At 42.1% G+C, this 144,179-nt stretch overlaps 1 protein-coding gene across 4 annotated transcripts; it reads left to right on the top strand.

Annotated features, from left to right (window-relative positions):
• Positions 1-51,605: 51,605 nt before the first annotated feature.
• LOC114778801 (cadherin-20-like) lies at positions 51,606-109,768 on the top strand. 4 transcript variants are annotated; one of them, XM_028967171.1, is made up of 13 exons: positions 51,606-51,687; positions 51,815-52,001; positions 94,489-94,747; positions 99,333-99,627; positions 100,383-100,502; positions 102,126-102,293; positions 102,932-103,119; positions 103,241-103,494; positions 103,853-103,989; positions 104,739-104,860; positions 105,252-105,369; positions 105,464-105,715; positions 108,005-109,768. In XM_028967171.1, exons 3-13 carry the CDS (start codon positions 94,547-94,549, stop codon positions 108,520-108,522), a joined length of 2,373 nt encoding a protein of 790 aa, XP_028823004.1. In that variant the 5' UTR covers positions 51,606-51,687; positions 51,815-52,001; positions 94,489-94,546; the 3' UTR covers positions 108,523-109,768. The 4 variants fall into 4 exon arrangements, with proteins under 4 accessions (XP_028823004.1, XP_028823006.1, XP_028823003.1 ...); XM_028967173.1 differs by adding an exon at positions 70,795-70,845 and having other exon boundaries at positions 51,632-52,001; XM_028967170.1 differs by having other exon boundaries at positions 51,632-52,001.
• The last annotated feature ends 34,411 nt before the right edge of the window (positions 109,769-144,179 follow it).

Raw genomic sequence — 144,179 nt, 5'->3', positions numbered from 1 at the left:
GTGTGTGTCAAAACAGTCAAAACAGGCCAAGCTGGTCACGAATGCACACACCAAGGTAAAAAAAAAAATAATATAAAAAAATTAACATTTTATTTGTCACATACATAGTCAAACACGGTATGATATGCAGTGAAATACTTTTTGCGACTGCTACAGACCACAGTATTGCAAATGTTGCAAGTATACAATGAAGACCAATATGCAAATATTGCAAACATAACCAAATATTACACTTGTACATCTTTAACATATGTGTAACAGGTAGGGTGAAGGTGTGCAAATGAGTGAAAGAAAATGAATAAGATAAAAAAAAAAGTAAAAAGAGCTGAGATTGTGCAAAGTGATTTTGTGCAGCGAGTCCAGAGTGATTGAAAGTGAAAGTGCTGGAGTGTATTGGTGTTCTGTCTAGTGTTGTTGAGAGCTCGGATAGCCTGCGGGAAGAAGCTCCTCCTCATTCTCTCTGTGTTGGACTTCAGGGAGCCAAAGCGCTTGTCACGTCCATGCGGGAATGACGCGGCGGGTGAACGCAGAGGAGGACGAGGAGTGACGAGGAACGAAGAATGAAGGACGCTTTCACCTGACATCACGGAACAGGGGTTTAATTGGTGAATCACAGGACAGGGGAGACATCCGAGACGAAGACACTGGTGAACATAGAACATAACTTCAAAGACCTGACAGCGGACAGAAACGAACAGGGCAGCTTTATACAATTAACACAGGTGAAAACGATTAGGGAACATTACACAGGACAACAATGAAACTCTGGTCCGGATCCTGAACCTGATCCGGACCTGAGTAACCCCCCTTTCGGACCGGATCGTGACAGCGCTTTGCTGATCACAGCAGAGAGAAGAGTCCATAGTTGGGGTGGCTGAGGTCCTTCACTATCTTCCTCTCCCTGGTCCAGTACTGTTTGCTGTAGATTGGTCAGGAAGCTTGGTATGGATGATGAGTTCGGCTGATCGAACCGAACTCCTTGAAGCATGTGGGGATCACCGACTGAAATATCGAGAGGTTGAATATCTCTGTGAAGACAGGTGCTAGCTGGTCCGCACAGGCTCTGAGGATTCTCCCAGAGATACCGTCTGGTCCTGCTGCCTTCCTGGTGTTCACTCTCTTGAAGGTTCTCTTCACGTCATGCTCGGTAATGATGAATGCATTCTCGGTGCTGGCAGTGTCCTCCTGTCTGCAGCTGTTGCAACGCTAGCATCTTTAGCTGCAGCCTCAAAGCGAGCATAGAACGTATTTAGCTCGTCTGCCAGAGACACGTCCACGTTCGTCATACCAGATGTTGGTGCTTTATAGTCCGTTATTGTCCTTAGTCCCCGCCACAAACTCCTAGAGTCACTCTGTTTGAGTTGTGACTCCAGTTTCTTCTCGTAGCGCTGCTTCGCCTCCTTCAACGCTTTCCTGATGCTGTATGACGCAGCCTTGTATGGTCCCATGTCCACGGAAGCAAGCCCCACGTTATAGGTCGCGGTGCGAGATTTCAGAGCGTCGCGGATGGTTTTATCCACCCACTGCTTCTGATTGGGAAACGTTCTGACGATTCCCAATGAAACTCACAACCGCTTCCGCAAACTTTCAAATGTTTCCGGAACTACTTTGAAACATACCGCAGTCTGCGTCATCCAGAGCGTCCTGAAGAGCGGCCACCGATTGGTCCGTCCAGCGTGCCACCTCCCTCTGAACCGGAACTTCCTGTTTGAGCCTTTGTTTGTATTTAGGCATGAGGAAGATGGCGGCGTGGTCGGATTTTCCAAATGGTGGACGAGATTGTGCCCTGTATCCGTCCTTTATGGTAGTGTAGCAATGGTCCAGTGTCCTTTCGCCCCTGGTGGGGCAGGTGACGTGCTGATGAAAGTTTGGCGCTGCGCGTTTGAGGCTGGCATTATTAAAATCTCCTGCCACAATAAGCACAGTGTCCCGGTACTGTGTCAGGTGCTGTGTGAGCGCCTCCTGCAACTCGCATAAGGCAGTGTCCATGTCCACTTTCGGTGGAATGTAAGCGGCGCTGATGATGACCGATGTGAACACCCGAGAAGGTAAAAGGGACGACACTTGATGGACAATAGTTCCAGATTCGGTTAGCAGGAGCCTGTGAGAGGGACAACGCTGTTGCACCAGCTGTTATTTACTATAAAACACACGGCGCCTCCCCGTGTCTTCCCCGAGTCGCATGTCCTGTCCATGCGGTGGACCGAGAAGAACTCGGCCGGCTGTATGGCGTGGTCCGGCACCAATGGGTTCAGCCATGTCTCGGTGAAGCAGAGGAGGTTGCTGTCCCGGATGTCCCTATTAGTGCATTGTATACTAATAGAAACAAGAGTGTCTCTACTGTTTTTAATGTGCTCCATGGTGGTGGATTTGCCAGTGTAGGGTTGTTGAAAAAAAGTTTAAAAGACAAAAAACAGTCGCGACAGCAGCCGACCTCACCGGCGGCATCTTGGAAAAGGTGGAAAGGTGGAATTGTCTGTCGCCTTAAAGTTGAACTAGACATAATTTGAGAGTAATTAAATAAATAAAATTCAAATTGATTGAAGGAGGTTTTTGCCCAAAATCTTCCTGATTGCTTCTTTCCTTCCTTCTTAAGCCATCGTCCCGTCATCCTGTCCCCTTTGCAGAAAAAAAGCCCCAAAGCATGCAGTGGGTATGGTGTTTTCTACCTTAATGCAAAAAACCCCAACCTAACCCCAGCCTTACCCATATTATTACTGCTGGTCCAAAAAATATGGACACGCAGTATTTTCTCGCTTACTAAAGAAATGTTTATTCAAATCATTGCATTTCATTATTACAATGAAACACCCATGCACACATACCTACAGAGTAATGATCTTTAATTAACTGCTGATTAAAGATCTTAATGACCCTCGAAATGACCTTCTCTTCAGATTTATTTAGGCAACTATCCGGAAAGGGCAGAGTTTTCTGGTTACAGCCTGCATCAGCCAGAATGCCCACTTCTCTCTCTTGTTTCCTCGGCCAGAGGAGAGAGCTGGGCGGTGCTGCAACTCGACTCGAGAGCGTCTCACTGTTTAAGCCGTTGGAGTGAAGGTGAGTGTGTGTGTGTGTGTGTGTGTGTGTGTTTTCATTTGGGGCTAATAGATGCAATTAATTGCACTCTTGAAAACATGCAGACCATCTCTGACTCTTTTGTTTCATGACATGAAACACACACTCTGACTTTCGCCCATGGGGTCAGGGGTCATGGTCTACTGGTAGACATCAGGCGTGAAATAACAGTTGTAATTATCCTCTCTTCCCCTCTTCATGTCTGAGATGAAAGCGTCACCATCGTGTAATAGGCTACTTAAGTGTGCCAAGACGAGATAAATTTTTCAGTCCCCTCACCGCCCACTTATTTACTGCCCGCAACACTCCGCTTTCCTTCTAGCTGGGTCTGTTTTGTCCGAATAATGAATGGTAGAGCACAGACCTACTTTTTTTTTTTTTTTTAGGACGTGTCCTGTTTCTTCTCTAATAATGATCTTGCTTTCTCTTCAACACACACATAGAGCACAGGCTTTTAGCATCTGGCAAGACCTTATCAAGACCCATCAGGCAATGCCGTTTGAGGCTGTGATCTGTCTGAAAGCCACGCCAAACAAAAAAGGCCTTCAAAGACTCCTCAGCTCCCTCTTCATGTTGAGCCCCGACACATAATAGCTGCAATTTTTAACATTTCAAAGTTGCCTTTGCCACGTCACCCCCCCCCTCCCCTGTGCGCCCCATGTTCGTCGTACTCGACTCGCACAGATAAACTAAGACGTTGACACTCGCACACCTGCGTCCCCAGCCCACACGCAGGGGTGATGCAATTCGCTCATCTGGCTCCAGCGACATCTCCGAGCCTTCAGATTTCCACGCTGGGTGACAGGATCGGAGAAGCATAAATATGTTGAGGTGCTAATAAAGCTCAAATGCTAATGTGTTGCGAGGCATACATGCGCATGCATCATTAGCCAGCTTAGGCAGAAAAAAATAGAGCTGGTGAGAAACAGGTGGTGTTGCTGATGCGTGCATTTCCACCCTGGGATTTCACATAATCCAACAGCAAAACAAACTCCTGATATAGACTGTTATCTTGTCCGAGGCGCCTCTTCCCTGTGTGGGGCGTCGGGAGACCTAATGTACACATGGAGAAACAATGTGCATATAAGGAGAGGATTCGGTATTTCTACAGGAGAGCCAGGGGTCACTGGAGTTCACATTTGTTTGGAAAGGTAAAGAAGGACAGGGGGCCAAAAGGCAAAAGGTTATTGTAAAGTAAGATAAAAATAAATTTAAAAAGAAGCGCAGAAATCTCAAAGGAAGCAATTGACTAAGTTAAAAAATAAAACATCAAATCAAACCAAGTGTATGTTACATTTGCTTTACAGCTGATATTTCGAATTTAATAAGTGTCTTGATTATGTTGAAGCTGAGGGATATAAAACTGCATTGAGACAGGCACATGTGTAAATATAGATATAGGTAAATTAAAATGGAATACATGACCGAATGTTAAAGACATACAAAGTTTACATATGAGTTGAAAAGATAATTTGACACAGACGAGAATAATGAAAAAAATTCTTTTGACAAGATAGGAAATGAAACAGGAGGTGAGGTGACACCTGGGACGTGACTAGAGCTACAATGGCCAAATCAGCATTTTTTTTTCCACACGGCATTAATTGTGAGAACACGCTGACACATATTAAACAACTGGGATGGAGGGTGTCTACTGCCACAGTGCAAAAAGTGAACATTGGCAAGTAATTTGTCACACCTAAAAATGTACTCATAAGCATGAATTAGAGCGATTAATTAGATTAAAAGATTAATTTAAAAGAACAAACTAATATTTAATGACTGTAATGAAAAAAAAAGCAATCAACAGCTACAGTTTACTTTTTCAGTGCAGTTGCTAACATGCAGCCAGTGTATCATTTTGACCAATTCAATGGCTTATTTTCACAATGTAGTGCAAAGTTATCAAAAAACAATGGGTGGGTCATTAGAGGTGAAAGTGATTAGGTGTCACATATGACACGCCACAGCACCTCACACAGTGAAATGTGGTCACCTTAGTGAGCAGTGGGCAGCCATGAAAGGCACCAGGGGGGCAGTGTGTGGGGACGGTGCTTTGCTCGGTGGCACCTCTGTGGTTCAGGGCTCGAACCTGCAACCTTCCAATTACGGGTCAGTTTCCTTACCCGCTAGGCTAACACTGACCCATTGTGATCTTTTGTTTCATGATCAGTGTCTTGCTTCATTTATATTAATAAATGCTGTGACTGCTATTGTAAATGAAAATCCCTACAAACACTTGCTGAGATCCTCTCCTCTGTGGAAACACCCTGAAATGCTGTGAGATTTTTCCACAGCATCGTTTTCAATCCCTTATCTAAACAGGCCTTCTTAGATAAGAATTGTCCCTGCAGAACAGGAAACCAGGCATAAAAAGTGCTCTGCACGAGATGTGGACGAATGCAAGAAAGTAAAATAGAGAGAGAAAGACAGAGAATGTGACTAATAAAACCTAAAATAATAAATATTGCACTTCCTTATGCCCGTTTTTACAGATGAGGCAGATGATGGACTTCTGTTCCAACAGATTGAGGTAGTCAGAGCAGAAATGGAGAGCTTTCTAATTATATGGAATCCATAATCAAAGACATTCACTGGGCACCATAATCATGCTTGCATACTAAGATGGATGATTTTTCTACTTTAATGTGCACACATGTCTGTCCTGGTAATATTTCCAATCACTACTGCATTTTCAGTCCAATAATTATACTTCAAATGGGGGTAAAACAAATCCTAGTCTTAAAAAAACATCCATCTGAATTTTGCATGAGGAGAAACACAAAAACATACACATTTTTTTCTAATCTATTTTGTAAAAAACTTTAATGTGAAATTAGTAAGCATTTTAATCCGAGTGATTTTTAATGGCCCCTTTTTAACCCAGCCCTTTTTTAAAATTCAAGTGGGCCTTTGCATTTGTGTGTTTGCTGATCTGTTTAAAACTTTAGCCTGTACCAGTAGTACCCTTTCCACAACACACATCACGTGAGAATTGTAGGCCCACAAATCATCATATTCAAGAGCAAAGCAAACATTTCAAGTGGTCCAAAATGTGACAGCTCAGAAACTAACAATGCGACAAAATACACTATTTTCATTTTAGAGACTATTCCATTCCATACCTGCAACATTCTCACCTCCTATGTGCTATCAAATACATTGTCTGAGGGTCATTTTCTTATTTCTTGTAATTTGACAAAAACCTATGTAACGTATGACTAAAAACTTTTGTGATGATGATTGTTATTATAGTTTATTTCCAATCATGGGTTTCATGTGTTATTTTCTCAGATAATTAGATTAGATTCTTTTTCTGATGTTCAGTATTTTTCTTCTGCTCTAAAGTAAATTGGTAGGAATCCAGTTTCTTTGAAACATGCTAAAAAATTGACTTGAAAAGACAACCAGTACAGGGCAAAACATTAATACTATGTAACCTTGTGGGGAATACTTATCTTCATTAAATTAAAGGAACAAGAAAACTGTTGTTATTGTTATAAATAAATAAATTATTAAATAACTATACACACCCACAGTTCTGCCTTGTCATATGCCGGCCAAGGCAGCATTATATTCTCGTTAGCATTTGTGCCATGACTAATTACATTGTTCCATCTTGGCAATTAGGAAGCTCCATCCAAGTCAGCGGCATCGTTTCAGAGAGCTCCGCCTCCTATTTTTCTTAATTTGTTAAGATTAGGTGGAGATGAGAGGAAGAGTTATCGGAATAGGGCAAGGGAAAACACAGATGGAAGAGAGTGTGTGTTTATATGTCCATGAAAATGGCATCTCAAGATCACCTTGATATTTGAACTGTCACCTTTTGTGTGCCCCATTTTTCTGAGCAATTTCTTCAAAAGGCAAAAGGTAAAGGTCGCTAATTTGAAACAAACGTTCACGTGGACTGATCTGATTGGATTTGGTGGTCAAATGTCAAGGATCAAGATGATTGTCTACATCGTAACTATTGTATGTTTAACTGAAGACCCCATGTTTTTAATGTAAAATAATTTTGTAAAAAATATAAATATATTTAAAACATTTTATTGAATAAGTTAGGACTCCATAAGTCAGGTTTTGGGTCAATAAGTTGGCTTTCCATATGTAATTCCATTTATATATTATAGCTTGGGTCTTGCTATTTGATATTTTTAATGGAATTATAACGAATCCTCAGGTTTTTACCCAGTTTTGTGTAATCCTGTCTTTATGGGGTCATTTGGTTCTCATTAAGATATTCAGAACACGTACACACACCCGTAGCTTTATCCCTGTATTCCATTCTCAGTGTGTTTCTGTTGAGTAATGACTGATGTGACCGAGGGTGTCGTTCCAGAGTCGTCTGCCAGTTGAGATGGAGGTGACACGACCACTAAAAGCCTTAAATTGCTCTGTCCATGTCTCACTGTGCCTCTCCCTCAGCCTGTCACCGATTTTTCTTAGTCAAAACATCATAAATTACTCACATCGCCACTGAGATAAGCCTCTTTAAAATCCAGAATGAAACATAAATGAAACAAACAATCTCAGCTCCAGCCAACAGTTAAATTGGCAGAACCATTTCAAGTGTTTTTTTTTTTTTAGGAATTTTTTTCATTATTGCTCTTTTCATCCTAGTTTTATTGTCTTTGGGTCCATCTAAATTGCACTGTAGGTGAGCAGCCGTGGGCAGAGGATATCAATCAATGATGACATTTCAGGCCAATTTTGGCAAAACTTTCATTATTCAAATTTTTCTCACGTCATCCGGCAACGTGGAATAAAACCACATTTATGCCGCCAGAAATATTGATTATCCTGCAGTATGAAAATAAGTGCAGTCTGCTCTCTCTCTCTCTCCCACTCTCTCTTCGTTCATGTTATTTTATTGCAGATAAGAGGTTCGGAGATCCTCACAGGTAATATTAACATTTTGCACTTCAAAGCACAAGGCTTTTATAATTATTAACACCCTGGACAGGTAAATATATATTTAAACCGAAAGAGCATTACATGTTTTCAAGACTAAAATTATCAGTAATTCTGATTAAACTCATTTTTATAATTGTTTTTTTTTCCCCCGGTCTAATTCCAGACAAAAAAATTATGAATTCATTCAGAATAATTCAGTTATTTACTACAAATGTAAGTAATGAATGAAATGTGGATAAAAAGTTGGAAGAAAAGTAAAGAAAACCTGTGCAACTCTGGATTCTTGACCCCAACCCTCCACTCCCTTCCCCCCATCCCTGGTGGCCCTCTCATCTCTCATTTAGCAGCCCACACCTCAGCGCCCATCATGGCCACTCCACCCACCCTTCCCATTCCGGGGTAAGTGAGCTGCTCGTCTTGCCAGCTCCTCTTGGTTCCTGAGAATTCTTGGCACCTCCTTCGGCGACTCCCCTGAGAAAGGCGGTGTGAACAATTTTCCTCTCCTTTCTCGCCCTCGAGTTGGAGTGGTTTCTTATCCTGTTTACTCTTTAACTGGCTTCGTGATCCTGGTTAATGTGTCTCCAGCACTGATTAAGCCATGAAGCCAGTTATCATGTTTATTTGTTTAGCTAAAATCTCATTTAAATTCATTTATACCATGAAACCAAAGAGGTGAGTGTGGGAGAGTGATCTTTTGCCCCTGTCGTCGTGACAACCCTCCATCCAGCCAGTGCCAGCCATGTCCACAGAGCAAAGAACCATGGGTAGCATGTAATCCAGCAAACTGTAGCCTGTCAACCACAAACCCCGGCAACACTGGCAATGGGATAAAGACTTTATGATGGCAGAAGTGAACTCAGGGGAAGGGAGAGAGGTGGTCTAATCTTGAAAATGGGCATGCACTCAATGGTTAAGTGATATTTTGATTTGGAGAAAAGTATGCTGAGCACAGAGCCTGAGAGCATATTCCATGCCTTTGGTGTATTCTCATTCTCTCTGTAAAAATAGAAGTGTGAGCAACAGCTGAATTGTCAATAGAATGGACATAAACATAGATAGGTATGGACACCATTGTGTACACAACAAAAGGTGTCCTCTGCTTTTTGATGAGCAGTTGGCAGCCATGACAGGCGCCCGGGGAGCAGTGTGTGGGGACGGTGCTTTGCTCAGTGGCACCTCAGTGGCACCTTTGGCGGATTGGCAACCTTCTGATTAAAGGGGTCCCTTCCTTAACCACTACAGCACCACTGCCCCACACTGCTGCAATAAATTGCGGGCTCTGTCACATTATTGTGCGCATCCCTCATTTGATTTTTGTGATGGACATGACCAAAAAGGCCACAATGGCAATCGTTTGTGTTCTGCTGAAGGAGTTTCACTTTATTGTGGTGATGTGCTTCAGGGATCTCTGTAATATTTGGAACAATGTCATCCAAAGCTTTATGTTCCAGGTGGGGTTTACCATGGCAAACTGGTCTGAGGTGAGAGGACAGCTAAGGATTACTTAAAAACACAAACCGGCAGCTAGAATTATTATATTTATATAATGATGTCCTGAGTATCAGGGCATCCACATTTTTCCAGGTAAGAGCCTTCCCATTTGAATAGAAAGGTTATACAAAACCTAGAGTAAAATGACTTTCTAAAGATATTATTACATTTTATCTAGGGCTGCAACTATCACATTTTTGGAACTGGGTATTGAGTATTCTGACATGCTCTTCAGGTGTGCATCCCATAGATGCATAGAAAAACAGTGGCCCAAGCACTGACTCTCCGATTCATCTCCCATTTCACAGCAATTGAGGGAGTCTGACCACATCACCCCAGTCTTACAATCACTGCACTGGTTACCCATCAAATTTAGGATTGACTACAAAATCCTACTTTTAACCTATAAATCTCTAAATGGTCTCGCCCCACAGTACCTGAGTGAACTTTTGGTTCTTTACGAACCGCCACGCCCCCTTCGATCAATGGGTGCGTGGTCACTACTGGTACCAAAGGTGCAGAAGGTCACAGCTGGGAGCAGATCCTTCTCCTATAGAGCTCCACAGTTGTGGAACAGCTTGCCTGTCAGTGTCCGGGATTCAGACACAGTCTCAGTGTTTAAATCCAATCTCAAAACCTATCTGTTTTCTCTGGCTTTTTGCTAAAGTCCTAGACCCTCATTTCACTTGATTTTGACGCAGTGTCAATTATAAAGTCCAGTTTATCACAGAGTCCCCCTGTTAGACACAGACAAAGTTAAATTCACCAGTTAGGCTGTCCTAGTTAGGGTACCGGGCCACTGTAGTACCAATATACCACTATAACCACATATTTCAGTATCGGTCGTACAGTGCAACCGTCTGCCGCTGCTTCTGTTTGTTTTTCTCCGAGACACAGAATCAAGCGCCCAGACTACTGGCAGACCCCAGTGAAGAGACCAGCAAATAAATCCTGGTTCCTGACAACTGCTTAACAAGGACATACCATGAAACAAACCAGAGGGTCACCACAGCCACCACCACCGTTACAACTACAGCTATAGGGATCTTCAAATGGACCAGTAACATCATTATGGACACGTAATCTAGACCATGACACTGACTACATCCTGGACTTCTCCAACCCTACAACTGTAGGACTTATTATTATATCATCCCCAACCCTGCACTGAAACCATTTGCAGGCTCACTCTACCCTGGAAGGGGGTCCCTCTCTGTATCACTCTCTCCTAGAGTTTTTTTTGTGTGGAGTTTTTCCTTGTGTGCAGAAGGGTCAAGTGTGGGAAGTGTCAACTGTAGGGCCTGTCAAAGCCCATTGAGACATACTGTATGTGATTTTGGGCTATATAAGAAATAAATGTTGTAAAAAAAATTTGTCTTTATCAGATTTATTTATTTTTTTAACATACAAACCCTGATTTAATGGCTTAACACTCATTTACCTAAAACACATGCGCTTCCATCTAATTAGGCCTGACCCTAGAAATAATTATGCGGCAGCTTGCCAAAAACTGTGAATTAATCTAATGCTTTGAATGAACAACCAGTCAAAACTGTGCAGTCAGCTGAGATAGATGGCTAAACAGTCCCATGATGGTTGTAGTAATCAAAAGGATTTTTTGGGGTAAACATCATGTCCAAGGACAGAGGACGGCTGAGACTTAAAAGAATTAGGCAAACCAAGGTCCTGAGTCAACATTACAAAAAGCCATAATGCTTGTGTGAACAGTGCAGTTTGAGGGGCCAGAAGCTTAGCATCTATCTGCAGCTATGGTGGCTTTTCATACTCTCAATAGATGCTTAGCGCTTTCCTGGCAATTCGTTGAATGGAACACTACTCCTCCAGTTGACTTTTGAAGTGCTTTCAGTAACATAACATATTCTTTTGTTATACAAAACAATACAATTATTGTAAGAGTTAACTGAGTCACTTTGACATCACAGTGGACTGTTACCAATAGTAAAAAACATTACCGGATTCATATACCCATCAATCCATGCCTATACTCAACCATCTTCAACTTAAATAAAATAATGTTCACATTATTAACATTACCTTATTATTTTATTCAAGGTTCTCATTTTATTAAATAATTGTTTATTTAATTATTCATTAATGCTTTAATTCATTCATTGTGGTCTCAAAGAACTATAATACAAAAATCCAATAACAGCATTATTAGATTAGAGCTCAGAGAATAGCAGCAGAATGACAGAGCTGTGTATTTATGTTATAAATGTTTGAGAAGGGTTTGATGTTAATTTAAGAACATTGCTTAAGGCACCAGTAAACTGTTTTATCTGTAGTGCTGACTAAAATCTTTGCACACAACCGTATGTAAAATAAATGAGTAATTTTTAGTCTACATTTCCTGACCTACAAAAATATCAGCAGCCTTTACTCAAAATATAAAAAAAATCTACTAGCACATACCCTTATTCAGAGTGCCTTACAATCAGTAGTTACACCGAAAGTTCCCCTGGATCAAATCAGGGTTAAGTTTCTTGCTCATTAATGGCAGTAAGTGCAAGTGTGTTACCACCAATAGGTCATTATTTGTTTAGAATAATTTTTTAATAATACTGATTCAAATGCTTAAAACAATCAATAGCCATACTTGGTGCCAGTGCACAATTCTGCCATGCAGAACTGATCATATATATATATAAAGTATTCAGTGCAAAGTGTACCCACACCTGTTAAAAATAACCCAAAATTTTCAAGGTTCTTGGTAGAGGTGTTAACCTCTACTGGTCTCATGATTCAATTAGATTAAGATTACAAATATCAATGCCTTAATTATCGATTCATCCCATACATTTTGTACATTACTTCACATGATGTTTTCAGATACAAGTGTTAAGATCTCGTTCACTCGTGTGTATGCTTTGATTTGCTGAAACAATTTGCTACAACTTTGACCGCTGTGAGCGCACAAGGCTGCCAAGTGGCATGCCGCGCAGCACGATATTCCTACCTGAAGTGGCCTGGTACTCAGTTGACGCAGCCACTTCCTTTGAAGCTCATAGTAAATATCAGGAAAGTCCTGTTAGGACAGCTGATGGTTGAAGTCTCTTTAATTGATGGCAGGTGTGAAGTCAAGAAGTTTGAATGTTGTAAATAACTGAAAATGTGCTTCAACACTTTAGTTTAAGGGTGTACACACTTATTGAGTCCGCTGTTTATACATGTTTTATTTTTGGACTAATTATACTGGTTATAAATCATATATATAATAATATATAAACCTGACATTTTAACAGGGGTTTTTAGACTTTTAATGTCCTCTGTATGCACACATTTCCAAACTTCCTGAGACTTCTTATTGGGTCTGTACTAAGACATAAATTCCATGCCACACACATAAAACAAAGAAGCACACATCCCTTGAGAGTGCACGTGGATGCTGCTACTGCATCTGGCCCAGCTTCAGATGAAAAGTGTGGCTGTAAAGTGCTCAGTCATGCTGGGCTTTGGGTGTTCAGAGGATGTGCGAGTCTGATCTGAGACTGGCCAGCACATCACACACCACAGCACCACACACACACCACGACCGCAGGCCAAATGAATGCTGGGAAAAGCTGAGGGAGGCCAGGACAAGATGTGAGACAGCATTCGCTGAGACGCACAGACACCACTGCTTTCATGCTTTTCCAGCTGTACGACACGCTCGCTTCGCTGCGCGTTTGTACATGTTCACAAACACAGCCCTCCAGCCAAAACCCTGATGTGCTTTTGGAGTCGACATCAGCTTCCGCTTGCTATTGAGGAGAGCTGTCAATCAGTGTAAAGTTAATGTGGGTTCAGCAAAGAAACAAGTTCAGATTATGCAGTAGCATTGTCAGTCTAAATCTAGACAACTGAAGCCTCAAGTTTAACAGTTTTCTAGAAGCAGTCGCAGAGGGATGGATTTGAGATGAGCCATTCTAAATGAATGTCAAATTTGATGCAGTTTATTTTAAATATACATGAATGCCACCCTGCTCTGGTTGGCTGATGCAGTGGGTTTTATGGAGGGGTAGAGATAAAACACATGGCGCACCTGCAGCGCCATTCATAAGAGCCAACCCATGGAGCACACACACCCACACTATCATGAAAACACATACACACAGCTATGATTACTCCTCCAGGCCGTACAATGCAGTAACATGTCTGCGTTGTGTCCCAATTAAACCATTTAGCTTTTTTAAAAAATCTGATTTATCACATTGATCCCAATCCAAGTGTCTGAAGCCAATGATTGGTCCAGAAAGTGCTCTCTTTAGCAAGTGTAGACCCCTATTTCTTGTACTATATTAATTTTATATGGATGCTACAAGGGGCAAAATGTATTTGGCAAGTTAAATATATATACAGTGCAAGTTGTCTTACTTAAAAAGATGTCTGTAATTTTCATCATAGGTACACTTCAACTGTGCCACATAGAATGTAAAAACCATTGTATGACATCTAAAGAATTTATTTGTATATGGTTCAGTGAATAACTATTTATTACCTACAAACAAGCAAGAACTCACAGACCTGTTACTTCTTTCTATCTGTTTAAAAGACAACACCTTCAAACAGTCAGACTCCAACCTCAATCATGCCTAAGACCAGAGTGCTAAGGACTGTCTCAGGACACCAGGGACAAGATTTACACCTGGATTAGACTGGGACGAGCCAGTCTACAACAGTCAAGGAGCTTGGTGAGAAGAGAACAACTGTTGGAACAATTGTTAGAAAATGCAATAAATACAAGAAAATTGACCCTCGACCTGGAGATGATCATGAGAACAGTGATCATGAGAACAGTGAGGAAACAACATAGAACAGAACTATATGATGACCTGAAGAGAGCTGGGACCACAATAACAAAGGTTACTATTAGTAATACACTGTGTTGACATTGAGCAATTAAAAGGTCTGGCTGCTTGAACCAGCAAGTCCAAGCCCATCTCACGTTTGCCAAAGACCTTCTGGCTGATTTAGATTGGGAGAATGTCATGGGAAGTGTACCTATGATGAAAATTGCATACTACTCTCATCTTTTTAAGTGAGAAAACTTGTACAATCGATTGTTGCCAAATGGCTGCCAGTGGTGGCCAGGGGCAGTGGTGGCCTAGCGGTTAAAGAAATTGACCCATAATCTGAAGGTTACTGGTTTGAATCCCGAACCGCCAAGGTGCCACCGTCGCCACACACTGCTCCCCAGCGCCTGTCATGGCTGCCCACTGCTCACCAAGAATGATGGTTAAAAGCAGAGGACACTTTTCGTTGTGTTTTCTATGTTTCACAATTACTTCACTTAATATTTGTGAAAAAAAAATTAAAAAAATAACCTTTTTAGTGTTTCGTTTCGAGTTTATCTCTTGGCTAAAAGATGCACTTTGATTTTCACTTCACTTTTTCCCCCGACTGTAAATAATAAAGAGGAGCTGTCTATGGTGCTGTTTTTTTCAGTTTGAAAAACAGGATCTCAACTCTGAGTTGCAAAGGTAAATCATATCTCAAAGCCACAAGTTGAGCCAGTTCAGCTTCCCAGAGCTATTTACATATAAAGGGACAATTCATACATGACTTGTGTATAAACGAGATGAAGAAATGAAAATAAATGAGCTCTTTTCATAGCTGCAAAGGCATACAATATGATGTAAAAAGTATGAACCATTCAATGAGAAAAAAATAAATTCATACAACAAGATCCAGCAACAATAGTACATTTCATTGCATTAGAAGGTTGTTTGTCACAAGATGCTCATTCTAGTTTATTCCAGTAGACCTATGAGCAACATTGGCTTCTAATAACAGTCATAGTCCTTTTGTGTGAGTGTGTTTGTGTATAAGTGTGTGTGAAAGTGTCTGAATGTGAAAGAGAGAACAAGAGCTGTATGTCAAAATTCAGCTAACTGCTGACCCGATCCTTCTCACAGTAAGAACTTGGTGCTTACCAAAGTCAAGGGCACATTCTTTCTAGCTGCTATTTGAAAGATGCCACGTAAACAAATCTGTTCCTGATGTGTAGCATCCTTTGAGTTCTACCATCTCATTTGAGGAAAAAACATTCAGAAATGTGTGTGTTTGTTTAGTCTACTTATAACATTAACAACACACTCGCCTATGAACCACAAGACCCAGGTTCGAATCCCACCTACTACCATTGTGTCCCTGAGCAAGACACTTAACCCTAAAATTGCTCCAGGGAGACTGTCCCTGTAATACTGATTGTAAGTCGCTCTGGATAAGGGCGTCTGATAAATGCTGTAAATGTAAATGTAAACTTGGATCTAGCCAAAAGGAAAAACAGAAGAAACATTGGGAAGGAGTAACTCAGCGAGGAAGCAATTTTTTTTTTTTTTTTTTTGTGTAGGCGTAAGCCTACATATAGGCTTAAACAGACACTAAATCAGTAAGAGAAGAAAAAAATTGACAGACAGACAGACATATTTTGTGAATCACATACCTTGTGTCTTCACTCAGGTGTTGTAGAATAGTTGTGACTGAATATTTGGCTATTTTCAAAAGATATCCAATATGATTGAAAATAAGCATTTTGTAACTATGTTTTAAACCAGCAGCACAGCACACTGTGCACACAGTGAAATTTGTCCAAATGAGATGACATAGGGCAGCACAGAGACATGGACATACAGAGACATGGCACAACAGAAGTTGAACAGTTTCTATTTTTTTTTACATGGTTAGAATACTATTGCAGTTACATGTAAATATTCTATGTAAAAATTTTTTACCAATGGTACAGAAAAACCCAAAAGAAAAGAAAAGAGAAAGGGATAGAGGTAGAGACAGAAAAGCCGGGGACCAGGTTTCAGAAAGGCAGCCTGGCCCTGGAGAAAACATGGGGAGTGTAAAAACAGCACACATGACCATGTGGCGTGGGAGAAGAGAATAGAGTGTGTAGAAAAAACTCTTTCTCCCTCCACACAAAGCACTGTATTCAACCACTCTAATTTGATGTTACCTGGCAGAAAGAGGCATGGCACAACAGAGGTTAGAAATGAACAGTTTCTAATTTATTAACACCGGTAAATAATTATTGTAGTTACATGTGAATATTGAATGTAAAAAGGTACCAAGGTTACAGAGAAAGTAAACATGAGAAGAAAGAGTAAAGAGGGAGAAGAGAAAGAGAAGGGAAAGAGAGGGAAACCCCCCTGAGCAAGATAGCTCAGAGCGTCCCTTTTCCACATGTGTGCAGACATTTATACCCCTGGCCTACAGGAAGTTGTCACTGGCCTAAAGGAAGTTGTCACTGGCCTACAGGAAGTTGTCACTGGCCTACAGGAAGTTGTCACTGGCCTACAGGAAGTTGTCACTGGCCTACAGGAAGTTGTCACTGACCAATCAGAACCTGTTGTTTCTGATGTCACGCCCCCAGTGCCTCCCATTTGGTGAAGACAAAGAGGGTGGGCGGTCCTGACGGCTGATACTTCGCACGTTGACGTCGGACAAAAGACATGTAAAAACCGGGGTGTTGAATCTTCACCCACAACCGTCGACACAGGAATGTTACACTTCCCCCTGCAGACATCTGTTATGCAAGACAAAGCAGGCTCCCGCGATGTCCATTCTTACAGACGGCCGGTTGATCCCCTGGGGCACTCGAGTATTCAGGGTCCATGGGGATCACAATTGGGTCATGATTGTGTATCTGCTTGCTTCCTGGTCAGTCGGGAATTCAAATGTAGCCGATAGTTGTGGTTCTGTGTCCTTTGTGATCCTCAGGCGTCTGAGGTCACCCTTGTAGGGAAACCTGTCTTCTTGGCATAGATCAAACACAGCAGCATACATAGAATATTCAACTGGATCCAGGGCTTTTCACACTTGGTTGGGTTCTTTGTCTGGAGTGTGATGAGGTTTGCATACAGATTGTGCATGTAGAAAAACAGTGTTCATCGTACATTAAAACCAAACCAGAAAAACAAATGACAACAATGATCAGATACTGTAATGCAAAAAACATGTAAATATAGTGGGAGGCTTAAAATGATATCAGGGAATTCATAACTCCGCAGATTTGCACTGGCTTATCAAGTCTAATCAACAACAGTGGCGGGAAAAATAAATACAAATAAATAAATAAAAAAGTCCCGCTTGTTGCCATGTGATTGGAGAATTACACCTTTATTAGGGAATTCATAACTCTGCGGATTTGCACCGGCTAACGAAGTTCAATCAACAACAGTGGCCGGAAAAATAAACACAAATAAATAAATAAAAAAGTCCCGCTTGTTGCCATGTGATTGGAGAATTACACCTTTATTAGGGAATTCATAACTCTGCGAATTTGCATCGGCTTAACGAAGTTCAATCAACAACAGTGGCCGGAAAAATAAACACAAATAAAATCCCGCTTGTTGCCATGTGATTAGAGAATTACACCTTTATCACTAAAAGCTATTATTTGAGATTATGGCATTGTTGAGGTGTTCAGAGAGAGAAACAGTTTCACATAAATTTAAATTCTGATCCTAAACATGTTGATCATACTGAACATGAATTTAAAATAAAAACATTTAAGTTTAACAGTGCAATTTCCAATCCCTGATCAGTTATTATCAAATTGTTCACCGTGGGACATGGTTTATGATGTTCAATGTAATACCAGTAATCTAAAATGTCACAAATCCTGGTTATTACTGGTTACAGTTTGGTTTGTGGGTTCATCTATTGTGCCAGCCATATCTACATGCCACATTGTAAGTGATACAGTAATTAGTCAATGTTCATTTTATACCTTGTCGGACTGGATCTGGATTTAGAAATGCCTCGGTTTCTACGGTCCCGGGCTTTTTAGGATATGTAGATCCTTTTTATTTAAATTAAAGCACATAGATTCTATTCCTCCCTATGCAGTAAAATTCAGATAAAAGAGACTTACGGTCACAGATCCACATCCGAGCAAAGGTATCACGTCGGGATCACCATTTGTAAAAAAGACCATGTGGCGTGGGAGAAGAGAATAGAGTGTGTAGAAAAAACTCTTTCTCCCTCCACACAAAGCACTGTATTCAACCACTCTAATTTGATGTTACCTGGCAGAAAGAGGCATGGCACAACAGAGGTTAGAAATGAACAGTTTCTAATTTATTAACACCGGTAAATAATTATTGTAGTTACATGTGAATATTGAATTTAAAAAGGTACCAAGGTTACAGAGAAAGTAAACATGAGAAGAAAGAGTAAAGAGGGAGAAGAGAAAGAGAAGGGAAAGAGAGGGAAACCCCCCTGAGCAAGATAGCTCAGAGCGTCCCTTTTCCACATGTGTGCAGACATTTATACCCCTGGCCTACAGGAAGTTGTCACTGGCCTACAGGAAGTTGTCACTGGCCTACAGGAAGTTGTCACTGACCAATCAGAACCTGTTGTTTCTGATGTCACGCCCCCAGTGCCTCCCATTTGGTGAAGACAAAGAGGGTGGGCGGTCCTGACGGCTGATACTTCGCACGTTGACGTCGGACAAAAGACATGTAAAAACCGGGGTGTCGAATCTTCACCCACAACCGTCGACACAGGAATGTTACACTTCCCCCTGCAGACATCTGTTATGCAAGACAAAGCAGGCTCCCGCGATGTCCATTCTTACAGAAGAGAGAAAAGCCCAGAAGCTGGGAAAGAAACCCCGAGCCCCTGATGGCAGAGGAAGAGAAGAGACCATAGCCCAAAAGAGAAAACTCTGCACTTACTTCCAAAAAAGTTGCCACAGACCAATCAGATTGTTCTTTGCTGTCTCTGCCTTGTCCAAAAACATACAGGAAGACAGTGGTCGTTTACTCCTGGTAAGACTTTCCCATTTTGACACCTCAAGCCATTTGCTGGCTTCTGACACCTCTTACTGGGGGGAGGTTGTAACTTGATAAAGATACAAAAAAGGGTGTGTTGCAGTCATGAAATGTGTGATCTGTGAGCTGGAGGGTGTCCAGAGTGGGAGGTTCATGGGCCTGACTAGCCACTACATCCTGCCCAGCTCACAATTGCCCATGTCATAATTGCACTCAGCGGGGGGACAGATGACAGGAGAAGAAAGCACAGGAGTAATGCTTCTGATCTGTGGGGCTCAGTTGGGACAGGAAGACTGGAGGTATCTAACTTCGCTGTGAATGACAATTGGGGATCCGAGTATATCAGGATCGGGCTGGACATGAATGGTGCCTTCCTTCCTTTGAAGGTCTCTTAGGCCTGGAAGTTCCAGTGCAGGTAGTAGTTTCCCTCACAGCAGGGCGGTCATGGGATGGGCAACTGATTGTAGTTGCTGCAGTTGTTTGATCGATGTGGGGTGGGACAGACTATCACCCCTTTTGGGTTTAGGAGGAACCCCAGAAACATGGTTTATGTTAAATAGTTTCTTTCTTGCTTGACATATAGTCTGACATACAATGGTGTGAAAAACTATTTGCCCCCTTCCTGATTTCTTTTCTTTTGCATGTTTGTCACACAAAATGTTTCTGATCATCAAACACATTTAACTATTAGTCAAAGATAACACAAGTAAACACAAAATGCAGTTTTTAAATGATTGTTTTTGTTATTTAGGGAGAAAAAAAAATCCAAGCCTACATGGCCCTGTGTGAAAAAAGTAATTGCCCCCTGAACCTAATAACTGGTTGGGCAACCCTTAGCAGCAATAACTGCAATCAAGCATTTGCGATAACTTCCAACGAATCTTTTACAGCGCTCTGGAGGAACTTTGGCCCACTCATCTTTGCAGAATTGTTGTAATTCAGCTTTATTTGAGGGTTTTCTGGCATGAACTGCCTTTTTAAGGTCATGCTACAACATCTCAATAGGATTCAGGTCAGGACTTTGACTAGGCCACTCCAAAGTCTTCATTTTGTTTTTTTTTCAGCCATTCAGAGGTGGATTTGCTGGTGTGTTTGGGGTCATTGTCCTGCTGCAAGATCGCTTCAGCTCGAGTTGACTAACAGATGGCCGGACATTCTCCTTCAGGATTTTTTGGTAGACAGTAGAATTCATGGTTCCATCTATCACAGCAAGCCTTCCAGGTCCTGAAGCAGCAAAACAACCCCAGACCATCACACTACCACCACCATATTTTACTGTTGGTATGGTGTTCTTTTTCTGAACAGGACACGCACCTTCCAAAAAGTTCAACTTTTGTCTCGTCGTGGTTTGCACCTTGGAAATCTGCCATGCAGGCCATTTTTGCCCAGTCTCTTTCTTATGGTGGAGTCGTGAACACTGACCTTAATTGTGGCAAGTGAGGCCTGCAGTTCTTTAGATGTTGTCCTGGGGTCTTTTGTGGCCTCTCGGATGAGTTGTCTCTGCACTCTTGGGGTAATTTTGGTCGGCCGGCCACTCCTGGGAAGGTTCACCTTTGTTCCATGTTTTTGCCATTTGTGGATAATGGCTCTCACTGTGGTTCGCTGGAGTCCCAATGCTTTAGAAATGGCTTTATAACCTTTACCAGATGGATAGATCTCAATTACTTTTGTTCTCATTTGTTCCTGAATCTCTTTGGATCTTGGCATGATGTCTAGCTTTTGAGGTGCTTTTGGTTGAGAGTCTACTTCTCTGTGTCAGGTAGCTCCTATTTAAGTGATTTCTTGATTGAAACCGGTGTGGCAGTAATCAGGCCTGGGGGTGACTACAGAAATTCAACTCAGGTGTGATAAACCACAGTTAAGTTATTTTTTCACAAGGGGGGCAATCACTTTTTCACACAGGGCCATGTAGATTTGGAGTTTTTTTTTCTCCCTTAATAACGTAAACCTGCATTTAAAAACTGCATTTTGTCTTCAATTATGTTGTCTTTGACTAATAGTTAACAGTTTTTGATGAGCAGAAACATTTAAGTGTGACAAACATGCAAAAGAATAAGAAATCAGGAAGGGGGCAAATCGTTTTTTACACCACTGTAGGCACTCCAGCACTGTGCGTACATGGACAAGATGGGCTTCAGGGTCCGGCAAAAAATGTAATCTAGGTAGATAAAAACAAAAACATTGAGGAAGTCCCTGAGAACGTCATTGACAAGTACCTGGAAGGTGGCGTTGCTACTAATTGAGACCGGTTGGCGTGATAAACCTTGTCTTCAATTCATCTCCTTCTCTGATGCAAACCAGCTGGCATGCGTTCCATACATCATGCTTGGTAAAGATCAGGTCGCCTGCGCGGTGGTCAAATGCCATCTTCAGTGGCAGTGGTTTTTTCCCTCGTTACGTCATTTAGGTGGTAGTAAACTATGCACAGCTGGAGTCCCCATCCTTCCTCCCCGAGAAGAAAAAGTTAGGCGCTGCTGGTGACTTATTATTTAATGCAATAACGCATTGATCCCGCTAATATTCTCAACTTTGTTTGTATCATGAATAATGGCAACACCATGCCTTTGGACTGCATGCATTCACTGAGCACTGAAATAATCTAACTCTGCATCACATATTACTTCAGAAAACCAGTTCAAATGAGTCAAAAGACAAACAGCACGAAACAATCAAAAGACAAATAGGTTGAAAGCAGCGGTTCACTAAATGCTCTTTTCGGTGTGGGCGTTTTTGTTTTCCGAACAGCACATTCGGATTCAGCTTCATTCCTAGTAGATTCAAATTAATAACCAGGAGCTGTCTGCTGGTTTTTATGGTTTGTAAGGGTTTAATTGCTCTCGCTAAACAAAGCCTTCATTAGATGTGCCACGTTTTGTTTGTTCTACGAGACGAGACAACAGAAAGCACAGGCAAAGGATTTTAGACAGTGAAGAGGTAAACACTGACGAATGAAAGAGGAACGCAAGAAGAATCTGTTTGCCCATATTGAATGACTCAGATTTAACCTTCACTTCAGGTTCTGTGTGCTGAATAAGCACCGGCACTTCATGCCCTTTGAGGCGCTTATGCAGAGTGATGGGAAAAAAACACGCGGGAGGTGACAGAATAAAGCGCCTCGCTGCCGAAATGCGTCTGGTCCAGGGCTACCGCTTGCCGTATTTGTGGGAATCCAGAGCCATTTGTGGGAATTCTCAGACGTCTTCGGACAGTGAAGGGCACGTTTGCATCAATTTACCATGCAGACACACACACACACACACGCAAAACGCACCGGCGGAAGGCTCTGCACCTGAGGGTGTCATTAGACTGACAGAAGAAATGGGCACCATCGTCGGTAATTAAGGGAAATTATCCATCAGGGCTGTGTCGAGAGCGAGCTGGCAGCCCGAGCCTAGCCTGCGCCAGTGCCCTTCATAAATAACGGCGCAGTGACGTCCATACGGCAGTAACTGCAGAGCCCTCCTGTTCTTATAGAAATATTGGCCACTTCAGAGGGAACTCAGCCTAAGTGACCTTGGAGATAAAGTTTTGGGGGGGAGGCGAGTGCTGCCACCGACAGCGGAGCCGTTTAAACGCTGTGACGGCCGTTTAAAGAACCGAGGAGCATCTGCAGCGCTGGTTTGGAGAATTTCTTCCCTCTCATACAGAATCAGGGTGAGTTTCAGTCAAAGCCGGAGTTTCTGTAAAAAAAATATTTTTTTTTTTAAATACGCCATGTGTGAAGACGGTCAAAGACTCACAGTAGCTGTTCTGGCATGTTAAATATCTGGTCAAGTTTTGGACAAGCCAATGAGAGTACAGCAAAAGGGGTTATGAAAAGAGGTGGGGACAAAACCAAAAGAGGTGTTCCAATGCAATGCATTTTTACTAAACACATTGTTTTATATATCTTAACGTAAGATCACCAGAAATGCTGTTTCCTCAAGATAATATTTTTTATTTCAATAAAAAAGTTATTCAACTTCAGAATACTGCTGGTTATGTTGAACAAGAAAAAAAAAATAATGATTGACATATCTTACCTCTTACCTATTATTTCCCAGACCAGGCAACACACCACACACACACAAACTGCACTCCGGCTGCTAATGGGAGAGCATGATAAGGACCTGAAAATAAAGCACAGACAAGTGTTGACAGGGACCAGAATTATTTCTCACTCAGACTTGACTTGATTACTAAAACACAAGCGATAGATAGCAAATGGCTCTCAGACGCTGGTGCAGTTCAAGGTATCACAGTACAGGAACCCGGGGAATGTGGGGAATTAGCCGGGGTGCGTGGTCTGCACTCTGGGGGCTCATGTCAGGTGCGAGAAGATGTTGGGAGGGCTACTGTAATGTGATATTCACAGTGATCTAATAAAATCTATTACTATTATTGTTATTATAATGCACTTTACAATCAACCAAATCTCAAAAACAGACAATAAAAATAACATTAGGTTAAGATAAAGCATTAAAATTTGGACTTTTAGAGTATAACACAGGACGTCCTTTGCAACTGTCTCGTCCTCATGTTGTCCCTGTATTAATAAAATTATACTAGTCAAGCTGTTTTCTCAAAGTGTTATATTACATTCCGTTAATTTAGACCTTTTTTTTTATTTTGCCAAAGTGACTTCTGAATAATAGTATAACAAGGAGTGAGTAAACATGCAAACGATTTAAATGGGGCAAAGTGCATGTAGGTTAAGTACAATTCCAGATATTATGCTAGCAATTCCTAGTCACTCCAATATCCAGGGAAAAAACACACACTAACACCTAGAAGTCATCTCAATTACTCAAACATATTTCATAACCTCTCCCTTAAATATAGGTCCAGATATATATCAATGAGAGTCCAGCAAAAGGGGTTATGAAAAGAGGTGGGGACAAAACCAAAAGAGGTGTGTGTGTGTGTGTGTGTGTGTATATATATTAACATTTGGCACGTCCATGTTGTTTTTAAGCAAAAGAGCATTATTAACACCTCTGGAAAAGACCACTGGGAAAAGCTCTTCTGCTACGTTTATTACTCATGGTGCACTGCAAGAGTGGTGCTTGTTATCTATTTGGAACATAGTTTGCCTCAGACGTGTGATATTCAGACAGATACTGTAACACGCATCACACTTTGGTGATGTCACCGAGCGTTGATGTATGCTAAATACACTGGCACATTTTCTCACCCAGGCAGGAAAGTTGGAACAGCCTTGATTCTGAAAACAGGGTGGCCAAATACAACCACACGGCCAGCATGAGTCACTGCAACTGCAGTTCACAACGCGTCTGCTGTTCTCCTGCCCTGGAATCCAGCCAAGGAACAGAAGAACAAGTCAGCCCTTCTGAGTGGCCGGAACAGCAAATCACATGCATTAGCACAAAGACTCGAGGTCCAGAGTGCAATTCTGACCTAGTTAACATGACCCCCATGTGAACGCAACCCAGAGACCCACCACGGACTGGTCAGCCCTCAGCACTTGGCTCCCGTGTGGCAATACTCTGGATCTACAGCCATGAGAGCAGGTGGCAGAATGGGCACATGGTGTCTGCAGTGCCGAGAACTGAGTGGCAGGGGCCATGGGTGACCCGACAGCAGGATGGGACAGTCCCTCACGGTGGGCGGGGGGTGTCAGAGTCCGAATGTCCAAGCTGGAAATGAGCTATCGGGGTCAGTCGCGAAGAGTGTTTCCAAACAGGACTCCCGGTAATGAGTGCGGAGGAAGATCTTTTCCATATGGGTTACTGGTGGCCATTTGGCATTGTGAATTTTTGTGGGTAATGCCAACTGTTCAGAACTTAGGGATATCCAAACATTCTCCATCCTTCTAATAAGCAACGAGGCCTGCTTATCATCAGACGTCTTTACCTAATGAATCTCTCATGGTATTCTTACCAAAAACAAGTCATATTATTTTATCCAGAAGTTAAATCCAGTACTGGATTTTGGTCCTCAATCTCTCCTGCCTGTTTTTTCATGGAACATGAGATCTATGTGCCAAAGCTGTATTTTTCTGGTCCAATCAGACAAGTAATTCAGTCTTCAATTGCACCATCTTCTGGAGATGAATGTCTTCCAATTTTATCCTGTCTGAAACTGTTATTGTTATTGTGCTTTTTTTATTGTTATTACATGGCCAATGGCAATCCAGCGATGAGCCGCTCGACCAATCAGCATTAACGTCAGATGCATCAAGACCATCACCACACTCTATATAATCCAGAGGCAGGAAAACAAAAAAGCACAGACACCAAATATTTATGATGATGGATGGATGAATCTGTGCAGAGATATGCTACACTGCCCTGCAGGTTGAACCACCTTCAGCCTTGACACAACTTCCTCTTATTACCAAATAATGTTACTGAACTAAAACCTAACCAATTGAGGCAACCCTAGATCATGACACTGTACATAACATTGCAGAGTAAGGTCTATGTGTGATGGATGCGTTGCTTCGTGTGCTTCCCTTCTTATTATGATACATCTATCACTCTGGAATGGGGTAAAGCTCGAAAAATCAGATCATGTTACTTTTTCCTGTTGTCTCCGTGCTTCCTAAAAAAAAAAATATGCGTTGGGGCATTGCATTTATTACTAAACAAGTTGGGAGTTTAATTTTCCATTTCTTATGATTTCTATGACTAATTCTAACCTGATGATACTCCACAGTCCTTTTACGTTAATGGTTTTGATAGTTTTTAGTTTAGTTGTTTCCTTAGTTGTTTTATAGAGATCGCTTTTACTTCCTGCAACAATTGCACAGAGGATAATGAAGCAATGATGTTCATGTATAACTGCTTGGATATCATGACATTTCCTTATGGTAGAAGGTACCGGGCTAGTGAGTGCAACAAAAGACGTCTGCTACCAGACTGTTATCCGCTGGGATGCTGAGACACCATTATGTATTTATTTTTTCAAAAAACATGGGATCCAATTATGTGTTAGGTGTTATTTAGTGCAATTAGTTGTCACGTGTGACACACCACAGCACAGCAGTCAGTGCAGACAGTGAAATGTGGTCTCTATATTTAACCATCCTTGGTGAGCAGTGGGCAGCCATGACAGGTGCCCAGGGAGCAGTGTGTGGGGACGGTGCTTTGCTCAGTGGCACCTCAGTGGCACCTTGGCATTTTGGGATTTGAACTGGAAACCTTCTCATTATGGTTCTGCTTCAATACCCACTAGGCCACCACAGCAGTTTGCTATAGCTGAGTGGCCCTATCGGAGAAGCACTCCCCTCGGTGACACTGGCAAGGAACATTGGTGTTGATTGTTATTCTGATCGTTAATTTGAAGATTCATCATGATAACAAATTATCCGCATAGGTAGTTGCAATCATATCGCCCTCAACTCTCCAACACAGTGAAATCGATTTCATCCAACTGACACAGTCAGTCAAGGAGCACTTCTGTGATCTTCAAAGCACCATCCCCACACACTGCTCCATGGGCGCCTTTCATGGCTGCCCACTGCTCACCAAGGTCATGGGTTAAATGCAGGACACATTTTGTTGTGACACCGTATTTCATGCTGCATTGTTTCATAATGACAATCACTCCACTTTCATTCATTATTAAATCACGAGAGTAATTAACCATTCAAAAGGCTCTAACCTGTTGAAACTTGTTTTTAACTCCATGCACCACATTGTGATTACAATAACTGTTGTGAAATGTGGAACACAACTGACTTTGAATTACAGGCCGAGATTGCCAGCCAAGAAACAATCAAAAACATGTTATTCCCCTGCTCTCTTCCACCTTTATCCAATCATGACCATGTCCCGAATACATAATTAGTCACTGATCTCTTTCCATGTACTTCATTTCCCACAATGCTCTAGGGTGTCTCACAGACACCTGCACACGCCCTACCCCTTCAGCTATTCCCTGCCAGATTTTAACAAACACAAGATTAAATAACCCCACAGTGGCCATATCCTGAACATATGCGGCCTCACAGGAAATCAGCGCTAAATCCGCGCCTCGCTCTGAAAAGGGAGACGCCTCTGCCAGCTAATTCCACGTGCGGTTGTGATGGGAGCTAGCAGGAGAGGCGCACATCCCATCTTCGGAGCGATTCGGCAGCGCCAGGGTCCAGACGCAATCTTACAAATCCGCCTGGCGCTTCCCCAGCACAAAATCCAGGCTGAGGTGGAGGTGTGTAGCTGCTGCAGACATCAAAGGGTTCAGGGCCCCCCGACCCCCTTTGTATCAGAGACAATAACCCCAATCAATATTTTTTCCACCTCCTTCTTTCTTACTCCTTTCCTTTCTTCCGCAACATCAGCACAGACCATTTGGGAAACATACTTAAAAAAAAAAAGAGGTGCACACCAATTAAATCTGAGAATTATTCATTTTTGTCAGAAACAATGGAAGGTTACTACTGTACAATGGGGGAAAATGAGAGCTGAAAAGATAGAGTCTGTTTGTAATGTCTGAAGGCTGCTGAGTACCGGAGACGGTGTTGCACCTCCGGCCAGGCCGCGGTGGAGCTACCAAGTCGTGCATATATGAATCCTTCTTTTATCACTTTCACTTTTTCCTGGTTTTACTGCCAGAGCAACAGATGGAGGGGTGACGTCTGCAGAGAAAAGTCCACATGTCTACAAGTAACTTTATATGGGCCCTTAACTGGCTGTGCAGCGGTTGCCATAACAGCGGCCAGGTGCATTGTACAAGCTATGATGCATTAGGCTCACACTTTTCCCATCTCATAAAAGAAGTGAAATACACTTTTTGTTGCCCCTTCTCCATATAACCATCTATAATTTGCCAAAGAACAGAATAGACTGGAATGATGAATGCTCTTGGTATATTATTATTTTCATATCTGTCTAAGCTATTAAAGGGGAAAGAAATAAAATGAGCACCAGCGTTGAAGCTAGTATTGGTTTAACCCATCTGTTATGTTGCGGGTAAATTTCAAATATCTAAAAAAAATAGTTAAAAGTATTTTTTCAGTATGAAACTACTTGTGCTTGGCTTAATAACAGTAATCAACATATACAATAAAAATGGTTCATTTCGGGTCAATTTGACCCGGCAGTCAAAGTGGAGGTTAAAGTGACCTCATCTGTAAGTGCAAGAATGCAGGTGTTATGACTTTTGACGGGAACCTTTTCTGTTCCCATGGGTAAACTCCGCCCACACTCAATAGAGTTTGCCCACGGGAACAGAAAAAGTTCCCGTAGGCAAACTCCACCCACACTGAGTGATCACTTAGTAGGGGAAGAGCCAAACATATAAAGATTCTCTGCAAGGGGGTCCTACAACATTACACTCTGCAGCTACATATGATCTAGTCTCTGTCAGAGCTTTAGAATATGAGCAGCATAAATAAACAGATGACAGCACAGGAGGCTCTGGAACTAATCTTTGATCACGACGGTGAAATAGAGGAGGATGTGTCTGAAGATGAAGACCATCTTGAGGTCAATTCTGAGTCTGATGATTATGAGCCAACTGAGGAAGCTTCTATTCATATTCCTCCTAGCAAGGAATTTACATCAAAAAATGGTGAAATACAGTGGTCTTCATCCCCAAATATGCGTCAGGCAAAACTGTCTGCAGAAAACATAATAAAGACAGTGCCAGGGCCCACTAGGATGGCAGTGACTCGTGTAACAGACATCAAGTCAGCTTTTGAGCTTGTCATGACCAACTCAATACAGAAAATCATTCTTGAAATGACAAATTTAGAAGGCAGGCGTGTTTTGGGGGAGAAGTGCATACATGCATATTTGGGAGTCCTCATCCTGGCTGGGGTCTACAAATCAAAGGATGAATCAACAGCCAGTCTGTGGGATGCAGAGATAGGCAGGGCTATATTTCGTGCCACAATGTCTCTGGAGACTTTTCACATTTTCTCCAAAGTAATCCGATTCGATAATCGAGAGACAAGGACTGTCAGAGGGGAGAGAGACAAGCTGGCAGCTGTTAGGACAGTGTGGGACAAGTGGGTAGAGCAACTTCCTCTACTCTATAACCCAGGCCCTAATGTCACAGTGGATGAAAGGCTAGTGGCATTCAGAGGTCGCTGCCCTTTTAGGCAATATATGCCTTTCAAACCAGCCAAATATGGCATAAAAATCTGGGCAGCATGTAATGCAAACACCAGCTATGCATTAAACATGCATAACAATAAATTTTTTAAATCAATGTCATGTAAAACTATTTTGTTTTATATGTAGGCATTTCCAACATACATTTAAAAAGTTTAAAAATGCAGTTTTTATGAAAAACAAGTGAATTATCCTCATTGAACCATGATATTGATTGAAATGGTTAGTAATGGAGTTAATAATGAAATATAAATGATGTTTATTGGGATTTTTTGGTTTCTGACACTTTTGGATAAGTAATCATGTCCCGGGTCAAATTGACCCAGGAACATTATTGGTGTTCCTAAGAAACGAACATAACAGGAGGGTTAAGAGAGGAAGAGTTTTTGGATGAGTCTTTAGAATAATCTTGGGGTTAGAGTGGTGTGAAGATGCTCTGTTGGCGGTTGGTAGTGCTTTCCACCATCTGGGAACTGCAGGCGAGAACAGCCTAGACTGGGGCTGCCTTGTGTGAAGGGTTGGCAATGCCTGATTATATTTCACGGCAGAGTCAGTGGTCCGGATGAGCCTTTATGATTGAAGTCACTCTGTAGGTGTACATCAGCCAAGACAGTGGAGGACTATCAAAAGGGGAGTACTGCATTAGGGGACAGCCAAAAAAAAAATAAAGGCTAAACCTGTTTGGATATGCATTCATTTTGTGAGTATTATTAACAATATGTTATCAACGATAATAGCTGTTCTTTAATGTGAATACTCTGGAAGTTCATTCTTGCTACTGTCATGCCCAGTTAGATGTTATGCTTCTGAGAACCTGCTTGGCACTTATATGATCTTCATTATGGTTAAAGAGGTAGACTGAAGAAGAAAGCTTCGTGTTGTGTTACATCTGTGACAGCCTGCCTGGAAGCTGAAAGTGGCAGAGCAGGAGGGATGCCGGCAGAGGCTCCGGTCGGACCGTCCGGATCAATCAGTGTTAGGCAAGGTCCCTGCAACCCCACAGCAGCACCGGCACAGAGACCTGACAGGGCTCATCAGCATCACACACACATACGTAGCATATGCATCTATCAACACATACAGGCACACATTCATATGGCATACACACACACACACACCTGTAACTGCACATGCACAGGCAACCACACACAGTCAACCCACATTTACCTCTTTTTGCAAGACATCGAAGCTGAATATGTTTTCAGTTTCATTCAGCCGTCTTTGTGTGTGTGCGTGTGTGTGTGTGTGTGTGTGTTATGGGTAGAGGGGGAGGGCTGTGTTCACCTGTAGTCCTTTGAGAGATTGAGCCTATGATGATGTTTCTAGCAGTCATGGAGAAATTGAAACATTTGGGTCAAACAAAAGATCTTTGAACTGACAAAAGGACATAAAAAAAAATTAATAATAATAAATAAATAAATAGCATTAAATAAAAAGGTAAAACAATTACACAAAAATACACCTACACCTTAACCTTCAACCAAATCACAAAGCGCAGCAGTGCACACACAGTGCACACTTTCACATCTTTCAAGCTCTGAAAAATTCATTGAGTTTTCAATACACTTCTACCCTGTAAAAAGAAAAAAAAAAAAAAAAAAAAAACAGTTGTGCCAACTAAAAAATAAGGCAATTTTTTCACTATGGGTTTTGAGTAGTTTCAAGTAATAAATCAAATAGTTAAACTATTTTCATTGTGATTACTTAAAGAATAAGTTCTTATAACATAGCAGCAGTCCATCAAACTCAATGTCACAATTAAAATGTCATTGACCTTAACTTCAAAACTTCATGGCGCTAAATTTACCAAGTTAGACCGGTAAACTGTAACGCCACAAATTAGTAATAAAGAATTTAAGATAATCCAGTATGAGTTTACTGCTTGTCTCCATTAGCATTAATGTTCTGCCACTACCCTGTTATATCAGCTCAGTTTTTAAATTATTTGCGAATAATCACTCCTGCAAGATGAACTCTAAACAACAAGAGAAAATATGAATAGTGAAATGGAAAGGAAATAAAAAAAACCCAAAAAGTTTTCTGCGAGACTTAAAACTTCATGAATAAGAATCTACTAACAGATAAATAGAAAGAGTCCCTTTATCCTCCAGAACTGAGTATGTGGGCAAAGTCCCTATCAGAACAACCCCTGTTTTTCCCAATTTAAAATTGTGTAGAATCGCCCCAGAGAATTCTGGGAAGCTTCATCCCCATATGCTACAGCTTTCTAACTTGTTATCTAACCTGGACAAAATGGCTTATTAACAGCTCCCTATAACTTTGCACTAAATAATTTAAGTGAAAAATAAACAAAACAATGCTTGTTTCATAACCATCTTAACCGGTTTTGTTGAATTAACAAAATTGTCTCCATTGATTTCCCAAATTTATACTTAATAGTTGATTTTACTTTTTGCATGCTCCGTTTTTCAGCACATGCATTGATTCGATCTTAATACCCATGGTGAACATTAGGAAAAATACATTTCTACTTTACTGAAGTATTTCCATGTGGGAAAATCCTTTTCTTTTGTTACTCCACTGCAATATGGGGAATACGTTTTTTTTATTATTATTATTTAAGAATATAAAAATGTTACACCGGACAGAAATTGTCTTTCTCTTTTTAATATTTCAAACCCTAATTCCTATTATGGTGAATCTGATTTGTCCAGTTTATGTTCTGAAATCCTCCAATTAAATGCACACTTGGTTATATGTAATATAATTGGTTCGATCGATAGACAGATATAATATTCGTCCCAGAGGGAAATTCACAATTCAATTAAGCAAATAGTCTATATAATGACAAAAAAGTACATTGTCATTTCCTATACCTTTTCTTAAGTTAAAGTTAAAAGAGAGGACTTTCACTGTGGTAATGTTTTACATTGGCTATCTATTGTAGTACATGGTTTCATAATGACTGCAACAGTGACATTTAATAAAATTATGAATAATAAACAGAATTGTCTTCTTACATTTCCCCCAGTTGAACTTCATATAACATTTGTTTACTAAAAAAAATCCTCACTTTTATGAGCTGGTTTAAAATATAATGAAAATGTTTGAATAGATAACTAAAGTTATTTTAGGAAAGTAAAGCTCCAAACTAGGCTTATGGAATATATTAAATATGTATTAAGTTTAGATTTTCCATGCCCTCCAGGCCTACCAGCCAACACCAACACTGTTCCCCATGCAACCCGATCCACTAACCAACGAGGAATTAACATTCTGCCACAGAACACTTCATTCAACGCTGGGGAGCACAGTGTCGACTCCTGTTAGACGAGGGCGGACTGATCTTTTAACAGATGTTAACACGAGCGGGCCTGAAGTGGAAATCGGATCCGGGTTCAAAACGTCAGACCCACCTTAGACTCGAGCGCCGAGGATGATCAGATACAGTTTTTCCCCCAGCCAGGAAATCCGATCCACACCCCGGCAGTATGATATCGTGTTTGTCTATGCATTCTTTTTTATGCCGTGTGTGTGGTTCATATGTGACATCTGATTGTTTTTTATTCTCCATTATTTCTTCCTTTTCTTGACATTTTCCCCCTGCCTCAGGGCTGTGTTTTATCTTGCTTCAGAATAGCAGCGAATCTTCTTTCAGGGACAAAGGCATCTCTCCTCTTCTCTCTTTTTTGTTAAAGACTCCCTTTGAAAATCACCTCGCTGCTCCATGGAAAGGGATGTGTGTGAGTCTGACTGTGTGTGTGAAGGCATGCCAGGCTGTGCACGCAAATAAATACATATCTTTTTTCCCGTCGTCCCCCCTCACCTGATGTAGTTTTACCCTCTGAGGACAGCGTGGAGAGTGCCTGTGGGACAACGTTTCGCTATAATATAGCACCTGCACTACATAGCTGATTCATGTCTTGAAAAAGAATAGATGAATGCACAAACACTTATAAAGTATATTGTTTAATTATGCATTCAATTTGTTTGAGAATATTTCATAACATAGAGCCCAGTGGCATTTAGAGTATGCAATGGCACAACTAAAAGACTTTATGGAAAAAATTAGTAAGTAGTTCTTAAGAAACAATTGAAAGGTAACACTTCCTCATGCACATTCTTGCTGTACTTACCCGAGGATGTTGTGCAGAAGTTTGGAGGGACCAGTGGTCTGATGATGTGCCTGAAAAAAGCCAAGGCCATGGGTAACAACATCATTAAAGCCAAAAAATACCAGTCAGGAAAGTTCATGCTGGAAAGATACGTAACAACGGTCTCCACCACCATGTTTTCTTTATGCTGATTATATTGGGATAAAACATATTGGGATTATATTGGGATAAAATCGGCCAAGACACACAAAGCCTCAAAGTCTCAAGAGTGCAATTCTATTGTCCTGTGTGTAGATGTAATAACCTTTATGTATTTGGCCTGACATTCTGGGTAGACTGAGCATAATTTCTTTTGTTGCAGAAAATTTGATTAATAACTTTTTATTGTATTGCTCTATTTTGTTCCTTGCTCTTCTCTTGTTACTCGGCTCCAGCCTACGCTCTCACTTTGCATGGAAAGTAGAATGTCTACTCTTTTTTTTTTTTTTTTTCTCATTGATAGGCGGGTTTTACAACAGTATTATCAGCCCAATAACGGAACCTGTATGGCAGTGAAGGGTTTAGTGTGTATGAAACTAATCTACTTATCAACGGGATAGTCTTAGATCTGTATTATCTGACTCCAATCAAGACTATTCACTTTAGATGGGTAGTTGGAATGAAGAGAACAATAGGGACTGAATAATATATAAGGTTAGGGAGAACGAAAGACTCTTCGTTCTCAAAAGACTCGTCGTTGACTCAACAAATCTTGATCAGCAAAACAGTAGCCAGCTAGTAATAAAATAACTTTCTACCATGCAGATTTGCACTGACTGACAGGCTGATCACACCAGGGGCAGGAAGAAAGAAACTCTCTATGGTTCACACAAAATACCTACTTGCGTGCTATAGGATCAAGAAGTTCTTTAAACATACATAAATCTGGCGTGTTGCCATACGATCAGAAAGTTCCCCCTATAACCAACAACTTTAGTTGACAGAATATGCTGGACATTAAAGATATCAATATTTACATTTATTATGATACATAATCTTCACAGCTCTACAGAGATGGTAAATACAGTTCCTTAATTGTCCAAAACAAGATTGATTTTCATTCTATCATTCTATCCAACATACCCAACAGACACACAGCACTGGTAGCAGAGTTCTTAAAACCGCAGCATGCGTGGGAGTCACTGATTGGTCTGTGACAACTTCCTGTAGGTCAGGGGTATAAAGGTCTGTTCACATGTGGGAAAGGACTTCTTTTCTTCCCAGCTGGCTTTCCATCGAAACCAGATTTTCCGGTTTTCGAGACTGCTCTATCATCTCATTTCTTCTCATGGCCTCTCTCTCTCTTTCTCTCTCTCCCCCTTTACTCTTTCTTCTCAATTTTGTTTTCTCTGTAACCATGGTACCTTTTTATATACAATATTCACATGTAACAATAATTATTTACCAGTGTTAATAAATTAGAAACTGTTCATTTTTTAACCTCTATAGTGCCATGCCTCTTTCTGCCAGGTAACATCAAGTTGGACTGGTTTGAATACAGTGCTTTTGTGTAGAGAGAGAGAGAGTTTTCTACACTCCATTCTCTCCCCACGGTCTTTTTACACTGTGATGATGTGACTGGTTGTAGATGGCATTGTTTTTTCACTGACAATGCATTTGTCCGGCTTATGCATAAAATAATTAATGACGAGCTCAATTCATACTGGTGCAAGAGTGAAACAAATGATTATGCTGAGAAGCATAAATCCTTAACAGTGTCACGTTATTTTGCACTGGTTTCCCTGGGAACCCCTGGGGGAGCCTTGAGGGGGAAGGGGGGTTTGGGGACTGTTTGCTCCAGTTTGGTATAATTGACTTATTTTTAAACCCGTGGTTTGCGCTTATTAGGGCTTTGAACGTCTCCTTTTTATTTATTCATTGTTATTTTTCCCATCACGCTTGTAACGGGAAGTGTTTTTTTTTTTTTTTAGTTTTTTTCGATTAACATGTCACATGATTTTGTTTTTTTGTTTTCTGAAAACTGCTTCGGGGCTGTGACAGTGTTTGAAACAAACACGCTAATCTTTATAATTCATCATTCTTTGCCCCAGATTTGGACATGCATTTTAATTTTAATTTGCCATTTCTCTTCCTATAAATACAATGAAAAAGTAATTGAATTTATAACACAAATGCAATTTTTGTAATGACAAATGTAGCCAGTCTATGGGCTAATATTTGTTCTGAATTTGAATTGAATATATTTGGAACTGAATTGCACAAACTGAATCATAATTTTCCAAGTGAATCTGAATCAGGACATGCCCATGTTAACTTCTGTTGGTCACAATTTATCCTGGCCAAACTGCACATACAGATGGCGACATACGTGATATTAACTTGGGCGTGTCCCTGTAGAACATAAACAACGGGAAAGTGTCCAGCAGGAGATGCCTACACGAGGCAGATTTGTTTGAACTTTTGTTATATCTCGAATCACGAGTGATCACTTTATTTCCACTAACATTTTGCTTCAGTCAGGAACTGGTTTTAACAAATAGCATTAATAAACAAAGGACACAAATGATTGTCATGCTTTGTTGTATTTGAAGAGGTCACCTGATGCTGTGTAACGCCTGCCTCCATAGGACGTTCGACCTTACTGCAACCTGCAGAGTTGACATAAACGAGGAAATGAGCTCTGTGGGGAATCTGCACTCCATTGTTTTACTCAAGGGACCCAAGTTGTGCACTGCAATAAACAGAAATTGAATTTGGAGATTGTATTACATTTTTAGGTAAAAAAATTTAAAATGCTGCTTAAATTCAGTTTGTGCAATTCAGATTCATATTCAGTTCCTCTGGCACAAATAGCAGCCCATACAAGTCAAATATTGGGTAGATAAATGTATTAGGAATTCATTATTTTAAAATTGACTTTAGGGATCCACCATCACTCAGGGAAGCATTCATTGATGTAGTTTACTCCATTTACTGTTGCACATGACCTCATTTTGACTCTACAGAAACAAAAAAATGGCAAAAGAAAAAGGCACAGAAATCAAGACAACAACCCAGACAATTTCCCTGAACTGTTATCCGCAATGTGGCTATTCCTATAAAGCACTGCTGGTCATGTAGAATAAAACATCAGGCCTGCAGTCGCAGAACTGAATGTGAACGGAGCCTCAGTGGACGGAGCTGCCATTTATTTTGCCCCATTACAATTCTGCCTCACTGATGTGAGGGCAACCCAAAGCTGTCTGCCTTTGGGGTATGTATCACTACACACACTTACATGGTCCCTTTAGGACTACATACCACAGCCTTTTTTTTAGGCAGAGATTTTGGGTTCAAGTCCCATCAGGGGTGATGAATAGAAGGGTGCCCAGGCAAAAGCTGGGATCTTAACCCGGAGGAAGAAGGTTCAAAAACCATCCTCTGCAAAATGCCTTTGGGGCAGTGGTGACCTAGCGGGTATGGAAGTGGACTCATAACCAAAGTGTTGTGGGTTTAAATCCCAAACCTCCAAGGTGCCACTAAGGTCCCCTTCAGCAAAGCTGAAACTGTTCCCCGGGCACCTGTCATGGCTGCCTACTGCTCACTAAGGGTGATAAGTTAAAAGCAGAGGACACATGAAGTGAAAGTGAAGTGATTGTCATTATGATACACTGCAGCACAGCACACGGTGACACAACGAAATGTGTCTTCTGCTTTTCACCATCACCCTTGGTGAGCAGTGGGCAGCCATGACAGACGCCTGGGGAGCAGTGTGTGGGGACGGTGCTTTCCTCAGTGGCCCCTCAGTGGTACCTTGGTGAACCGGCAACCTTGTGATTCCTTAACTGATTCCTTAGCCGCTAGGCGGCCATTGCTCAACTAGTCCACCACTGCCAAGTGTGACACAACATCTCATTGTGCTATGCTGTGTATCACGTTCACTTCACTTTTTAAATACATTTATCAGCTGTCCGTCAACATGTGAACGATGGCTTGTCTGTGTGATGTTAATGCTTTATGGAGGTTTGGCCTGGTGCTGCTCCGCAGGTGGGCAGCTTGTTCAGATGGTAACGTGCCAGAGCAGTTGTCGTCTCGCTGGGAAAATGTAAGTTGTGAATTGATGCACTATGTCTAAAGGTGACATACCGAGCCAACAGATGGCAAAGCAGTGCAGAAACTGCAGCTCTTCCCAACACACATTCCGCCTCTTCGGATTTCCCAATTAGAAAACCTGCAGAGCGCTCTGAACTTTAAAGACTACTCTTCTTAGCATTTTTCTCCCTCTAATTAAACAAAATTCTGGGAATATTTCTCTCTGTTCCTTAACCTATTTCATTATTTCTCCCATTCCAGAAATAATTAGAGAATCTTTTCATGTTTTCAATTAAATTCCTTGTTTCTCCTGAGCCTGATCCTTGTTCCATTTTGTCGCAGCATTCGAAGCCTTGTGCGCATGCAGGAAAGATAATATGTGCTTTTACTGTCCGTCAGCCCTCTGAGAGCCGACCATTGAAATAATTCAGCAATAATGAATAGAGGATTAATAGTGGATTTGGCGGGATGTTTTCTCTGTCCATGCTCTGGGGGCAATTACAAAGAAAAGATAACACAAATTGTGTATGTATGTGTGTGTGTGTGTATATATAAAATTGCTTTCAATTGCTTTTCTTCTCACTGTTTCAATGATTTTGTAAATCTACCTCCCCAACTCATGTATTTGGAAAAGCAGGAGTTACTTTCCATAACTATCAGGTGAAAAGCAAGAACAAGCCCTGGTCAGGTGCACTGGTTCATTTCAGGGTGAAACCACATGCACACACACCATTTAGTTCACATCTATCCAATTTATAATGAGATAATTATTTAACGTGGGGCTAACCTAATCTCTGTACCTTTTTGATTTCTTTATCTGTTCACCATTTTTCTCCTCCCTCCCTCCATCTCTCTCTCCCTCTCCCACTCTCCAGCTCCCAGCTGGACTGAAATGAGACAGGTTGGCAGTACAGGCCTCTGAGCTGCTGCCCTCATGGAGCTGAAACAGCCTCTTCTCTCCAGAAGCCCCCCAGGCCCACAGCCACTCTCCATCTCCCTGTCCCTGTGCCCGCTCTCTCCTCCCCTCCATATTCTCTTCTCTCTCTAACTACCCCCAGATGCCTGAGCCAAGTCTGACTGGCCTGCCAGCCTTTCATGCCCATCGTAGGCAGCCTGGCTAATCCCACCGGGGCTTAGCTGGGTCGCCTGCTCCCCACCGGTGTGTCCTCTGGGTCCAGTCTGGAGCTCAGTCCAGCTGAGGTCTTTTAAGGGGGCAAGCACCACTCCAGGCACGCTCCCTAGAGACAGGGTGGGGATAAAATTCCAGCATTTCATCATCGTGGTGTGTGTGTGTGTTTACTTCTGTTTTTATCAGCATCTTACCTCCAGAGCTCCCAACAGAGGTCGCATCTTTACCGGTAAAGCTGCAAATGAACTCTCCCGCCATCATACCAAACTCCCACACATACCTACACATGCACCTAATCATTTACAGTTTGTATTAAAATAGAGAAAGAAATAAAAAGAGAGAGCTTACAAGCACATGTGGCAGCAAAGAGCCGAAGGCTCCTCTATCACACAGAACATTCTGGAAGTGAAACAATCGATTCCGCACGCCACTTATCCGCATGGCACCGAGAACCAGACTGAGCCAGGACACACCTCCCATTCGCCCGTTGCAGCCTCAGCGACTTCAGCGACACCGCGTAGGCTTTAAAAAAAAAAAGAGCAAGGCGAACGGTGGCAGAGGGTTGACCGCAGAGAACAGGAAGGCAGCGGTGGATAATTACAGTCTGCATGAGTGAGGGCGTGCACCAGTTGAATAACGTCGAAAGTGGCATCTTCGGTGATTAAAGCGACTATCATAATCGCCACAGGCCATGTTTGATGTTTTTTAACTCTGGTAATTGGCCTGCTTTACTGTTCTCCCTTTCTGTAAAGGGTCACTGCATTGTGCCGATGAACATGACCCGGGGACATCGTGCAGCAGGTAGGAGAAAAAAACCCGGCATGGCATCAGTCGTGTCACAGGAAGCATTGACTTCTTGCCTTTGTTGGCTGTGTTGAGGACAGAGTCCTTGCTATTCATTCGGAACTAAAAGTGATCTGAAGCTCGGAATATGTGAGAAAACATACAAAGGAAAAAAATAGATTGAGTGACAGTCCTGCTGGAGAGAATCCGCATTTTTATTAACGTCCATGTGCAGGAGTCCTTTCTAATTAGGCCACTAGCTGGCTGGCATACGACTCAAATGGCTGATAAATGAACAAGGAAGAGGCAAAATTGAGATGCCCGTCCTCCAGGTTAATGAACTAGGCCTCATTGAGTTGACAGTGAATACCATAAAATAGGTGTTAAAATTCTCGCTAGCCGATAACGTTTAGCTGAACTAATATTCATATTAGCCCATGCTTAATTGGAACACTATAGATTGTCCAAGTAAGACAATTTGTGCAGTTGGAACCTGGTAGGCAGAGAGAATTTTTCGGAGACTCAATTCATTACAGAGTCTTCTTTTTCTTCCGTTAACAGTACCCTCAAAGGTGCTGACATCTCTTTAGAGGTCTGTCTGGGTGGAAGTGGTCAAACTGCTCAAATCCCTCAAGGCTATTAAAATAAAGGGATTTCTACAGTATCTGAGCGTACTTATTCTAGCAGATTGAGAGAAAGGCCAGCCCTCAGAAGGCACCGACTCCGTGTCTTTTCATTATGAAGAGTGCTGCACGCTTCATTACGGATTCTCAGTGTTGGGATTGTCACTGACAATCCATGGATATTTACAGGTCTTCACTCTTTGGCAATGTGATGGAACACTAATTTCCCTGGGCTGTGCCCAAGTTCTTCAGCTGAAGATGGGACGGATGTTAAATCCACACACTATTAATACACTTAAATTAATTAACTCTTAATCCAGAGTGATAATAACAGTGTTGGTCCCTCTGTGTCACACTATGTTAAGTCGGAAAAGAGAGTGCGATTGAAACAGAAGGGAACACAACACCAAAAGAGGCAAAATGTCAGGCAAAAAGGGAATTAACTTCTATATAGATCATGCATGAAAGGCATACAAACAAGTGAAATCAGAGCAGAACAAAACAAAGAAAAATCCAAAAGTAAACAAGAATCATTTGCGTGCAAGAGGCCAGTTGCATACCCTGGTAAACCAAAGGCCTTAATTAGACCTCTAGCAAGCAGCTCAAATGTAATAATTAGCTAGACTTTGGTTGGTTGCACTATGGATCCTGAATTGTTTTGTCTATTTAACCACAATTTTCACAGTCAACTAAAGTTCACAATGGCTTGTGGTGGCAACTACTGGCTGGAAAAGCAGATTTAAATTGGAGTTTAAGAGCAGTAAGGCTGATATTTACAATATTTGGTTCGAGATATGGATTTTCTAGGATATTGTGACAAAATTATTTGAAACTGAAAGAGACTTTGGATTCAAGAAATGCCAACTTGCATTTCTCTACATCTATTCATCTTCCTTTTTGTTTGTTAGAATGGCAACAATCAAGTAATGAGAGGTTGTAAACTGGCACCCTTTTAAACATCTTTTTTGTTCTCCATGCACAAAGCTAGGTTCAGAGGATCTGTCCCACAACTCCTCTGGCAGCCAAGTTTCTGTGAGGCAGAATCCCCTTGTTTCTTGTTGGTGGGAGCACTGTGATCTTGTATCATGTGGTCCAGGGAATGGACATTTGCTAGGTGTGTGGAGGGCTGTTTGCTCATCTCTCTGGCTTGACTAGAGCTCTGTCTCTTTTTCTGTCTCCTTTTTTTTGCCGGAAGTGTCATTGTGGGAAAGTGCCTGTAGTGAAAGAAGTTTGATTAAAGGTCTGGGTTGTGATCTAATGATCACTGATCACTGACCACTGTTAAACTATGTTAAACTATGTTAAATGTACTAAGAAACAGCTAGCTAAAAAGTTAAGACGCCACAGCAAATCACATGATGAAAGAAGACTGCTAACAATAATCAACCATGAGGGTATTATTTTGCACTGGAGAGAACTATAAAACTGTACAGTCCAATAGATAGCTGAGTACCTCCACCTCTTTTCAATATTCATCATCAAAATTCCAATCCCAACATGAAAGTAATCAAAACCTATATATGTTGTTTAACTTAACATTATGATTTATCTATGTCAATTTCATCTTCAGACACTGTATTAAGTTGGTACCTACTGTTCTTAATTACACTTTATTTATTGCAATATCTAATCTGCAGTCAACTCCATTATCATCTTGAGTAGAGCCTGGGGAGAAGATGGACCACTTCAGAGCAGTCTCTGAGCCACCCCTCTCATCTTGTTATGATCCCACTGTAATGCTAATGAATGGAGAACCTGCTCTCTGCAGCTTAGTGCAATATGATGGAACAAGATGAATAGCTCTGTGATCATCAGGGCTTACTGGAGCCTTTCTGAAGACCAGAAAACAACAAACTGTCCTGCACACAACACACACACATGCACATTTGGTCTCTCATAAACATGCTCATCCTTGTCCTTTTACAAACAAATCATAATCTATAACTCCCTGTCAACTCAATTTTTGAAATATGCCTGGAGAGCCAAAATAAACCAAATGGTGTGGTTTTATCTGCTGTCTATTAGGTATCAGAACAGACCTCTGCTCCACAGCTAGTCTAGATTCTGTGCATTTTCATATCAGAATTCACTGGAGCACAATTTGATGACATGCAAGGGCTTGCCAAACTTGGATGTGGGCCTGATTTTACTTTATGCTAAAATATAATATATCCCTCCTCCGAAGTGTATAGAATTCCCAAAAGCATCCAAATAAAAAGAACACATGCATGCAGTTTATCATAGGAAGTGCAATCTGGCAAACTGGCACACAATAGGATGTCATAAATCAGTTTGATCAACTGATGATCAAAGACATAAACCAAAAAAAGCAAATCAATTTTTTTCAGGTGACCCTGAAACAAACATAAATCAAATCTAAACCATAATACTTTATTTAAAAGTCGGTAAATTAATAAAAATGTCAAGAACAGTGAATAAACCCATGTGTATGAAAAAGCTATGGTGTCACAAAGGTCTGTCCAGGTCAGGGGTGGCAGTATATTTGGTTGACTGGCTTTTTATTACACTTCTTGTAATCAGCCAGTGTCTGAATTGCCCTTCGGTCCCAAAAAAAAAAAGAAGAAATGAAATAAGCAATGGAGATGGAGGTCGCAATATCTGCTGAAATTAACCATTGTTCTGTTCTGGTGCATTGTGGGCTGCCCAACTATTTGTTCTTCTGTTTGCCTCCATTATGTGAAATCAGCAATTGATGTTCTGCAGAGACGCCTGATGCTCCCTAGAGAGGCAGAGGGATGGCTGAGCACTCACAGTGTCTGGAGAGAACACATCTGGCCCTTTTCAGGCTTCACTACAAGCCATGTCCAGTAAAAAGAATAAGCAAATAAATAAAATAAAAGGTTAATCAGACACTAATAGGCTCAGAAAGGGAATGAATGAATGAACAAAAGGAATGAACAAATGAATGAACACCTTGTCATTTAATTAGTTGCTAGGCGGTTGCTAAGCATTTTTGCTTATTTAATCTTCATGGATTGAAAGCAGATCATTAGTGAAAGGCATGGGTTTAAAGTGCATTTGCACAGAATCCGTGTTTCGGTCAGACTTGTAAAAAATAAGGAGGCATGGGGGGGCTGGCGAGGGTTTTGAGTGTTGAGCCATTGTCTGCAGGATACAGGCTCTCCCGCAGCTCGGCTGATGATCTCGAAGGCAGCGCTTGCTGGCTTGTCTTTATGCCACCTCTGAGCTGGAATTAAGATATCGATCTGGTCTTCAGCCAAAAATACAATGCATAGATAAAACAAAACAAATCGCAATGCATGCAATTTCTAACTTTTATATATCTGTAACAGGGGTGATAACTCCTCCATTCCAGAGCAATTCGAGATGTGATGACAACACAGAGCTGGTCGTCAAAGCTCAATTATTGGAAAGAGTCCAAAATACAAAAATGGACAAAAAAAAATCACAGTAACATATATGCAAAAAAATAACCACACTCAAAAAAACACTGTAGCACTGATTAAAAAGCCTGATCTTGATCGCAGTCAGCTTTCAAATTATAGACCGATATCCAACCTTCCGTTTATATCAAAAATCTTAGAAAAAGTCGTAGCCCAGCAGCTGAGTGCATACCTAGACAGCAACAATATCCACAAAGTATATCAATCGGGATTTAACCTCACCGTAGCACTGAGACAGCGCTGATTAAAGTGGTTAATGGCCTGCTGCTGGCCTCTGATCAGGGATGCATCTCGCTGCTTGTCCTGATTGATCTGAGTGCAGAGTTTGACACTATCGATCACGCTATTCTCCTTGCCAGGTTAAAGAATGTTATTGGGATTAAGGGAACAGCCCTTGAAGGGTTCAGATCATATCTGACCAACCGATATCAGTTTGTGGACATCAATGGTGTTTCGTCTTCACATAGTAAAGTAGAGTTTGGCGTTCTACAAGGCTCTGTCCTAGGTCAGTTACTTTTTTCCCTATACATGTTACCTTTAGGCGACGCCATCCGCAAACACGGTATTAGCTTTCATTGCTACGCTGACGACACACAGCTGTATCTGTCAGCAATGCCAGATCAGAGACAGCAGCTGAACAAAATAGAGAATTGTCTGAAGGACATTAGACAGTGGATACTCACCAACCTGACAAGACAGAAGCTCTTGTACTTGGGCCTCAAGCAGCCAGGCATAAGCTGGAAGTAAAGGATTGAAGTAAAGGATCAAGGTGTCATCGTTGATGCAGGTCTCTCAATCAATTTGCACGTAGATAATGTCACTAAGATAGCATTCTTTCACCTTAGAAATATTGCGAAAATAAGAAATATCATTTCAGTGCATGATGCAGAAAAGTTGGTCCATGCATTTATTACATCATGGTTAGATTACTGCAATGCATTACTGTCTGGATGCTCTAGTAGGTGCATGAGTAAACTCCAGCTAGTACAGAATGCTGCAGCCAAGAGAACTTGGAAATTTGACCACATCACCCCAGTCTTACAATCACTGCACTGCTTACCCATCAAATTTAGATTGACTACAAAATCCTACTTTTAACCTATAACGCTCTAAATGGTCTCACCCCGCAATACCTGAGTGAACTTTTAGTTCTTTACGACCCGCCACGCCCCCTTCGATCAATGGGTGCAGAGTCACTACTGGTACCAAAAGTACAGAAGGTCACAGCTGGGAGCAGATCCTTCTCCTATTAAACACCGCATTTGTGGAACGGCTTGCCTGTCAGTGTCCGGGACTCAGACACAGTCTCAGTGTTTAAATCCAATCTCATAATCTCATTTCTCTGGCTTTTTGTTAACGTCCTAGACACTCATTTCACTTAACTTTGTCTGTGTCTGTGTCTAACAGGGGGACACTGTGTCAAAGTTAAATTCACCCTACTTAGGCTGTCCTAGTTAGGGTACCGGGCCACTGTAGCACCAATATACTACTATTACCACATATTTCAGTATCGGTCGTACGGTGCAACCGTCTGCCACTGCTTCTGTTTGTTTTCTCCGAGACACGAAATCAAGCGCCCAGACTACTGGCAGACTCCAGTGAGGAGACCAGCAGGTAAATCCTGGTTCCTGACAACTGCTAAACAAGGACATACCATGAAACAAACCAGAGGGTCACCAAAGCCACCACCACCGTTACAACTACAGCTTCAGGGATCTTCAAGTGGACCAGTAGCATCATTATGGACACATAATCTAGACCATGACACTGGACTACATTCTGGACTTCTCCAACCCTACAACTGTAGGACTTATTATTATATTGTACAAATAATCACCAGCCCTGCACTGACACCATTTGCAGGCTCACTCTACCCTGGAAGGGGGTCCCTCTCTGTATCACGCCTTCCCAAGGTTTCTTTCTTCTTTTTTTTTTCCTTGTGTGCAGAAGGGTCAAGTGTGGGGGGTGTCAACTGTAGGGCCTGTCAAAGCCCATTGAGACATACTGTATGTGATTTTGAGCTATATAAGAAATAAATGTTGTTGTTGTTGTTGATTCACCATGCACTCCTAAATCAATACTCCAAATCTCCAACAACTGACTCATTTAAGCACTGCTTTACCTAGACTCTTATAGCCTTGACTCCAACCATTTTACTGGCTACCATAATCAATTAACCAATACATAGTATAAACCAGTTCCATAGCATTAACATACAGTTATATTCATCAAAATAATTAATTATTCACAAATCAATAATTGCATTCATCACCAAAGTCTTTTAAATTGATTTAAACAAACGCAAAGAAACCTCACTTCTGAGTCTGAGTTGACTTTGTTTCATCTAGCTCCACCCCCTGCCCAGAACCATGAAAATGACTCCTTGCGGGCCTTCTGTTTTTTTTTAGGTCACGTGCTGCACACTGCCCAATTTTCCCCATAAGAAATGAACTGTTACCTTAATGTCAGCCGTCCGGTTTAATCGGAAGATTAACAATCCCTTTTATTTTTACTACAGGAAACCGTAGCAAGAGCTATCAATAAATGAATGTTTTATTTTACCCTCTTAGGGCCAGTCAGTGTTTATTATGAGTAACAGAAGTCAGCTCTGTTACATTATTGTAGCTTAACATTTTCTGATATCAGGATTTTTAAAGTGAAGTGATTGTCACTTGTGATACACAGCAACACAGCACACGGTGCACACAGTGAAATTTGTCCTTTGCATTTAACCCATCACCCTGAGTGAGCAGTGGGCAGCCACCGGGGAGTGGTGTGTGGGGACGGTGCTTTGCTCAGTGGCACCTCAGTGGCACCTTGGCGGATCGTAACCGGCAACCTTCTGATTACAGGGCTGCTTCCTTAACGGTTAGGTCACCACTGCCCTACATTAAATGTACTGGATGACATTTAATCTCCAATTCAATTCAATATTTTTTCTACATGCAATAAGGTATGATGCAGATTGATTGTTTACCTACCTAATTTCTTACATTTTTATTTTATATTTTGTATTATATTTTCTGAAAGTGAAAGTGAAGTGATTGACATTGTGAAACACTGCAACAGAGCACACGGTGACACAACAAAATGTGTCCTCTGCTTTTCACCATCACCCTTGGTGAGCGGTGGGCAGCCATGACATGTGCCCGGGGAGCAGTGTGTGGGGACGGTGCTTTGCTCAGTGGCACCTTTAGTAGCACCTTGACAGTTTGAGATTTGAACCAGCAACCTTCCAATTACTGGTCCGTATAAATATCCATATAAAGGTTTATCCATATAAATATCCATAATCGGAAGGTAGCCAAGGTGCCACTGAGATCCCCTTGTGGGTGCATTTCATGGCTGCCAAGAGTGCTTGGTCAAAAGCAGAGGACACATTTTGTTGTGTGCACCATATGCTGTGCTGCAGGGTTTCACAATGACAATCACTTCACTTTACATCACTTCATTGTGTGCATCTGTCTGCATGTATATAACAATCAGGAAATCAAAATGGTTCGGAACACAGAACTGGAGCTCCCCACAAATGTCAGGTTCATGACAAGTGCTCTCCTTTGACTTATAACGATTTCAATCTTAAAAAATGTAAAGTGTCATAATTTGTTGAGCTACACATAGAAATACATCCTAATCAAGTACTGTAATGTTGCCATCAAATTTACCCAATTCTACTTTTAAATGTCATGTCATAGTGGTTCCCTTGTTTTACTTGTTTTACTTTCTGAAATCACATAATTTTTCTGTAGTACTGGACCTGGATTTATGTATAAAACGTGGACACTCTGATGCTCAACGGCATGACAGTATGCATTTTGTTCACAAAGATGATGTTTCTCACCCACGTTCAAAGAGAGTCTATTGCTTTGATGACTTGTTCTGTGAGGTGGAAGAGGAGCTTTTTCAACACTTTTGTCAGTCTTGCCAAATAATTTGCCAGAGGCAGATGCATTTAAAAGATGCCAGGTCTGTCCACCTCAACATGACAGTCACAGCACTATACTGCTTCGATAAAGTGGAAGAATCAGTCTGCAGAAAGCAAACATGCAAATTGTCGTGTGGAGAGCGAATTGACAAAATAATGTTGTTCATAAGCTGTTCACTACCTGAGAAGCTAAAATTATTCAAAATTATTTGAAGTCTGTCCCGCAGCATAATGAATGTGTATTTTTTTATGCAGTAGTATGTTTTCTGTTAAATAGCAGATCTAGTATGACAAATGGATGCATTCTGCAGCTGATGTGTGAAACTCTTTAAGATAGGAGGTCAAGTTATCATGTAAAAAACTTTCCCTTTTAATTCAGTCCATTAAAGTAAAGTAAGAGGTAAGTTAACTGGATATGATTCAAAACAGTCAGGAATACCATAAAGTTGTGAAAAGCTGAGGCTCAGGCATTGATTATTGATTTGACACCTGTCAAGCTGCATCACGTCTGTATTTCTCATGCTCAATCAACAGCTATTTATGTTGCAAAACTTAAGAAACTTACAAAGCATTAAGCAGAATATAGAAAAAGGCTACCTGAGATTCCCGTTTGAGATTCTGAGTTGAGAAAATTGCAGATAATGATACTGGGACACCAGGGAATAAACTCGCCGGCTGTCTTTACCATTCTTGCTTCCACTCCCACTCAACACTAGGGCGGTGAAATAATTGCTGCTCTATTGTGCTAGCTCCCACTGACCTGACCTTATAATTTTTTTCTCTCAGAGTTCTACATAATGCACCTCATAATGACAACATGAAAAAAGTTTACCCAAGTTTTTATCAAATTTATTAAAAATAAAAAAACTGAGAAATGTACAAAAGTTTCCACAGCTCAATACTTTGTTGATGCACCTTTGGCAAAGTCTTTTTGAATATTATGCCACAAGCTTGGCACACCTATCACTGGCCTGCTTTGCCCATTCCTCTTTGCCCAGCAAGTCTTAGGCTCCATCAGGTAGAACTGGAGGTGTCCTGCACAGGCATTTCATGATCTCCAGAGATGTTCAATCGATATCAAGTCCGGGTTCTGGCTGGGCCACTGAAGGACATTCAGAGATTTTTTCCTGAAACCACTCCTTTGATATCTTGGCTGTGCTTAGGCTCATTGTCCTGCAGGAAGATGAACTGTCGCCCCAGTCAGAGTTCAAGAGCGCCCTGGAGCAGGTTCTCATGAGGGAGGTCTCTGTACATTTCTGCATTCATCTTTTCCTTTATTCTGACTAGTATCACAGCTCCTGCAGCTGAAAAACATCTCCACAGGATGATGCTGCCACCACCATGCTTCACTGTAGGGATGGTAATGGTCTGGTGATGAGCGGTGCCTGGTTTCCTCCAAACTTGACGCATGGCATTCACACCAAAAAAAAAAAAAAAAAGTCCTTCAGCTGCCTTTTGCTAAAACTCCAGGCAGGCTTTAATATGCCTTTTACAAAGGAGCGGCTTCCGTCTGGCCACTATACCATTGGTGGATTGCTGCAGAGATAATTGTCCTTCTAGAACGTTCTCCTCTGTCCACAGAGGTGACCATCAGGTTCTTGATCACCAACCTGACTAAAACCCTTCTCCACTGATCGCTCAGTTTAGAAAAAGACTTGGTGGTTCTGCTCATTGGAACCTTCACAGCAGCAGAAATTTTTCTGTAACCTTCCGCATGTTTGTGCCTCAAGACAGTCTTGTCTCGGAGGTCTACAGACAATTCCTTTGACTTCCTGCTTGGTTTGTGCTCTGACATGCACTGTCAACTGTGGGAGCTTACAGTATCTAGACAGGTGTGGGCCTTTCTAAAATCATTCAACTGTTTTTTTCCATAGGGTGACTCAAATTAAGCTGCAGGATGATCAGGGGAAACAGGATGAACTTGAGCTCAATTTTGAACTTCATGGCAAAGGCTGTGAATACTTATGTACATGTGCCTTCTCAGTTTTTTTTTTTATTTGCCAAGTAGACTTTTTTCATGTTGTCATTATGGGGTGTTGTGTGTAGAATCAATCCATTTTGGAATAATGATGTAACATAACATAATGTGAAAAGTGATGCGCTGTGAATACTTTCTGGCTGCACTGGACTATAAAAAAAGCGTACTTAATATCAGTATTGTCATAACATTACAGAATATGACGTGTTTTCAACACATTTTCCATTTTCCAACAGAATTGTTTAAATCAAGAGCATAAATATATTCTTGTATTGATCATCACCTTACACGTTACCTGCAAGCAAAGAGGAGCCTTGTCATTCAATGCTCATCAAATTTGTGGAAATGACTTCTGTGAAAATTATTTGATTTTGGTCACAGACTGAGCTCATTACAGACAGCAATACAGAACAATCATTCAGCATTGATTTCACAAACATTGCAATGTTAACATGCATTTTTAATACCATACAGGAATACGTTATAATCATAACATACCCATCTATCACTATATTGATCCTGACAGATGCCACCCCGATTGGTGACAAGACATTCAACACGTGCACAGCATGAATTTTATTATTGTTAAAATAATAATAATCCCTGCCCATCTTCCATGGACCTTCATTTTGCCCATTGTGAGGTGAGGACACATTTTCTGTGCTGACGTGTATAACAGTGACAATCGTTTATTTCAGTTGGAATAGGTAGCCTTGCTTAAATCGACTAATCTCTGTGATTTATAGGTACCTCACAAGATAGACACGCAAACGTTTCTTGCCCTGAGCCTAACACAAAGAAATCAATCATCCAGTGTGAGTATGTGAGTGCCAGTCCACATATGTTCAGATCCAAGTGAGCAGAGAGCTGACAATAGCACACGTACACAAATGTAAACAAATATTTAAAGTTGTGACGGATACGTGAGTAGTATACGCGAGTATACTTTTCTCAAGCGGATAGCACTGTGTGTAAAGCCCTTCAGAAAAAAAAGTAATAATCCTGCATGTGTGTGCAAGTCAGCTTAGTAGAGTGCTTGTTAATTTAATTGCACCAACCAACCACTGTTTAAATGTGGTTAATCATTCATAAGACACAGACAGTCAGACAATTATCATTCAGCAAGAGTATTGCGTAGCTTTCTGTGATAATGTGATAACATATTCATGAGAACATTGCTAAATTCATCAATAGTGAGTGGGAGTTTAGTCAAAGTCTGTTCAACCAGAGCCGATGGAGGTTGAGTGTTATTATGCTCACAAGGATGACCACCATTGGATACCAATAGTTTGGGCTTGGCCACTTCCTGGTGGTGTGTGGCAATTACTTTGTACTCCGTGTGTAGTTAAAAGTTCATACAGAATGACAGTCACATGCATTAACGTGTGTGTGTGCATTCTCTCCATCGTGGACATGAACAAAGGCCTGAGATGAATTAAACTGAACATCAAGTCCAAAAGAGTTTGCAGTTGAACTGTTAAAGAGAAGATATCACGTCCAGACCATTCAGTGCTGATTTCCTTTTGTTTTTTAAAGAATACAATAAAAAAAAAAACTTACAACAGGCATTGCAATTTTTTGGACCGCTCCAGTCCCACAAAAAGCCCACAACATCCTCGTCAGGGGCGTTCTCTGAACATTCCTCTAAATCCAGAACTAAACACGGGGTCTCAGTCTTCTGGGAGCTTCAGCCACTTCTACCTGCGACCCGTAGCCCATCATTAGCCGGTGACACCCTGGAATGAAAGCAGGCGCGCTGCATCCAGAGTACTGGCATGAAAATGAGCGAGAGAGGGGAAATAATGCTTTACCACAAAAAAAACAAAAAAAAACGATCATTCACAAATATATTAGGAAGTGGTTGAAGAGGTGGACCGAGCCAGAACCAGAAAGAAAGACAGAGAGAGAAAGCAGACACTGTGAATCCTGCCAACAGAAGAGTAATTCACCCTCCTTCAGCTGCCTGTGCCTGGACGGAATATTCATGAGGCTCAGAGAGAGAGAGAAAGAAAGAAAGGAGGGAGTGAGAGAAAGTGATAAAGGAGGATAGAACGGGATAGAATGAAGAGAAAGAGAGAAGACTTAGAACTGCAATGTACACACAGAGGGGTGATAGAGGGAGGGTAAGAGAGGGGGGGGGGGGTATTCAGAAACACAATGACGAGCTAAGAGCAAAAAAAAAGGAGAGAATGAGAGAGTGAGTCAGGGCGAGAGAGAGAGAGAGAGAGAGAGAGGGAGGGAGGGAGGGAGAGAGTGCTCACAATAGCGCAACTCTTTCCACCTGAAGATTACTCGGCTGCTCGCGCCCATCCTGAGAGCAGGACGCCACAGGCAGCTCTCTCCATCAGGAGGTGCGAATCGCTCGCTCATTCTCCTCCTCCTCTTCCTCCTTCTTTTTCATTGTTTCTTTTTTTCTTCTTCCTCTGCTTCAAACGTTTTCTCTCTTCCTCGCCACACGTGTCGGACCGCTCTCATCAGCTGGTGACAGCCCAAAGCTCACACTCACTGAGCGTTGGAAAAAGAAGGAGAGAGAGCGTGAGAAAATAGTGGGTGCTGGATGAACCTACAAGATAACGAGAGAAACTTGTGACGAGACAGAAGACAAGAGTCCCCGCGGTCAGACCCGTAAAGCCAGAAGGAGGATCCTGGGGACCTTTAGAACAAGGTAAGGGCATCGCGTGTATTTATCTCTCTGTTGCTAGAGGACCGAAAAAGTGGAAAGTGGCGCTGTGACGAACCGTTGGAACTCTGTTCAAACCGCATGCGAGTGGGAACAACAACGGAGGAGGGACCGAGGTGTCGGAGAGGGTAGACCGGGAGATAGGCGCTGGATGATGGGGTCACAGGGACGTGCTGGCAAGACGCTGTCAAGAGTTAATACCAGCATGGGACACTGGGATTTCAATTATACACACACACACACACACACACACACACACACACACGCGCGCGCGCAGCCCTCAATGCTGCCAAGAGCTGCTCACTTCGCCGGCGTCTCTGGATAAAGATTTCCTTGTGCTTCATTAGGCAGATAGGGGCACGTACTGCGCGCATTCCCCCCCACCCCGTTCTCCTATCGGATTTCAGAGGAACGGAGCAATTTGCTCATGGCGCTGAGGGGGGTCTGGTTAGAAAGTGGCCGGTGCTAAAAAGGAGAGCTGATGCGGGGCGGGCGATAGGAAGCAAATGGGTTTTAATGTGAGGGAAGAAGGGAAGAAAAAAAAGAAAGGCACGAACAAAGAGAAAGAGCTGCTAATTACAGAACCGTCAGGGTCTCCTTCCAGCCCTCTGGGCGCGTTTTGGAGAAGCTGTCAGGTTCTCTCTTGTTCTTGCCCCATCTGCGTCTTGTTCACTGTGCCCTGTCACCGGTAATTAATATGATCAAAGTCAGGAATGAGACCCGATCCGGAGTCGTGTGCAAAGGAATGAATTTGAGAAAAGTGGAACCAACCGGCGTGATAAACATCATCCTTGGAAAAACCCTTACCCTTAGTCTAGCGGCCCCGTAATCAGAATCCCGATCCGCCAAGGTGCCACCGAGGTGCCACTGAGCAAAGCACCGTCCCCACACACCGCTCCCCGGGCACCTGTCATGGCTGCCCACTGCTCACCAAGGGTGATGATGGTTAAAAGCAGAGGACAAATTTTGTTGTGTCACCGTGTGCTGTGCTGCAGTGTTTAACAATGACAATCACTTCACTTTCACTTTCATTGCAGCCGCAATGTTATTTATGCCGCGCAGCTTATGCAACTTGTGGGATGCAGAGTGAACCCTGACCAGGCGTTCCATAAAGGGATTGTGAGACTGTGCGCTCCTTGCGTGCCAGCAGGGGAAGTCGATAGGTTCCAAATTGGAAATGATATGGAACTCCGAGGTCAGTGAGAGTTATAAAACACCCCAAGGTGATGCTCTAAAGAACCTGTCTGCCTTTTTGGTTCTTTTTTTTTTTTGTCTGTGCAGTGGAACACTGCTGGGATTCAGTATTGTCCAGTAAAAGAAGAAAGAAAGAGACAGACATCGGTACAAAGTGTGACCGCCTAGTGACATGATTTCTTTTGTACATTTGACACTTTTGGACAACGGAGGAGGCAGGTTGTGTTGCAGAGCGGGGACGTTCCCACATGCACATACCTCACCGCACTATTGCATTTCCAGATCCTGGGGCATAAATCCAGGAAACCCGAGCCGGGCACTGAACAACAGCCTGCGTCCCCTCCTGCCCTTACGGATCTTTAGGACATTAAGAAGGCATGGTGATACATGAGAAGGAGCCTTATGACAAGGAAAACACACACACACAGGGTTTTACACGTCTAAAATACAAACTGCATTACACACAAAAACATAGACACAATTACTATTTTTTGTGTTTTTTTCTGTCTACTATATTGTCACTTAATCATATTTAGTTTAAATCGGTGACATTAAACTTTCCATACAAGGTGTCAGTATTCAGCATACAGTAACATGTTGTGCTGCTGTCATTGAAACAAAAGAGGCCTGGCTGTTAAGGAAGCGGACCCGTAATCAGAAGGTTGCCGGGTCGAATCCAGAGCCGCCAAGGTGCCATTGAGGTGACCCTGAGCAAAAAAGCACCGTCCCCACACACTGCTCCCCAGGCGCCTGTCATGGCTGCCCACTGCTCACTCAGGGTGATGGTTAAATGCAGAGGACACGTTTCATTGTGTCACCGTGTGCTGTGCTGCAGAGTTTCACAATGACAATAACATTACCTTCACATCAAAAGAAGACAACACATTTTTCTACTTTTTCATTCTCTCCTTTCACGAGTGAATGTTTTGTACTCAAACACCAGAGTTTTTAATAAAACAACCAAAAAAAAAGAAAAACGTTCCCTTAAGAGGAGTGTTTTTCCACTTCATTATTCCACGCTGAGCAGCTTTTCCCCCAGTCCAAGATAGTGAATTATTCCAACCTCACCAGGGATAAGAAAGCAATCATGTTTTCCTCCTGGCTTATTCTAAGCAGACAGCCCCTCCGAGAATGAATCCGCTCAAAGTGCCCATCGCACCGGGTAAAAGACCGGAACACCTGGTCAGCTGAATGAAACCAAATCGATTCTCGTGCGCCCGTGCACAAACCCAGCTTCTCATGGCAGCAAGGGCTGGTTTTTAACCTGCCAGGTTTAATTTGAGGTAGATTAAAGTTACCGGCCCTCCCTCAGCACTTCGGACACCAGGGGCTAGTGGTCAGTGTGAACTCTCGCTCCCCTTCAGACTGCGGCTCATTAGCTTTCCTCTGTCGGGGGGTCGGGTGATCAGAGAGGGCGGGATAATTGAGAACAGGACAAGTGGACAGCCAGCATTTCTTTTCTGCTCGCAGATGATATGTTATGATTCCCTGGGTATATTCCATCTGCATGCTCCCCCTTGTGGTGGCGTGGGTTTCCTCCTGGTCGTCCGGTTTCCTCCCACCATCCGAAGGCATGTACACTAGTTGAACTGCTGTCCGTAGGTGTGAGTGTGGCCCTGCAGTGGGCTGGTGCCCCGCCCTGCGCCCAGTGTCCCGGGATGGGTTCCAACAGGTGCAAACCTGAGTACGACCAAGTGGTTGTGGACAGTTAGTGACAGTTAAGTTGGAATGTACATTTTGCATTTTCTTTTTGCTTGATTGACAAGGTTAGCATGCTAATGTCAGTAAATATTGGTAAAGAAATATCAGTAAACTTTAAATCATTCAATAAATAACAAAAAATCATAACAGAATGTAAAGATTTTTGCAAAGCCATGATGAACCAAATGTATGTCAAAAAAGATAGAACCAACAAATTCAGTATAATAATAAATGTAGCATAAACATGAATGAATAAATAATATGAATACATCCTGTGAAAAATCCAAGTATCAATCTGCCTGAAAATGGATGTAAATGTCAGAATCCGGTCCAGAAGGGGATACTCCGGGTCTGGTGTTTAAGTTTGTCCTGTGTTGCTATGATTCCTGTTCTCCATCAGGTCGTTGTTTGATATATGTTTCTCATTGTGTCCCCCATGTAATAAATCCCCTGTCTCGTGACGTCTTGCGTACGCGTCCTCCTTCCTCGCCAAAAACTGTAATGGTAAAGCCCACCCACCCCTTCTTTAGCACTTATCAAACCATTTACCTCCTAATTTATACTCTCAGGGTCTAATGAGTTCTTAAAACATTATTTAATTTGAACAAATGCAGCATCACTGTGGCCAGGCTGGAGGGGAATAGGGGTCTAATGAATGTCACTATGAAGGGACCTCAGAAGTCGCAAATGCAATCATAGCTCACGCCTCACAGAACCTGCAGCCACTCACATGCCACCATGCCAGAAAGGATGGAGGTGGCGTCCGTCGGCCCTGAAGTTAACCATTCATAAATAGAATAAGGAATAAATTTAACATGCAATGCTCTCTAGAAGCATAATGGCTCAAACGTATCCCCTTGGGCGAAAGGACCGAGCTTCTACCAGCAAGATCTACACAGCATACCCATTTCCAGCTCTCCTTAATTAAATTTTCAAGAGTACATTTGACAAGGCTTTTTTGAGTTTTTTCCTTTTTGTGGTTGTTGTTTTTCAAAATGGCATTAAACATTACAGTTTACGTGAATCACATATAACTTTAAAAAGCATAAAGGTTACCCAAAGACAGCATATTTATCCAAAGAAATCAATTATTGAAAGATAAATTAACAATTGATATTATATGTCTATCGAAATAAATCTAGTCTTAATTCTATCCTTATAAATTAAAATCTTCTAAATATGATGCATATACAGATACATAAATTTTTCAGTGTATCACAATAATTCTACTAGAAATTATTTGAATAGTAGACAACTAAATTGGTAGCTATAAACCAGTGATATATAACTAAAAATTCTGGAAATAAATTTCTGGTTTAGTGTTTACAGTTGATTTTGTAACAAATAGGTTTTTATTTGCCCAAACCCTCAAAGAACAGGTAACACCATATTTCCTCGGTGTATTACTGAAGGAGTTCAGTGATAAAGCACAGGGTTTCAAAATTGGCTAATTTCACCATCCCCACCGTTTGGTTTTAATAAAATCTGGTTTTAATAAAAAGTTTTTCATTAGCATTCTGTCAGCCATGACCCACTCTGATCTGTCCAACCTGCAGCAAAATTTCATATCATTTAGAGCTAAATTAACTTTGGTCACAGGCAATAATGCATGCTGGGCTCTTAAAGGTTTTACATATATGTTACATTACAATACATTTCTTAATCGCAATTTCACTCTAAAAAGGGCCTGCTCAAGCTTTCCTTACAATCAGAGCCGAAAAAGAGCAGAGTCAACTCGTACAGCAGTTTCTCAGGTTTCCGCACTCTCAATGAAAATAATGCAGTGTTTGAAGTTGGCTAAAGCAAGATCTGTCATCTACCATTGCTTGCATGAGAGGACTCTGAATCCAGCGCATGTTTGTGGGCAATTAGAAACCCCGACTTCTCCGAAAGACATACCGCAAAACAAACAGCAGTAAACACTTCACCCCCACGGACTGCTGCACACCAGACAAGTGAGCAGAATTAATGGCTCGTCTGCCACTGTGCATCCTGAAAGTCTTGCGTTTTAGTGAATACGCTGTCAAATAGATATTAAAGAGGGAACGTCCTAATTCATTCTTTTTTTTTTCCTTCCCAGAATGCTGTTTTGATTGCAAAGCTTGATTAGAATTCGAGCTGCCTTGACACCATCGACCACACCCCTGCATTCACATCCAGCTAATAAAAGCCTGGCCCAGTCCCAGTAGTTACATTAATGCTTTTCAAAATGTCTATTTAGGCTTATAGACAACTAATGCCCAGTAACGGCAGATGTTTATCAACCGCAATTTGCACTCTCGCTGCTCCCTCATCATCATCATCGCTTTTTTTTTTTTTTTTTACTTTTGCTCATCAGCCTTCTTTTACCTGAGCGTGGATCTAATCTGGAGAGAAGTGATGTGAATGTGCCAGAAGCGTAAACAGCTTTGACCCTCCGACATCCACGCCTGTGTTATCCTGGCTAATAAGCAACACCACTCAGACGCTAATCAACCTACACTAACGGCGAGTCTCAGCATGATGTGAAAATGAATGAGCGTCTGCGGAGAATTTCTGCTTTGGCGATATAACCGTAAAATCATTCATTATCTGTGCAGCTTCTTTTGAGGCGTCAGTTCGATTGCTTATCAATTTACAATCATCGTCTGAATGCATCCACTGCTTGTAACCAGCTTAATTAGTCTTACTGTTATATTGCCATATTTACACACATGTATGTATAGGTATAAATATAAATGGACTTTTTAACAATTGACATTTCAGGCTCACCGGGTGTCCAAGATCAATAATAGTTCTTTAATTTATTTTTTTACGGTTTAATTTTAATTTTAGTGAACAAGGTGAAAATAAAGGGCAATGTGCCTTCAGACCTTTGTGAATAGGGTTAAACTTGACTTTGATATAGATAGGGCTTGCTTTCTTATGGCTACATGATATGCATGCACTCTTGTTTCAAGCATTATTTCAGAATATCCTTTTTAATACTATACATGACGTAAGAAGGTTCAGTTTCCCGTCCATGGGAGTAATCCTAGACTAAAACGCCATTCAAAAACGCTTTCAGTCCAGGGCTAGGTTCAATTCATGGATGAGAAATGGGCAAGAATGCATCATTCATTGAAAGTGATTGTGCCCAGACAAAGTGGCGAAGTCAGACCCCAGAGAAGTTCAGATAAAATTTGTGTGTGTGGGTGTGCGTCCAGCATTTTATCGGCCTCACATTTGGGCAGTAAAGACTTCACGGTCTGTCTATAGGCCACAGTCATTGCCGGTATGAGCGTGGCGACGACCTTCAGCAAAGGCCAAAACTATCATCAAATACCGTCGCGGAGGTAAAACGCCGCTGACGCCACCGCCCTTGGTCCGGCAGGAGAAGTGATTAGGTTTTACTGTGCTGGATGGTGTATGCTGAAAGGATGGAGAAAGGGGGGAAGATTAATCACACACCCACTCAAATCAAAGCGCTCAAGTATCACATCTGTCTCTAACCACCCCCTCCCCCTTCTATTCTCCTTTTTTTTTTTGTTTTGGGAGGAGGGTCGGATGTGGAAGTGTGGGGACGAGTGGCCATAAATCTGCCCGAGGTTTCCATTAGGTATCGCTGCCCTGCCCACAGTGCATTAAGACTCTCTCACCCCCCCCTCCACCCCATCCCCACCTCCTCTGGTTCACATCCAGCCTCAAAACTTCTGCGAGGAGAAAGTAGCGCTAGACGGAGAAGGAAGATGAAACAGCGGACGGGGGGGTGAGTGAGAGACGGAGAGCAGAACCGGGGGGAGAGACAGATGAGAGAACGGGTGGGACTTGAGAAGGCAAGGTGGGAAAAAAAAGAAAAGAAACAGGATGAAGCAAGATGGATGGAAGGCTAGATGAAAGTTTTGCGCTGCTCGCGCATCTGACTCTGGGCTGTATATTTAGATGTGCGTCAGCATGCCGGCGTGTTTTGAATTGGTTTGGAAATTTGACCCCCGGAGGGGAAAAACGAGCTTCCCCCCGCAGCAATCTCCTCTTTGAACTGCCATCCATTATCCACGGTATCGACTTCATCACAACAGGTGTAGCGTGTTAGGTGATAGGGGTTCGTGGCAGATTGCCAAAGGTGGGGTGATGAAAAGATGCGATCAGGTGTGTGGCTGCAACACCACCCACTCACCCACTCACACACACACACACACACACATCCCAGCACATCTCTCTGCACAACCTGTCTAAAGGGTAAGCTGTTCATCTGATTACCTGAGTTTTCTTTTGTGCTTTAAGAAACTTTCACCGTCATTTTTTGTGATATTGGGCTTGACCTAAAGACATGAAGGAGCAAAGGTCAAGTGAAATAAGACATGGGACATAATAATTGTTCAAGCAGGAGTGCATAAGAAAAGACAAACAGAAAGCACTGTTGCGTGAACATGTTGCAGAAAGTCCATAGTAGTCATGGAGATATCCCAGAGGAAGGCTGCAGCTATGGTTCTGTTTGTATGGATCTGTTTATTGCGGTTCTTTGTGCTTTCTATCTATCCATCAAAGGTGGAACGCACTCTATCTAAATGTTCCACCAAGAGGTGGTTGTAAAATAAGATTTAAGACCCATACGTTCACACACATGCACACACACACACACATTGTACATCTGCACACTTGTACTTTTCCGTTCTTAGGCTTTGCTATGATCTAAGATAAGAAATGTGTAATAAACAATAAATATGAAGGCTTTTCTGAGTCTAACCATGAGCTTAATCCTTGATCCTTTTTCATTTCATGTTTTGTAAATAAGCTTGTGGGAAATTATTATTATTGTTATCACAATGTGGCTATTTGGTCCTCATTAAGATATGAATGCATATATATATATATATATATATATATATATATATATATATATATATACACACACACACACACACACACACACACACACACACACACACACACACACAAACACACATGTGCACACTTCTACACACATCTTCAGAAGTGTGTGGATCTAACAGAATTGAGGAACACATAGGACATGTTGTGTGTGTGTGTGTGTGTGTGTGTGTGTGTGTGAGAGAGAGAGAGAGAGAGACAGGTAGTGAAAGAGAGAGAGTGAGACCTGGGTTTGAAAAAACAGAATAACAGGCAGGGGTGTGTGTGTGTATATTATTATGTGTGTTTGTGTGTGTTATTATGGCAAAGGGTAGATATAGGCATTTGTGAACTTGGATTTTAGAATGTCATATTCATGTCAAAAACATGATCTGGCACTTGCAAGGATACACGTGTGTGTATGCTACAGTTAGCGTGCAAGCTTAGATCAAGTTCCTTTGTCATGTATTTTTCATAAATTTTACATTAGTTGCAGCAAGTGAGACTCGGTCAAGCAGATGTCCACACACCCGGCAACAAACTGCACCTGTTCAGACCTCACCTCCTCCACTCCTCACACTGCTCAGGCCGTTTCCATGGAAATAGCACTTGGAAGAGGTTGCAGAGACAGGTACGGTGCAGCGTCGTGATCAACAGGTTCCGTGGTGAAAGTTTCTTCTGAAAGACCCTCAGGCGCATTTGCAATCAAAGATTCAAAACCACCTCCAACTTCTGGAACCCGCAGCAAAAGTCTGGTCTTTAACTGCCTAGAATGTCCATATTCTGACTGATGCACCTCTGATATAACTTAATCATATCTAACATTCTGATCTGCTGTAAAGTTCCCTCAGGTTAGTAATTTGGTACACAGTATGAAGTTCTGATCATCATACATTATTTAACTTCATCTAGCACGCCTTGCTTCTCAACCAAGTGAGCCTGAACAACAAGATGATCATACAATTCACATCAAACGCAAGCAAGTTTCTGTTTCTTAGAGCTAAATAAGATATAATGTGTGGGGATCTGTGTTTTAGAGGGGAGAAACAACAAACTTTTAGACGTTAAGGAGACCACAGTGAGGATTAACGCCTCATTTGGGATCATTTATGTCGGTGTCTGTGAAACAAGCAAGTGTACAATGACATCCATGCCCTCCCTTCACCTACATCACCCTACGTTACCCCCATCCATGGCGTATTCTCTAATCTCTGGCACAGACATTTCAGGCCCATGAACACAACTAGTCTAAACCATGCAGATAGACCATACTGGTTTTCATTCAAGCATTCCGGTAGGTGAATAAGGCATAAGTAAGCCATTTTCTTCTGCCTTGGGCTTTAATTAGAAGTAGCTCGCGAATGGGGTGGACGGGGTGGTAGCCCATCATTGTGAACTCGAGAGGGGACGCATTTAACTGACCCTGTTATGAATTACAGTGTGGCGCATGGGTTAAATGAATAGATGTAAATGTAGTTAATGGGGAGCTGACTATTAGCTACTTACTTATTGGGTTAACCACAGAAGATTAGCCTCATAAGTGGGACGCTTGCATCGGGATTTTGAAGTGTGGCTAGGGAATCCTTTCTGCAGTCTGAAGAGACTGCGAGGGATGAAAGGCTGCTGGTGATTCTGCAGCGCGGATCTCTGCTGGTGCGAGCAATGAGAACAGACACAAGCAAGATGAGCCCCTATTTCCAGGAAGGATCAGAAGAGGCCGAGCAAACGTTGCCTTACGGGAAATGGAAACTCTGATCATTGTTTGCACGGGGGTCAAGGTTCCTTATCTGCCAAGAGCATAGGAGAGTTTTGAATTTCATACTGGTGGGTTTTGATAGGAGGTACAGCAAAGTAAAAGCTGAAATGTGGTTTCAGACATTGAATATATGAACAGTATACGCAACTGAATCAACACAACAGTGTTTCTGGAGAACTTCTGACATTGCTTTGTCAATTCCAATACAAGACCAGGAACCAGGAATCCCACAGAAGCTAATTAGCAGACGGTCATGCCAAGTTTTTCAGATGAGTCAAGACAGAGACAACGTCCTTTTGACTAATTGTTTGGCTCATTCATGACTCCACCAGCATAAAAGTTTTCTGATGAAAGCCTCCTAGAAGCTTCCTGGGATCTTACCCATATGAATCATTGAGGTTCTGCTCTGTTGTTGTGGCCATTTTCAGAATACTTCTACAGTTGCTGTTCAGAGTACTGTTTATGATAATTATGAACAGCTTGTGTACAGGCAAGCTTTTGTGTGCAATGAGAATGAGAAGGCACTGTTCTGTCAGCAATTAGCAACCAATTTCACATGCATATCAAAGGCGTTCAAAGAAAAATTTTAAATGCTATCGTACTGTCAACTGAAAAGCAAATGCAGTCTAAATAGTTGAGCTGGTTAATGGAACATCACTTACACTGCCAAACACTGGCCTCTATGGCCAAAACAGTCCATGGTCATCCCGGCTAATGAAACTGAACATTGTTTGCATGGAGAAGCTCATTAGTGGGTTAGCAGGGCATGGCGTGAAACAAATGGCTAATGGCTTAGCACGCTTGCTGCGGCCAGAATGGCTCATTGTTATTGCTCGTGGTAAGAATTTTATTGAATATTGCGCTGCAATAGCAGGTAGAGTGAGCTTGTGTCCCGGGGCTGATGGCGAGTCTTCGTAGAAACCCTTATTTCAAGCCATGCGATTTAGAGCCACACATTTTGTATGGTTTTAAATATTTGAACAACAAGTGCAGACCTGAAAAGATGAAGAAAGGGAACGGTACATTATTCATGGAGGGCAATTATGGGAGTGGGTTAATAATTCAAGCGTCTGAAATGTTCCGTGTTTCTCGTGTAATAGGAACAGAAACAGAGAACGAGAGGAATGAGATTGAACTGGATTGTCCCCAAAAGTGTAATCTGAACCTGAAGACTCCCCTGATGACTGATGCCAGAGGAGCACTTCCACTGTTACTCATTTGTACCGGTGGAGTCCGCAATCCATCAGCATTACACAGACAGCTTTACACCGGCGCTTTCCTGCGGCTCTGTTTTTATAGTGCAGTCTTTATTAGAGTCATCAGAGTCAATGACTTTACTCACAAACACAACAGTAAACTTTTTTTTCGCCCCCATTGGCCCCAGTATCACTCGCCCCGAGGAGCTTAATAAAGTCCTCCGTCCGATGCAATTCGCTCCGCAATCCTGAGCTATAATCTGCAGAATTGCATTCAATTTTATTCAATTCGGTGTCATCATTTCAAGCTTGTTTCTGCCAATTAGCTTCACCCATGCTCAGAGGCACAGCTGCTCACATGGTAGAAAGGGGAGTGGGTGTCAAAAGGTGGTGAACCAAAAATATAGTGAGAGAACTGCTGGAAAGAAAATTGCAGCGACCCCCCGGTGAGGGTCGGGGTGATATGAGTGGTGAGAGCATGTCTCAAGTGTATGTTTTGAAACTCCACAGCGGTAGACATGCATCAGCTGGCTGTGTGTCTTTACATTATGTGTTGTGTGAGTGTGCATGCATGTCAGTGTGATTAATGAAGTGGAGCTGCAGTATATCCACCCGAGCTTCCCTCCGGGGGGCTGTTGCTCTGTCTCATTTGCATTTTGTTTTCATTCGTTCATCAATAACACATTTATTTTGCTGCCACAGAGATGCGTTTACTGTGAGTTGATCAATATTGGATCAAGTCAGTAGATTTGTGGTATGTTGCAAGGTTCCTCATAGATTTTTACAATAATTATAAAAACACTAACAGCCAATGCATACCTTGATTCCCACAATGCATTGATTCCACTGAGGTGCCACTGAGCAAAGTACATGGCTTTGTCATTGCTGTCATGGCTGCCCTCTGCTCCCTCTGGGGATGGGTTAAATGCAAAGACCACAGGGTACTCTGGTGTGTCACATGTGACAATTTATCACGTTCACTTCAAAGACATCCCTTTGCTTTTCAAGGTTCTTTGGGCTTCTCATAAGAACATGCAAAACTATGTTGTGTACAGACACAGAATATTTATCACTATGCTCATCAGATGATCGTCACAAATGACACAAAGTGAACTTGGGTATGACAGACATATAGATTGTGTGACAATGACATCAATTAAGACTTTTATGGCTGCCCACTGCTCACTGAGGTTGATGGTTAAATGCAGAGGAAACGTTTCACTGTGTGCACTGAGTGCTGTGCTATTTGAGTTTTGCATGGTCAAGTTGCTTTTTTTAAGCTTGTCAGTAGACATGGTAACAAAACACATTGTGAGCCTGTCATTATACATTTCTGACAGCCTCAAAATGATCAATCACAAAGGTCTTCCTTTCTCATACTACATGCTACCTTTCTCATACTACAAAGTAGGACCTCTTTAGTAGCTATTACCAACAATTTGGCTTTGATTGTTTCACAGTTTTCATCTTTCATATGGGACAGCCCAAAATCATGAATTATATACCAGCCTGCTGATCTCACTCAGTTGTTTTTAGTGACCTTCAAAGAAAAATCCAACACACCAAACTCGCATACTGTTGATAACATTAGTTTCTGCTCTACTGATGTTTCAAACATTGCTGACATTATTCAAGGTTTACTGTCTAACTAATACAGTTTTAAAAGGGGCTAACATAGACTACAAAACAAAGACTATGGATAATCCTTTTTGAGTGTTGAAAATTGTAAATTATTTAGTGACCCACAGTGACCCGTGTCCGACTCCCACAACAGAGAAAAGAGGGACAGCAGCCTCTATCACAGAGTACGCATCGGAGTGTGACGAACCTCCAATCAGCCTCCAATATATTGCATGCTAACTCTGGCAGGGCACGGCAATCAGCCTGGGCAGATAACCGGAAGCCAGGAAAGTCTGGTTTCATTACCTGTTATATTTGAGGCAGGGACGAGCGGAGCTTGATGATATGACATTTAAACCAAGAGCTCTGTGCGTATTATGCATTATTATTCTAATATCTCAGACCACAACCTGAGAATGTCCCCGTCATCTGATCCGAGGCCCAACAAAAAGCAATGCAGTTCAATTAGGCATAGCAATTTTATGTACCAAATGAGAATCACACTGCATTACCAAAGCAATTATGATAATGTAAAAAAAAAGAAAAACTATTTTCAAAACTGAGGCAAGGCGCTGAATGCAATTAAGGTGAGTAGAGGTGGTTTGTGTGTGTTCGCTATACAAAGCTATAATTGAGTCTAACTTCAGTCAAAAATGAACTTCATTCGGAGCGATCAGGCGCATCTCTGCCCTGAGGGGTGTTCTGTCCTTCTGTCTCTCAAACACACTGGAATACAATGATACACACACACACCACAACCACACATAAACAGTGTTTAGGGATGAATTCAAAATGCACGATGTTTCCAACCTGACTGCTGACTGAATGATGTTGCCTAGCGACATCAGCAACATTAGAGTAGCTAAATTATATTGCTTTAATTAATTGTCACAAGGGCTATTCATAAACAGTTAAATGGTGCATAATGGCCAAAATGCACTCTGGGTCAATAGTTGCCATGTGCTGATCCACAACACCCCATCTCAAATATTATTACTCTGCACATGAACCCAGTCAGTAAGTCACACATTGATTTTTATTTCTCATCTGTACTGTTTACCTGACTAGATATAGAAAGAAACAACACCAAAATGCTATAGTATGTTTCAATCAGTGGTGGCCTAGTGGTCATGGAAGTGGTCCCATAAACAGAAAGTTGTCAGTTCGAATCCCAATCCGCCAAGGTGCCAATAACGTGCCACTGAGCAAAGTACCGTCCCCACACACTGCTCCCCGGGTGCCTGTCATGGCTGCCCACTGCTCACCAAGGGTGATGGTTAAAAACAGAGGACACATTTTGTTGTGTCACCATGTGCTTTGCTGCAGTCTTTCACAATGACAATCACTTCACTTTCACTCTTCACACTTAACAGATGACATGACTCAGGCATTCTGAAGATGACAGAAACCTGGGACTGCAGGTAAAATATTTGTGTCAGTGCAGGGTTGCTATTATCATGGTCATATTTGCTCATCCCATTTTTTAAAGGCACATCCTGGAGGTAGTGTTTGAGTGAACGTCTGGTACGTCTTGCAACTGTAACTGAGTAGTTGCTGTGTAACTATGCCTGCATTTCAATTACAGATTTGCCTTCAAATGAATTCAACATAATTATTTTCTTTAGTAAAATATAGTTGTGAATTGACAGCATTTACATTGAGTGATATTGTATGACAAAAGGTGGTTTGTGAACGGTCTTTATTCATTCATGCGAGCATTTCATGTATTTTAGAACATCATGTTTCTACAATTTAAATTTATAAATTTACAATTTGTGTCGAGCTATCTGACAAAATGTGGAAAGTAACCTTAGATGGGTCTTAGCCTTGATTTAAACTTTAATTAGCTCTGGGCTAGTTCAGGGGAGGCCTGTAGTTTTTATATATGCATCATAGAAGTAAAAAAAATTGTCTTGTAAGCATTGCTCTTGTGTGGTGCAGTATTCTGATATTAGAAGTCAGGAGCAATCCCGTTCTGATCTCTGTACATCAACAATTTCAATAAAACCATGAAACAATCAGGCAAATATTGGCAATAAAATCTTACCTCCAAGATGGCCCATTGTCTACTTTCAGTTGAACAGAGTGAATTAAATAGATGTATTCATAGTTGGGGTCCTAGTGAACCGGAATTGATCTCTTCATCGATGGTAACTTGAAAGCACGTTGTAAGTCGCTCTGGATAAGGGCGTCTGCCAAATGCCGTAAATGTAAATGTAAATGTAAATGTAAATGAAATTCTACTAAAAAGTGAGAGAAAGAAACTGAGAGAGTGAGGAGTGAATTTTCCAGATGCTGAAAGACAGCAAAGGAAATTTGCAAGCAACAGCTCTCAGGTTATATTTCTCAGGTCTTTTTTGTGTGCCTAATGAGCATAACTAACAACAATTTCATTGGGACACATGGGAGGAAAAAGTAATAATAAAAAAAAAAGATTAAAACATGGGTTGAAGACTTGAACAATCTTTATGGCTGAGGACGATAATGTCCTCGCTCCTCTATATATTTTTTTTACCCTGCAGCACGGCTGTGTCTGCAAGCATTAGATCTCAGTGTGCAGTCACACACTCTAACACACCACTACATTAGTGCCTGAATGATAAAAAACCCTAATTACCCCTATACAGTCGCTGATTTTAACATTAATCAAATAAATGGAGTTTGGCACTGGTAGAGAAGGGTGCTGGGCTTAATACGGATTGAGAAAAATAAAGTAGGAAACAGGGTTTCCTTCACACACCTCCTTGCATACATAGAAACAAAGGAAAACATTTACCTCTGACATGCTTGGGGAATATTTATTTTATGCTCTGTACAATACTTAGGGCACTGGATGTTACAATACGTAAGGCACTGGATTTCACTAATTTATTCAATCATAATTCTTATCGATTCTGCAGTTTGCTTGTAAATATGCTGTTTGTACACCATGAGCAAGTGATTTTTCAATCTAAATTTCTTTTGGGCCATGTTTTCTCAAAATCTGCAATTAATTTAGAATTTATTAAAATTCTCCCTTAGTTAAGGTCTACATGGCCCTAGTATGACACTAAATGAGTCAGAGAAAAACTCAATTGACAGCCAGACAGAAACATCGTGTGAATTGCATTCCTTGTTCTCTTGCATTTACAGCATTTATCAGACTCCCTTATCCAGAGCGACTTAGAATCAGTAGTTACAAATGGTTTTTTTTTTGCGCATAATATAATACCACCAATAGATGTTGCAGAACATAATATGCACAAAAATATGCAGTAAATTTCTGATTTTAAAATCAAGTAGGAATTATATTAAGTGTAAGAAACCTTAACAGTATCCATGACTCAGGAAAGTGAACCGATCCTTTTTGGATAACTCTGGTTTGTTTGTGTCAAGTTATAGGGTGGTGCAAACTACATTAATCCAAGAATTGCCAGGATCCTGTGATTACAAAGTCCTGTTCATGTGTCATGCTGCTGAGAACCTTGTGAGGTTAATAGAAAGATCTGTTCTGGCATTAGATATAAATGATAACATGTAATTCACTGTAATTAGTCTGGTTTGACTAATCCAATGGATTAAGTTGGCCATTTTGTACACATTTTAGTTGAAACTATCAGGTATCTGTACCACTGCTTGTGGTACTTGTGCAGATGATGTATTGACGTGCAGAATAAGGAAGTCATTTCTTACTTGAATTGACGACATGCTTGATGTGACTTCTATTATCTCCTGTATTGTGCCTCAAAATAAGGCCCACATTCTGACTGAATGTATATTGAGTGACAATAAGGAAAATCATTCTTCTGTAAAGTGGAAACACACACAGAGAAAGTTTTAGTGTGTGTGTGTGTGTGTGTTGGGGGGGGTGAGGGGTTAGGTTGAAAGACTGCGTGTGACAGGCAGAATTTGAGGCTGTGATTGGGTCCATATGGCTGGATGAGCGATTCCTTCAGACGAGCAATTGGAGATTTCTACTTCTGTCTGCATTTCACTGTGTATGTATGTGTGTGTGCAAAAAAGTAAAAGTGCAAGTGAAGTGATTGTCATTGTCATTGCTGGGAGCAGTGTGCAGTTGCTCAGTGGCACCTCAGTGTCACATTGGCGGTTCGGGATCCGAACTGACAGCCTTCCGATAACAGGTCAGTTTTCTTACCTGCTAGGCCACCACTGACCAAAAGAAATCCAATTTCACATTTCTCTTGTCATACTGAATTCATTAAAAATATATAATATGTAACAGGGTTCATTGGGGTCTTCTTTCTTAGTTTTTCATAAACAGATGGAACTCTGCTTCATAATAAAAGAGTCAGGCCCCGTGTTTAGTGGAGATGGGGGAACTAAAGGTTTTTATTCGGGATCCCCCAGAGAGAGGGAGACACTAACACACATCTTTACAGAGCAGAGAACAAGAAAACAACATCAGGCCTAAGTGAGTTCATCTGGCATGGCCCATCTTAAAACAACAGGCGACGTGCATATCTTTACTGTGAGTGGTGCTAAGAGAAAAAGCTGCTCGACTGCTGCTCCCAAGGGGCTGCCTGTGAATAAGTGTGTGTGTGTGTGTGTGTGTGTGTGTGTGTGTGTGTGTGTTTTGTTCATTTGGCAGCTGGGCTGGTGGGCCTTGTTTGAAGAGGAACAGAGATCCTCCCATCTAAATGAAGAATTAAGCGCTCTTTCTCTCCCTCTCTCATTTTTCTCTCTCTCACACACATACACCATAGAAAAACAAAAATTAGCACTGTTAAAATCTCAAGTGGGTTGTTTCACATAAGGCCCATCTAAAATCAGCATTATGTGTGATGAGATGTGTGATTTTCTTCTGTGCCACCCTGTGATTCACAGACACCTGCTGCATGTGACCCTGTGTGCAACAGCGGCCTGTTGAGGAACACACACACACTTAAAACACAAACACACATGGTGGCACGGCGGTTTGTGACACCTCCAATGTCTTAAGTTTGAATCCCTGCTTGGCTCTTGTGTGGGCGGAGTTTACAATTACATCTATTCTGTGGATGCAGAATGAAACGTCTCTACGGTTTCCTCCCACCATTCAAAGCCATGTACATTAGGTAAATTGTCTTCGTTCCACCAAAGCTCCTTCCTCGGACCCTACCAGGGGCACCAAGTGCCCCAGACAACATAGCTCCTAGGATCATTAGGGCTCTCAAACTAGGATCATTAGGGCTCTCAAACAAACACCACAGTAAGGTGATGGTTCAAGGAGGATTAGGTGAATTGGCGACTCTGAAATAGCTGTAGGTGTGAGTGTGTGTTTGGAGGGCCCTGCAGATCCTGAGTGGGACTAAGCGGTTATGGAAAGTGAGTGAGTGTGAGCTTACTATTGAGCAACAGAATCGAGCAACATTGAATCATTGTTTTTAAATATTTGTTTAATATCGATATAGATAGATATAGAACAGGAGAGTGAAGGACAGAAGCAAATGATACTCGGACCTGTGACTCAATCTGGTACTCTACTTAGGAAAGAGCGACACTTTAGAGTCAAAATGTAAGTCCAGTAGTCATTTTGGCCAGCAAACAGAATTTGTCGCAGCTATACTGGCCTCCAGATATGAATGTCGCTGTTAGGATGGGAGGTATGCACCTTGGTTAGACAGAACACTTGCGCAATCACATCCCATCCACATGGGGGCGCCAGCTTGCTTCCAGGTTTCCAGATCTGCAAGCTGGGCCATGAAGAGGATAGATGAGAAACTAATTGGGGCTGGTTTGTGATGAAAGAAGGGAGTGATCTTTCCCAGTTGGAACCTTGACTTATTGTACAAATGTGGATGCACCTTTCCTCCCAGTTTTGGTTGCACCATTTTACTTTTTGGTTTTTCTTTAATTTTGGTAACTTCCCCTAATTGAGTAAAGGTTGACAGAGGAAGATCCAGCCCCATGTTTTGGGCCCAGGATTTTAGGCTCAGAATCCTGTTTGTGCTGAGGCGACATAGGCGAGTGTGTTACTGACTAGGCTACTACTACCACCCAAGTAAAGAAAAGAAGTGTATTATGTGCTGATTCCCTTGTGAATGTCCTCCACCAATGGTGTGGAGGTCAGAGATGAATGACAATGTTGGGTGGAAGAATTACACCCAAGCAGTCAGACTGAAATTAGACATTTGGGAGTCAAGTTACAACTAAATGTATATGTTGAATTGGCACTAAACTCCACAATTCCTTCTCCAGGTTTTGACCTGGAGTGACTCTATGAGTGACTCTAATGACTATATGTTTGCCTTTTCTGCCTTTGGGACAACACCATACCACACAGACATATGCACACACTATTTTTTGTTTGTTTATTATATAAGTTCACATTTCATAGGCATGTGTCTTCAATTTTGTTCTACAATGTAAGAAAAGAGTAGGTGTGTCCAAACCTTTTACTGGTAGAGTACATAATATATATGTACATATAAATTATGTAAAATATAAATATCAATGCAAGTCAAATGAACAAAAGCACCTGAGCACTCAAACCTTCTTGTTCCAGATTCATCAATTTTTGTTACTCTACTGGAGGACACTCTTCCTAAATGTTGAGGTGAGTTGTAGTGAATAACATTTACAGCATTTATCAGACACCCTTATCCAGAGCGACTTACAATCAGTAGTTACAGGGACAGTCCCCCCTAGAGCAACTCGGGATTAAGTGTCTTGCTCAATGACAATGGTAGTAAGTGGGATTTGAACTTGGATCTTCTGGTTCATAGGCGAGTGTCTAACCCACTAGGCCACATAAAGGCTATACCATATTATGTGCATAATTTCTAGGCAACCATTCAGTGTCATTCATGTCTGGTGGATCGGAGAATCTTGGAACATGATGTTTTTCTGAAATGTGTGGGAACTGACCTCAGGTCAGAATGAAGGCTGTTTTCTGCTCTGATGCTATGAGGGTGATATGTTGTAATGAGTGTTACTGTGAGTTTTTCCATGGCTCTCAGCTATGCACCTGGTGTTCTCCCTGTTCTCAGGCTCACTCTCTCACTTGAGTTTTTCTTTGATGTGTTGGGCTCTCTCGCTCTCTAGTCACCTTCCTTTCACCCTTCTTTATTTATTCCTCCCTACACCTGATTCCCTGCCAATTCCCTCCCTTCCTGCCTTCCTCTACCCTGCTGTAACTGATGCATGACTGGGTAAAGTCTTGGTAATAAGGGCTTGCTGTTCCCAGAATTCCATGCCTGCCAGCCAGCCCTGGCACAATTGTGCTCTAATACCAACACCAGGGCATTGCCATCTGCTCCCCAATATCGACCGGTACGATGCCTAAAACCTTCCCTACACCACCAGGGCAATGCCATCTGCTCTCCAACAAAACTGAAGCACCTCGTCTGACCTGCGTCTCAGTTAAACCCTCTCCCCTGGTTAACATTTCTAGACAAAAGCCATCTGCTTGCTAGAATTAACACACCATCTGACTCCACACGCCGGAGCAACAGCTAATACATTCTTCTGGTTAGCAGGCCAGATCCATCTGCTCTTCGACACTAACAAAAAGCAAGCTAGTGTCTCACATGCAAACAATGAAAGCCCCATGTACTGCTATTATAGTGTCATGGGGGAACATAAACCCTGGTGACCTAATAACCTTGACTCCAACAAGTCAGCCCAACCAGAGCCTTTAAAAGTTTATTCTGATAATACAGCAAAATCATCTGCTCCCCAAAAACTGAACCTCTAACAAAAAACTTTCCCTGGTTAATATTTCTTGACGAAAACCCATGTGCTTGAGACTTCAACTACAGCCCTGGTTACTCTACCATCTGCTCATCAAAACCCACCCTCATCAAAAACCTTTCCCATGTTACCATCCAATTTCTGCAACACTTCAAACCTTAACAGGGTCAAACCCATCTGTCCGCCAGCTAAAGAAGCTACAATTCACATTTGTCTGAATATTGCTTGATGTGCACGTCCTCAGAAATACCAAGTGTCTGAGAGATGCATTACTGGCATGAAGCATGTATATTGCATCTGTAAATCCTGACTAGAGAGTATGACACTTTCACATGAGATATTTAAAGCGACAACTTGGTTGAATACTAAAACCTTGTGTGGTTTTATTTTTTTAAGATCTAGGCTCACCATTTATGTTGTCTTTGAAACATTCAACTCGACTGCCATTTCAATTATTTTTGCTCAGTTGAAAGTCAAAACACACTTCACATGAAGTAGGATGTTTCGTCTCAGGTAACATTTGCTGTACCCAAGTATCAGAAAAACTGTACACTACCAGTCAAAAGTTTGGAAGGTTTATGGCAGTTATTAGAGGTGTGAACCTTCACTGGTCTAACGATTCAATATGATTATAATTATAAATGCTAATAATGATCGCGATGCGTCCCATACATTTTATAAATTGTCACATGATGTTTTTAAATACAAGAGTTATGGTCTCATACAAATGTGTGGACAGTTTGATTTTTCACAATAAGCAGAAAAACTCGCCATTTAGTAAAAGTTGAAATGCACATCTTTCTCTGCATGCTTTCTCCACTACACACTGACCCAATCCCATTGCAACCTGAAGCCACAAACGGCAGAAAAATGCATGGTTCATCAGATGAGGGCGGACTGAACGCAGACGATCATTCAGATTTTCCTATATTCCTGCTGTGTGTGTGTTTCAAAGTGGCAGAAAGAACACTTGCCCAATTTGATTCTATTGGTCATTGCGCACAATGGTCAAAGTTCAACAAATTTCAATGTTGACCGCGAAGAGGGGACATATGAGATTGCATTGACTTTGTTAATCTGGCTCTATTAATTATTAGCAATGTACTTAAATGTACAAAAGGTACCAATGTGTCACAGCTGTGACCCCTCCTCCAGGCCCACAGGGGCCACATGTCTGCCCGTGGGTCGTGTCAGCATTCTGTATAAAACACTGGCAGCCATCTTCAATGTTGCAAACTCATCATTGAATTTCTTTGTTGTTGTAAACCCTTATACCTTGACACACCACCCGATTACCCCTGATGCCTCTTCTGGATTATCCTTGTCTGTTCCTGTTTGCCCTGATGCTGCAGACCCATCACTACACCCCCATCTAAGGTTTAGAGAGGGTGCTTGCACCTTCTAAATGCAGGGGGAACAAGAGAAGAGCCCAGGAGCTAGGGCAGATGATTCTCTAGCCACTCAGGAGGAAAGAGACCCAATGCAAGGGGGGAAAACAGACACATTATTGTGAAGAGAATCTCCTTTATACTCAGTATTTGACTCCCAAAAATGTTGCAATCCACTCCCCCACAACACTATCCCGTAGTGGCACCTCAGGCCATTTTTTGTTCTTTTTGGCACCCTGAAGATATGTTTATGAGGGAAAGGCCACAGCTTAAGCATGAAAAGTCCTGGACCTGGAATCTCCCATCTTACAATTACATTACATGATGTGTGTTATGTCATAATCTTGTGTCTTCAGATTTGTTCTATAATGTTTTGTCTCCTAAATTTGCTGGTACAGTATATTTTGTGAAGCCTACAAAAATTGCTTTTCAAACAAACATTTTTTTTTTAATCCTAGTAGATATCACTCTAGGAAGTGTAGTAAATAATTAAAGTTCTTTGCTCTGAGACATACAGACCACTGTATGAGTAAACACAATTTTAGTCCTAAAAGACACAAACTGACTATGCCCCATGTTCGGTTTTCCTCTCTTTCTTCCATTTACGCCTTGAGCCATGAACACAGACTTTGTAGTCGACCACATCAAGCATGTTTAATTTGGAATTGTGTATTCACGGCTGGAGCTGGAGAAGTCGGCCCTTAGTGGCGTAAACTCAGGAGAGCGGCAGCAGGTGTTTTAGGATGGATCACCACAGACACACAGCGAGGAGCCCACAGGCTTCGCTCTGTCAGCAATCAAATGTTGCACGAGAGACTTCATGAATAATAATTTTATTTGAAATCAACACTGTTCATAATTTTCCGTAAGAAAAAACAATAAGACAAGTGCAAAATTGTGACTGTCGTCAAGAAAACCATTTTTTCCACTGCAGGCTCCATCTTTCAAAGTCCTTCCTCCATTTTTTTCCCAACTCCATCGGTAACAGTGTGTTCCTGGCGGCGATCAATCCCAGCCTGTTTAATTAATTGACGTTTATTGTGAGCAGCATGGAGCTCAGAGCCGACGGTTCTCCGTCACGCAATCAATGCCATCGATGGCTAAACGATTCTCGGCCAGACACATGTTTATTGTTCTGCCTGAAGGATAGGCTAGAGACAGAGTGAGGAATCAACAGTTGTCTATGGACGGTTCAACACTCTAAAGGTCCGAGGTCCTTCAACACACAGCCAATCGGAGGATCAATAAAAACCCATCTGTCACAGCTGTCCTTATCAGAGTGTTAGTTGACTGGAATGACATTGAATTAAAAAAAAAAAACAGCAGACAGATCTTATTGGACCAAAAGTGTGGCCCCCGTATCTTGACCAAAAGACCACTGCTGCTCTTTGGGTTATGATTTCGGTGGGTAGAGAGTGGTCCATCGCCCAAGCATTTCTAGCTGTACGTAACAGATGTTTGGACCTTCCATTATCATAATTATGCACTGAGTTATTGAAAGAGTTTTTTTCCATTACTTGTTTAGGCTCAGACTATTGATGCTTAACACATCTCAGGTGTGTCTTTAGGGCATACACATTCAATTTGCTTGAAAAGGTTCTTGAAGGTTTTGGACAAGCTATTTGCAAAAAACCTGGAAAGGATGCCATGATGACTTCCTGAAAAGGATTCTTATGTAATATAGGATGGTTATTTAGTTTTTCACGTCCCTAGGTGTGTGTGTGTGTGTGTGTGTGTGTGTGTGTGTGTGTATAAGAGAAAAAGAGTAAGTGCATAGTAATAAAAAAAAAAGCACCTCTGGCTTCAGTGTGACTACGCCTTGCATTTGGCTCCAGCTGAGAAAGAGGTGGGCTTCAATCAGCTAAAAGGTGATAAAACCAGATTAATTTGATCACTCTCTCCTTCTCTCCTTTTCCTACCTTGCCTCTCCCTGCTTTGGAAAGGAGAACGGGAACGTGGGAGAGAATGGGAAGATGGGAGAATGTGATGGAGCCTGCATTAGGGTAGCATTTGCGCTCATCTACAATGGGCAGAAGAACTGGGTGAAGGAGAACGACCGCAGGAGTCAGGCAGCATCTTCTGTGGTGTTCTCTAGAGATGCTTATTTTCCAGCACCATTGTATAACAAAATCACATTCCTTGTGTCAGACCTTCATATAAACCAAAATGCAATTTCTTTCCCCTGGACTCAACTAGTTTATCTTATCTAACACATCTCCACACACAAACTGTGCCAGAGCGATAATCTGAAAACAGTCCATTATCAGTTGTGTATGCATCCAGAGACAGACATAAATGGTGTGAATAGGTGTATATCTGTGTGTACTTGTTTGTGCACATAGGCATTTATGCTAATAGAACAATGAATGAATGTGACTAGAGGGATTTCACCGGTGGGCGTGAAAAACAGGCAGTGAGCCCAGCCTCCCCAGGTGTGTGATTGTGTTAATAAGTGAGATAGATAATGCATTGCAGGCGTGTGTATGTGTGGGCGGTGGGGGTGTATTTGAAAAAACAGCAAAGAGGGGCAGATCAACTTATTTAGCATAAAAAAAACATACTTTCCCCGTACACAGGAGAAAACATGCACTAAATATACTAATACATTTAATAAATCACACATATTAAATATTTGCATTTATTATAATGCAATTTAGGGGTTGGAGTTACAATATTGAAAAAAAAAAGATTTATATGAATTTTGATTTCAGTATAAAAAATATTTTGCAATTACCTTTTATAATGAAATATCCACTGTATCTTTATCTTTCAGCAACTTTATATAAGCATAACAATGAGTTTAAAATGAAGACAGAGACTAAAATATATAGTCATTCCAGGACTCCATTTTCCAAAGTGCTTGTATTTGTGCTGAAATAACTTGAAATTCAAAAATGCCATGGAACACAATGGGCACAAGGAAAATTGATTTGTTAAGAATTTATTTGTTTCATTTGCCAATAGAAAGAGCTCATCCAGAGCTTTCATTTGATATTGGCACATCCATTTTTACCCAAAGGCCCCTTACACCCATCTGATCCTCACCTATCTAAGGTCCACAGAAAGCTATACCTATTTGTGTGTGAAAAAGAGACTGACATGATAAGTTAGGTTGCAAAGGAAGGTGTGTTTATGCGTGTGTAGAAGCAGATAACTTTTCTCCCAGTCCTGTGTCCTTAATATGCATAATTAATTTCATTCTGACTGGGTATAACCAACAAACACACTCCTCTTTACCTCCTCACCCAGTCTCCTCGCCCCGATTATTACAGCCTTCTCACTCCTCTGTCCACAATCATTCACACAACCCTGCTTTTTAAAGGGATCATTCTCCCCAAAATAATAACCTGTCTAATCAGCCTCGTGCCAGAGGAAAATCGACTTTGCGTTGCCATTTTCTTGGAAAAATGAATACAGTTCCAGAGAAAAATAGACCTGAGAGAGCTTTCCGTTGACGTGAAGATGACCGGCAAATAACCGCATTTTCATTTGGGGTGGTGGTGGGGGAGGGAAGTCTCTTCAAGATTATGAAATGAAGACTAACATGGCCCATCCAAAGACATCTCACTGAAAATGCTGCTTCCCTTTCTACCTAACAGCCCTTTCTTCTTTTTCATGTGTATTTATTTCCGCTAAAAGAAAAGTCAAGCGAAGGCCCAGATCCTCAGCGATTTAAAAGTACAGAAAACATTGCCCCCCTAAGAGATCAGACAAGGTCTTATAATAGCCCCCGCCTGCGCTGGGCTGGGACTGCACAGCATCCACAACTTATCGAGCCCCCCGAGCTTCGCAGCTATTGTGTATTTTGAGTCACAGCCCCAAACTGAAAAAAGCAAACCATTCAGAACTACTGGAAAAATATAGCTGCATTTTTATCATTTGCCAGACAGCTGCATTCATATGTAAGTGAATGATGTTTGCAGATTCATGACAAAGATACAGGGCCCTATTTTTGACAAGCTAAATTTTTCTCTGCATTATAATAATTAAAACTTCAAACTCTTGGGAATGGTGTTATTTTATAAGGCATGGATGTGTACATCGTCTGTATGTTGGCATTTGACACTGAGCTTTTGACCAACAATAATCATGTCAGAGTCTGAGGCGCATTATAAAACTGAATTTAAATTGTGTGCATGGTGCTTGTGCTGTACATGCAGTCAGCAGTGGACGGGATTCTCAGGACAGACCTTTTGTTGTTGCTCATATATTTTATTGTGAACATTTTAAGTAATAAGCTGACTGGTTTATATATGATTTAATTTCATTCCCTAATTGTCTTTTTTGTGTCATATTGCCAACATAGGGCAATCAGATAACACCCCAACCTGGGAAGAATTTTTTTTTTCTGTTATTCCCAAAAGTCACAAATAGATAAATGCATTTGGCAATTCCAAACAACAAGAAACATTTTGGAGGACTGGAAATTAAATAATGGACATCTTGTGTGCACATGAAGATAAATGCAACTGAAAAGCAGCTGCTGTGTAGTTGATCTGAGATTTCTGTCCCTCCAGTCTCAGCTAATTAGAAAGCAAACAGTACTTGTTAAACATGAAGCCTGACCCTGAAGCCTGTTTGCTGTTCAATTTCATAAAGGGACCAATATGTCAAAGCAAAGTTAATACAGTTTTAACATTTGCTAAGCACTTGCTAATTAATGTTTCACAAGCATGCATTTAAAACACCAGGTTTAACAACGGTTATTTTCAACTCCTTGCCATTAGCAAGAAATGCATTTCATTGGAATTACTTATTAGTTAGGCAGCTAGTGGTAGCATGTTAGCATGCATTCTGTTCAAGATCTATACATTACAGCTTCTCGGAGCGCCCCGACTCTGACAGGAGGTCGACGTGGCGCCAGCTGGGACCAGGACGCTTCATGAGATTTTCAGCCTGAGAAGCGCGTGGGCTCCTGTAGGGCCATTCTCTGGAATTTCTCTGCTCCCTGACTCCTGGTGCTTTTGTGTGTTTTTGTCTTGCTCATCCTTGGTAATCCACAGACATTCTGTAGGCAATCAAAAGTTTCTTTCTTTCAGATAAGTCATTGAACTGTTCCATAAAACCTCTCAGAGCTTCTTGGCTTTTAATAAAAGTTATAATCAGTGGGAAAATCATGTGAACTTGCTATGCTGTTATATCATAGTGGCTTCTGCTGAACATTTTCAACATGTGCTACACTAAAAACTCCCCCCATGTATCAACCTACACAGAACTAAGTAGGTTCCATTAAGTATGAAGAAATTTCATTTTAACAAACCATAATGTGTAAAAAATTACAATAGTCTTTGGCTACAATGATTGCAGTTCCAACTGATTTAAATTCTTGCCACAGCCTTCATTGCCTTCATTGATTCATATATATTTACATCTCCTCAATATTTTATGAATTTTTATACCCTTATGGAATAGAAAGAATTTAGAATTTAGAATATTTGTACGCAGAATGTTGGTAGTAGCACTAACAATCTAACATTAACCAGCAATAATGAAAGGGAACTGGGTGTTTTAAGAAAGTTTTTTTTTTTTTTTTTCAAATGATTACAATTGTGCTTAATATTCTTTATAGGACCATGACTTTTTTAGTACCAGTGGTGGTTCTGGCCTATTTTCACCCTTGACTTTTATAGGTATAAAAGGAAAAAGATTTTCATACCATATTTGGTCACTGTGTGTTTCTAAAAATCCTGCCGGTCGTGTTATTCATTATAAGTTAAGTTTATCCAAAACATAATTTTACTGGCAAAAATTGGGCTCAGACTGAATCATTTTTCTAAAATTGCGCAATAGTTGAAACTATTATTTGCATATGTTTTTGTTCCATGGAACAGTTTTCATCCTCATTACATTGCAGCCCAATGCACATGGAATGGACTCCTACTTCGAAAGACATGGATCTGGTTTGTTCTTAATTGCAAGCTCAATTTGGGACCCAGGTTTCCAGGGCACAAAATTTGACCAGTAAAACAAAGAGCCAGGCTTGTTAGTGGGACTCTGTCAAAGTAACACGCTTGGAAAAATTCAAACAACTGACCCACAATGCCACATGTGGCATACTTACTGCCATCATGTGCCTGAGCAATACAAAGTTACTCCATGGGTACTGAACCCTGCCTGCAGTCATTGGTGCACCATTAATGCAGTCATTACAGAGCCATGCCAACAGGGGGCGACCAAGGGGCTTGAAATATCACTCAAATAGGATGATAAAGAATATGTATTTTTTTTGTATGTGATTGTCACGTAGGTGAGTTGACAAGGACAGTAAGCGCAGAGGCGGGACATAATGGTAACAAGGATTTATTGACAACAATAAAGAAACAGGGCACGATGGCCAAGAACTGGGGAAACCAAAAAAGGGGAGAACTGAAACTAGCCCGCAGGCGTGTGCCGATTACCAGAACACAAAACTCATCAAACAGTTGCCAGGTCCACAAGAAAGGTCAGGTTCACAAAAGAATGTCGGAGCCCCGATGGTCGGAATACCGGAGCCTTTTATAACACTGTCCTGACTGGGCCCAGGTGGGTTTCTCCTCCGTCATTAATGGAGATCAATTAAACACATCTGGGTCTTCCCTGCTATTAACTTCCTTGTTCTTGGACACTAGTTCTCATGAAGACGATGAGAGGAGCTTCATCAGGATTGAATTGCGTGTTACCGACGTGGATAAAGTCTTACATTCAGGGCATAATGTATATTTAATATATACATTATTAACTTTAATTCCAACAAAGGGAAAAGTCACGTCTGTATTGCCTCAGCCAATCATCATCACTTCGTCGTAGAAGAAAGAAAAAAGGTTTGCGGCTCTTGTGTATGGTCATATACACGCTGCGTTACCTGGTAGTAAAAAAAATCTTTCTTTTTCTGCATTTATTCACATTACAGGTGATATAAGAATATTATTAGTAGTAATAAATCTGTGAAATCTGATGAAATGTAGATGAATGAATAAATGATTGCAGCGAGCGGGGGAAGATGCTTGCAGATGTTCATCCCAGCTGAGCCTGGGTGGGGGGGGTTCTCCGCCGACTGCTGCTTGTTGCTCTCTCAGCAGTCGTTCTTCTCCGCTGCCTGATTACGGCGCCGTTACGGCAGCTGAGGCTTTCAGAATTTGCTGTGAACGCGGCGAGGAGACAAGATCACATGTCTCTGTGTCTTACCAGTACTTTAATGGGAAAGTATGAGTTCACAAACGCACACACACACACACACAAAGACACATGTTGCTGGTTCAGCAGGTTGTGGGGTTGAGTAAATCGCTTTTGATAGCTTCTGGGCGGGCAGCATGGAAGAGAATAATACATCACGACAAGAGCATATTCCCCCTCTATGTGTGTGTGAGAGGAAGAGAGAGAGAGCGAGAGCAAGAAAGGCAACAGCATGTTCTCATCAGCTCTGGCACAAAGGAGTCATTTGGCGACGGGAAGGGGAGAGAGAGAACGCACACCTGTAGATGTGTTGTAGGCGGTTGGTACGGGGGGGGGTGGTCAGAGAGGTTGGATGCTAATTAAACTTTAAACGCCAACCTGTCAGTTAACCCTTTCCCGTCGCCCCCCCCCCCCTCCACGGCACGTCCATAGTCCTGCCCTCCTCCCCGCTCCCTTCGTCTCACTGCAATTACACAGATTGCACGGCTTGTTTCCGTTCGGGAAGAGGGACAAAGGCGGATTGAACTGTGCTATTTTACTCTTCTTCACACCCGGCGTGGGTTTGGTTCCTCTGTCCCTTCGTGGATCGACTGGGTGCACGGCTTTTCTAAAATTAGCTCAGTGTTTCCAAACGCTTTTTTCTTTTTTTTCAAGCGTAGGCTACAAAATTCACCTTTGCTAGGCAAGACTTTTTTTTATTTTTCAGTTTTGGTCTCAAACAATGAAACAATGAAAAATGCACGGCATCACAGAGCAAAAAGGGGCTGCCTGATTACAGAGAGAACGTTTGAGTTTGGTTTTCACAAAGGAGCAGAAACACAGAGGCTTAATTAGCAAAAAGCCCACGCGGAACAATGCCAAGACGCTCTCCTGTAACCGTGAGTCAACAGCAGGCCTGGACTGGATTCGTCAGGGAACATGTCTCTCTCGTGTGTGTGTGTGAGTGTGTCTCATGCGCTTTAAGAAGCTCTGGTGGCTCCATGTCCCACGCAGTGACCTTCCAAAAGAGCTCCATCATGTTTGTGTACATGGTTCTGTGTTTTTTGTCCCTGTGACATGGCGACGTGGTGCATGGAAGGACACAGTCGGCTTCACAAACGGGGGGGTTTAATTACATAAAACAGGAACATGCATCAGAAAAAGAATTACGGGTTACGGACCAGACCTGGGAAGCGGAGACATTTAAACACTCACAACGACTGCACACAATCAGGTTAACAGTGAACAAAACACAACGGGTGCTCCATCCAGTGTCAGCTCATGACACTCTGCTTCATCAGTGTCGGTTCCTCTCCTGAAGGCATAAACGACTTTCTTCCTACATAGCTTTCTCTGATTTTTTTAATTTGTTATTATGAAGGCGGTAAATACATTGGACGTAAGACATCGTTCTGGAAGAGAGGAAATGCTTTATCATCATTCAACTCTCTCTGTAGTTTGTGAATATTATTTTCTTTACTGATTGACATCCACAGCCATACCTGCCTTTTGAAACAGCCATCAATGGACAATGGTGACGACTGCCTTGCGTTTAGACACCCACAGCAAGTGACAATAACACCAACCGTACACATTAACACTTTCACAGCAGAGGGTAAAAGCTGCAACATGCGAGGAATACTACATTGAGAACAAAAAAGACTAAACCTACTTTAAATAGATTTTTTGTGATTAATTTATCTAATTCTAAATGTATTAGACTTAGAAGAACTGAGGTCACAGTATAAAATCACAATCATTTTATATTACATAAATGGAGAAGTAGAGACCTAACGCGCAGGTAATGCCCCAAAAATGAGTATCTCCTATCGTTTATTTTTTTTGATGATTTTTTTTGTCGTCAGTCTCACCTAGCTATGATGCTTTGGTACAGATTCAGACGGATGCAGTCACGTGTAAACAGACTGGGTGTGAGAGAAAGATGTTTAAAATACACCGGTAGGTTCATGGCAGCCGAAGCTGCTGTAGCCATTCATCAGCCGCCGTCATGTAAAGTGTTCTCCTTTTGAGACTGCTGCTGTCTAATTGGATAAGGATTAAATGTGGCCAATTATAATAAGCATGAATGATGATGCTCAGTCATTATGAAACTCAGCGCGACGGTAACAGTCAGTAAACTTGCCATCATTTAAATCACGCCTAATTGCAATTTAATTAAACCCAATCATCTCCCTAATCAGGGCCTTTGCACTTTGCTCTCGGGGGCTCGCCACACGAAAACTAAAAAATAAAGCTGCGCCCTTGAGGTGTCATCAGGCCTCCGTCGCATGTTATTCCCCCTTCAGGAGGGTTCGCTGGGCTCACCAGCCACTCCCGGATCCACTCACTATCACTCACTGCTAATTTACCCCCTTTAGGGACATAATTACAGGCATGGAAACGTCCAGAAGCTGCATCGCGCAACCAGGGCAACTGGTTTGGGTACAGAGGAGTGTGTAGTAGTAGCGTAGCAGTAGTAGTTGTGGTCGTGTGGCGAAATCGCTCTTTTCATTAGCTCATACAGCTCTGGTGACATGCTCTTTCTTTGTACCACGACCCCTACTAATTCTCTTATAGATTCCAGTAGTCCCTCGGTTTCCTTTAGTCGTTGTGCACTTTAAAATTATTATTATTTTTTTAATGCAAAGGAAGCAAGACAGAGCAATATTCTGGGGATGATCATTTGATTCTGATTTTATTTTAATTTTTTTTCTAATTAAAATCTTTAATGTGGTATATAGATTTTTTTTTTTACTTTTGAGACGGAGCAATATTCAGTGTGTTATTAGTGTAGTTGTTTTTATTCCTCTGGAACAGGTCTAGAACTGATGGATGGTGCTAAAAATGGGATTCAGTGCATTAAGGTGGGGGGCAAAGGGGGGTATCTGGGTTGTCTGCACCCCCACATAAGCAGTGGTCCATACTGTTTGTGCTCTGTGCTAAAAGTTAAGAGGGATGCGAAAAGAGCAGTAAAACTGAGACAAGAGAGAGGGCACCATGGGGCAGGGGCGTCTGTTTCTCCAGCACGTCCTGTGTTGGGGTTTCCTGCGTTCTGTCCAAAAGACTGTTTGAAAAAATCTGCTATTTAAAAAGGCAGCAGCTGGGAGAGGGCCGGTGTCTGGAGGCAGCAAGCGCGGCTGGACAGACGAACATTTTAACCAAGCCTGGGTCTCCGTTCTTTCACCCAGCATGCCCATCCATCAAGGACCCCGTTTTCCCCAAACATTAGGTCTGCCAGTCAATGATACGCATCACGGTCACAGCAAACCCACCCCCTGCTTTCTCTTCGACTGACCAAAGGCTTCCAAATACCTTAGCTTTAATGGGCCATAAAAAGGTGCTACACGCACATCTGCTCCTCTAAAGGAAACCAACATTTGGTATGTTTGGGGATGGGGAGTTACTGAAGAGTGAAGAGTCCTTTTACCATGATTTCGGCTCTGGTGGGAATTGTCCGAGAAGAATAATTTTCCCATCCATGCGACAATAAGCATCACTGATTGGTTTATGAGTATGAGAAATCATGTGAATCATGTGACAACTTCATCAGATGTCCTTGTTGACTTTATTCCCCTGTACTTAAATACGCCTAGAACTATTTTCTTAATAAATTCACACGGCATGACAGAACCAGAAACCATTTTCGAGGAATGCATGCTTTGGGGGGTCATTTGGCCTGCTGCACTAGGGACTACTGGTGATATAAACTTACGATCACAGCCGCGGAAAAATAACTCTTTTCATGATTCATTGCAACGTGAATGTATCCGATTCTGAACGAAAGAAAGAACGAAATAAGAATTCAGTCAAAATTTCGACAAAGTATCTTTTGTCATTTGTGTATACGTTCAAAACAGATGTAATGGCGTCAGTCTCTTCCTCTCATGCTTGTGTATGGGGTAAATATACAGCTGTAGTTTTCTGTCTTTCATCCTTGGGCTGTAGATGTTTCCATTCTTTATTGTTGTTCATTCTACTCCTGTATGTTCTGTTTTTCTTCTTCTTCTTCTTTTGTATTTTTGTTTGATGTAAATAATTAACTGTGAGCAGTGAAGCAGGCTGCACTCATGTTTAATTTAGGGAATGTTCATGTTGTACGAACAGCCACTGCTTCCAGCATCAATTACACTGTACGTTTTCTGCTCAGTAATTATGCAAGCGAGCTTCCACTCGTTTTCTGATCTTTTTTTTTTTTTTTTTTTTTTTTTTGCAGACAGGGGGTCTTGATAATATCCCACTCACTTTTGTTCTCGTTTCTTGTTCTTTTTTTTTTTTGTTATTCTGTAACACAAATTACCTGAATTTATTTTGCAAAGTTTACTTCAACACAGCAATCTTTAGTGTATTTTATTTTTTTTTTTCATAAAGTTCCCTGGTTCAGGACCTTGGATTTAAAATGATGACAATTAGGATTGGGAAAAACACCCATCAGCTATCCCTACTGCTGCTCTTGCTCTCCGTCCACTACAAATAGACTGACAAGGCATCCTGCTTTGCATTTCAGTGCACAGAATTTCCATCCTTTGTCTCACATCTTTCATGTTGAGATAACATCCCACATTTTCCTTACACATGTGTTTTTTGTAAAGCTTCTTCTCCATGTCACTGTTAAAAATGCTGGATCGCCACATGTTTCAAAAGGTTCTGTTTGCATCCAGTGTAGCTGAGAGGACAGTAGCGAAGGCCAGAGTGAATTATAATCCATTGTTACGTGGACAGTCCCCCGAGAGACACTCACAGTTACGTGTCTTGTAAAGTAAAATGAAGTGATTGTCACATGTGATACACAGCAGCACAGCACACAGTGCACACAGTGAAATTTGTCCTCTGCGTTTAACCCATCACCCTGAGTGAGCAGTGGGCAGCCGTGACAGGCGCCCGGGGAGCAGTGTGTGGGGACGGTGCTTTGCTCAGTGGCACCTCAGTGGGTCGGGATTCGAACCGGCAACCTTCTGATTATGGGGCCGTTTCCTTAACCGCAAGGCCACCACTGGCCCTTCAGGGACACAATAAGTAAGTGGGGTTTGAACCTGGTACTTTGCGGTCGTCTGGTTAAAAGGCGACTGTCTAACCCACTAGGCTACTACCACCCCTAGTAGCCATTGCATTGGTAACCTGTCCCACAGACATTCTGCTCGTTCCTTGTCCTTGGTCACTGCTGCAGCCGCTCCTGGGCTCTTCAGTCAGCAGCGGAAGAGCTTTTCCAGACCTGATTCAGTTTGTCACAAAAAATCTCCTGTTCCCGAATTCTGCTCAGCATCAGAAATGCATGAGAGGCAGAGTAAGAAGGGAGAGGGTGAGAAAAAGAGCATGACGAAGTGGGAAGAAAAGAGAAAGAAAGTGTGTGTGTCCTGCAGCATACCCTTGCTGCTTTTTGCCTCCTGTGTCCTCAGTGCCTGTCAGAAGCTGAGAACACACACACACACACACCACATTCAGTCATTGTCCAGTCCCACTGGAATGGCCAGGCACCTTTCATCCCTGCAGCAACACAGCGCTGTCACACAGGCACCATGCACAGCGGCGGAGTTTAACGCGGTGAAGCGAAGGTCGAGCACGTCGCTCTGTAGGGGGCTTCTTTACATGCAGAGGACACTTTAATGAAAATGTATACAGGGAAACACACACACACACAGAGGATTATGAATAAATCAGCAGCTTACTGCTCCCCTAGTGGAGCAAGTGCTCTACCCACCACTCTGGACAAGACTCAAGAAGTGTCTTACCAGGACTAATATAGATTAAAATTGAATTATTTCTTCATACACATACAGATAAAACCACCTCACTGTACACAGAGAGATCGCATCCAAGGCCAAAATGATGACAAGGTGGAGGCCTGTAAGGTCATAAAAAGTTTACAGGTGCTGCAGTTGTAAACTACCTTGAATTGAATTTGACATCCATTTAATCGATTATCGTCTGTTTAAAAATGCTCCCATCCCAGATCCAGCTGACTTATGAGCTCATACAACAAAGCCGGTCTATTGGTTCTTTAAAACAAACTTCACACGTGAAGTCACCAGTCCCTCTTGTGAACCAAGAGTTTTAAAAGTTGAAGGCTATTAACAATAAGCTCTATGTGTTTAAGTAACAGTTAGTTATATAAGTCTGAAAAGATAAGATAAATTGCCTTGTTTTAGAAAGCACCACTTAATGAGATGAAGTGATGGTTTGCATCTCTAAAACTATGGAATAAGCCTTTTTTTTGGCTTCTTAGGCATTCGGTTAGAACAGAAAATAAAACAGAAGCACCTTTTTGATAGAGCGGTCAGGCTTTTGGACCCTGCTGTACAGTATTTCTGCACATATCTGTACTGTACATCCAGATCCACAGACACACAGATCCTCACACCCTTACGCACTCAAGCAGCCCACAGTCACAGCGCAGGACTCTGTTCCATATGAGATGGAAATGAACCCTCCCTTTGTTTCTTTTTCTCCCCTGGGACGTGGAGATGAAAAGGATGGCAGGTGTCGCCCTCAGAGACCATGCAGCACTTTGTAGTCAGTTTTTCTTTCTTTTTCTTTTGGGATAAATCGCTTTTAATCTTGGGTGCACGCGCAAGGCCTCACCTCGCATCTCTGCCGACGTGTGGGGATTCACACCCTCACCTCCTTCCCTCTTATTTTCTCTCCTCAGTGGGCAGCCGCGAGGATTTCATCAGGAGTGTGTGTGTGTGTGTGTGTGTGTGTGTGTGAGCGATAAAGAAGAGAGGCTGGCACACCCTTGGTGAAGTTGCCTGTTCCAAATCGCTGGAGTGATTATGCTATTACGAGGTGGATGCAAAGCTTTTGACCAATCAGAACCCAGCATCTTCCTCAGCAAGGAAAATGAATATCTGTCCCCAAGCAGAAGCCCATGCAGCTTTGTATGTACAGTTTTGGTGCCATGTCTCAGCATTAAAGCCCCCTGTAATTGGGACTGAAGGTTTGAGACTTTGAGCTATAAACAGACAGACAGACACCTGTTGCCCCAGCCTCCCCTTTTGGTTTATCTTCATCTGGTTTTATCTACATGACCACAGATCAGATGCAAGAACTCTGGTCAGGGTGTGCATGGTATGTTGTTATACTACAAAACATAAAATGTTAAAAATGTGTCTACATACCTGGCAACAAAATGTGTACAATAGCAGTAGCGAGTCAAGGGCCTGCATGGTTTACCCATCCCACGTAAGACTGCTTATAGCAACTCACTGTTCTCTCTAGAGGAGTAGAGTGGTATTACAAGACACGTTGCAATTTTTAGTTTTAAACTAAAATGAAAATACTGCATATTGTACCTCCATGTATGTACTGCATTAATGCAATGACTGACCAGTAATGTTTAGCCAACAATTCATTGAATGCCTGAAGTAGTATGAAGTTAATGTGTTCATGTACTGATATAATCAAGTCCTTACATGTGATCTCTGGAAATGAGGAACTTAATTCTTATTTAAGCATGTTAAAGTATGTATAATAAGTGGTCACAGTTTAGACTTGCATTTGACTTTCTCTTTATATTTTTGAGAAAGAATGAAACAAAAGTGTACAATTTGCAGACGTTTTCACAGAGCTGCAGGAACAACGGCAAGTGATTGAGGGGAGGATTGTTCCAGCTTTTGAAATTGATTGCAAGTGTTCAGTCACCTCGATTGCTGCAGATTAGTTGGACTGCTGAACTTTTTAAATGGCCCAGACTTATCGATGCAGTTGGCTTTGGCTTTGGCAATTTAACAACATCAGCCTATAACTTTCACGCGCGGTGCTCTTACTGACAGTACCTTCTTCACCATGGGTGGTCTTGTGTCGTGTTAAAGAGCATGTCTGTCAATTTCGTGCCACATTCTGCTCCTCATGTCATCGGCGACACTGTAGCCAATCTAATTCTCACGCCGACTCCTCTTCTTTGTGATGGCGTGATATGGCGGCGGGAGGTTACGGAGGGTGTTGTGTTTTTCCCCTCTCTTGCGTTCACTTTGTCCAACCTGATCAGGCTTGTAAGAGCCGGCCTGCTGAAGCTTTGTTTTTCATTTGTTCTGCCAATTATTGTCCCCTAAAGCCACCACTCTCTCCCACACACATAGACGCAGGAACGCTGGAAACCCAGGGTCAATGAGCCAGAACAGCCATCATTTGGGAGTTTCCCTCCCAAATACTCACACACACACACACACACACACACACACACAGAAACAGACACCACCCCATCTTCAACAAAAGAGAAAGGCCTGCTCTTTTTTGGTGGGCCAGTGGAGCGTGATCAGACAGATTGGCCGGGTCTCTAACCAGTCAGACCCTTCAGAAGCACAAAGAGCCGGGGAGGGATAACCAGGGATGAATGAACTGAGAAAAAGACAGGAGATAGGGAACACAATCAGGGGGAACGAGTGCCAGAGCGAGTGAAGAAAGAGACGCAGGGAAATGATGAAGAGAGGAAAAGACGTGGGCCATCTGGCCGCCCGGACGGCTGCAAGTGACCAAGTGATTCAGAGTTAGGGTTAGGCACTATAATCAAATCCATGAAACATGGATTTGCGGTTTAGCCAAGGTCCTTGAAAGTTGTCATGATTGACTGAATTAATGTTTTACTTGCATAAATATATATATATATTTGATAAATATATCAAATATTTCAGGAAAGTGACATTATTAGGAAGCAGGAACATTCATATAGTTGAAGGTTTCCCTTTTGAGAGTGATTTAGGGCTGTGGTGCGCAACCCATTAAAATGCATGAGGCCAGGTTAGTCACGGCCAGAGTCTGGAGATGACCGGCTTCGTCTGGCTCATCAACACCAGGCGCCCGCTTTCTTCTTCACCGCTCAAGGAAATAACAACCTTTTTTTAAACACACACACACACACACACATGAGCTAGCACACACACACTACCTTTAGAGACACTGTTAAGTGACCAGAACAACTTCAGAGATTCAGGTCTCAGCCTTCAGTTTATGTTCTTCTTGTTATGTTCTCTTTTTGTTGTTTTAATGGTTGTAGTTAAAATCTTCCATAAGTGCTGAGACCTGGTGAATGCAGATCATTTTCATCATCCCATAGCACTCATGTCTTCAATGAGGACAGAAGTGTGACTTTTCATGATCAGTTTTTGTAAGTGGTGTGGTAGTAGCCTAGTGGTAACACACTCGCCTATGAACTTACTACCATTGTGTCCCTGAGCAAGACACTTAAACCTGAGTGTCTCCAGGGGGACTGTCCCTCTAACTACTGATTGTAAGTCACTCTGGATAAGGGCGTCTGATAAATTCTGTAAATGTAAATGTAAGTATTTTATCAGTGACTCTTCCCAATAGGAGACAATTGGACTATTGCAGCAAAATTAATGCAGGCAAGTTTCTCCATGCATTTTTTTAGGTTGTGGTCCATATAGTCATCAGATACTCTGTGAGAATGTGTGCATGGTGGGCCGGAGCATTCTGCAACACTGAAGCACCAAGGTCACAGCATGCAGTCCTGATTGGTTGTCACCAGTCAAGAGAGAGAGAGAGAGGAGAGAGGAGAAAGAGAGAGTGAGAGGGAACCAGAGGGGAGGCAATAGCAAGAGAGACTGCAGGGGAATCGCAGGAAACTTTGTGAAAGTTAAGCAGAATTCCAAGGTAGCGAGGTCTCCAAGGAATATTTAGAAATAAAGAAAGGAAAAGGAAAGGAAGAGGTAAGCTTCAGAATTTAATTTTTTTTTTAATTGCTTCTGGACTTTTCTAAAACATTTTTTTGTAAATGTGGGACCCGCTGGTGGTGGTGGGCTTGTAAAGGCGGTGGAAAGCCATTATCCTGGGTCCATTGTGAAGCCCTGAATGACTGCATGTCGAGTTGAGGAGCATGGCAGATCTGAATTAGTCTCAGGACCTCGGCTTGGTTCTCAGCCAGTTACATCCAATTACCCTCAGACCAGACATGACTGATTGGGCTGAGTGATGTCCGGTCAGAACTTGAGGGGTTCACGGTTGCCAAGATACAGTTGACCTTTTGTCAACTTTTGCCCGAGAGAAGGTTTCGGTAAAAAAAGAGGGAACGGCAAGACATGCCAGCTTTCGGAGGCTTTGTTTAACATTCAACACTCATTCAACCATTAGATTCAAGAGTTACATTTTTTTCAACAAAAAAAAATTTCCATTTATTTGGAAAAGCCATTAAGCTGTCTGGTGTCTTGTGGAGAAAAAAAATTCAACCTTGACAAGCGTGAGATTGACAAGTGCGTCCCCGCAGGGCACAAAGACATCCGGGCCATTATCTGAGTCAGAGCCCTGAGATTAACGATTCTCCAAATGACACCGATTACTCGCGTTGCCTAACAACAGCCCAATAAAATTAGGGGACTGCAGAGATGAGATTCACAGACGTTCTTCTTAAAAAAAGATTTGTAATTCACAGTGAACAGACCCCTGTTCCCCCTCAGAAAACGGTTTGTGGCTCGGTGGCTCAAGGGGACACTCATGCAGGGTGACATCATCGCTACGCACCAACACTCCTCATGAGCGTCAGTTTGACCCGTTTTGTTCTGCTGCGAATGGCAACCCTCTTGTATGGTTACCAATAACTGATGAGGCATTATGCATATTGAGAGAATTGTAATTTTTTACTTTATTTGAAATCTGCATCAATTTCTGGTCACATACAATCCTTACATATAACACAGTTAATACAAAAAAGTGACAAAATAAATAATTATTTGATAAGAAGCTAGGTTTTAGTACCCACTAAACAGAGCTTAGAGTCTCAGATCAATCTTCTCTGTTTAGATCAAGGCGTCCAGAGCAGGTCTTCTCATTCCTGTTCCATGTGCAATCATACTTAAACTGGCCACACACTATTAATAATCGTCTGTCAATGGTTGGAATGTTACATAGACTCTCTTTTCATATGTATCCATTTTGCCATTTTCTTTAATTGACTTTAGCTATAAAGCTATAATGTTAGCAAATAAATAGCTAAATAATAAAGCACACAACCGGTGGTTGTGGAGGTGTTCAGTACACCTTCTGCGAAGCAGAGACAAATCCCAAATCGCATAAGAGCCAGCGACAGTGAAGGGAGCGGAGAGCAGGAGAACGGGATGAGAGATGAAATGAGCTTTAGCTGAGGATCCTTGTCACTGGTCGCTCTACAGAACAGAGCAACTAGGAGAGAGAGCTTAGTGTCCCACCAGCACACGAGATGTGCTTAAGGGGGGAATTACTTTGCACAGACACACAGGTTTTATGAAATTATTGTAGAATATAGAATAGATCTTACACATGCACATCAAGTCATATTCTTCACATTTACTTTAATTTGCAGTGCAGTACTTGTTTTAACTACGGTGGTGAAAAATAGCTTTGAAATTAAAACTTCCAAGGCCTCCTGACCTGTTCTAATTTGTTATCAGGATAAATTCATTTACTGCACCGAGAGCCAAATTTGCTTGCAATCAAAAGCCTGCTGACATCTGAAATGGTTTCCCCTACGGTAATTTTGCCTTTGAGATTCTCTCACACCAAGTCCTTACCCACCAGTTTCCATGCCATGCTGTTATCGGTGCTGAAACACGTTTGTCAAGATCCAATTTTTTTTTTTTTCTGGATAAGGATTTGATCTGTTTTGGCCTGTGAGACTTCACCTGATTTCTCACGTCGCGCATCCAGTCTCTTCTTCTCTTTTTTCGAGGTGACTGAACTCACCATGAGGGAGATGATTCCAGCTATGCGGAACTAGAGCTTTCCGCTGAGTAAGCCCACACACACCCCAGGAAATTTTCATTTTCAACATTAAGTTTGAAATGATCTCTGTTCAAGCTGGGAGAGAAGTCTGAAGTCAGATGCTGTCTTGACAGCGTAGTTGGAGGGGCAGCATTTTTTTCACGTTCTGTCTCTGTTGAAGAATCAAAACTGTGCATCAATCAGTGAGATAAATGTTTTAAATAAATATAGCAAATAGCAATACAAGGTGCAGCAACACATGGATTAATGTAACATTTTTAATAACGGAGCCTCTACAAAGCAGTGAATTTTCGCACTCTTGACTTCTTCTAACCTACTTTGGTTAAAAAGGTTGAATGTTGATCACTTGATGCTATAGTGTAGTGGTGTCCTACCCTTTAATACAGAGTGCAGTTGCATTAAAGTGCTTAACTCATCCATTTACTATGCTGTTGCTGCTAAATTCCGATCTATGAATCAAGTATTAGTGCTAACAGACAAGCCACCACGGTGGTCTGTCTGACCCCCAGCGAGGATGCCGTGCTACAAAGATATGATGCTGCCACCCTGGTGGCTTTATTTCTCACCATGCAAAATCAATTGAAGTTAACAAATTCGCCATGACGCTGCACTAGCAACTTGTGGGCTGCACACTGCGACGTGGTGGTCAGAATCGGGGTGCCTCTTCACGGACCCACCCCGATTTTGGACAGAGAGTGAAGGACAGACACACACATACACAGGGATACAGAGTTGTCCCGCCCACTTTAAACAGTCTATTAAGTAACACAGGATGGGGATACGGCCAGAACCAGTGTGAAATCAAGCCTACTTAATGCTTGAAACACACACAGCGCTAATGCGGGTTAAAGGCAGCTAAAGATCCGGCCGCGCACTGGAAAAAATAAATACTTAGAGATGATCGTCGGCTATGAAAATGTCACATTTTCTCACCTACTAATCAACTCTTCCATTTCGTGTCTAATCCTATGTGGCCTTACGCAGGGAAAAGTAAGCACATATCTTCTCAAAAAAGAATAGACGTAAAGGAAGCTATAGGGCTTTCTCACTTGCGCTCTCTCTCCCTCCGTCCACACCTCCTACACCTCTCGGCCTTCTTTTCTCAGGGACGGGAGGTGGGGTTCACAGGGCAGAAAGCCGCTCAGCGCGGCAAACAGCGGGGGCAGCTGCTTTTCTTTGCAAGTGAAAAGCCACAAGATTATCCATGGAAAGAGCCGCGGAATGTTCCACTTGCACAATCGTGCGGCTCGTCATCTCTGCGGCCGCAACAAAAACGCCAGCGAATGTCGTTGGGAGGCTGACCCTGGCAGGGCGGGCATTCGAGTGGAGGGGACGGAGGGGGTCAATCAGAGCTAATTTGACTTCATAATGCCAGCGGGCCGCTTGAATGGGAGAGAATGGCTGTTCTCGGGAGAGGCGTGGCACCAGCATTTTGTCAGAGGAGGCCCCTTACCCCGAGAAAGCAGAGATGAGAGGGGGAGCGCTTTGCCCGGACCCCGGCAGCAACAAAGCAGTCACGCCCCGCACTCTCAGCCGTCTTTTGTGGCCCTTTAGCGATGATGAAGTGAGTTTGTGGATTCAGATGGAGTCCCGGACCGACACAATGAGCTGCCTCTTCACATTTAGAATGGAGTCTCAGTAGCTTTCTTTGTCTCCACCTCTCCATCTCAGGCTCCATGGCAGTGACTATCACCCACCCACCCACCTTCTCTTTTTTCCCTCAAATTTGTGTGTGTGTGTGTGTGTGTGTGTGTTTTTTTTTTTTTTTTTTTTGCTACATTTTTCACTTCACCAGCTGTGATTTTAAAAGATGTTTAAATGTGGGAGACTGGGTCGCAGAGGCCAACAGATGCGACCATCCGAGAGATGAAGCGATGTTGGGAAAAAAATGCTCGCTTTTAGCCTCGGCGTCATTGATTTCATGTAAATCGTTACCTTAGATCAATGATGCTGATTAAAAATGTAAATTTTGTACTGGTGAGTGAAAAAAAGCGTCTAGTGATTCGTTTGCCTCTGCTGGGAGACGAGAACTTCAAGGGAAACTTCTTCCAAGATCAGAATATAAATTGATCTGGGCAGCAGGCAGAGGGGGTACACAGACCTCGCATCCCAGATGCCAACATCTTTTTCAAATTTCCTGAGCATGAGTCTGTGCCGGATCTTGCATAGGGTGCAAACTAGATACATGTAGATTTATACACTATATGGAATATTGGGTTGCTCTAAATATGTTAATGACTTGAATTTACTTGAATTTTTTACTTCCCTTCTTGATTCTCCCACAGGTTGATGCAGGAAAGGAGGCCAAAATTGCAGGATTACTGTTAAACCAACGTGGCAGACATGTTCAAAAGGGGGAGGAGCCAAGTGGTCTTCGCCACTTTCCTGACTCTGGCAACCCTGGTGCAAGGGCTGATGGTTAAGCAAGTTCCTCAGGAGAAGACCGTAGCCGAGCTGCTGAGGAGGGTGAAGAGGGGCTGGGTGTGGAATCAGTTCTTTGTTCTGGAGGAGTACACCGGCCTGGAGCCTCTCTACATTGGGAAAGTAAGGCGGAGCTCTCATTACTCTGAGGTCTTGAGCTGATGTGTGCCGCCTTGAGTTGACTCAAGATTCTGCTAAATGAAATTAACAAAGTTAACGAATTAATGAGGTACAGAAATAAAAATCCACCATCTGGTCCTGCTTGATTATGTGAGGTGTCATTTTCACAAAGCGGCTCCAGAGAAAATGAGGCCCTTCACGCACACAGGTTCTTATCACAGCCACCAATTAAGGCATTTGAATCCACTAGCGAAGACTCTTGAGTTCCTGAAATCAAAGTAAATTTAGAGCTGCAACCGAAACATATCGATACAATTGGCTACGCAAAAAAAAAAAAAAAACACTCACACAACATAATACGGTCAGCTGAAATAACTACGTGAAGGTTCCTCATACCACGTTGCTTCAGAGTCCTGCAGGAGCTAATCAGCACCACCAGCTCAGCCAGGAGGAGGAGCTAATTAGAGAAATCGGCCCTGCTGCGTGGCCGAAAACGTCGATGCGACTTCGTATCGACGAGAGAGCGGGTTTTACTCCTGGGTCTCGTAAATGTGCTTGTTTGTACAGAAGATGAATAAACACTCACAGCCTCCGGCCACCCCCAAAAGCTTGGGGTCTCCTTTAATAAGAATGATTGGATAGGAGCTTTAAATTAAGAAAATTTGAACGTTTGCTCAGTGTCAATTAACGCAGCCAATTAACATTTGCAGCTTCCTTTTTTAAGCATGATTGATCGCTTAGAAACATTTATGGTTTATCAAAAGCCACTCTGCCAAAAATTACAGAAAATTTGGTTTTCTCCAACTCCAACAGGGGGCTCATTTTCCCCGTTAAACTGTATTTCCAACAATTTATTGCCGTTTACCACTGTCCTTTGTCTCTGTACACTTCTTATTCCCCCAAGATCTTTCTTTTCCCCCTCTCTTCCTCCTATAGAGTAATCCCTCTGTGTAATTACCATGAGAGCCTGTGAAGACAGGCGGTATTGTGAGATGTGACATGCTGTGGTGAAAGAGCCTGCCTTCCCTTCTCCCGATCATCTCGCTGTCTTTCCCTCTCCGTGCTACCCATCTCTCCTGTTTGGGGGCTCGGCGTTCAAACGCACACACAGGCAGCAGTCCTGGCCTACAGATCACTGCCTCAGTGCTGATGGGAGGAGCAGTAATTGAAAGTCGGAGCGTCCCGCCCTCCCTTTATTCCGCGACCCGCTGCTTTAACTTGTCCTTATCCTCCTCTCCACTCCTCCTGCACGCTTATCTGGGTCGTGACGCTTCTCTGAGACCCTGATCTCGCCGGTCTGCTGACGCTCAGGAGAGAAGTTGGGAATGACAGAGAAGGAGATTAGCTGGAGGAGAGTGCAGTGGAACCAGCGATGAGAAAGATTGGGGGAGAACAGGGAGACAGAGAGGTAAAGCTATGGAAGTATGGGTTGAACTGTGATAAAGTAATGAACGGCGTTCACTTTATGAAGTCCTTCAAACTGACCAATCCACCGTGCAATTGAATAAGATATTCTAACTTTACTCTAATAATCCTGTAAAAAATAGCAAAAGAAAATTTGACCTCTCAGATATTGTTTTAGTAGGCCTCTGGTGTAGGAATTAAAGATTTTTTATTATAGTCTACTTATCATACTAAAAGGGACACATGCATCCCCCCCAGAGCACTAACAGGTTCACCTTCAAGACCATTCACACCTGTCCCTAAACAATGCAACAGGCTACCACTCTAACCCAACGTTGTAGAATTACAACATAGACATAATAAGCTCTAAATCAAATTTGATCAATGTTTTCTAAAATAACTAAATATGTATATGTTCTAGACATTGTAATAAACACACAAAAAATATTTTAGAGATTTTACTTACTTAATTCTTGACAAATCCAGGCATGCAAAAACAGGAGATCAGCTCAATGCGAAGTTTGCAAGTAGAATAAGTTCACGGCAAGATGACCAGACCTATAAACACTTTTTCCATCCAATAGCATCATGAGTACAAACAATAGGACCCATTAAATATATAAATGTGGTTTTGAGAAAAAAAAATTTGAGCCACCTTTTGCTTTGAATTGCAGCACACATTCTCTGTTCCTCAAGTTGTTCAGGATTGGGCTCTATTCGGTAGGGTGCCAACACTCTTTGAGTATTTGGTACTAAGAAGTTATTATTGATAAAATACAGCTCTAAATCATTTAAGTCACTTTTAGATCTTCTGAGATGACTTTGCTTCAAAGCTACTTTCAAATGGTTTCTCAGCCTGAAACAGTCACCCAGATCACTGTATTCTGAAGTTCTTGGCTCCAAAGCCAAATTGGCTTCTTTCAAGACGTGTCATCTCTCATACTGAAAGGCTTTTTCAGTTCATGCCCTTCATTACATTTGAAATACAGAGCAAGGAGAGCACTTTGTGATGAAATTTACAAGAAGCACCTAAATCCATGCTAAGCAGTCAGGCTTCCCATTGTAGCTCCAGACAGAAGGCTAACAGGCTCCGTAGCCACTCCCATTCAGTCCTAATCAATTTCTGACAAATACATTCACACACAATGGCCCCGGGATAATCCTTAGGCATGATCCTTGCAAAACAGCACCAGATTTTAATGAGAGAATGACCCCAAGAAGGACATGGAGAGATGTTGGATGAGTTGGTTCCAGCAAAGCACAGTTTTTCTGTGAAGTGAGATGAATGTGAGATATCTGAGCACTAAAAAGTGCTGAATCTTTAGGCACCATCCTTTCTAGATGTACTTGCGGTCCACGAGATCTCCCTATAATGCAATGTTTGCAGTTTGTTTAGGTCTAAACTAACATGGAGCAAGAATAAGCAAAGTTTTTGCTGTTTTTTTGGGGGGAAGTTCATTATTATTCATTTGCAGATATCGTTTCTCATTGAAGTCTGGAGTTGTTCATGTATTTTTCCACCTTCTTGTTTCACAAAGATACCATTTATTATTACTGAAAGTTAAAGTGTGAATGTGAGAGGTATACAATTTTCTTTTATGAATTCCTGAATTCCTGAGACTTACATGATAGCTACACTATGCACTATTTTTCTTTCAGGCCTATTGTAGAAAACACCTTTTCAAAAACCTGAAATAATTACCAACACACAATTAACAATCCCACAATTCAGACCATAATTAGAAATTAGGACAAAACGAGTTGATGTCTCATTGTGCCTCTGAATAGTCCATTCATAACAAAAACGAGTTGTCTGATCAGATTCTATCGTGCGCAATTAGCAATCAGCCTCCCATCACTGAAAACGGCCTATCAAATAATCACACAGCTAAGTAGTCTCACACGGCGCGTTCAGAAAATTATTCAAATGTGTGTGCACTTAGAGTGCAGGTTGACTGATTGTTGTGTGATGGTATGTTTTATATGTGTTTTTTTTTGTGTGTGTGCGTGTGAAATAAATTTGTCAGTCACACTCCACACTACGTCAAATTTGATGAACAGCACTAGAGGAAGCATTAGCATCGGAACCTCAGGGGGAAATCATCAATCACCATGGCGACAGGTGGAAATGCTTTAGCTCATGGCTAACAGGCTAACACAGCCAGACCTGATGGATCTAACCCTTCAGGCTCTGGTTTCTGAGTAAAGGGCTCCACACGCCAACGTGCCCTTTGTGAAGGGCACAGAAGGCAAAAAAAAATCTGCTCTGGACCTTTCGGACCTTTTAGCAGACCTCCAAAGTGCCTGACGGAGCCAGAAATTGATGGAGACTGGCATACATCTACACAACATATGGAACATCAACATGAAGCAACAGAAGCCTCAATATAGATCTGGACAGCATTACCAAACCTAACCTACCCTGGCAAGAGAACCCTAAAATACCTAAAATAACACACATTCGAGTCTAAAGTGACAAGAGTGGCAGAAAATATAATAAATAATAAAATGTTGTAAAATAAAATGTAAAATCCTTCATGTTGCCAGCATGATGCATTGGCTCAAATATACTTTTTTTCATATATAATAAAAATGATTGTTACTCATTCACAGCATTTATCAGACACCCTTTTCCAGATCGACTTCCAATCATTAGCTACAGGGACAGTCCCCCTCAGGGACACAATGGTAGTAAGTGGGATTTGAACCTGGGTCTTTTGGTTCATAGGCGAGTGTGTTACCCACTAGGCTACTACCACTACTACTACTACTGATATTTAGTTCTTATTTAGACCTTAAATGTAAGATGATTCCACTTCTTATGCATATTGAGAAGAAAGTTTTTACAATACTGTATTAATACCTTGACATGCCGTTGTCTATTGTACTTTACTGTTTGCATGGTGACTGATAGAAATGCTTTATTGTGGAGTAATTTATATTAATTTCTGGAGTATTCTTACTGATCTGCAAATCTTGCACGATCTCATTATCCATTACAGGGGTAACAGTTCTTGAGAGAATTTGAAGTGCTGTGCTTCACTTTTTCCTGCATGCTGGTTCTAAAGTTATTGGTTAATTATGTCTTCAGAATAGAGAGCTGTTGCCTGGAAACCAAGCGTACACATATATCAAAACTCAACCAATAAGCCTCCCGAAATATGACCTCAGCCTTCATTCGCAGCTCCACTCTGACATGGACCAGGGCGACGGCAACATTCGCTACATCCTGTCGGGCGAAGGGGCCAACTCCACGTTCACCATCGACGACAGCACCGGGGACATCCACGCTATACAGAGGCTGGACCGCGAGGTGAAGTCCCAGTATGTGCTGCGGGCACAGGCGCGCCACCGTGTCACCGGCCGGCCTCTGGAGCCCGAGTCAGAGTTCATCGTCAAGATCCAGGACATCAACGACAACGAACCCAAGTTCCTGGATGGACCCTACCAGGCCTCTGTACCTGAGATGTCACCCATAGGTATGAATATAAAACATAGCATAGACAATATTTTTCAAACACGTTAAATCTCTGCGAGGTGTCTACGCACAGAAGCGCGTGCAGTTTTTGTATCACTCAGCAAACACACAGTGTTTTGCATTTCTCCACTTCCTTTGCACTTTGATTCTCCCCCCTTTTCATCCCTCGTCTCCCTTGAGCACTGAGCTGTCTCCCTTGCTCACCTGAATCCTCTTGTTTTTTCGCCCTGTCTTATTTCCATATGGTTGTATGGAATGTAGTCTAATGTGCGAAGCACAGCATGCAAAGAACTTCTGAAAGTTGTGAAAGTTGCCACATTGGCAAATATTTATTGAGACAAAACTTCATGTATAATAAGACCAAATCCATATGCTTAAATGGTATTATATTTCAATTACAATTTTTTTTCTGACTGGCCTTGAAGTGATGGTTTCAGTGTATTTAGCCTGATTACTTAAATAACAGGGACTCTCAGGGTCTGAAGACATTCGTATTATTCTGTTTTATTGCAGAACAAACCCCACTTACTACCAGAGTGTCCCAGAGCCAAACCCTGAGTGTTTTCAGGGGGTGCTGAGATTTCTGAGATTGTTTTTTTTCTTAAAGCTGCATATAATATCATAGCCAGTAAAAGGCATAGGTGAAAGGTTCAATTGTCAAGCACAGGATCCTAAAGGAGCAACATTGATATAACAGTTAAAAACAGGGAACTTAAGTAACAGCGTATTACAGCGTATTGTCATTCTTCCTCTCAGGAACCTCTGTAATCCATCTGACTGCCACCGATGCTGATGACCCAACATATGGAAACAGCGCTCGGGTGGTATACAGTATCCTTGAAGGTCAGCCCTACTTCTCGGTGGAGCCCAAAACAGGTGTGTAAACTCTCTGGATGTTTTTGGATGTTTGTGCATTTAATGGGCTGACCTTTAGAATAGTAGTTTAGCATATCCCAATGCACAAGGGTTGTTGTCAAGAGTTGCTAATCATATGCAGATGAGTACATGCAGACGTATTAAAAGATGGTGCGCTTACGTGCTGCTGGGAAATCAGCCTTCGATTTCTCAGGTTCAATCTCCCTCTAGTGCTGAAAAACATGAAATGCACAATAATAAGAAAAGTTAACCGCATCCTTTAAGACCACTGAAAAAACCTACACATGTAACAAACATGTGGCTGGAAAGGCTGGAATAGGCCTACAAGATAATGATTTTGGAACAATTGGTGTAATGGAGTATAATGTCATCGACTAGGACAGCATGCCCTGTATTGGATCATTAAGACCATTCCTCAAAGAGTTAATTAGCTAATGGACAACAGCAATGTCATGATAGTACTTTCAGACCAAGTATTAAAATGAATAAATGACCAAGACCACGTATTAAAATTAAATCTAAATCTGTATAATAGCTAGAATAACTTGAATGCTCTAATATAAGAAAATACTTTGCTCAATAAAAATGAGCAAGATGAACGATTGGTCTTGTTTACATGGATGCATATTGCCCCTCATTCCTATTGTAAGACCAGCAATGGTTCAGGGACATCCGTGAGTTCAAGTTTAATCAATAATTGGTCAATAAAGCTCGGAGAAGTGGCCAGTCCAACCTGGTGACCCCACCCTGATATGGCCACATCACCTTAACACAGATCAATCGCCATTAAACCCACATTCTGCCTGAAATACTGCTGGCCCGCAGAATGTGTAGAAGAATGAGGAATCTACAGTTACAGAAGCTCTCAGATTGAGATTTTGGCAAATTTTTGGGGTGAGAAGTAATCAACACTGTAATCTTGCCACGTCTTCAGCGTCTAAAGTTGTTTAATTGCAGAGTCTGAAAGGTCGACAGATTTTTGTAGATTCATGAGGAGTGTGCACATGATTTCTAAGGATATTGTTATCTGTAAATAGAGGATACCCTGGATTCAGCTCAAATCCTGGTCTCTCTCTGTTTGCGATAGAGGTGTGTTTTCCTCCCACTGTCAAAAGATGCACAAGTTAGATGTCCAATTTGTGGTCTGTGTGTTTTCATCCTGTGATGCACTTGACACCTTCTCGAGATGTTGCTTATGCCTTCTGCATGAGGTTCCCGCGACAAAAACAGAAGGACAGGGTGATGAGACAGTTATGGGGGTTACAGTGGAGTATCCATATGTACTATTGGCCAAGAAAAAAGTCCTTATGGTCTCGGTTTTTAGTAGACAATCTTTACTGATCTAGTTCCACTTCCCTCTCCTCCCTGTCACTTTCCAAATGTATTCAATTATGCTCAGTCATGGGCATGGATTTCTATCCCCAATTTGTCCACTGAATTTGAGCTAATCTCCGGAGTGGAGAAGATTTGACCTAAATTGATTCATAGCCAACTGCTCTCTTTTTCCAATGGGACACTCTTTGTGGGCTGCGTTATCAGTTCATTTAATGTCATCCTGGTCCTAATCGCTGTCCCTCTCTCTCTCTCTCTCTCTCTCTCTCTCTCTCTCTCTCTCTGGCTCAGGCATCGTTCGTGTGTCACTGGCCGACATGGACCGAGAGGTGCGAGAGGAGTATCAGGTGGTGATCCAGGCCAAAGACATGGGAGGCCAAATGGGAGGTCTGGCTGGGACCACCACAGTCAACATAACTCTCAGTGACGTCAACGACAACCCTCCCAAATTTGCCCAGAGTTAGTATCAGATTTTTTTGCTGTTTGTTTCTACTCTTCTTCTTGTGTTCTCCATTGCCCTTTTCCCTATAAAAAGCAGTGTATTTAAACTAATCTGATGTTACCTGGACATACAGAGGCATGGCACAATAGATGTTACAAGAATGAATGAACCGTTTCTAATTTAACACAGATAGATTATTATTAAGGAGAGAGAAAGGCCCAAACAACACCGTAACCATGAAGAGAACGTCTTTTGTACTTGGCATTTCATGGACCTGGAATGTCCCATCTTACACTATGAATTTCAATGTGTCTTCCTGATTAACCTTGTTTCTCCACTTCTCATTACCAACACTCTGAGCTGACTGGTGACCCCTTCTGTGTATGACCGGTGGTCTCGCTCTGAGCACCCCTCATTATTCCCATTATTCCTGGGACGCAAAGCCACCAGTCCACACCCTTCCCAATTATCCATGGTCAGACAGGCCTCAGGCTTGATGGGAAGACCAAATGACAGTAACATATCATGGACTACAATAGATGACCTGTAAAGTAACATAACTCAGAGGCAATTGTAATTAATGTCCTTAAAATTGTCTCAAACCTCAGCCTAATCATGACCTGTGTTAAGCACCAATTGTCTTTTCCTGTCTTAGAACTCTATCAGATGAGTGTTCCGGAATCGGCACCAGTGGGCTCAGTCGTGGGTCGGATTCGAGCAAAGGACCGCGACGAGGGCGCCAATGCTGAGATGACCTACAGGATCATCGATGGGGATGGCCGTGACACCTTTGACATCACCACTGACCCCACCAACCTTTTTGGCATCATCACTATCAAAAAGGTGCCCAGGAATTTCTTTTGTGTCAGATATGCTGGCAAATCCAGTGCGATTTTATACGGTCGTACAGGAAGTGGATGAAAATGTGTATTCTGAGCAGGTATGTGCCTTTTGTGTCCTGCAGACTCTGGACTTTGAAAGCAAGCGCAGCTACACCCTGAAGGTGGAGGGCTCAAACAGACACCTGGACCCTCGCTACCTGAACAAAGGGCCCTTCAGCGACATCACAATCGTGCATGTGAGCGTTGAAGATGTGGACGAGGCGCCGGAATTTAGTGCTCCGTTCTACTATGCCGAAATTCCGGAAGACGTAGAGATAGGGACAATCTTCAAAACTGTCTCCGCCAGGGACCCTGATGCAGCCAACAACTCAATCAGGTCAGCAGTAGGACAATTGAAATTTAACCATAATTCAGTTAACGCATTAATAATTATTTTTATTTATTTATCTGTGCATTGATCTATTGATCTATGCCTGCATATATTTATTACTTAAAAAAAAAAACATCCAGATTACATGCGCAGGAGATATAAGAAATAACATTAATATTAATCTTATGAAGAAATTGCATTTTACATCATATGACTGACTCTTCAGTCATATGGCACATAAATGAAATGGCACATAAATGGAATACTGACAGGACAGAGCATTTTGCTCTGCTTCCCTTGGCTGATTGCAGTTGATGTGGCGCAGACAGCAGGTAGCTGATTGGCCTTTGCTTTGGCTCATCAGGTACTCAATAGAGAGGACGAGTGACCCTGGGAAATATTTCTACATGGACATCACCTCTGGGGCGCTGATGACGGTTCTGCCTCTGGACAGAGAGGAAATCGCCTGGCACAACATCACTATCCTTGCCATGGAGATGAGTGCGTGAAAGTACACACTGGCATGCACACAAACATAAGTGGACATGTCCCCCCATTTTACATGTACATTTACATTTACAGCATTTATCAGATGCCCTTATCCAGAGCGACTTACAATCAGTAGTTACAGGGACAGTCCCCCTGGAGACTCTCAGGGTTGCTCAGGGACACACTGATAGTAAGTGGGATTTGAACCTGGGTCTTCTGGTTCATAGGCGACTGTGTTACCCACTAGGCTACTAACACCCTATTTATTTACACGTTAATGCATTACACATTCCCCATTACACATAAATAATTACTACAAAAAATTATCTCATGGTATGGAGACTTTAATAGAAATAGTTGTGTCTACCTAGTTCCTCAACTCAACAAAGTTCTCGCTCTAGCAGCATCAGTAAACCGCTTTGCTGATTTGGCCAAGGCAGCAGCAGCATACTAATTCTATTTACCCTGTCAGTCACGCAGCTGATTAAGGTGTGCAAATAGCGGTCGGTAATGAAGCACAAAAGGAATTACATATTTTCCTCTAAGCCTTTCCATTCCGCCAACCTCCTCCCCCGCCACGCTCTGAATTTCAGACACAATCACAGCCGAAACAGATCGCAAAAGTACCTCAGCTGGCTACAAGAAGACAGCCGAATGAGAAACCTATCCAATGGGGCCTCACATGCTTGTGTGTGTGTGTGTGTGTGTGTGTGTGTGTGTGTGTGTGTGTGTGTGTGTGCGTTTCTGTGTGTTTTTCACAGATAATCCCAACATGATCGGAAGTGTGTCAGTTGCTGTGAAGGTCATAGACATCAATGATAACCCGCCATCCTTGACGCAGTACTATGAGGCATTTGTGTGCGAGAATGCCAAAGCTGGACAGGTAAAACATACATAACTCACACACACAATGTATGTTGTCACATAAAGTATATTGTTCAGTATCTACAATATTGCATAATCAAAAGATTGGTGTTGTTATTAAAACTGGGATGTAATGGAATACACATAAGTCACATATGATAATAGTCATGTTCACATTTTGATGCAGAAAAAAAGTCACTGTATTCTAAAAGTATTCAGAATATTATACATTTTTATGTACTGAATACCTGGTTACACCATGGGTATGACAGTGTAGCAATCTGTGCATAGCAATAGTCATACTGGTTATGACGTAATGGTTACAATGTAGACGTTTCTAATGAAGTGAACAAGACTCTATACATTTTTTGCTTGCTTCACGATTATAACATGATTATGTAATTTGTCAGCTGATTCAGACAGTAACTGCGACAGACCCAGATGAGCCAACAGGAGGCCAGCATTTCTACTACAGCCTGGCTCCAGAGGCAGCAAGCAACCCCAACTTCACCCTCCGAGACAATCAAGGTGTGACAATTTAAAAAAAGTACTCCTAAAACTGGCCATGTGCACTTATTTTTGCTCATACCGAAGACTTTGGGTGTCCATCGATGTTCTTCAGACAACTCGGCATGGATCCTGACACGCCGCGGGGGCTGGTCGCAGCGGGAGCAGAGCGTGTACCACCTGCCCATCCTGGTGACAGACGGAGAGCCGCCCGTGCAGACGGCCACCAGCACGCTGACGGTGCGCGTGTGCAGCTGCGACGCTGACGGCAACGTGCTCTCGTGCAGCGCCGAGGCGTACACGCTCCCCGCCAGCCTGAGTCGGGGGGCGCTCATCGCCATCCTCGCCTGCATCTTTGTCCTGCTTGGTAAGAGGCCAGAGGCTTGAAAATGCACACACACACACAGTCTCACACACACACATGCTTATCTCTCTACCCGGATCTTAAGAACATGTCCTCTGGCTCTTGTGGCTCTGAATGTGAATGGGACAGGAGCCAAAGCCCGTCTAGTTTAAGAGGCCTGCTGGCATGGATCTCGGTATCAATGGCACACCACAGTCACAGTGAATATTCATCAGCTGCGGTCTGGCTGTTTAGCAGGTCCGGTTTCCCCTTCAGCGTCAAACTCTCACCGTGGAACTGGGGGCGTATGGATCTGAGCTCTGAAAGGGCCTGTTTTTCATGACTTTTTGGGAAAGTGCGGTGTGTGGCTGGACTGCTTGGTGGTTTTCATAGTAACAGCTAGACATGGGTTTGGATTTTTCTATGCAAATTTAGGATCATTCTGTACATGTCAGTTTCCATAGAATTTTTAGTTTGATTTAAATTATACGCTTAGTCCTGTTACCCAGGGACCTGCATGGCTGAAGGAGGATACGAGGCACCACAGGGCGCACACACACTCACTCTCACTGTTACGAGCATTTTTTACTGTTACGAGCAAGTATTTTATTAACAAAATATCACTAACACTATATATCACTAATAGACTTTGCCAGTCAACAAGCAACACCCTCTGTGAGAAGCCAGACCCCCAAACAAACCACACCCCCAAAAGAGACCGCACCCTTAGGAAACTACTATGTCGAACAGACCATGCATGTTGAAAAAAAAATCCCTACAAAAAGCCCTCAGACCATGTCCATGGACCAAAAGACCATGTCCATGGACCAACCCATTATGCACTTCACTTTTCTAGTTCATCTTACATTTACATTTACAGCATTTATCAGACGCCCTTATCCAGAGCGACTTACAATGAGTAGTTACAGGAACAGTCCCCCTGGAGCAACTTAGGGTTAAGTGTCTTGCTCAGGGACACAATGGTAGTAAGTGGGATTCGAACCCGGGTCTTCATAGGCGAGTGTGTTACCCACTGGGCTACTTGAAGCTCTGACAAAATTAATATTGTCAAGGCTGAGGCTCGAGATTGCATGCATTTTACAGAGGAAAAGAAGGGGGAAATGTCAGATCAGCTTGGCATTATGTTTGTTAGCTTTACTCACCTCGACAACGCATCAGAGCTTAAGATCTATTTACAGGAGGAGATACAAGATCTATTTGTGTTTTCCGACCGTGTGGTACTAACTAGACCATTTTAGCACATCAGTCCTCCTTTTTAAGACCATTATATGCTATTTGGAAGTTTCAGTTTGCACAAAAGATGCCTGTTGACCATGTTTTTTAGGCCATAGACTGTGTTCCAGCAGAAAAGAACAATGGCAACTGTATCAGAAGGCATGTTGTTCTCTGCACAATTAATCACAATTATCATTTTTCGATGTAGCTTATAAGCCCCAAAATTTTTTCTGGAAAAATATCAACATGACTTCCTGACTGTGCCAAACATTGTTGTTGGTGAATGGTGTTGATGACGTCATTTCCGTGAATGCATGCTCTCCTCCTCTTCCTGCCTCTCTCCTCCTCATTGGCATTTAAAGCTACAGACATGGAAAGGCGTGTCCTGAGGAAATCTCATTGTGGGGAATAGCTAAAAAAATTCTAATCATGGGACTTTTAAATGCAAGTTCATGATTATAAGGCATATTATCAGGATGCCGGCTAGCACCAAGCATGCAGTTGACATAAGAATCCATTTCTTGACAAGTCCGTTTCTTTTATATTGCAACTGATGACTTTGAAAGCCCGAGACACTACAAATGAAACAAAGTTTTAGAGCCCAGTACAAATGAATGTTTTAATTTATTGTCGAAATTTGTGATGGTGATTCTCAGTGGATGAGAGATGTTGTGTACTTTTTATCAAATATGCACTTAAAGGGTCTCTTCACACCTTTAATAAGATCTGGAGGCCCTTTTTCAACAACTATGACTCCTTATAAGAACCCCTTAATCAGCCATAACATAAGCATCATAAATATTCCATAGTGGCAGTGAGGTTTTTTTTTTTATTCACTTTGTTTTATTTTTATTGCATTTTTTGTTCCTACGTTTAACTTGTATTTGCTGTATCACTGTATTATATCATTTGTTTCCCTCTGTGGTTACAAAATGCTTAATGTTTAGATTACCTGTGTATTACAGTAACTGTGCAGATCAGCTAAATTGTGCATTTTGTTTCATTTATCCCTCCAAATAAGCCAAATTGACAATTGGCTGCATTCAGAGTAACAGTAGATTTTTTTTCCATTTGCAGTGATGATCCTGCTCATGCTGTCTCTGCGAAGCCACCGCAAGAAACCCTGCCTGACAGACGAGGAGGAGAACGTGCACGAGAACATTGTCCGTTACGACGACGAAGGTGGTGGAGAAGAGGACACCGAGGCCTTCGACATCGCCGCCATGTGGAACCCAAGGGAGGCGCAGCTGGGGAAGCTCCGGCAGGACATGATGCCAGAGATCGAGAGCCTGTCTCGCTACGTCCCGCAGGTCTGCATCTCCGGGGGCATTATGGCGACCGGCGACGGCAACGTCCACAGCTACGTCCTCTCCAAGCTCTACGAAGCCGACCTGGACCCGTGCGCTCCGCCTTACGACTCTCTGCAGACGTACGCTTATGAGGGCGAGGGCTCTGTGGCAGAGTCCCTCAGCTCGCTGCAGTCGGCCGCATCGCACAATGACCACGACTACGACTACCTGAACGACTGGGGGCCGCGCTTTCGGAAGCTGGCCGAGATGTATGGGGTGATCGAGGCGAACAACTCCCTGTGGTAGCGCTGCGCCTCTGACTTTAGCAGAACTAGCACTAATCACGGGTGTGAGAGGGCGGTGAGAGGAAAGGAGAAATGGGGGTGCGAGCCTCCCGAGTGGTGAGGCCTCACCTCCGACCACACCAGCCACGGCGCAGGTGCGACAGACACCGTATTCCTGGAGGAGGTGGAGCGAAAATGGGAAGGCTGGGACTTCGGAGGGCCTCCTCTGTCTGACAGCGGCGAGAAGCCTCGAAAAAGCGCAGTGAAGCACATTTTTCTCTGTGGCTGCAGCCAGCAGTGGTTTGGATCAAAGATACGCCGCTAACCCTGAGAAGGCCTTAAAAAAAAAAAGGCCTGAGGTACACTGACGTTTTCAATCATCCGCTGAAAACGTGGTGTGAACATACGGTGTCGTCTGTAATGTGTTGCTTTTTTTTTGTTACAAAATGCTCTTTTCTTTTTTCTGTTAAAACACGATGGTAGAATCAATAGTGTAATTTATTTTATAATATTTTTTCTTCTATTTGATTTTATAAGATTTATCGTAGCTCATAGTAATGTTGTTAATATATTTTAGTAATTTATGTACTTTGTTTGCTCTCATTTGCTCTCCTTTTTTCCCATTTTAAGAAATTATTTAAAATAAAGAAATGGTTGAAAGAAAGCACTGGATCTGGTACCCCCACCATACATTTTATATTTATATATTTTAATGTCTTTCTTTCTTTATTTTTTCTTTTTTTATGTTCAAAATGTGTTATAGTGATATATTTGTTGATGGCAAAAAGGTGCGTTCCCTATATGAACTTTATTTCTACAGAATTGTTTACATATTGCAGATCTTGTACGTTTTTGAAAATGTCAAAGTACTGCAAATATTTGGAGAGCATTTGCTTAGTGTGCAGGATCATGTAGACACCCCCAACACTCCTGGTACAGGCCAGAATCTAGACACTTGACATTTCACTGCCAGAGCTAATCGGAAGAGGCTGAAACCAGGGATCCAGAGACGGCAGAATCTAACCATGGAGGCAGTAACCCGTTCACAGTTAAAAACCCGAGCCTCTAACAACACAGCGTGCATCTTTAATAAAGCTTCCTGTCTGCGTGTTATTCCGCTTTGTTCCCTCTTCGTAATGTGGCTATAATCGCAGGACAATGATAATCTTAATCTACAGAAAGTGCCAAATTATTATTTTTTTTTCTTTAACAAAAAGCCAAATACTGAGAAAAGTGCTGGCAGCAGAGGGTGGAGTGGGCTGATCGTGCAGGACATTTTTTTACTTGAAATCAGTTGTGCTATTTGAATGTACATATGTTGTTTTTTGTATACTTGGTAATAAAAGGAAAGAAAGATACAACATGGTTGAAAATGGTCTTTGTTATAACTGTGTGCTAAACTTATGGCAGAGTCTTTTTTTTCTCACGCGTACTGACCAGTGGCACGAAAATGATTGAAATGATTGAAAAAGGTTGACTTTGTTATCTGAAAAAATTGAGAAACTTTCTCAAAACACTGTTGTAGGATCTCTGAATGAAAACCTGTCTAGTAAACTAGTTATTACTTAAAGGGTTCTTTTAATACACAGTACAGGCCAAAAGTTTGGACACACCATCTCATACAACCTATTTTCTTTATTTTCATGACCATTTATGTTGGTAGATTCTCACTAAAGGAATCAAAACTATGAATGAACACATGTGGAGTTATGTACTTAACAAAAAGTGGTGACCTGGCCTCCACAGTCACCGGACCTGAACCCAGTCGAGATGGTTTGAGGTGAGCTGGACCGCAGAGTGAAGGCAAAGAGGCCAACAAGTGCTAAACACCTCTGGGAACTCCTTCAAGACTGTTGGAAAAGCATTTCAGGTGACGACCACTTGAAGCTCATCGAGAGAATTCCAAGAGTGTGCAAAGCAGTAACCAGAGCAAATGGTGGCTATTTTGAAGAAACTAGAATATAAAACATGTTTTCAGTTATTTCACCTTTTTTTGTTAAGTACATAACTCCACATGTGTTCATTCATAGTTTTGATGCCTTCAGTGAGAATCATGAAAATAAAGAAAGCACACTGAATGAGAGGGTGTGTCCAAACGTTTAGTCTGTACTAAATATTTTTTTAGTGGTTCAAATAGGCAGAAATTTTTCCATCATCTCCCTGAGTCGGCACCCTGGTAGGAGCAGGGTGATCAGATACAAAGACAGGTGAAAAGTCAGGAATTAGGAGGCCATATGTCCTCACAGCAGAAGCTGGTGCAGGGATCACGGCTACTCATCCGACTATTTTATTTCCAGGCAGAAGAAAGCAGATTCAGTTGTAAGACTGTTCAACAGAGATGCACTCTCCATTCACCCAGCCCAGTAAAACCACTCCCAGCTCTGATTGGGAATTAACAGCGGATGCAACTAACATCCAGAGAAAAGGGCTTAGGTACCCGATACAAAATCCAAGTGCTGGAGTCATGCCTGCAAATGGCTTTTCATCTGTGTCCTTTTGCTCTGGCGCCACCTGCTGTCCAAAGTTAGAACTTTTATTTTCGCCCCATCTTTCAACAGCAGAGTGACTTTACTTTACTTTACTTTATTTTGCAGATGCTTTTATCCCAAAGAATTTTTTTTTACTTTCATGAAGACTCATGTTGATGCAGCTTAAAATGATGCAGACAAAAAAATTAGACTATAAAGACTGTATATTTTTGTTGTTTATAGTCATTATAACATTACAGATCAATTCAGCCTACCAAAACAAAATCAGTGCCATGAATTTTGCCGGGAGCTGAAATGCTAGAGTGCTTGAATGAGATTCTGACAGAAGCAGAGGACAGTCAGAAAATCCCAAAAGACAATCAAGGCGAGTGGGAAGGTGGTGTGGGTGCTGAGAAGGTTTGTGAAAACGGACGTGAAAGAAATACCAGCCTTTTCAGTGCCATTCATTTCCACCGGCCTTGGAATAAAGCTTATGTGTAATTATTTACATTACATATACATTAACTTGTAGTTATTTGCATTTGCAATATTTCAGGTAACTCTGAACAGACAGACTGACAGACAGACAGATAGATAGATATTGCTTTTGATTACATACATTGTCCAACATCAAATGTACAGGAATCAGCACAGCCAAGAAAGATCCTTAAGACATTTCCCATATGTAAATCTCTTGAATCATTAGGGGAATTTCAAATAGTGTTTTCAGAGATCTCAACAGCCTGATATAAGAGTTCATTTGTGTCTGTGCACCTCTAGTGGTAACAGAACTCCATTACTGGCAACTTCATCTTGAGCCGAAGGACCTGTGCTAAATGAACATTCAGAAATGTTTACTGACCTTTGACCTCTGGCCCAACAGACAAACCCTCTCCAACCCATTAAGCCATTAGGTCACATCCCATTATCCCAGCAGTCAACACAGATGATACATTAATTCGACCATACATCCTAACCATTTAATGCTAGATGTGTTAATATGTGCTGTAAATAATATCCCTAAATTTTAATTTCAGAATTGAGGCTGGACCTGCATGTCAAACCAATTGAAAGAAACGCAGAAATCTTACATTCTTACATTCTGGCCCATCAGTTTAAACATGTCAGAGGTGAAATATGATGATGCGTTCCCAAACAGCGCTCAGCATGACCGTTGACCCCCTCCCTCAGTCCCAACCTGTTAGCTAGTGAATTTCAAGCATGTTTGTGTGGGTTTGACCTGATGACATGACTCTCTGTCTCTCTTAAGCTTGTCTCATCTGTCCTGCTTTGTTTGCTGCCTTTGATGTATGAGGGCGACCAGTAATAGTCAACTGCTAAGTGGACATGGACACACACACACACACACAGATTCAAACACAAAAACATACACTGATGTCCAAACACACACACACACACACATACACACACAGAGAAAAAAAAAAGGAGTGTGTGTGTGAGACGGATCGCTAACAGATTTTCTGCCACCTAAAGCTTCTGTTCAGTGTCTATTGTCCAGGGCTCACGCTGCCCCGCGGGAGCTTGGGAAATGTTTACATTAGCGGAGCCATGTTTAAACATTTTAGCCTAATCTTGGGCCGAGTGAGGGGAAAACGGGCCTCTGCTCGCACAATGCCCGGCTTTTTGGGGCTTTGTGGAGCGTGGACAATGCATACAAATCCGAGTTTGACGAATGTATTTATTCGTTTGCTGATTCTGGGGAGACGTATGTTTCGTTTAAGATTCAGTGTTAGCAGTCACGCCGTTCTGCTCGCACATTTCAGAGGATGTGGATTTGCACGTACAAAGTGAAGCTGCGTTCAAGTGATGAATTTCCTGACTGCCGCGGTTTGTTTGTTTGCCTGCAGGGATTCTCATTTTGTTTGTCGGCGTTTTAGTCACATTGTCATCCTCGAGCAGAAATAATGTAAAGAAAAAATGTTTATTTCTGTCAAAATGTCAAAACGATTTTCACTTAATCGGAACACAAAAATTAGTGTCTGTCCTTGTTATGTTTTATGTGGGAGTATTTTGAATACAGTTACTTCTTTAACTTTTAGAATACTGCTGATGAGATCTGCTGATGTATAAAAATTGTGAATATGGATTACAGTCAGTGAAAAAAATAACATTCATGCTGATGCTTATATGGCAGTGTATTATCTGTGATGTTTTGTATTTTGACTGAAACTGTCTGGAACTTGACTCTGCTATCACAGTTATCTTGTCATGAAACCCAACATGCTATTTTCTTCATGTCAATGCTGATTTGAAAAAAGTATTTGAGAAGTTGACTGCAAAAAAACCTACGTATTCTATATTTTCCACACTGAATACATTAATTTACTTCAATGGAATACATTTTTGAATATAATATACCAAATTACTGGGATTTTAAAAACACTACAATTTTTTTCCTCCATTATTGAAGACACACTGATGTTGATAGTTGGAAGTGTGTGCATGTGTGGAGAGAGAGTCTTGTAGTCTGGAAAGCAGACAGCGGGATGGCCTTTGTGATAATAAGGGCAGCAGGAAGCAGAACCCTGCAGCACCCAGACTACAAGGCTCCCTTAGCACATGCACGCACACACTCACAGACACACTATGCCTCTTCACACACTTGAGATGGGATGCAGGAAATACACCACCCCCATACCCCCCAAACTAGCCTGCCTTGAGAAGATTTTCCCCCAATCTCTATGGGATAGGATGGGATGGGATGACTGAACTTTTTGGAGATTGAGGTGGTAGTGTGTGTGTGTGTGTGTGTGTGTGTGTGTGTGTGTGTGGGTGGGGGCTCAAGCATAAGCTTCCTAAGCTTCCCATTTGTTTCCCAAGCCATTAGTGTGACTGGATGTTTACAGAACAGAGAGATTAGAGCAGAGTCTGATGCCATAGGGCCCAGAACATATAAACATGTACAATACCATCACATCAACTGAGCCTACAACACAATGTCTCTCTCTTTATCTAGCTGTTGTATCTAAAGTAAATACTGCACAAAGCATACATCCAGCTTTCCTTTCAAAAAACAGTGAGACATCTGCAGCTGATAATGGAAACTAAGGCACAGAGTGAGAAGTGACACCATAACACAGGATGTGTGACAGGATATGGTCATTCTAATGTCTCTCAGAGGTTGCTCAGCCATCATTAGTTCGAGTGAATTTTATATATTTTTTTTAGCAGGACAACTTAACAAGCGATGTTTCTTATGCCCACTAGGAGGCAGCAACAATTGTACTAAAGAGAGCAATGTGTATATAAGAATATGCATGCATATGCCACATTTACATCCCTATCATTGCAGGATCCATGGTATTTCAGCAGAACACCACACAAAGCATCACGCTGCCACCAGCAACCCAGTTTTTCCAATGGTGCATCCTGGTGGCAAGAGCTTCGCAGAAGTGGTGGCCATGTACCTGACCAGCCTGATGGAAAAGAAAACGTGATTCAGGATACCTCCTCTTTTGCTGCCCCGTTGTTCAATTCTGATGCTCACATGCCCATAGTAGGAGCTTTTTGGGAACATTGGTCAGATCAGTGTTCTGACAGATTTCTATCTCAACCAGCATTACATGTTTTTAGACAAATTGAACAACACTAGCAAAGTTCACAGCTTTTAACTTTGTTGGATGATCCCTGCAGACCAGGGACATCCCACAAGAGCTGAAGTTTTGCTGTGATGCTATGACCGAGACGTATAGCATCATAATCTGGTCCTCAAATCCTTTCGTTTGACCACTTTTTACTTCTAGCAACACATCAACTTCAAGGACTTCTAATACAGGTTTATCATTCAAACAGCCATGAACACACAATGTCACTTAATGGACGAGCAGTGACATCTGGCCATGGTTGATGACTCTCAAAGTGTCATCACCAGACTTGCATCAAAACACAGAACTACTGGCAGAGTTCATGACAGACCCAGGAGTGGAGCCCCACGAGTGACAGACCGTAATGATGTCCAGTACCTAAGGACCTATGCACTCAGACATAACAGACAAAACATTCGCAACCAACTTCACCACTTTGGCTTAAATGCCAGACGACAATTGCAGGTGACTCAACTGACACAAAGACACCACCGTCAGCGTTTGCAGTGGACACAAGACCATGTGACCTGGATAATGCAGCGGTCTACTGTATTGTTCACCGATGAGTGTCGGGTCACCTTGCACAGAGTTGCTGGAGATGGCAAGGTGAGCGATACGCTGAGGTCAACATGGTCCCCAGGGTTTGCTTTGGTGGAGGAGGTGCAAAAGTCTGGGCAGGAATCACCAGTCAGCGCAAAACCGATTTGGTTATTGTACATGGCTCAGTCATGGCACGTTCTTACCTCAGAGACATCATAGAACCCATCATCATCCCCCAATTCTGCCAGCACACCCCCAACTTTCTGTTCATGGATGATAATGCTCCACCTCATCGTGGCCAAATTGTCACAGCTCAACTTCAGGAAGTTGCGTCATATGGTACAGCCATCAATGTCCCCTGACATGAACCCCATAGAGCACGTCTGGGATCAGCTGAAGAAGAGACTGAATTTAAATGTAACTGTTTTTAAAAGGGTAACATGTCCATAACAAAGGCACTGCAGCAGGAAGTTGATTAATTAACTTTTTACAGATACATCAACATATAGCATAACCATATACCAGATTAATCTTTATCTGGGTAATTCTGCTGTGTATGAAGGGCTTCAGGCTGGCCTCCAAGCAGTCAGAACACGGGTTTGGCACACACATCGGTGCTACTGTTGAGGTATCTTACTTCTGCTGTATTTCTTCCAGAACCTGTCCTCACCTCAGCATTTTTTCCAAAAGATACACATCCACACTCAACTCATCACTTCTTCATCTTATTGTTTTAGTTCTTGAGACCGGATTTGGTCTCGAGACCAATTTCGTCTAGACACTATTTGGTCTCTGACTTGTCTTGGTCTCGGACCATGTGGTCTCGATGGGAAAGAGATCCAGCGCATCCTCGCAGAACAGTACCATTAGACAAAGAATTGTCATTGTGTGACACTGCTGCACAGCACACAGGGACACAACGAAAGGTGTCCACTGCATTTAACCATCATCCTTGGTAAGCATTGGGCAGCCATGACAGGTGCCCGGAGAGCAGTGTGTGGGGATTCAGACCAGCAACCTTCTGATTACAGGGCCGCTTCCTTACCCTCTAGGCCACCACCGCCCCATTTTACTTAATATGAACATCTTTCATTTCGTCACGTTCCATCACAAGGTCTGATAAAATGGTTATAGGAAAGGATTGCACTGAACATTTATTTTTGCTGCACCTGTCAAACACAGAGTCATGTTTGCAGCATTTATTCTTCCTGACACACTGACACAGACAAGAAGCCACTATTAATACTGGTGGGACACAGCATCTCATTCAGTACTTACTGTGCACCATACAGTGTCCCTTCCTACAGCTGCTTTCTTTAAAGACAGGAGGATACACTGTTGAACAAACACACCAGGGCTTACTGTGTGGGATATCTAAAAAAAAATTCAGTGCCAAAAAAATACACACACGGCTGCCAAAGGAGACTTTCAATTTCAGACATTATGTCTTCCTCTGAATGGGGGGCATTTATTTCTTTTATAATGGACACATTGAAAGTAGAAGTAAAAAGTAGTTCATTTGTTGTAGTTGTTGTTGTTTAGTGAAATAGTTAAGGTGCACCATCCCAATCAATTTTGTCAATTTTATTTATTTAAAAGTAGTTTGTTGAGAACAGGTCTTGAGTGACCGTTGTGTTAAACATTATTGTTTGGCCTGAAAGTATCACGTCTGGCAACACTTCTTACGTTACTTTGTGTCCCATGTATTGATGGGAATTGGTTTAAGTTGTCCTGAATGAGTCAGCAGGGCGTGTGAAAGCTGTCAATCAAAATTAAAACTTTATTTATGTTTTTTATGAATTAAGTTCAATGTGACATCAGTAAACATTCGACCATCTGGCACGTCCATTACAGTTTTTATCCTTTGCTCAAAAACCATAGGCAGCTGCTTAAACATTAACTTGAGGCAGAAAAAGAGCAAGACAGAGAGAGGGGAGGAAGCCATGCCAAGACTTATATTTCTGATGACATAAGAACAACTTTGGTGGACCATGTCATATGCCACGGCCTGACTATGACTGAAGTTGTTATATAAGTCATTATAATATAAGTAATTTCTGTCACAACCTCGGGCTCAGAATGGACAAACATCGATGTAACTGCCACTTCCTGCGGCGACTCCTCTGTATTTATGGAGCCCTGATTGATCAGGACGGATTTTGCTCAGCTAAGGTCAGGACTGTTGTTGTCTGTTGTTGTCTGGGATAATGTTAGTTTCCATTGGGCTGCTCTCCTCTGAAACTGGTTCACCAACCATGATAAATTTGATGTTGTGTTTTTGCCCCGTACTCGCGATTTCAGGAGATGGAACAGGCCATTGTAGACATTAAGATAAGGTCCATCCGTGAGTGGATTCGGCGCACGAGGGGATACCTGATGCTCAGAGAGAAAAGACATTGCTTGTGATGTTGACGAGGTCCTGTGGCCAGACCCCAAACAGATTGCAGGATCCATGAGCCTGAACCTGAAAAAAAAATGAAACAAAATGGTTTAAATGAAAACCTGCAGTGTTTTTTATGAAGTCCACTTGTGTGTTGCAGCTGATCTGAAAGTGTTTTCATATGATGCAAGTCATTAGAGGTGTTAGCAGCCTAGTGGGTAACACACTTGCCTATGAACCAGAAGACCCAGGTTCAAATCCCACTTACTACCATTGTATCTCTGAGCAAGACACTTAACCCTAAGTTGCTCCAGGGGGGGACTGTCCCTGTTACTACTGACTGTAAGTCGCACTAGATAAAAGGGTGTCTGACAAATGCTGTAAATGTAAATGTAAAGGGGTCAGAAACCTAGTGATAATGAGGATAGAAGTTCCAGCTAAACACAAAAATGTGTAGGAGCAGTGCCGTCAAGGACCAGGGTTGATTAGAGTGACACTTTGACACTTTGAAGTAATTGTTGGGGTTTCATAACAGGTTTTTAATCTGACATAGATGTGAATACTTTTTTTTTCACCAGTGTTGTGACTGTTAATGTTATGAATGTATTTTATTTTACCACTTCAATCATGTTTAAATTTTCAAACTTTTTAACATTTTAATGATTGGTAAGGTCTTGCAAGAAGAAAAAAAATGAAATGAACCACATCCTCCTAAAACACAGACTTACATTTTGTGCACTCAAAACACACAGCTATGGTCCACATAAAAATCACATACTCTCCTCACAAAACCACAGAAAGTCTCGAATGATGTCTCCTCCTCACATGTTTTCCCAGTTCCCTTCATGACTTCCTGTTTATTTTGCGTTTTATGTTTTTTTTTTTTTTTCCTCTCTTCATACTTTTTTTTTAAATTACATCCTGGGCACAGGACCATACAGGAAGCGTGCTACACTGTTTACCATCCCTCCTGGACGCTCCAGGGAGGGGACAGGAATGCCCGTCCTGCACAGAGCTCCCATTGAGGTGTGGCGATAAAATCAGGCGGGGAGCGTTGAACTCTGGGAAACGCAGTGAATTAATGCTCTGTTTGATCTCGGGTTCAGGACCCGGAAACCGACGAAATGTTTAACATTATTCACCCGACTGTCATTTCCAATCACATATGAAAACCACTTTCAGAGTGGAAAAGAGAGGAATGGTTTGTGTATCAAGCCACAACCCAGTGTGTGTGGGTGTGAAAAGTGTGTTTATAGCCTTGCACCCTGGCAAAGTGTGTGGAAGAACCAAGAGCAAAAGGAAGTGAGAGAAATTCATAGTGGCTCATCTGTCTGGTCCAGTCCAGCTATTAAAGAGCATCAGGGAAACATCTCAACCCAACTGGCCCTGGGCTCTGGGTTACCAGGGCAACCCGAAGGAGACAAGTGACTGGGGGATGTGGGTGGGCAAAGGAGAGAAAGAGCAGGATCAGGAAAATGTGGGAGGAAGCGAGGGAGAAGTGTAGGGCTGGGATTTGGGCCGGTAATGAGCGCTCGGCGCAAGGAGGTAGGAACAGGATGAACTGGGATGAAATTGCTCTTTGGAGATCTGGGTTGGTCTTCCTCTGGGGCAGGAAAAACAATCTAAAAATAATCCCAACAAGGATTCAAGCTTGGCTGAAGAAAATCATAATTTGTCCCCCTTTCTTATTTATAAGGTGTTTTTTTGTATATATGTTCAAATGAATTGATTCCTAATCTCTGTACACTGCCATGTTGGAGAAACATATAGAAATATAAGTTATGTTTTCACTGTGGTTTGTGCTGCTGAATATTTCGTGTTCATACAAGTAATTAGCAGAAAACAAATAAGTTGGTCATGTGTAGCAACAAATGAGGGCAGGTATACATATTTACTACAAATGTGTTGTATATTAACTGCCATTGTCCCCTAACGTTTTTGGCACCATAAGAGATACAAACAAGTATTTTGTACATGTAAACCAGCATCATAATACAGTTGTGGTCAAAAGTTTTGAGAATTACACAAATACTGGTTTTCACACAAAGTTTGCTGTTTCAGTTGTTTTTGTTGTTTGGTCGAATTTGTGGGGTTTTGTTTGTCCATCCCCCTGTTGAGGATTAACCACAAGTTTTAAATTGGATTGAGGTCCGCTTCCTGGCCGTGAACCCAAAATTTCAGTGTTTGCATTGAGCTCTGCACTGGTGTCACTCTGATCAGGAGACCTGTTGCTTGCTGGACTATCTTGGGTACCCTGAAGCCTTCTTCACACCACTTGAACCTCTCTCCTTTGATGATCCAATAAATGGTTGATTTAGGTGCAATCTTAGTAGCAGCAATATACTTGCCTGTGAAGCCCTATTTATGCAATGCGATGAGGACTGCAAGTGTTTCCTTGCAGGTAACCATGGTTACCATGCAATTCATCTGATCAATCTTCATAACATTCTGGAGTATATGCAAATTTACTTTACTTTATTTACTTTACTTTACTTTATTTAGCAGACGCTTTTATCCAAAGCGACTTACAAGAGGAAAAATTGCCGTAATGAAAACGAAACTTTGTGAAAACCAGTATTTGAAAAACAAAATTTTTGGCCATGACTGTGTTGCAGTATCCTAAAATCATTAATCAGGTTCAAGAGAGGTTTATTTTCAATACAACAGTATACACAACATACATTGTCTTTAAATGGGTGGTAGCAGCCTAGTGGGTAACACACACCTGTGAACCAGAAGACCCAGGTTCAAACCCCACTTACTACCATTGTGTCCCTGAGCAAGACACATAACACTGAGTGTCTTCAGGGGGCACTGTCCCTGTAACTATTGATTGTAAGTCGCTCTGGATAAAGACGTCTTCTAAATGCTGTAAATGTAAGAAATGCTGTTTCACACAGATCTCCCACAGTGCGATTACAAAAGAAATATATATAAGCTGTTGTCAATTGTAAAGGTGTTTGTCTGGGGTTCTTTACTTTTCTTAACCACCTTATAGACAACACCAAAACACAAAGAATTTAGGAAAAGCACACTATAGTCAGAACCCAGTGTGGCCACTGAGACCTAGTGCCAAAATGTTGGTCAACTCTTATTTTAAAGTAATTTTATCCTATATACTGCATTATGGAAAGGTAATACGCAATATAGAAATCTTACCCTTCACCTTCTGAGTATGTGTCATTGTTATGTTCTGTTACATCCCAACCATGTATGAGCCTGTGTACGTTAGTGGAAACCAGTGAGGGGCAAAGGGGGTTGGGAGGTTAAGAGGGATGAGGGGCCAGAAACTTCAATGGGACGCAGCGGGGAAAAAAAATGTCAAGTTAAAATACAGAGGAGTCAGGCAGCCACAGGAAGCAACAGTTATTACATCTGTTCTCCAAAGCATCTCAGAGTAAAAACAGATTAAACGCCATTCCTGCTGAGAGCGAGAGGGGTGTGGGGGAGGGGAGGGTAAAGTAGAGGAAGAAGAAGGAGTTTTTATGAATGGATGGTCATGTTTTGTCCACAGGGGGAGGCAGAGGCAAAAAGAGATGTGTGTGTGTGTGTGTGTGTGTGTGTGTGTGTGTGTGTGTGTGTGTGTGTGTGTGTGTGTGTGTGTATATATATATATATATATATATATATATATATACATACATACACACTCACACACACACACACCTTTCATTCCACAGCTCAACACACAAGTAATAGTAGTACTCATCCTAATAATAATAATATTGTGCTTTTTTTCCATGGTTTAGGACATACACATTCCCCCACATTAATCCCACCCTCTGGTCCACTGGCCGGGGTCAAAACCTGCCACCTAGACTCTAAATCACAGCGATGACAGGCGAAATATTTATGTGCTCTCAACAGTTTGACCCGCTGCACGTAAAATACGTTAAAAGCCAGAGATTTATGCGCTCAGACGCAATGTCGACACTACTGTGTACCTCACTGTGTGTTTGTGCGTGTGTGTGTGTGTGGGTGGGTGGGTGGGCAATGCAATCTGGGTTGTATATGGTGATTGGAACATAAAACACACAGGCCCAGATCACACATGCTGTCTGAGACGCTAATGAAGTGTTTATAACACTGGTGTAAAGTTCCATTCACCCGACACCACGCGGCATGGATTTTGCCAGGCGGGACAATATGTAGAAGATATGCCTGTCACCAAATATCTATGATAATACAACAATAACTGTATAAAATGAAATAGAATTGAGTCATTTCTGAAAATTTATTCTGACACAGCCACACACAGCTAGCATATTTTTAAAGGTGGACTCCAGGAACCATACTGTACCCTTGAGGAAATCCTTAAGGAAACAGTGTGTAGACTCGTATAAACATGGGGTGTATAAAAAACAGTTTTTGTTTTTTAAGTAAAAGGAAACGGAAACCAGCATGGCGCGTTCACAAAATTGAGACTGGCACCAGCGCAGATAAGAAAGTGTGCCGCATTAGTTCTTACGTTTTCTCTCTCTCTCTCTCCCGCACAATAAAACTTCAAAAAGCACCCAGGCTGAGTCGGGGCCAGTCGGCTACAGCATGGCCTCTGAAGTTCACAGTGGGTTCACCGGTGGCCCGTCTGGCCCTCCCACCCTCTGCTGATGACCCGGTGTTGCAGGCCTTTCCTGTCTGTTTGCATTTGGATTTCAACAACCTCACCGCTGTGCTATAAAGTACTAAAAAAGTTAAAACGTGCATGTTCTCAGTGACACACACACACAAATGTTAACTCAAGGTATGTTTTCTTTTAAACTTTGGGGATCACAATGACGATTATATAATTTACAGTAGTGTGTATATGCATTCACATTAAAGACTTTATGGAGCATTAGACATAGTGCTTGGGGCATAATGGCTAATGGAACATGGTTTATTCCTAATTATGGTCGTGGCTCCCAGAGCCCATCTGGAGACACTGGACAGAGGAGCGTGGCGCCACAAAAACACCATTCAGTCCCACACTCACACCGATGGCCAATTCTGAGCAAAACAGTCAACTCAACACACATTCAGCACACAAACTACACACACACAACACTTGAGCTGTGAAGCTATCAGCTTCAGAATTTACAGAAACTGACAGATGCAAAGAGAAAAGTGAAAGTGAAGTGATTGTCATTGTGATACACAGCACATGGTGACACAACAAAATGTGTCCTCTGCTTTTAAGCATCACCTTTGGTGAGCAGTGGGCAGCCATGACAGGCGCCCGGGGAGCAGTGTGTGGGGATAGTGCTTTGCTCAGTGGCACCTCAGTGGCACCTTCGAACAGGCATCCTTCTGACGTTCACTGCCCCTGGTGGAAAACCCACTTACTGTGGATGCACATTTTAGGTGCGTGAGGGTGCCGGTATCCCATGTTACAGTTCGTACCCTGGTTCTTGCGTACAGTTTTGGTTAGTTTGTGGTATACGATGTCATGCAGGGTGAGAAAGAAGAGATGACAAACTCTTCAATAAATGAAAAGAGAAAAAAAACGATGGCTGGAATCATGCAAACCTAAAACAAGCATGCAGCATATGAAAAACAAAATGGTAGCAGTGGTGAACTACGCAGTTCCTCGTCCAGGCAATGGTTATCTCTAAACTTGACTATTGTAACTCACTTCTGGCTGGAGCCACTGCAGTCACCATAAAACCACTCCAGATGGTCCAAAATGTGGCAGCCCGCCTCATCTTCAATCAGCCGAAACACACCCATGTCACGCCTCCTCTCACCTCTCTCCACTGGCTCCCGGTAGCTGCTCGCATTGAGTTTAAATCCTTGATGCTGCCTACAGGGCTGTGAATGGAACTGCACTCTCCTATATACCTAGCTACACTCATGCACGCCTTCTCAGATCTGCAAACGAAAGGAGACTAAAATGCACACACACACTCACAAAAAAACAAAATAATAATAATAATAATTATTAAATAATAACTATTCTTGACAAGTTAGGCCTTATCAGAGCTCTTAGTTATGTAACTCAAAATCTATAGAAATCGAACAAGAATTGCTGGTGTCTTTGTAAGTCGCTTTGGTTAAAAGTGTCTGCCAAGTAAAGTAAAGTAAAGGGTCAGGAAGTGAAACCGTAATCGGAAGGTTGCCAGTTCAAATCCCGATCCGCCTAAGTGCCATTGAGCAAAGTTCTGTCCCCACACGCTGTTCCCCAGGCACCTTTCATGGCTGCCCACTGCTCAGCAAGGGTGATGTCCACAGGTGAGTAGAGTAGCCAAACATTTTACTCAAGTATGAGTAGCGTTACTCTAAAATAACAATACTCAAGTACAAGTAAAAAGTATTCATCCAGAAAATTACTCAAGTAAGAGTACAAAAGTATGTATTGGTAGGAATACTCAAGTACTGAGTAACTGTGGGATTGAAATATATTTTTTAGACACAATGTATTCAGGCAAAAAAAATATGAATGTGCTAATTCTGGTATATCCTAATAATAATTCTGAAAGTACAAACTATCTTGTATCACTATCTTGTAACTTTTGGTTTTAGCACTGGAGACAGTCGCGTCAGCCATTCTTCATTCCGTTTAAGTGCGGTCATGTCATGGCTACATCTGATTGGTGAAGCGGTGTCATATGATTTTTGCTGCTATGTCAAATAATTTTTAAAAGTCCAGTGTTGCCCAAGGTACCGAATTAAGAGTACAGTTCACAAATGCACTCAAGTAAAAGTATCACGTTGTAAACCTAGTTTTTTTCACAAAGCTGCTCAAGTAAATGTAACAGAGTAAATGTAACTCATTACTACCTACCTCTGGTGATGCGTTAAATGCAGAGGTCACATTTGTTGTGTAACCGTGTGCACTGCTTGCTGTGTATAAAAATGACAATCACTTCACATTCACTTTATATCAATGCAGGAGCTGGGGGTGTTGGAAATTTATAAAGAGTTCCAATCCAAATGAGAGGCAGCTGGGGTGATTAGAACCCTTGCATGCATGTGACAGGCAATACCAGGCTAGCCCAGGACTGCCTAGACATCACAGTACATAACCTCAAAGGGCGCAACTCTGAGGTCCCTGAAGGTAGCAAGGCTGGTGGCAGGGAAACACAGGATTCCAATGTTGATGATTTGGTATCATCAGGGTTCCCTTTGTTCTTCGTCCTCAAAGGTACAGTCAGACCTGGACCCTCAGGTGGATTATTTTGCCAAGTTAAAATGAGAGGCAAACCCAGAGACTCAAGCGCATTCCCTCGCCATGTCCGGACACTCAGGAGGCTTCCCTCACCATTTCAGGACACTCAAGTGGCTTCTATGGCCACGTCAGGATGAGAGGCGAACGCAGAGTCTCAGGCGCCTTCCCTCGTCACATTAGGACACTCAGCTGGCTTCCCTCGCAACTTCAGAATGAGAGGCAAACCCAGAGTCTCAGGTGCCTTCCCTTGTCACGTCAGGACACTGAGGAGGCTTCTTTCTCCACGTCAGGACACTCAGGCGACTTCCATCGCCATGTCAGGACATGAGGCGGACCCGGACACTCAGGCCGCACCAGAGCCTGTTAAAATGTAAGCAACAATGAGCGAAAGTCCTTCTTACTAGTCAATGTCCTATCACTGGACATTTCCAGACAAATTTCAAAATGAATTGCATTTTGAAACCCCTAGTCTGTTTCTTGGTGTGGATACCAAGGCCAGGTAAATGAGAAGGGTTGTGTCAGGAAGGTACTGACCATAGCTACCTTTTTTTCAGAAAATTCTGTCACCAATGGGTATGACTGACATCTGTTGGTCTGTGCCCGTGTTCCCTATTTATTTATTAAAACCTGTGTTTGAGACAGAGCCTCACACTGCAGTCTCGGTGCTATAATTTAAAAAATCTGATTGGCACACTATGGAACAAACATGCCCAACACTCCATGTCTTAAACAGCGCTTGCAAAATATGCCTAAATTAGGTAAAACTGTAATTTCTAGCTCTGTCAGCTTTTTTTTTCCGCAGAACAGAGTCTCAAAGTATCACCAAGGGAACACAGCAGGTCAGAGGAATATGCCACCACCCTCGCCATACAATAAGCACCCTGCCAGCCAACCACAAAAGGTCAAAGAGTTAAACCTCTCTGTTTCTTCCCAGCATCAGGTCATGATTGTGCTCAGCTAAATATGGGATACAGCTGGCACATTAATCTCAGTGTGTGATGTAACTTCATAACCTGATAAGAAATTACTGATCAAATCCAAAATGAAATTACAAAGACCAAACATTTATTGAAAATTTTTGTTGAAAAAACAAAAATGAGCCTTTCTACTTCTGAAACTCACCCACATACACATTCTCCAAGGGAAAGAAGCTGTCAGATATGTCACATGAAAGAAAGAGATACAGAGACAGAGGGACTGGGGGAAGTCTGCTGTTTGATCTCGGCTGGCTGACCTTTGACCTTTCCCTTCTGGCTATAGATAGCGGACTGTCTGGACCCTGCTGTGCAAAGCCTCGCCGTTTCAATCTGTTTTTTTAAAGAGCTGCGTCTCGCCGGCTGCTCGGCTCTGTATCCAGCTGTACTCATTATGAGGTGCGGTGATAGCTCTGCTCTCACAAAGGACCCATATGTTGTTGGGAGGAGGGGGGGGCGTGGCTCTTACCTGTAACAGAGAAACAGAGAGGCCTTTAAGATGCTCTTCTTCCAACAGCTGTGTGATCACAGGTAATCTCTTAGATCTGCTGATCAATGAAGGCAAGAGACAGCTAACTATCTTCCTGGAATATTTCATTTAGTCTGTGAAGAGAGAGAGCTCAGACTCATGAAAACTTAAATTACTTACAAAATCCTCTAGCGATGCATGAACTGACATTAACAATATTGTAGAAAAACATTAGTGATACTGACATCTCTTTTTGTTGCTTTCAGCGTATTTGAATTTAGACACAGATTAGTATTTTATTATTTATTTATTTTCCCCTAATTTTTAATTGAAACATTGATAGCAATACACTAATTGCACTAAATGTTAAAATTTTAAAGGGCCTCTCAAATGGCACTTCAGACTCTAAGGGGCAAAGGGGCAGAAAGTCAAGCCCCTAAAGTAACCCTCCGCACGTGTCTGGTCCTTGGACAAAATTCAGACTTTGCTATTTATTCTGCATGCCTGAGACAAAAAAGACAGTTTCAATGCATATAATAAATTTTAACAGAATCAATCTCTGCACCTTTCCAGATACAGCAATTCAAATACATGTTCTGTTTGTTCTAAAACCATGTGGAACATGTGAGCAAATACAAATGTGTATTATTTGATCTTTTATTCTAACCTTGTTGACCAGCTATTTATCAACCCCCCAGTTCAACACTCCTCCACCCACACACACACACGCACACACACACACAAACGTATAATAATGAAATTATTTAGCAATCTGAGGATTAAAGTTACCTCAGTTATCTCATTCAGTGAGGCCTGAATCTAATAGTGCACCAAATTCCCGCATTTGTATCTCACACACACACACACACACACACACACACACACACACACACACACACGCGCACACACACAAATTGAAGAGAACATTTCTGACATAAAAGACAAGGTATCTCAGAACACAGAGGTGGGGCTCATATGGAGCTGCTGCACCAACTGTGAACATTATTACTGTGTTACACGCGTCCGACCCACAATGACAGCTCTTGTTCTCCTGTGTTTGCGCAGGACATTAGAACAGGCCCCATACTTAAGAGATCAAAATGCACGGTTTTCTTTCTTTTCTTTTTCTTGTTGGCTCTCTTAATCTGCGCAGTCACTCCAGAAATATGACAGTAATAAGAACCAGCGGACTGAACACAGAACTACTGTCAAACTCCCTGTGCGCCTGAGCTTTTAAAACAACACGCCCAGACGACCAGGAATGCGTGATAACACAGATAACGCTGATGTGCTGAATCTACTGCCCCAACACACCCACACACACACACACACACACACACACACACACATGTAGTATATGCATCTGTGGTTAGTGTATGTGTGTGTGTCTCGGTGTGTGTGTGTCTCGGTGTGTGTGTGTGCTGGGGGCAGGAAGCACACCCAGTCATGATAATGTGGTCCTTGTGTTGGCTCCAGACGGTTTCGGGGCAGTCCCCTTTCTGTCTCCCTCACGTTGAGATTTCAGAGCCCAGGCGTCTGTTCCATACCTCAAGGTGTGTGGTGGAGGAGACAGTTGCCTCCAACCCTCATTTAATTAGCAGAATAGTTCTTGCCTAACTTGCTTCTTGACACCTTAACTGCAAAAAAATTGATCTCACTAAGTGCTGAAGTCAAATGGATTATTATTGAGTGAAAACTATGCAACATTTTAGACATCCTGACATCTTATCAGAGAAATTCAGTACCCACCAAGACAGCCAAACAAAGTTGCTAAGAGCTGCTAATATTTCAGTTAAGTTTAATTAAATGTAATATCAACCATACTAAATATGTTTTTAATTGAACCTTGGAGCTGCCAGAGAGAACTGAGACAATCCGGATGAGGAGGTCAGTACACAGGCTGATGAGACACCCACAGGAAAACCCCAAATAATATGCAATAATATGCCATTCCAAATAATTAGCAAAGATAATTAGCACAATTATTACTTCTGGTTTATTTGAACCTATGATCAAGTTTGCAAAATAAATGTACAGAACCAATAAGGTAATACTTTTTCCTCAGTGTATGAAATATTTGTAATCAATTGGTCAGATTACCACTTTAATTTCAGCTCAATACAGTGAATCCAGAAAGTATTCACAGCGCATCTGTCAGGATTGACTGCAGCTGTGCTAATCACCAGTGGCCAATCCTGACAGTGCATATAACCTCTAGATTTCCACCCCTTCGAAAGGGACGACATTTTCGTGAACTTCAGTTGGCAACAGTGTGCATGTTTGTAATTTGAGTTCTGGCAATCGCCACACGCCTACGGGTTAGTTTGTGTTCTTTATTTAAGTTAAATCATTTTCGGCCACCGCGCCAGTCTTTCTTTGTGTTTATTGTTTATTTAATAATAAAAACCCCTTCCCAACATGTCAGACCTCTGCGCTTCCTTCCCCCGTAAGTCCGTAGTCGTGACAGCATCACTTTTCCATATTTTGTTATAAATCTACACACAGCACCCCATAATGACAACATGGAAAAAGTTTACTTGAGGTCTTGGCAAATTTATTGAAAATAAAAACCTGAGAAAGCACATGTTCACAAGTGTTCACAACCTTTGCCATCATGCTCAGAATTGAGCTTAGTCTACAGCTTAAGGGCCTTAGTCAGGGAGGTGATCAAGAACACAATGGTGTTTCTGTCAGAGGTCCAGAGATCCTCTGTGGACAGAAGTAAGCTTTCTAGAAGGACTACTGTCTCTGCAGCAATCCACCAATCAGGCCTGTATGGTAGAGTGGGCAGACGCAAGCCGCTCCTCAGTAAAAGGCGCATTGCAGCCCGTCTGGAGTTTTGCAAAAGGCACTAGCAAGTACTCTCAGAAACAAAACTCTCTGGTCTTTGGGGTGAACGGCAGGTGTCATGTTTGGAAGAAACCAGACTCAGTACTTTTGTCATGAATTGTCTAGAATTCTGAGGGAAAAAAATTATTTAATCCATTTTGGAATAAGGATGTAACAAAATAAAATGTGGAATACTTTACACAATATGCACACCTTAAGTGAACTCATAACTGAAGGGTTGTGGGTTCAAATCTCGAACTGCCAAGGTGCCACTGAGGTTCCCTTGATCAAGGTGCCATCCCCACACACTGCTCCCCTGCACCTTTCATGGCTGCCCACTGTTCACTAAAGTGATGGATGTGCATCACAATGACAAAAACAATCATTTAATGGGCAGGTTTTGCATGCTTTATTCTCCCCCTCTATATATTATGATGGTAGTATATGCAGTACAAGCCACATCTGTTTGGACACACCTTCTCATTCAATGTGTTTTCTTTACTTCCATGACCATTTACATTGGTAGATTCTCACTGAAGGCATCAAAACTATGAATTGGTGGCTATTTTGAAGAAACTAGAATATAAAACATGTTTTCAGTTATTTCACCTTTTTTTAAGTTCATAACTCCACATGTGTTCATTCATAATTTTGATGGTCATGAAAATAAAGAAAGCACACTGAATGAGAAGGTATATCCAAACTTTAGGCCTGTACTGTATTTTTTTCCTTTTCTGTGCATCTGCTGGCTTGCATTTGTACAATGACCAATAAAGGTCAGTGGTGGCCCTAGAAGTAAAGGAAACGGCCCCGTAATCAGAAGGTTGCCGTTTTGAAACCGCCAAGGTGCCACTGAGCAAATCACCATCCCCACACACTGCTCCCTGGGCGCCTGTCATGGCTGCCCACTGCTCATCAAGGGTGATGGTTAAAAGCAGAGGACAAATTTCGTTGTGTCACCGTGTGCTGCATCGTTTCACAATGACAATCACTTCACTTTAACTTAAAGGCATCTTTGACTCATAAAGCCATGACTTCGACTGTGGTACACCACAGTGACTTATTGTAGTACTTTAAACTTACTTCAAACAGTTTTAAAATGATTAACAAACTATTGAATTCTTACATTCTCCATATTTGCTCCTTTGATATACCCTTCTGCTTTTTCTTTGTCTCTGACTTGCTGTGAATATGTATTCAAATTTTTAACAAGAAACAAAAGAGATCTGTTCTCAACAAGGTATGAGATGTATATTTCCTTTTCCATACAGGTGGAAACCCTCTGCTTCCTGAAGTTGACAGATTGTCCCCATTTGACAAATTAGTCTATAGATTTATGCTTCCATTCCAACGTAAGAACTATGATGGAAAAATGCAGCTTACTGCACGGTTCCCAGTGTGTTGGAAAACGGAATATTAATGAAGTGAACATGCCGACTCGATCAGAAGATGGTGGCATGGCCTTCAGCTGGTGTTGATGGTTCTGCAGGGTAAATAACCTCCAGTAAATCCACCCTCGGCACACATGCAAAACACACAAATACTTGTCTTTCATTTCACAACAGACTGTACCCGTGGTCCCTGGCTTCTCAGCCGGCTCCCTCATGAGAACCACCAACATCCGGTGGTGAGAACAATGGATAATGCTGAGAAAAGCGTTTGTTTTTGCATGGGTTTGGTGGAAGGCTCCTAGATAAGCATCTCATCCCAACTTGGTGGATGTTATGTTTGGGACTTTTTAATGTTTAAGACCGATGAGAGACGCCTTAGTGGGTATTAATCTTGCTCCGTCTTTGGCTTTCCTGTTTCTCCATCCTGTCCGGGCTTTGCATCGGAAAATTTGGGAAAAACGTGGGCTGTTCATGCTAATGGGTGTTCGGGACTTTGAGAAAAAGAGCCAGGCCTTGTAGTTTGGGATACATTTCAACAAAACCCCCACCCCGCTCCTCCAGCACACAAATTCCCTGCGACGAAGAGTCCCTTTGCCTTTTATCACTAATGACCTCCGAACAGAATTCAGTCTTTATTCACTTCAAAACCCCCCGACTGTCCAATCTCATATCCCACCTCCCTTTGTCCCTCGCCCCTCTTTTCTTCCTCTCCCCTTCTCCTGGTGGTCTGTGTGTTGGCAGACGGCAGGAGGCAGATGGCTTTTACGCTTTGAAGTCGAGGGTTGCAGGGAGAAAGTGTTTGTAGCCGAGAGAGGATAAGATATGGAATAAAGGCATGATAGAGAGATCCCACCAGGCATAAGCATCATTCCCACTGGGCTCGGGATCAATCAATAACGTGTAGGATTTAGGTGTAAAAAGCTAAACTCTTACTGTTCTGTGCGCATTTCAGGCGGCCGACTCCCGGTAAGGGAGGTGTAGGGTTACTGACTTCTGTGGTGCAGGACATGCTGGTTAGAATTGTTCTCATGGCAATTCAGTTCAGTCATTTTCTCTATTGGTTTCCGAATCATGGTTTTAAGAGTCTAGTATCACAGAGTAACCCATTAGATTACATAAAAAGGAAGAAAAAAATAGGGTCACTTGTGTCACTGGTCAATTTCCAATGAACAAAAGTAAATTATCATGAAATAAGTCAAAATAATAAATATTTCATTGAGACTCAAAACTAACTTTTGTTGATAAAGTTCCTTGTTGCTTGTGTGCAGAAATGTTATCATTAACAGCCATCCCCAGCTACCAGAGACATTCACAACATGACCAATGTCTGGAATGGAGTTTTGATCAGTTTGATGATGAATTTATTGGGCATTTCTAAATTATGAAGCTCTTGAATGGAAGTGTTTCTATTGCTGTTGAATCTCTGTGTACCTATGAATAAAGTAATAAGATAGAGGCATATTGAGGCATAAGGCTAAGCCAGTGGCATGACTATGCCAGTTAGAGAGTGAACAAAACAACTTCACGTTTGTCCTTCTGTAACTGAATTGTGAAAGAAAAAGCATTTAAATGTGTAGAATGTTGTGGAACTGTTGAGAGTCATAAGAATGTCAGTGATATTTATTCTTCATTGAGGCTGCTCTAAAAAAAAAAAAAGAATATTTTTATCATGAACCTCACATACACACACTGATCATTTTAAATGAATGTTCAAAAGCTAAAATTTTCTTAGTGAACTGGCCACACGCATTTTCCCAGCAGTCAGCATGGCCGTAGTCGAAGAAGATAAACACACTCAGCCATAAAGGGAAACATGCGGAACGCTTAATGCTTCTCAGAGACCAGTGAAAAATCAGCAGTGACCCCCGTAAACGTCGCTGTCTCAAGATGGAGCAAACAAATGCTTGAGGAGAGCTTGGACGTGTTTACAGTGCGGTTCTCATAGGACCTGTCACTGTGTGGGTTTCAGGGAGAGTTCCCTCGTAAAAAAGCAACCTAAGGGTCTTTAATGCTGTGTTTGCATGCCGAGCTGTAAGTATTAGCTTGTGTGTGTGTGTGTGTGTGTGTGTGTGTGTGTGTGTGTGTGTGTGTGTATATGTAGTCACATTGCTTAAGGTGGGGTGGACTGTATAATTTTCCTCTAAGTGACGGTTTATCTCAAAATCATTGTGCATATGTGCAAATATGTGTGTGTTTTGCACAAGTGTGAGTGTGTGTGCGTGTGGTTTCCTCTGGATTAAAGGTCACGCCTTTTTATGGCTCTATGTCATTCATCCACCACGCTGGACTCATGTGACCATCACTAACACTTTCTGGATTTCCAACACATTTTGGCAGTCAGTTAGTGGGAACTGGAAGTCAGATCTAGCGATCTATGTGTGAATTTCCATAAAAAACGAAACAGTTATGTACATGAGTGAAGGACTCAATTCCCCATGACTGAGTCAAGAGTGTGAAATGTTTGTATAATATTAAAATATTCATACCATTCAATAAGTTTGTCTGTTGAAACTTTTACTCATGTGGTTTTTTACAACAGTGCATTATTTTGTTCTTTCATAGACAAAAGCAGCATTTTAGTAAAAATTGCCAAGGATCAAAATCTTCAAATTTCAGACACAAGACTCAGATGAGCACATGCACCTGGGCAGGTTTTGAATATTTAGATATCCTAATTAGGAAAATTGGCATGCATGTGTGTGTGTGTGTGTGTGTGTTCTTAGCGTGAGCAGGACATGGAACACATAATTTTTTTTTTTTATAATATTTCTTTTAACAGCGGAGTTAAAAGTCAGTGTAAAGTTCTACAGACACACAGTGAAGATTCTACTCTACACAGTGTGGATTGGGAGCAGTATGCAGATGCACGTGACACAAAATTTGGAGAAATATCTCTGAAAAGTCAACACTGGCCACAGAGTAAATTTTACTCTAATTTTGAGTTGGACCAAATGCTGAAATGTATTTAAAATAAACTCTTTATGTGTAGAATTAAGACTCAGTTTCTTACAGTATAGCATGCAGATGCACCAGTTTTGGGATGCATAAACAATTGTTGTCAGGATTGACTGCAGATGTGCTCAACACCGGTGGCCAATCCTAAAGGCGCATAAATGCCGGATATTTCCGCCCCTTCGAAATCTCCGGCATTTTCCTGAACTCGATCATGAACTTGACCTCCGTTAGTGTATGTGTTTATGTTTTGAGTTCTGGCAATCACCACACGCCTGCGGGTTAGTTTATGTTCTTTATTTAAGTTAAATCCTTTTTGGCCACCGCGCCATTGTTTCTTTGTGTTTATTGTTTGTTTAATAATAAAACCCGTTCCCAGCATGTCAGACCTCTGCGCTTCCTTCCCCCGTAAGTCCGTAGTCATGACAATTGTGCTTATACCTGTATCTTTGTGGGGGAAAAAAATGATCAAACACACGCACACACAGACCCTCAATCGCATATTCTACAGAGTACATTATGAAGATAAAGGACAATCGTACAGGTCGCCTCCCACCGAGAACAAACCCAGAGAGATCTGACTCCTGCTCCGCCCTGCGTCAGACAGAGGGCCAAAATAAGATAGGGCCTGAAATATATGCCATCAGACATTGTCATCTCATCACAGCACAGCAATGAATTAAATCTTTTTTTTTTCTCTCTGGCTTTTTTTCCACCCGTCCTCCCCAGACAGTATCAAAGTGACATCACTTGGGTACATCGGTGGGAGCTTTGATCTGCTGATAGAGGCTGTCTATCAGGGCGCCCGGGGCTTCCGAACCTGCCCTTTCATCTGCCTGGCTGGCCGGCTTCCCTCTGAAGGCGCAGGAATGATGTGATTACCGCCGATACCCACGCTGGGGAGACGGGAAGGAGAGACAGGAGGCACCGGCATCAAAGCTGATGAAACCTAAGACTTGCATTCAGACTGGGAACAGCGGGAGATTTTAAAAGCCATCTGATGCACACACACACACACACACACACTAATCTTTTATTGTACAATTAAATCCTCTACAGGCATGAGAGATATACAGTATAAAATAATCGCGTTAATACTTGGTACCATCAAATCCAGGCTTAAATTTTTTTTTATGAGACTTTCAGCTTTTCAAAACATTCTCAGCTTAACTGAACTTGCATCCTGAAAAGATATAATATAATGTATATTAAATATAATTATAGTGTATTTGTTGTTCTTTTTCTGATGATATTCTAATGATGAAAGTGAAGTGATTGACATTGTGATACACAGCGCACCACACGGCACACACAATGTCATGTGTCCTCTGCTTTTAACCATCACCCTTGGTGAGCAGTGGGCAGCCATGACAGGCGCCGGGGAGCAGAGCCAGTTCTAGACAGGCATATATGAGGGGCAGACATGAATGTAAAGGTGGCTGCAGAGTTGGGAAATGGGTGTGAGGGGTATGTTCTGGATAACGGTCACGATGGCTGGACATGGCGAGGAAGGAGGATGTAAACGCACAACGTCATGAAACGGGGGTTTAATTCAGAACTGACAAGACAAGGGAACTTTACCAGAGAACACAAAAAGGATAGCTTTATACAATTATATAATTATACAACATGTGAACACGATCAGACTAACATGAAACTCCGGGGACCAGTATCCTGTCTGCCGTTCACAGGCACCCGTCACTCCGTCAGTCTCCGGCTCGCCCCACTGGGAAGTCCGAGGCTCTCCTCATCTTGGTTAATGCCGGGAGCACCCAATCTGCGCGACCTGTCTCCTCGACCCCACCGTAGCTTTCCTAGGCCATCGAGGTCCAGCCACATGAATTTGCCGGTTTTCCCCTACCTCCGGAATCGCCAGGGGGAACATGGACAGCGTGACTGATCCTGTCACGCTTGGGGAAACGATAAAAACATGGCATGGATCTTGGCAGGGAACTGGCGATTACCGGAGGTGCGTCACTGGAATCCGGACGAGACAGTGACGTCGAGGAGAAGTTCATACCCGGAATATTGGAACACCACCTGACAGGGGACTATGGGGCAGGCATCCTCAACCATCCGGAAAACCCATCTGGCACGTCGGGACCCTGCGGAACATGAAGCCAACGCTGGCGAGGGGCAAGGGGGCTGGCGGTGACATCCTGACGAACCACGGCTCCTTGGATCCCAGTGTGGCACCGTCGGCTGTGTAAGATTGGACGTCACAGAACCATGACATTTCTGCACTTTTGTTGTGCATGGAGATTCAACACCTCCATTAACATGTGAATATTGTAAGTAAAAAGGGTACCAATGTTACAGAGAAAACCAAAATGAAAGACAGGAGGTAAAGATAGAAAAAGACTGAACCAAGCTTCAGAGACATCACCTGATCCAGGAGAAAAATGGGAGGAGAGAAAAGACTCGACAGCCGGAAGGCTTCCAATGGAAAAGCAGCTGAGAAAAAAGTGAAGGTCCCCCTACCACACATGAACAATCCTTTATACACCTGGCCAACAGGAAGCTGTCAGAGACCAATCAGAACCTGTTGTTTATGACGTCACGCCCCCGGTGCCTCCCATCTGGGGAAGACAAAGAGAGCAGGTGGTACCGATGGCCGGCGCCTCACACCTTTGGCTCGAGGGAGGGCCGCCAAATGTTGCAATGCCATTCAACAAAGACATGGAGGTGTAAATGGTGGTGTTGAATCTCCATGCTGTAAAAACAATGAAGACCATGTGGTGTGTGAGAAGAGAATAGAGTGTGTAGAAAAAACTCTTTCTCCCTCCACACAAAGCACTGTATCCAACCACTCGAATTTGATGTTACCTGGCAGAAAGAGGCATGGCACAGTAGAGGTTAAAAATGAACAGTTTCTAATTTATTAACACCGGTAAATAATTATTGTAGTTACATGTGAATATTGAATGTAAAAAGGTACCAAGGTTACAGAGAAAATAAAAATGAGAAGAAAGAGTAAAGAGGGAGAAGAGAAAGAGAGAGGGAGAGAAAGGCTCAGAAGCCTTCCGGCTTCCGATGGAAAACGCCCTGAGCAAGAAAGCTCAGAGATCCTTTTTCTACATGTGAGCAGACTTTTATACCCCTGGCCTACAGGAAGTTGTCACTGGCCTACAGGAAGTTGTCACTGACCAATCAGAACCTGTTGTTTCTGATGTCACGCCCCCGGTGCCTCCCATTGGGGAAGACAAAGAGGGTGGGCGGTCCTGACGGCTGATACTTCACACGTAACCGTCAGACAAAAGACATGTAAAACAGAGGTGTCGAGTCTTCACGCACAACCATCGACACAGGAATGTCACACTTCCCCCTGCAGACATCTGTTATGCAAGGCAAAAGCAGGCTGCCGTGATGTCCATTCTTACAATGCACAACAAAAGTTCAGAAATGTCATGGTTCTGCGACATCCCATCTTACAGCTGCATCCAAATATGGTCAGGTCATTCTGTCACGATGGCTGAACATGGCGAGGAATGAGGACAACGTCACGAAACGGGGGTTTAACACAGAATGCCAGACCGGATCATGACAATTACATTTTTTCTCATGTCATTGGATTCCACCTTGGTGTCCCACCTGAAGGCTGAGCTTCTGCTGGTGTAGCTCTTAGGGTCACTGAAACTCACAAACCCCCTTAAAACATGGGAAAAAAAATACAAAAAAATCTAATAAGATTAAAATTATGACATTTAATTGGCTAACAAATATCAAATATTATAGTGAAACATATTCAAACCCAGCAATAACACTATTGCCAATATTAACAAAATTACAAATCGCTGTGATTACATCAGTATATGAAAGGGGAACCTGCTTACTACAGAGTCCAAAGTGGGGGCAGGACTTTGTATTGGGATCTGACAGACACAGGTCATTCCAGATACCACTGTTGTACTTTTCAATCATGACTTTGCTTACGCTCAGCCATTGTTCTGAACTGTGTCAGCTTTCGCATTTCTACAGCTGATTGTTGCATACTGTAACAGGTGGAAGAAGAAATAGTTCCTGGGTATCATTTTGTATAGTTACATTTGACTGTGTTCCTATTAAACTACACATTTGCCCCAAATTGCAAAAATATATTTATGCACTACAAGAATTGATTCTATAAATAAATATCTAACGATTAAATATCTAGATTCTAAAACACTGTTGATGAGTGAGGAGCAGTTTTTCAAATGGCACATTTACTTTCAGTTGGAATGTGGTACTGTAGGTATAATAGTGAAAATATTGATCCCATCATGATCCAATACTGATACCCAACTCATATCACTAGTATCAATATTTTGGATTGATCCGCCCAACCCTACCTCCAGTCGGCTCTGTGCAGCAGATAGGCTCACAGTGGTGTGTGTGGGATCGAGAAAGAAACGCTTATCTTCCAGACTAAAAGTCCCGCACTGACTGTACAAACACTGATGTTGTTAATGAGTCTCTATGATTTTCTGCTTCCTCAAAACACCATAGAGATATGGAGAGAAAAGCACATTTTTGCCTTTTTCAGTGGGATTTTCAGTATTTTCAGTTAGAATAACCTTTTTTTAAAGTCTTGCCCCAGCATAGAGCATGCCCTGATAATATGATTTTATTTTATTTTTTATAATAAATTATAATAACAATAAAGTGAAGTAATTGTCACGTGTGATACACAGCAGCACACGGTGCACAGAGTGAAATTTGTCCTCTGCATTTAACCCATCACCCTGAGTGAGCAGTGGGCAGTCATGAAAGGCGCCCGGGGAGCAGTTTGTGGGGACGGTGCTTTGCTCAGTGGCACCTTGGCAGATCGGGATTCGAACCAGCAACCTTCTGATTATGGGGCCGCTTCCTTAACCACTATGCCACAACTGCCCCGGTGGATCCCCCATCCAGCTTCTCACACCCATGAGGAGAAGAGACGGGAAGTGAAAAAAACAATGAATTAGATCTGAGAAGCTTTTAATTCCCATCCAGACCATTGTCCCAGATCATTATATGACCCATGCCTGCTTTTTATCATTGAAGTCATTCAAACAGCTGTTTTTCACTGAATTGAAAGTATTCCACTTGGATTTCTATAGAAATGTTGTTGATAATTATGAACTTATAGTGAAATATACTAATGTTATTGCCCATTTAGACAGATAGCTAGAATCAGTTTGTCCTCGTGTTATCCTGGTCTGGTTTCCTGGTACTTTCCCAGCTACTTATTTTTTTGCTCTCTATTTTTGAGTATGTATAGACATCCTGAAGCAGCTCGGTGTTTGGAATGAATGGGGCTCTGTACTGGGGCAAAGCTACAGTTTGGGACATGGCAGGCCACACAGGCCAGAGGCAAGAAGCGTTTATACAGTAAATACAAAGCAGGACCTTTATAAGCAACCCTGGTGTAAGAGCCGCGCCTTAACGTCGTGTCAGGGGTGGAACACAATTTACTCACCAACAAACCAACACATAAATAATGTTACAATGAAAAAAAATAGCAAGAACTTAAAAACATAGCAAAAACTTTTTAATTGTGAAGTATCGTCTGTTCTGGTTAGATTTTATGAATATGCCATTTTCACTTTTGTATTGGATATGATTTTTTTTTCTCTATTGTCCATTTTGATGATTGTTCAATTCATATGGTATAAATTATCAAAATATTGCCATCTATAATATGAATAGTTTGTTCCTGTACCATCAACTAGTCGCACAACTTTGCCAGCATTGTCGAAACACTAAAAGATGGGATGTAATTTGACAGGAGTTCAACTCTTGGGTTCTCCAGTCAATAAAATAAAAAAAAAAATGTATATTATTTAAAAAAAAATGAAAATGAAATAACATCCGTATAATCAGCCCTCAACATGAAGCTGCCTTTGATGCTGGCCTGTAGTATATTCTTCAAAATAGCGCCTTTCATGGCCTCCAGCTGTTTGACTGGTAGCTCAAGTATTTTGAAAGTCTCTGGCAGTTTAGTGGCTCTATACATCAGTTAAAATAGTAAGCATTATATGGCTGTTTGGCGTGTTGACACTGTCAGCAGACCCCAGCTCTGTTACAGCCCCTTGAGTTGCTCCGAAGCTTCACAGACAGGGATGCATCCTGAAGCGGCCGGTGCCAGCCACTCCCTGGGACAACAAGAGAGGCAGACGAATTCACTGGGCGGGGGGGGGGGGGGGGTGGGGGGGGGGGGGGGGGGTGCGAGAGAGAGAAGAACAGGCCTCAACCTGGCGGGCAAACAGATAGAATCAGATACGGCTTCACTTCCTTGGAAGCCACCGCGGAACACCCACGGCTTTTATTTGTGCTCGCTCTTCCACAGGAGTTTTCCCTCCACTATGCTGCTCATTACTCAACGCTTATCCCGCTCCTGCTGATTTCACGCTGTCTGCGGGAGGGTGTAATAAAAGACATGCTCCTCATGACGGCAGCCAGTGTGTGTGCATTTAAGCACACATGGCACGTCTCGTCAGAGGCTTCAAAACCCAATATATACTAGAGGAGTAACATAATTAGGCCACACATTTGAATTCAGGAAGATGCTCTTATTTCATGTGTGAGTGCATGGAACATGTACAATAAATCTCATCGCTGCGCTTTTCTCGCTCTGTGCATACCAGTGATAATCTGGTAAAAACACCAAATTTGGCAGAACCTCAAGCATGTGTGTGTGAGTGTGTGTGTGTGTGTGTGTGAACTTGATTGTATCAGAGTCTTTTAAGAGCCATTAATTAAGAGAACGCCTACTGCAGTTGCTGTCAATCTAATTTAGTCGTAACAGATCAAGTACGTCACCAGAACATTACGTTTTGAGTTTCAGGCTTTACTGTTGCACACTTTTTGCAACAGGGCAGGGCAGGGCAGGGTGAGAGCAATATATAAGCCAATCATCAAGCAGAATACAAAAAAAAAAAAAAAAAAAAAAAGACAAGTACATGACAGTCAGGGAGTGTGTGTTTACTGGTGTCTTATGAAACTAATTTTGGCCAATCGGTCTTCCCTTGTAGAGCTTGTATGTGTTCTTATATTGAAGTAGAGACCAGAACAGAATAGAGGACTTGTCAATGGAGCTGATGGAGGTCATAGAACATTATGCTAATTACACAGTATTAATTTTTACATGAGTAGGCTGTAACATCAAGGGAATTGTTACATTGTATAGTATCCCTAATTCATTTCTTTAAACCTGATTATTTATATTGTTGTCTTAGGGATGCTGGATCCCATCCTATAAATCTCACAGTGCAGCAATGGACAATGTATTTATTAATTGCCCCATGGCCAACTTTTTATCAGCTACCAGCACTACAGTCACTTTTATGTGGAATCGGAATAGATGTAGTACCCTTCACTCCCCAATGAACTTTGGGTGCACATGACCCTGCCAGCCGGTGACCTTGTTCTTGTCATTGCGTATGGAAAACTGTTTGAAGTAACACTGTTCAAGTCACAGTGAAAGTCACTACACAAACTCATCAACATGAAGAACCGACAGTTTCATACGTCTGCCTCTCGCAAAGAGGTTGTCAGCGTTATTCATGTCACTTACTGGAGACTGCATATATCGTGGTGAAGTGCATGTACACATAACCAACAACACGTGGGTGCCGTCTTCAGCCTCTCCGCTCTGGTCGCATTTCTGCGTCTGCACATATATCTGTTCTGGATAGAGTCAAGGTCACATTACACTCCTTTGAGCCAAAAGAACAACGCTGTAATTGCATGCTTGTGTTTCCACCGAGCATTTCTGAGGGCCGGGGGAAAAAAAAGAAGAAAGAAAATAAAAGAGAGAACTTGAAAGAAAAATGTTTGGGTCTGGATAAATGCACGCTGTTTATAAGCTATAGCAGGAGATGGGCTCTGCCCCGCCGCAGAAGAAGTGAAACAAGATACGACTTAGGAAAGAGAGAGGCTTTTAGAAACAAGGGGGTGTCCATCTTTCTTTTTCTCCTCTTGTCAGAAAGAGGATACATTCCCCAATTGTGGAAGTCATCAGTGTTACTATAACACCGTAGTTGGGAGGGGTAGACTAAGTTAAAATAATAGTAATGTTTTTATAAAACCACATTTCCACCTAAAATGTTTATATATACTAACATTACATTTTTGTCCACATCTGAATTTATACCTGAAAAGATAACATAGACATTTTTGAGAGATGGCAGGATTACACAGGATGTTGTGTTCAACGTTGCCAAATTGGGCAATTTGAGTTTCAGAATGTTCTGTAATGACAACATTCAGCATTTAGATTTACATTTATGGCATTTAGCAGACACCCTTACAATCAGTAGTTACAGGGACAGTCCCCCTGCAAACAGTAGGGTCATGTGTCTTGCTCTGGGATACAATGGTAGTCAATGGAGTTTGAACCTGTGACCTTGGGGTCTTCCGGATCATAAATAAGTATGAAACCCACCAAGCTACTAACACCAAATACTTAACAGGTAGTTTTAAAAGCGTTGGCCATTTTGACAACAAGTAAGGAATCTGGCAACACCTGTCATGTTATTTTTCATGGGAAATGCAAATATTATTTGTATTACAATATTATTTGTATTAGAGATAAAGGTGAAGGCACATGCCTCAATGCTCAGAATTGAACTTGTAATTAAGCGGTTCTTAAAGTTGTCAGTTTCCATGCACTATAGACAGTCTGCCATTGGTTGGTCTGCAGTAACGAGCCTCCACTGCAACAAAACACATTTTAATGTGTCATTCCACTGAACCCTCACCATTACACAGTTTTTTAATTCACCACAGGCCCTCTAATTTTTCACCCCATCACCACAAATCGCCCAAACTCGTTACGGCATACCAGGGCCAGAATTCACATTATGCGAAAGGACCATTCACATTACTGCCCCCATTATTCTGGGGGAAAGACAGAGCGGTGGAGGAAATGGGATAAATGCCCAGCACTGCTCTAAAATTACAAAGTCTGATTGAGCCTCTCCTTCCCGTGTTTACCACGTCTACGTCCATTTACGTGCATACGTGTGTGTGTGTGTGTGGGAGAGAGCCCTGTCTAAGAGAGCCTCTTATGCTTACATGTGTTTTGCTCATTGTGGTCACACATTTTATATCCATCATCACATGCATTCATCATTTTTAGTCTTTTTTTTAATTAAAGGTGAACTTTGGTCAAAAATCTAAGAATGCATTTGTTGAAAGCTGCGTTGCAAAATCTTGCCAAAATCAGTGCCATTCAACAGCAAGTGAAGGGAGATGCCACCCGTGAACTGAACAGTTCTATTTCCAGGCCTGCCACATCCGTGGAACCTCATCTGTGTTTCTTCATATGAGAAGGCAATGGGCTGCATTCCTCGGTGGATGGAGTCCATGATTGGCTGTGATGTGGTGAAAAGTCCAAACCCACCATGATGAGAAAGAAGATGTGCCCCCCACTCACACACGCCCCGAACTGCTGTAGTGCATAGAAGCACTGAGGATTAAGTTCATCCAGATCTCCTTTCCCAAAATGTTATTTTTTTAAAATACCCACCCTATCACTCGCTCCCTCTCTTTCTTACTCTTTGTTTTGCTCATTCTCTGACATGCTACTGATCCTTAATTCTCCTTGTTTATTGTGGAATTATAAAAGCCACACACACGCACGCACGCACACACACGCACGCAGTCACCCTGGGTTTGAGAGAAGCTGCAGTTGAGCCAGACCAAAGCAGACCTAAATTAGACCCTACAGGGATGGAGGGATACAGTAGGGCCCAGCCACCTCCGCTCTGTCTCCTCTACTTAAAAAGCCAGAAGAAAAGAAACAAAGAAAGCATCTCCTGCTTTAAATGTCATCCATATGCAATTTGAGTTTTGTAGCAAACATATAAAGCAGGTATAAAATCACATATTTGATCATATTCTGTTGTTCCATGTATTGTGTTCCCATTACGAGGGTGGAAGTAGCCTAGTAGGTAACACACTTGCCAATAAACCAGAAGACCCATGTTGAAACCCAGGTACTATCTTTGTTTACTACAGGTTCCACTTCACTCAAGTCAGTCAATCAAAAGCATGCCTGTATTGTAAATTTTCTTGCAACAGCCCAAACATAAATTAGCTAAAGGTGCTGCCAAATTGTGATAGATCCTGTGATGGAGGGGTGTCTTGTCTACTGGTTGCCTATAAAAATATTTGATTTAATATTCAGTTTACCCATTACCAATTAGTTAGCTTTCTTTTTAAAGTAGGCTTGAATAATAGCTTTTGGAGACCACCAGGGGGCGAAAACCTATTGGCTACATATAAGTAACCTACATTGCCTAGCAGCTTGTTTGCACCTACTTATTTCTATAGATAATTGTCAGAACCATTATATGATTGTTAACGCATGCTAGATGTCATTTCTTGCAAAAATCTTGGCACAATGGCTTATGTCAGTTATTGTCTTGCTAGACATGCTGCATGACTTCAGTATTGTACCACATGAAAGGATGCAAAGTGCTGGCAAGTGGTTTCTACATGGAGATGGATGAATGGATGGATGGATAGTTGTATACTTTTGTCATCCAAGAGGGAAATTCACAATTTCCAGCAATTTAAAACATTAAAATACACCAAGTTCGCACTTGACATAGTACACACCATATAGACATTGTCCATTTAGGACAAACTAGCCAGCCTTCCCTTTCTTATTGACATTTTTGCATCTCAAGGAAAGCCCAAAAGGCCCACATATTTAATTTTACGTTGAATTTTACAAACATACCACCTCTGCTACGTATTATTTATCCCTGTTGGCATCGGTTTAATGCCAGAATCATATTGTCCAGCCTAATCCATGGGCATGGTCTTTAGTCCATGGCTGCCAGTTCCTGCATGGCACCCAGTCAGCAGCGGTGCCAGCTCTGTTTACAGTTTCATTAAGCAGCAGCCTCCCCATCATCAGGCCTCGTTTCAGAGCCTGTTAGGAAAAGCCTTTAACCGC

The sequence above is a fragment of the Denticeps clupeoides genome, chromosome 2 (assembly GCF_900700375.1).
Source record: "Denticeps clupeoides chromosome 2, fDenClu1.1, whole genome shotgun sequence".
Lineage (NCBI taxonomy): Eukaryota > Metazoa > Chordata > Actinopteri > Clupeiformes > Denticipitidae > Denticeps > Denticeps clupeoides.
Note: the sequence above shows the minus strand (reverse complement) of the source record. Positions and strands in the feature narration are given on the sequence as shown.

What these genes read in the sequence shown, in the direction of transcription:
- LOC114778801 (XM_028967171.1), top strand. Translation starts at nt 94,547, where the DNA reads ATGTTCAAAAGGGGGAGGAGCCAAGTGGTCTTCGCCACTTTCCTGACT. An exon ending in AGAATGCCAAAGCTGGACAG is followed by an intron (nt 104,861 to 105,251) that starts GTAAAACATACA and finishes GTAATTTGTCAG; the next exon opens with CTGATTCAGACAGTAACTGC. An exon ending in CACCCTCCGAGACAATCAAG is followed by an intron (nt 105,370 to 105,463) that starts GTGTGACAATTT and finishes GATGTTCTTCAG; the next exon opens with ACAACTCGGCATGGATCCTG.